Below are 144179 nucleotides of genomic sequence, written 5' to 3'. Positions count from 1 at the left end.
ATATACAATTGTTATGTAAACAGGGAGTTAGAGTAGGACTATTTATTCTTATATATGACTTGATACTTTGTTTATTATAAGTAGAAAGTAGTGGTTTTATCTATATGCTCATCATGAGTTCAAAGCAGAACTTTTATCTTTTTTATTATTTCCAATGTACGTTATGTGTTCAAAGTAAGTTTTTTTTATGGCTAGGTCTTTCTAAGAAATGGCTGTCTGTATTGTCTTGTATAGATAATCATTTCCTTTATTTCTGTGTTCATATGGTCTTTCTTATCCTGGTTTACATCTGGGTCTTATCCTTGGAGTAAACCTAGAACGAATGTATTTCCTTGATTATTAATTTGTTTCAGTCTTGTTTTCTGTCTTGCCGTGAACCAATTGCTTGACATCCGGATGTTCACAGTGATCCTAGCAGTTTTTGGTATACTGCAGGAAGGTTTTAAAATTACTTGAATCAAGTTGTAAATTCCTTAAGATCATAATCAGGGATAATGAAATTATCAGGTCAGTTACTCAAGGAGCTTCCAAATTTATAGACATGACAGAGACTGCTGACTGCCTGGACAGTTACCAGAGGTTTTCCCATATCTTTGTGGCCTCCAATCTTCAGCCTACCGGCACACAGCATCTGACACACTTTTCTGTGAAGCAGGAATTTTGAAGGACTAGCTCATGTCGACTCTGCCATGCTTGATAATCAATTTCTCAGCATTATGCTTGATTATCTATCCACTTATCTATTTATCGATTGGTCAGCCTACTAATTTATCTCTGTATATCTTAATAGACAAACGTGTTTTGTTTCTCACTAGGTACTTTTTGATGAACCTTGGAAACATATACAAGAGTCTATATAAAGCTTTTTATGTTGCTAAACTAGCATCCAACAAGTCTACAAGTAAGATTTACAGGAGAATAACAACTATCCTGCATCTCCAACCATCCTCAAACGTTTCCAATAGTTATCTTTCATAAGACTAGAATGTTTCATAATATTTTCAAATGTGTTGCATATATACAAAACACTAAGCAAAATTTGAATAAATAATCTTAAATTTCTATCAGTATATAATATGTAGAATTCACTAAGCAAATATTGAGCAAAATCTTCTAAAATTTCTATTAATATACAATACCAGTATAAAATATGTGAGGATAGTAGATTTAATAATCTACCTTTTATCTCATAATTCTATATTTCTTCCCATTTTAACATTCCCTTTTCCCCTAGCACTAGATAAGGTAGAAAGATAAGAGAGAAAGAAGGATAGAGGGGAGAATGAGAGAAATCCGTAAATGTAACCTTTACTAACTTATAACCAACATCCCTAGACAATAACAAACATTGGTAACCCACCACACACACACACACACACACACACACACACACACACACACACCTACTGGGAATGGAGATGGCATATTCTTAAAATTACTTTTTTTGGTGTCTTGGAGTAAAATCATCTTTTGAGTAAACTTAGAAAATTAAGATATTGTCCAAGCATAAGAAAAGCCCTGTCCCATCTTTTTTGGGATTGATACTTTATGCTAGACCTTTTGTTGTTGTTGTTGTTGTATTGAGTGTAGCCATTAATGACTGAGCCATCTCTTCAGGCCTGGGCTAGTGCTTTTAAAGTTGGTATGCATGCAAATTCTTGGGGAAACAGTAGCTGAGGAAATAGTCTGTGAAGTTGAATCACTTGGGCTAATTGCTCTTTCTTGATTATTATCTGGCCTTTTGCTCTGAAAATCAGCAAATTTTAAAATATATTCATCTAGGTACATAGACATACATATACATATAAATATATGCAAGGAGTAAAAGTCATCTAAAGTAAATTTTTGTGCAATTTTTGAACAGGCACAAAACATCATATCTGTACTTCTTTTGGAGATGTAATATTCACACTGTATGAAAAAATGGCATGTCACGAGGACCAGGTAGCCCTAAGATTCCTTTGCTATGCAAAGACATTCATGTTTTGCATAGTAGGAGGTCTGTCCTTGTCAGATCTAATCTTTATGAGTTTTGTTGGCAATGACATTTTTCTTCCCTGTAGATACATAAGCATAACCATGCTCCCATCTCAAAACTATTACAGGTTTCCATTCCATTGTCAACAGATCATTATCAGATGTTGGATGTCCTGGTTCTTCACTTTTTACTGTAGCGTAATGTTTCTGCGATGTTGTTGTGTCATTTTCACATATATTAAGAAAATTTAGAATCCACAAAGCATTATTTAGTCTGTCTCTTGGGGTCTTTACTCTCCCTTTTTGTTCAATAAGCACCTCTTTCAAGTTACAATGAGCTCTTTCTACAACTGTGTGTCCTGTAGGATTGTGTGATATGCCAGTAATGTACTTTATATAATAATATTTGAAAAGTTTCTTCTTCTTATTGTAAGTTAGGGATTTAGATAGTGATTGAGTAAGAATGAATCTATCATGGGGCTGCTCTACCAGCATGTTGGCTCTCCTCATCTGAAGAGGTCAGGACACAACGGAAAGAAATTGGGAGGACAGAGAGAGAAGGTGGGCATCTGAGAGCTCCCTGGAGACCTCTGCTGAGAAGCCAGCACCAGAAAGAAGTCTGATCTCAGACCCCCAATCCAGCCTTCCTGTTCTCCAGGTAGGATCTTTCTTATTACTTAAGCTGTCCAGTTTGTGGTATTTCACTCTGGTAGCCTCCAGGAGAATCTTGTACATTTGTGTTGTTCTGTTAACCATTTGAAATTAAAGCTGGACTTGGACAGATTCAGTGCACAGCCAGTGTCTACGCTCCCCAAATGGTCAGTTCAGATATCTGCCTTCAGTCTCTTCTCCACATTTTTCTACCTCACATCTCGCATTCCTCCAACAGCCTATATGAGCCATACAGGTAAATATCCATAGTGATGGAGGAAAAAGATGGGTGTCCTTGTTTTCTTCTCTGTTGCTGGACATAACATCATGACTAAAAGCAGTTGGGGCAAGGATGGAGTATTTCAGCTTACAGGTTGCTGTCTTCCATCAGAGAAGCCATGGTAGCATCCTGAGGTGTAAACATGGAGGGGTCTTGCTTACTAGTTTGCTCCCCTTGCATCAGTGCTTAGCTGCATCTTCCTCCTCCTCCTCCCACTGCTTTTTGGCTCTTTTGGGAAAGAATCTCTCTATGCACACTTGTTCTGGAACTCGCTCTTTAGACAAGTTTGGCATCCTACTCAGCGAATCACCAGCCTCTGCCCAAATGTGTGCCACCACAGTCCCATTACAGCTGTGTTTCTTATACAGCTCTGGCTCACCAGCCTACAGATGGCACGGCCCAGAAAAGACTGAACCTTTCTATATCAACCTACAATCAACATGAAGACAGTTTTACTGCTGACATTCCTTCTTTCCAAGTGATTCTCAGTTTGTGTCAAATTGATGCCTGAATCCATCACACACCAGTCACCATACTTGGTTACTTAGAGAAGAAACTTAGGTTAAGTTGGTCTTAGAACAGGTGGTCATATTATCCATTGTCCTAAAGAAAAATTAGTATGGAAGATCACTATGCAACCACAGTATAGCAAGTACAATGCCAAGGTCTGAAGTTTTAAATTGTGAATGGATTTGAGTGGTCTACTATCTGCTATATATACAGTTTTTTCTTATATTGACAAAAGATTCTCAGGAAGCTGCAGATCCAAGGATCACCAGGGTTTAGAGGAGATGGCCACTGAGAGAAAAGCCTGGATTGAGGAATCATTTAGATTGTATGTAGTCTGTTGCATTTCTGTTATAGACTGACTTGATTATTAATTAATGCAGGAAGGTCTAGGCCAGTGTGGGTAGCTCCATTCCCTAGGTGGGTGACCCTGGACTGGTTAAGAAAACTACCTACACTAGCCTTCCAATTAAGGCAGAAATTGTGTCAGCAAGCAGTGTTCCTCCAGATTCCTGACTCAATTCATGCCAGCATTGGTTTGGGGAAATGGGAATGTATGATAAGTAACTTATTTTCTTCTCTAATTTGCATTTAAGTCTGGGTGTTGTATCATGGCAAATGAAAGGAGACTAGAATACATGGGAAGGCACAAATACTGCCCTTTTGTTAACATATGCCCCTCACACTGCCCTTTTGTTAACATATGCCCCTCACACTACCCTTTTGTTAACATATGCCCCTTACACTGCCCTTTTGTTAACATATGCCCCTCACACTGCCCTCTTGTTTACATATGCCCCTCACACTGCCCTTTTGTTAACATATGCCCCTCACACTGCCCTTTTCTTAACATATGCCCCTCACACTGCCCTCTTGTTTACATATGCCCCTCACACTGCCCTTTTGTTAACATATGTCCCTCATACTGCCCTTTTGTTAACATATGCCCCTCACACTGCCCATTTGTTAACATATGCCCCTCACACTGCCCATTTGTTAACATATGCCCCTCACACTGCCCTTTTGTTAACATATGCCCCTCACACTGCCCTTATGTTAACATATGCCCCTCACACTGCCCTTTTGTTAACATATGCCCCACACTGCCCATTTGTTAACATATGCCCCTCACACTGCCCTTTTGTTAACATATGCCCCTCTCACTGCCCTTTTGTTAACATATGCCCCTCACACTGCCCTTGTGTTAACATATGCCACTCACACGGCCCTTTCGTTAACATATGCCCCTCACACTGCCCTTTTGTTAACATATGCCCCTCACACTGCCCTTTTGTTAACATATGCCCCTCACACTGCCCGTTTGTTAACATATGCCCTTTATTTAGCATATGGCCATCACACTGACCTTCATATATTGCATGCCCATCATGCTGTCCTTTACTCAATGCATGTCCATCACACTGCCCTTTAGTTCATGTATGCCCATAACACTGAGCTTAAGTTTATGTATGCCCATCACTGCCTTTTAGTTAATATATGCCAATCACACTGTCCTTCAGGTAATGCATACCCATCACACTGTCCTTCAGTTAACGCATGCCCATCACACTGCTATTAATAAATATATGACAATCACACTGTCCTTCAATTAATGCATGCCTATCACACTGTTTTCAATTAATCCATGCCCACCACACTGTCTTTCAATTAATGCATGCCTATCACACTGTTTTCAATTAATCCATGCCCACCACACTGGCCTTATTTAATGCATGGCCATCATACTTTTCTTCAGTTAATGCATGCCAGTCACACTGTCCTTTAATTAACACATGCCCATCACACTGTCTTTTTGTTTGTGCACTCATAATCACACTGCCCTTTAGTTAACTTATGCCCACCACAGTGCCCTTTAGTTACCTCAGGACCATTACACTGCCCTTTAGTTAATGTATTCCCATCACACATTTCACCTGGGCCTACTGAGTGCTTAGAAATTTGCATAGATGGGTTGGGAAAAGCTTTCTCTGGGAAAAAGACAGATCCGAGTTCACAGAGAGGATCTCAGTAGGAAGCCTTCCATCTCCCTGTAGTGAGAAAGGAAAGAAAGAGGCTGCTTTATGTGAGTCTGACTGTGTAGCCACCAGCCCTGTCCTAATATGTGACCCCAAAACAGACAATAGAAGCACAGAATTGAAACCAGGAGAGTCCCGTTATAAAGTTGGCTCAGGTACTCTCTCACCTGCAATATGGAACATTCCAGAAGGACCAGTACACTCACTCAAGTGTGCTACTTTTGGAGGTGTGTGTTTGCAAAACCCATAGCTTAGAAACAATGAAATGCATTTTTCATTTGAATGGAGATGGTTCAAAAAGTATTGCAGCATTGAAAATGTTGCCTCCAAAACAGTCATTTAAAGATGGAGAATGAAAGTCAGGCAGCTCATGGAGGTAAATATTCCAATTTTGTAAACAGAAAAATGATGAGTAAGTGTGTATGTAAATGCCAAAATTAGTAGTATTTAAACAGCCTATGGAAGTTGTGCATAGTGGCGCACACCTTTATTCCCAGCTTTCCTGAGGTGGATTCAAGAGGATCTCTGTGAGTTTGAGGCTATCCTGGTCTACAGAGTGAGTACAGGACAGGCAAGGCTACACAGAGAAACCCTGTCATGAAAAACAAAATAAGGCACAACAAATATCATCCTATTATTTCCATAGTATGGAAAAGATTAGAAAAAAGACTTTAAGGCATCTTAAATGTGATTTAATGGCCAGAGAATAGGGAAAGAGGTGCGAGATGATTCCCAGAGAATTGTGCAGAAAAAAATCTAATGTTTTCTGCCTCTGTGAGTATGTTGAAAAGTTTGACTTCAGTTCTTTTCTGTCTGTCCTTGAGGTCCACTAAACCCTGTCTACTTATGAACTCTCAACTGTCAATTCCAGCAGACCCACAAACAACAGTTGCTTTTCCTTATGGTTTACTCTGAAAGTCCTCAGGTTTAAAAGGGACAGTGAGACAGACTGACCCTTAAAAACATTTGAATTATTTTTATATGTAGCTTAGGGGACAACCCGTGACAATCAGTTCTCCTATCTGGGGATCCCTGGGCTCTAACTCAGGCAGTAGTCATGCTTAGAGAAAGTACCATTACCCATGAGCCAACTTGCCAGCCCCAGACTTCTCATTCAGGCCATGGATTTACTCAAAGTTATTTAATGCTACAGATAGCATGGCAGGAGTTTTAGAGTGTTTGGTTCCACAGGGCAAAGTGAGGTTTCCTTCTTATGGTTTCAGAGAGCAGAGGAAGATCCCATGCAATGTAGTTAGCACAGAGTACCAGTTTATAACCAGGCTGTATGTGCTTCTGGGTGACAGAGGAAGATTATCCCATAGTTGATGGTCACAGAAGTGTCGCCTGTCATCTCCTCCAGGCTGTATCAGCTGCTGAGGTGTGGCTCCATCTGTGGGACCATAGCTCCTAACCCAACACTTCCATCCAAAGGCTTTCTCCCTTCCCATTATCTCTTCCTCCTCCCTCCCTTTTTTCTTCTATTTCCCCTTTGAAAGGAGAGATCACTTTGTGTGACAGGCTGGCCTTAAACTGGCAGCCTGCGAGCTTCAGCATCCTTGGATTAAAGGGCTTGTAGGCCTAGCCAGTTGTCTCATTGGTAGCCAATTCAAATTGATTATGAAGAACATCTTATCCCCAAATCTACTAGGATTCTTTCAGCTCTGGGTCTACTGGAAAGTTCTCTGCTGAATGTAAAGAGTTATCCTTCAGTGGTTGCCAAAGCCTACTCTGAACTATATTGAAGTGATGCTATCAAGGATGGAAGATTGAGAAATAAAAGAGCAGAAATAAGAAACTGAGGCAAGATACAACCAAAAGCATAAGATATGCTTAGAGAGCCTTCAATGACTATCATAGGACTCCTTAACTTTATGTATCAGTTCAATTTATACACATCACAGGCATGGGAAAACAAAGCAGAAGGTCACTCTCAGGAGATAACGCTGACATTTTCATGGGAAATACGGTGTAATCTCAGTCGATTCTCAGCCTTGAGGCCACAGTGTACTTCCTCTGAAAGTCTGAAGACTCTTGAGTGTATACTTAGCAGAACATCCTGTCTGATCACGGTCTCAGCAATCCATGTAACTCTTATCCTGAAGCAGAGCACAGAAGAGCAAAGTCTATGGACAGAGAGCCTTTACAATGGCCTCCCAATAAGTGGTTGTCATGTTTTCTAATGCTAAGACCCATTAATACACTACATTCTTGGTGGCACTTCAAACCACAAAAATATTTTTCTTGCTACTTCATAACTTTAATTTTTCTACTGCTATGAATAGTAACATAAACACTTGATATGCAGGCTATCTGACATGTGGCCCCTGTGAAAAGTTCATTCGAGTCTAAGCCTTGGTCCTTTTTTTGATTGGCACGTGAAAGGGCCCAGTCAAGCCTTTAGTTGAAGAGGCCTTTCAGCCATTGGTTTTGCACCCAGTCCAGCCTCTACACACTAGAAATTATATCAAGGAGACAAATATGTTTTGTATTGTTGGAGAATCCCAGGGGCACCTGGAAGAGAATTTCCATCCCTCATCCCAGCTGCAGGGATGTCAAGAGCCCAGTAGGTGGCAGCATAGGAGACATGCTGTAGGGTCAGAGAAGCTGGGTTGTTTTGGTATTGCCTTTTCTTTCACCCCATCCTCTTTTTGTTGTTTGTTTGTTTGTTTGTTTTTAAAGTTACACAGACCAACAACAGAGAGACAGTTCAACTATGTGGGTGATCAATAATCTTCCCTGAAGAACAAATCTGCAGTCCGTCTTTTACACTTTCCAACATGTGGCATAAATAAGAAACAGCTAATCATTTTACATATTAATGATATTTGTCCCTTGTGCAGAGAAGAAGAGAAGAAATTTGTCTCAACCATAGCAGCTTAAACCACAATGCAATTCAGCAATGATGGTTATTTTGAAAAGGAAAGGGAAGTGTTCTTAGGTTTTGTGCTCAGATATTCGATGCCAATGTAGGAGATTCAAACGTTGAGATCAGACAGGATTGGATGTGCTGGTCCACCTCTAGGAAGCAGACACATGTTCTCTAGCAGGTGTGAATTTGCATGGTAACTGCTGCCACCTGCACAGAGTAACTTGTCTGCTGAGGTCTGAGAACTGCAGCCATCTTTGTCTCCCCAGTTCTTAGAACATGGAATTTATTTTTTTCTCTTTTCCACTTATTTATTTATTTATTTATTCATTCATTTATTTTTATTTTTTATTAATTTACTCTTGTTACATTTCAATGGTTATCCCATCCCTTGTATCCTCTCATTCTTCCCTCCCTCCCATTTTCCCCTCATTCCCCTCCCCTATGACTGTTCCTGAGGTGGATTACCTCCCCCTGCTTATAGGGTATCAAGTCTCTTCTTGGTAACCTGCTGTCCTTCCTCTTAGTGCCACCAGGTCTCCCCCTCCAGGGGACATGGTCAAAGGTGAGGTACCAGAGTATGTGAGAAAGTCATATCCCACTCTCCACTCTACTGTGGAGAATGTTATGACCATTGGCTAGATCTGGGTAGGGGTTTAAAGTTTTATGGCCTGTATTGTCCTTGGCTGGTGCCTTAGTTTGAGCAGGACCCCTGGGCCCAAATCTGCCTATCATAATGTTCTACTTGTAGGTTTCTAGGACCCTCTGGATCCTTCTACTTTGCCATTCTCCCATGCTTCTCTCATCTAGAGTCCCAAAGGAATGTTCTCCCCTCTGTCTCAGTTTCCTGGTAAGCGAAGGCTTTCATGGGACATGCCCCTTGGGCTAATATGCAGATATAAGTGAGTATATACCATTTGAGTCTTTCTGCTTCTGGGTTAACTCACTCATTATGATCATTTCTAGCTCAATCCATTTATCCACAAATTTCGGGAATTCCTTGTTTTTAATAGCTGAATAGTATTCCATAGTGTATATGCACCACAGTTTCTTTATCCATTCTTCTACTGAGGGACACTTAGGCTGTTTCCATGTTCTGGCTATTATGAATAAGACTGCTATGAACATGGTTGAGCAAAATTTCTTGTTGTGTGCTGGAACATCTTCTGGGTATATTCCAAGGAGTGGAATAGCTGGGTCTTGAGGAAGCTCTATTCCCAGTTTTCTGAGAAAGCACCAGATAGATTTCCAAAGTGGTTGTACTAGTTTGCATTCCCACCAGCAATGAAGGAGTGTTCCTCTCTCCCCACAACCTCGCCAGCATGTTGTGTCGCTTGAATTTTTGATCTTAGCCATTCTGATGGGTGTAAGATGGAATCTCAGAGTTATTTTGATTTGCATTTCCCTGATGATTAAGGAGGTTGAACATTTCTTTAAGTGTTTCTCAGCCATTTGATGTTCCTCTGTTGAGAATTCTCTGTTTAGTTCCAAGCCCCATTTCTCAATTGGGTTATTTGGTTTGGTGGTGTTTAATTTCTTGAGTTCTTTATATATTTTGTATATTAGACCTTTGTCAGATGTAGGGTTGGTGAAGATCTTTTCCCAGTCTGTAGGCTGTCACTTTGTTCTGTTGACAGTGTCTCCTGCCTTACAGAAGCTTCTCAGCCTCATGAGGTCCCATTTATTAATTGTTGACAGTAATGCCTGGGCTGTTGGTATTCTGTTCAGGAAGTTGTGTCCTGTGCCAATATGTTCCAGGCTCTTTCCCATTTTTTCTTCTAAGTGACTTAGTGTCTCTGGTTTTATGTTGAGGTCCTTAATCCACTTGGATTTGAGTTTTGTACATGGTGACAAATATGGATCCAGTTGCATTTTTTTTACACATAGACATCCAGTTAGACCAGCACCATTTATTGAAGATGCTATCCTTTTTCCATCGAATGGATTTGGCTTCTTTGTCAAAAATCAAGTGACCATATGTGTGTGGATTCATATCTGGGTCTTCGATTTGGTTCCACTGCTCAACCAGCCTGTTGCTGTGCCAGTACCATGCTGTTTTAATTACTATTGCTTTATAGTACAGTTTGGGATCAGGTATGGAGACTCCTCTGGAGCACCTTTTACTGTACAAGATTGCTTTAGCTATTCTGGGTTTTTTGTTTTTCCATATGAAGTTCAGAATTGAACTTTCAATGTCTTTAAAAAATTGTGTAGGTACTTTGATAGGGATTGCATTGAATCTGTAGATTGTTTTTGGTAGGGTGGCCATTTTTTATGTTAATTCTCCCGATCCATGAGCAAGGAAGATCCTTCCATCTTCTCATGTCATCTTCAATCTCTTTCCTTAGAGTTTTCAAATTTTTTTCAGACAAGTCCTTCACTTGCTTAGTTAGAGTAACTCCTAAGTACTTTATATTGCTTGTGGCTAATGTGAAGGGTGTAGTTTTCCTAATTTCTTCCTCTGCAAGCTTGTCATTTGTGTATAGGAAGGCTACAGACTTTTTTGAGTTAATTTTGTATCTAGCCAATTAGCTAAATGTGTTTATCAGCTGTAGGAGTTCTCTGCTGGAATTTTGAGGGTCACTTATGTACACTATCATATCATCTGCAAATAGGGATAATTTGACTTCCTCCTTTCCCATTTGGATACCCTTGATCTCCTTTTGTTGTCTTATTGCTCTGGCTAGAACTTCGAGTGCTATATTGAAGAGATATGGAGAGAATGGGCAGCTTGCCTTCTTCCTGATTTTAGAGGAATTTCCTTGAGTATCTCACCATTTACTTTGATTTTTACTATTGGCTTGCTGAATATAGCCTTTATTATGTTGAGGAAAGTGTCTTGTATCCCCGATCTCTCTAACACTTTAAACATAAATGGGTGTTGGATTTTATCAAATGCTTTCTCTGCATCTAAAGGGATGATCATGTGGTTTTTTTATTTTCAGTTTGTTTATATTTTGGATTACATTCATGGGTTTCCGTATATTAAACCATCCATCCATGCCTGGAATGAAGCCTAGTTGGTCATGATGAATGATATCTTTGATGTGTTCTTGTATTCGTTTTGCAAGTATTTTAGTTAGTATTTTTGCATCGATGTTCATAAGAGAAATTGGTCTGAAATTCTCTTTCTTTGTTGAGTCTTTGTGAGGTTTAGGTATCAATGAGACTATGGCCTCATAGAATGAATTTGGTAATGTTCCATCCCTTTCTATCTTTTGGAGTAGCTTGAAGAGTATCGATATTAGGTCACCCTTGAAGGTCTGGTAGAAATCTGCACTGAAACCATCTGGCCCTGGGCTTTTTTTGGTTGGGAGACTATCAATGATTGCTTCAATTTCTGCTGGGGAAATGGGACTATTTAGCTTGTTTATCTGTTCTTCACTCAACTTTGGCAAGTGAAATTGATCAAGAAAATTGTCCATTTCCCTTAGATTTTCAAATTTTTGTGGCATATATGCCTTCAAAGTAGGATCTTATGATTCTTTGTATTTCTTCAGTGTCTGTGGTTATGTCTCCCTTTTCATTTCTGATTTTGTTGATTTCAATACTGTCTCTCTGTCTTTTAGTTAGTTTGGCTAAAGGTCTTTCTATCTTGTTGATTTTCTCAAAGAACCAGCTCTTGGTTTTGTTGATTCTTTGGACTGTTTTCTTAGTTTCTAATTTGTTAATTTCAGCCCTGAGTTTGATTATTTCCAGACGTCTACTCCTTTTGGGTGTTTCTGCTTCTTTTTTCCCTAAGGCTTCCAGTTGTGTCATTAAGGTGCTTATGTGCAATGCTTCCAATTTCTTTTTAAGGGCACTTAGTGCTATGAATTTTCCTCTTAGGACTGCTTTCAATGTATCCCACAAATTTGGGTATGTTGTTCCTTCATTTTCAGTGAATTTCAGAAACTCCTTGATTTCTTTCTTTATTTCTTCCCTGACCCAGGTGTCATTTAGCAGAGAGTTGTTTAGTTTCCATGTATGTGTATGCTTTTTGTTATTTCTGTTGTTGTTGAATTGCAGCCTAAGCCCATGGTGATCTGATAGGATACAAAGTATTATTTCAATCCTCTTGTATCTGTTGAGGCTTTCTTTGTGAACTACGATGTGATCAATTTTGGAGAAGGTTCCATGGGGTGCAGAGAAGAAGGTATCTTCTTTCTTGTTTGGGTGCAAGGTTCTATAGATATCTGTTAGATCCATTTGACCCATGGCATTGGTTAATAATGTTATTTCTCAGCTTAGTTTCTGTTTCAATGACTTGTCCTTCAGTGAGTGTGGGGTGTTGACGTCTCCCACTATTATTGTGTGGGGATTGATGTGTGGTTTAAGCCTTTTTAGCAGATCTTTTACAAATGTGGGTACCCTTGTATTGGGAGCATAGATGTTCAGAATTGTGATGTCATCTTGGTTGACTCTACCTTTGATGAGTATGAAGTGTCTGCTCTTCATCCCTTTTGATTAATTTTGGTTGAAAGTCTATTTTGTTCGATATTAAAATGGCTACGCCTGCTTGCTTCTTGTGACCATTTGCTTGGAATATTTTTCTAACCTTTTATCCTGAGGTAATGCCTATCATTATGGGTGAGATGTGTGTCTTGAATGCAGAAGAATGCTGGATTCTGTTTATGCACCCATTCAGTTAGTCTGTGTCTTTTTATTGGAGAATTGAGACCATTGACGTTGAGAGATATTAATGACCAGTTACTATTAAGAGTCTTAATTTTGATGTTGTTTCCAGTCGAGCGTTTGTGTAGTTGTGTTTTTGTCATGGTATAGTTATCTATTTCCTGAGTAGTTTTGGTTGTAGCTTGACCCTTTGGGATGGAGTTTTCCTTCTACTACCTTCTGTAAAGCTGGATTTGTGGATAGGTACTGTTTGAATTTGTTTTTGTCATGGAATATTTTGTTTTCTCCATCAATGGTTATTGATAGTTTTGCTGGGTAAAGTAGTCTGGCCTGGCATCTGTGGTCTCTTATGGTTTGCAGGATCTCTGTCCAGGCCCTTCTGGCTTTGATGGTCTCTGCTGAGAAGTCGGGTGTAATTCTGATAGGTTTGCCATTAAATGTTATTTGGCCCTTTTCCCTTGCAGGTTTTAATATTTTTTCTTTGTTCTGTATGTTTTGTGTTTTGATTATTATGTGACGGGCAGTTTTTCTGGTCAATTCTATTTGGTGTTCTGTATGCCTCTTGTATGTTTATAGGCATCTCTTTCTTTAGATTGGGGAAATTTTCTTCTATAATTTTGTTGAGAATAGTTTCTGGGCCTTGGAGTCTGATATCTTCTCTTTCTTCAATGCCTATTTTCCGCAGATTTCTTCTTTTCATGGTGTCTTTAATTTCTTGAATGTTTTGTGTCAGGAGTTTTCCAGATTTGGCATTTTCTTTAATGGTTGCTTCAAGATCTGTGATTGTTTTTTCTAGACCTGAGATTCGTTCTTCCATCTCTTGGACTCTGTTAGAAAACCTCAGCACTGTGTCATTCGCCTTCTTCTCTGAGGTCTCACATTTTCGTTTTTCTTCTGTCTGTGTGTTTATCATTGACTCCATTTTCATCTTCATATCTTGAGTAGATTTTTGATTTCTTTCATCTGATTTTTTGTATATTCCTGAGTTTCTTCCATTGTTGCTTTATAGGTCTTCAGATCTTGAACCGTTTTATTTATTTCTTTCATCTGGTTGTTTATATTTTCCTGAAAATTTTCCAGTTCCACTCTCTGTGCTTCTTTTATGTCTCGCACCTGCTTGGCTGCGTCTTCCTGCATCTGATTTCGAATTTTATTTGTTTCTTCCATTATCATTCTCATTTCCAAGGATTGAGGTCATTTTCTTGTGTTTCCGGTGTATTTGAGTTCTCTGGATTGTTTTCTTTGGGATATCTTGAAACTGGAGATACCATGTTGTTTTCGGGTTTTTTGCATATGCTTTTACGCTGTCCTTTAGTCATCTTTCTGCCTCTGTTTTTGTTGGGTAACTTCCAGAGTTGGGTGGAGGGAGTCTGATGATAGATTCACTTGTTTTCTCATGATTTCTGTAGTCTGGAAGCTCTGATACTTCACTGGTGTGGATGTCAGGAGGTTAGCCCTGTCGTTTTGGGCTCTCACAGCCAGTGATCCTCAGCTCCTTTTTGCTGTGGGTCCTGCAATTGTTCTGGGTCTCTGAATGAGCGTTGGATCAGGCCAAGGTATCCACAGCCTTTCCGGTCCCCTGCCAAGTCCAGCCAGGGATACTGGGCCTGAACCATGCTTCGAGCTCAGCTAGATTCTCAGGGCCTGAACTGTCTGCCACAGCAGGAGAACTGTGGCTGCACTGAGCTGGCGCCTTTGGTGGGGCTGAGCACTCCGCCCAGCCTGTGTCATGGCAGGAGAACTGCGGCTGTGCTGAGCAAGCACCTAGGGTGGAACTGAGTGCTCTGCCCAGCCTGTGTTACAGCAGTAGAACTGCAGCTGTGCTGAGCTGGTGCCTAGGTTGGAAGTGAGCGCTCAACCCAGCTTGCGTCACAGCAGGAGAACTACGGCTGCATTGATCAAGCTCCTAGGGTGGAGATGAGTGCTCCAGCCATCTTGCATCACAGCAGGAGAACTTCGGCCGTGCTGAGCTGGTGCCTAGGGTGGAGCTGAGTGCTCCACCCAGCTTGTGTCACAGCTGGAGAACTGCGGCTGCGCTGAGCTGGTGCCTAATGTGGAAGTGAGTGCTTGGCTCAGCCCGTGTCACAGGAGGGGAGCTGTGGCTGTGCTGAGGTAGTGCCTCAGGCAGAATTGCTTACTGAGCTGAGCCAGTGTCTCCACGGCACAGCGCACTGAGCAAACCCAGGACTCTGGGGCTGAACTGTCTGCCAAGTCCAGTTTGGGTCTCAAGGCACCACGTGACCCAAATCCTGTCCAGACTCCCCTCTCCCGCAGCAACTCCCACTGTCCACCACACCAATCGCCTCCACTGGAAGGCTCTGAGCTGCAAACCTCAGCCACTGCCGCTGTTGCTGCTGTTGCCGCTGGTGACACTGCTGTCTCTGCCGCTGCTGCTCTGATCGGAGAAAATCCTCACTCCTCCCGTGTGCAGGAGCAAGCAGGTCCTCCACACCCTGGTCCCTCCGAATTGTGGAGCACTCCTGTTGCCGTGGTGTGAGGACCTTGCTGTTCCTGGCTCAGAAATCTGTGCAATTCCTTGAATTGTTCACTGGAGCTTCCAAACACGGTCCACACTGCTCACCGCCATCTTGGATCTCAGAACATGGAATTTCTATTCTTTTGGGAAGTGGCAAATGAGAAAGAGACCAGAAAGCACATATCCCTTCTCAATTAAAGCAGCTCACTACAGAAAACATTTCTATTTGTAAAGCAGTTTCCTATTATTCTTTTTAACTCTTTTTTTGTGTTTGTTGGATTGAGACAGTTCTCATGTGTCTGCTTCTACTTCCTGGGTGCTAAGATGAAAGGTGTACAGCACCACACCTGACCAAAGCCAAGTATTTAACACACACGCTCCTTTTAATTTGTTGTTCAGAGACAACAGAGATCTAGATCTAGTGGCTCCTGCATGTAATTCTAGCCCTCAGTAGGCTGAGGGAGGAGAATCATGGCCAACCTGGTCTACCTAATAAATTCCAGGCCAGTCTAGTCTACAGAGTAGGATTTTGCCCCTCCTTTCTTTAAAAAAGTAAACAGGAGCTGGCCTGGCTGGACCCAGCATCCTTTTTTCTCGGCCTCCACACCCTCAGATGTTACAGGAGGAGTTTTATTAGTAGTGTTATTAATGCCATAGGCAGACAGACCATAGTGCAGCTAGGATCTGAAGAGAGGGATGGAGGAACACACACAAACACACACACATACACACACATACACAGGGAGAGATACACAGAGACAGAGAGACAGAGAGAGAGACAGAGATAGACAGAGAGAGGGAGGGAGGGACGGGAGAGAGAGAGAGAGAGAGAGAGAGAGAGAGAGAGAGAGAGAGAGAGAGAGAGAGACAGAGAGAGACAGAGAGAGACAGAGAGAGAGACAGAGAGAGACAGAGAGAGACAGAGAGAGACAGAGAGACAGAGAGAAACAAAGAGATAGAGAGAACATGATCCTATGGTCAGAAACAATGAGTCATCATCCTTAAAAGACTCTGAGGGACAGGGTGGATCCTGCCTCAGGAAGCAGCAGAGTTAGTTAATAAGTGGCAGCACTGTGTACCTGAGTCAGGTGCCTGGATTCAAGAGTGGTAGAGGGAGCAGTCCACTCTAGTGAGGGGGTAGAGGGGAAAGAGGTCCCAGCTGCAGCAGGCACTGCAGGGAGACTCAGCTTTTTGCAGCAACACCTGGAGCAGATGGAGAGAAGGATCTGTGATCTGTGTGAGAGACAGCAGGACCCTGACCAGCTACCCTGGGTTTCCAACCTTCCCAGCACCATTATTGAAAGGACTCAGCTGTCCAATAAAGGTTTTTAGCCTTTATGTGAAAAAACAAAATCTTCAAAAGCAGTAGGCTGTGTGTTCTGCCTCACTGATGTGTGTGTCTGGACTTAGGCCAGCACCATTTCCTCATTTCAGTGGGCAGAGCATTGTTAAGTTAGGCAGAGTAATGCATACTGCCTCAGCTTGAGATGGCTTGGCTTGTTTTGTATTAGTGTGTACATCTTGTGTGCTTGTGTGTGCATGTATATGCAATTCTCTTGTGTTTGTGAGCACATGTATATTTGTGTATTCACATTTGTGTCTGTTTTGTGTGTGCCTCTATGCATGCATGTATTTGTGTATACCTGTACTTGTCTATATAATTGTTTGTGTGTACATTTGTGCTTGTGTGTCTTTGTGTGCTCGCATTAGTGTCTGTTTATGTGTGTGTTTCCTTTACATGCATTGTATGTGTGTATGCATTCAAGTGTTTTTATGTTTTCTGTGTGTTTGTCTATGTATTTGTATGTTTGTCAATGTATGTGTGTATGCATCTGGGTGTATGTGTACTTATGTGCCTTTGTGTGCTGGTGTCCCTTTGCATTTATATATTGTGTGTGCTGTATTTGCATGTGTGCACATTATATTTGTGTGTCTCTGTTTGCAGTAATGTGTTTGTGTGTGGATTTATGTTTGTGTATATGTGTAGGTCTGTGATTGTGTGTATGCATAAAGACACATATGTGGTTATATGTGTGCTGTGTGCATGTGAGGGTTTCTTTTGTATACATCTGTGTTTGTCATTTTGTTAAAATTTGCATGTTGGTTTCTAATTGTTTGCAGTTGTGTGTGCTTATGCATGTATATTTTGTGTGTTTGCATGATTTTGTATTTGTAATTCTGTGTACCCTTGAGATTTTTGTGTATGCTTGTGTGTGCATTCATGTCAATGTGCATGTTTTTATATGCCTGAGTGTTTGTGCTTGTGAGTTTGTGTATACATTTAGGTGTGTGTGTTTTTGCATGTACATGTGACTTGGTGTTTGAATGTGCATATGTTTTTGTGTATTTATGCTGGAATTAGTTTGTGTCTGTTTGTTTATGTCTCTTCCTTTATCTGTTTTGTCTATTGTGCATGTCTGGTTGTGTTTTCAGGTATCCATATGCTTTTGTATGTTTCTGTATGTTTGTACATATGTGTGCACATGTGCATGTAGAGGCCACAGGTGGACATCAGGCATCTTTCTGAATTATTCTCTACCTTTTTGCTGTATCAGTCTGGGTCTCTTAGTGAACGTGGAACTCACCAATGCAGCTGCCTGGCTGGACCCAGCATCCTCTTGTCTCGGCCTCCACACACTCAGATGTTACAGTTACAAGCATGTCCATATTGTCATGTGGGTGCTGGGAATCCAGGCTCAGGTCCTCACACTTGACCAGCACTTTGCCCACATGGCCAGCTCCCAGCCCTGGGGTCAGTATCTGCCAGGGACCACATGGGACCAGTGGGTCCCTTTGGGCTGCATGTCACTCTCATGGGGCTGCTTGTTCCTTGTGAGCAACACAGGGACAGGGTTTCTCCTGCTCCCTCCCTGCCCGCCCCCCCAGTTCTTCAAGGCTCTAGTGTTTTATAGTCCCTGTATTAGAGCCCTCACCAAGTCAGCCCTGGGGGTTCAGGTTTTGTGACTACAGTGCGTGAGTGCTTCCTTGATTTCAGTTAGCATAAATCATTGCCGGTGTTTCTAACACTACAGTTCTTCTCTCTTGATTTTGTATCCTGAAACTTTTTAGTCTTTTTGGTGGAGTCTTTGGTGTTTTTCCATCTAAAAGAGCATGATGTGTCACACTGACAATTTGACAATCGCACTGTCTCTGTCCTGGTTTGTCCCCTTTTGTAGTTACCTGAGTGACTCCTTTGATTTTTGTTGTTGTTGTTGTTGTTGTTGTTGTTTATTGTTTTGTATTTGTCCATCATATATTTTACCCAGCGAACACCACAAGCCTTGTAAAAAAAAACTTGTGTTGATCAGAACGGGCTGGTGTGGAGTGATAGCAACAAAGCATGTCTGTCGTGATAGATTAAAAAAAAGAAAATAGAGTCACTTTCCAAATGAATTAGTATTATTTTCCTCTTTTATTTATTTCCTTATCCTTATAAACACGTTATCTAGCTGTCCGTTCAAATTACCTGTGACATTCACTAATCTCTTTGACTTAAGTTTGTCAAAATAGTATCTTTTGATTCTGAGTCTCCTGTAGTCCAGGCTAGCCGCAACTCCCTGTCTAGCTGAGGATGACCTTGAACTTCTGATCCTGCTGCCTCTGCCTACAGAATACTAGTATTATAGGCATGAACCACCATGCCTGGTTTGTCTGGTTTATTTGGTGCTGGATCTTGAACACAGGGCTTTGTGCATGGCAGGCAAGCACTCTCCCAACTGAGCCACATTCCCAGCTATGTTTAAAAAAACATCTATTAGGGGCCAATGGTGTAGCTTAAGGCTTGGATTTGAGAAGCAGGGCCAGAGGCTTTGCTTTCCTTTGAAACTGTGGTTATGGAGCTGAGATAACAGCAGGACTTTAAGATCCTCTATAAACAAAAAGAAGCCCCAAATAAATAGTAAAGACACCCTTTGGCTTAGTCAGTCTCTCACTGTGGCTTTCCATTTTAACAAGTATGTTTTTTGTTTCTGACTTCCTCAAATAATTTATAAAAATCTTTTCTCTCTTGTCTCCTGTAGTGGTTTGAATGCAATTGACCCCCACAGGCCATAGGGACTGGCACTATTAGGAGGCATGACCTTGTTAGAGGAAGCATGTTACTGTCGGGGAGGGCTTTGAGGTCTCCTGTGCTCAAGCTACACCCGGTATGGCACACAGTCCCCTTCTGTTCCTGTGGATCAAGATGTAGCACTCCCAGCTCCTTTTTCATCACCACGTCTGCCCGAACACTGCCATGCTTCCCACTGTCATGATAACACTCTATAAGAGTTGCCACAGTCATCGTGTCTCTTAACAGCAACAGAAACCCTGACTAAGACATCTCCCTCAGTGAAGTTCTAAATCTTTCATAGTCTTGAGCTGCCCAATCTATACACAAATAAAATTTGCTAGAATTTATTTATTTTTCTTTTTTAAAAAATTTATTCATGATGGGGCTTCTCTGTGTAGCCCTGGCTGTCATGAACCTTGCTCTGTCAACCAGGCTGGCTTCAGACTCAGAGATCTGCCTGCCTTTGCTTCCCAAATGCTGGGACTAAATGCATGCACCTGCCTGGTTTAAGTCTGCTAGATTTAATTTGACTAACTTTATATTTTAAACTATTCCAATCTGGCCTGAGTCATGATGCTACCAGTTGGCCTAACACCTTCTTCTTAGCATCCTGAGAGACACTCAAGCTGTCACAGGTACATCTAACCCGTGGCCACGTGTGTCCCAGGACAGCTAAGGAACACAGTCCAACATGTTTGTACATCGCCATGCCGTGTCTCAGTGCCAGCCTGTGGGAAACCCCTGGGTATAGCGTGTGTCATGGATGCTGTATGCAGTGGAGGGTTGGGAGTGAGTCTGAGGGGCTCAAGGTTGGTGTTGTTTGAGTGCAATGCCCATGTCTGTCACATAGTGTCTCCTTAGCAGTTAGAGAAAAAGTGGTGAGGTGGGAAAGCCATATGCATGTCACCATGAACAAACCCAACTTGATTCCACCTGTGGCAAGGCTGCCTTTATCCCTTAGGACACTGGAGTGAAATGAAACAGATTCTTGTGTTACCAGTGAGCTCAAAGCAGAGATGGTGGTAAGTGAGAAATCACTGTCCCCCCCCTGGCTAGATGGCATGAACTCCTCAGTGTCCCCACTGCTGCTTTGGCATGGGACACTCAGAGACCAGCCATCACTCTGGATGGCTCCTGGCTTTGACGTTCACTCTTCCGGACACTCCCCAGGTGTCATCATGTCTTGTGTGCCCTGTGACTATGTGTCGAGAGCCATTTTCAACAAGGTAAGTTGCTGAGTCCAGGGGTAAATGACTTTCTTTTCTTAAAAAAATCACTAAATTTATTTATTTATTTATTTATTTATTTATTTATTTATTTATTTATTTATTATTGATATGAGTACACATGTCCCTGAGCCCTGGCATGGGTGTGGAAGCCAGATGCCAGTTCGCAAAATTTGTTTTTCCCCTTCTACTATGTGAGTGCCAGGGACCGAGCTGGTCCCGGCTGGGAGGCAGGCACTTTTACCTAGTGAGCCATCTAGCAGGCCCCTCCGCACCTTTCTAACTGACCAATTCTTAGCCCTCGTGCGAGTGAGCTCTCTTCACAGCATGCCATTGCCACTGGCTGCTGTAAACAGTTTTGTTTTATTACATTCATTTTCCTCACTCGTCCTCCATCCACCACTGGAGCCACTTTTTATGTTTATTTGGATGAGTGGTTCCTTGAGAAGGACTCAGTGTTTATGTAACTCTGTGTGCCCTTTTAAATTATACACAGGATTCTGCACTGTACATTCCTCCACCCCCACCCTTCCCCCTTTTTTGTGCCAAGACTGCAAATTAGCAGAGGCTCCTGGCCTCTTTGCCAAAACCAGTCTGGCAGAGTGACAGACCTGAAAGGGAAGTTTGGATCTGAGGAAATAACAAAAGAATCTATGCCAGGCCTTGTAGGAAGCTGGGGCAATCTGGACCGCAAGGTGCAGTTGCAGGGGCCTGAGCTTGTGGGTCCTGGAGCACAGGATCAGCAGAGGGCAGGGGTGTAGGAAACTGGTCTTTTTCTTTCCTTTCCTCTCATTATGTAGCCTAGGCTGGTCTCAAATTGAGACTCTTCCTCAGCCTTTGGAATGCTGGAATTACAGGTTAAAGCTACTACACCTAGCTAGGAGTCTTTCTAGGTTGGGTTTTTCCTCTGTTTGTGCTTTGATTCTGAGACAATCAAGCTTCAGAGGTGTGATGATGTCACCAGGGCCCTTGGGGTCAGAGGCTGAGCCCTGGCAGCCATAACAAGCCTGGCTCAGCCTCCAGATCTCAACAAGCCAATTAAATGGAAGCAATGGAGAAAAGCAAGGAACGACATAATCAACATAGCCATCATGGAAAAAGGACCAAAGAGGTCCATTGAACCCCAAATCCATCTCCTTGACATGACACGAGTCTTGACAAGAAGAGAGCAAAAGGTACAAGTAACTTAGCAGCCCTGGTCAAGGTGTGGTCCTGCCCATCACCCACCCATCCTCCTTTCTGCTTTAGTCACTCCTGCAAGGTGATCTGGCCAGCTTGCCAGACATTTGCAGGTCAATATCTTCCACTGACTGGCACCAGGCTTTAGCTTTTTTCCTTCTTTCAGTGTGAGACTCCTGGGGAAATTGAAGGGCAGGGCACAGGGGTCTGTCAAGGAGACATTCATTTCTGACACAGTCATGGCTGTCCCAAATCACTCTCTGGTGAGAAATGATGAAAACCATTGAAAGCCATCTCCTGCCCTTGGAGTTTCTTCCTCCTCCTTTCTCTTCCATCCTTAAACCCAGGATGGCAGGCCACACCTCAGGAGGAGGATCTCAGCCAGTGCTGCCCGCTCAGGGCTTATTGACAAGGTGCTGAACACAGTACCTGTCTGTGGAGGCAGCAAAGTGGATGTTGGGATGGAGGGCTTATTACCCCTCTGACCCCTACCCAGAGTGACAGTCACCAGAAGATGGGATATTTACTGGACAGCACAGAATGTATGTCCTGACAGATAAGGAAGATGTCAGCTGTACAAGCAAGGGCATGAATCTGCCTGAAAACCCGTGAGTATAAATGCTAGTTTTAAAGGACATAATTATTGACACAGGCTGGCTGCTGGGCATGAGAAGGAGTATGCTGGTAGACCCAGTGTAGCGGAATTCGGCGGGTTAGCGCCTCAGTGGCTGTCTTAGATTCTTTTCCTTTTGCTGGGACAAAACACCTCCACAGAAGCACCTATGGAGAGACTGCAGTGGTTTTGACTCACACTCAAGGTCAGCCCATCCTGGTGGGGAAACCAAGGCAGTGGGAACAGGCAGTGGCTGGTCCTGGTGCTTCATTAGTCAAAAGAGGAGAGTAAGAATGTGCCCTAGCATTTGGTTTACTTTCTCCTCTTTAGAGAGTTCATGACCATTAGTCCAGGGAATGGTGCAAACAACAGTGAAGATGAGTCTTTCCATACCCATTAACAGAATCAAGACAATCTATACCAGGCATGGTAGTGCATGCCTTATTCCCAGCACTGTGGAGACAGAGGCTGGTGGGTCTCTCTGAGTTCAAGGCAAGCCTGGTCTACAGAGTGAGTCCAGAACAGCCAACAGCCAAGATTAGACAGAGAAACCCTGTCTTGAAATACAAAATAATAATAATAATAATAATAATAATAATAATAATAATAATAATAATAATCCACACAGACAAGCCCAGAGGCCCTTCTGCCAGGTTGAGTCTAGAGTCTGTCCAGTTGACATAGTGAGGAGGACCCTCCCCAATGCCCCTCCTGAAACAAGGTTTCTATGTGTCACCCTGGCTGTCCTGGACTCACTCTGTAGACCAGGCTTGCCTCGCACTCAGAGGGACCCACCTGCCTCTGCCTCCTGAGTGATGGGATTAAAAGTGTGGACTACCATGCCTGACTAATTTTTTTTAACAGTTAAGCCTAGGAATGCTTTTTGAAAACAGAGAGACTGGACAAGTACATTATCCCACGTTATTCATGGGTCAAGGAAAAAAACAAAAAGTTAAATTGCTGGACTCGACACCAGGAAGCGTCAGATGCTGTATTAGGTCCACCTTATATGCTTACAACCTTAAATATCTAACAGACAAGTATGAACATTTCTGCCAACAAACACAGGCAAAAATACATGCTCACAATTACTAAGATGGCTATGCTTTTATTTTAACAAATATTTAAAGCCTTCTGGCTTATCAGTAATTTCCTAAGGTCATGTGAGTTAAAAAGCATTGTGATAATTACTGTGCTCCACATAGTCTCAATCTAGTGAATGACCACTCATCTATGATCCAACTAGAAGATTATGACACTACTATGTAGGCCCAACATGTAACAGGCATATATGTGGACACAGCTAAACATGGGTACAAAAATCTTGATTCTGTGGTGGGGAAATGACTTTCTGTGCAAGTTCAAGGACCTGAGATCCTCAGAGCCCATATAAATGCTGGGTGCCAAGGGTATATATATATATATATATATATATATATATATATATATATATATATATATATATATATATGTGTGTGTGTGTGTGTGTGTGTGTGTGTGTGTGTGTGTGTGTGTGTGTGTGTGTATTCCCAGTGCGGAGATAGGCAGGCACAGGAGGATTCTGGGGAAATCTGGCTAGTCGATCTGCAGTTCAGTGAGCTCCAGGTTCAGTGAAAGACTCGGTCTCAAAAAAATAAGCTGGAGAATGACCGGGAGCCTCAGCCTCTGGGTTCGACGTGTGCACCTCTTCCCATAAGTGCTGATGCTAAAGCACACATCCTTCCCTGGAGCCTGCTCAGTCTTGAATGGGTTTGGGGGGTGAACTCTCTGATGCTCTGTGTTAGCGAGCACTGGAGAGGATAACATTGTTGTGTGCCTACCTGTGATGTCATTGCCTACCTGCCATGGAGGCATGGCCCTGCCCAGTATATAAAAGGACAGCCCTACCTCACCCCTCCCTCTTTCACCCCCTTAATCCCTTTTCCTGCCCCCTCCCTCTCCCTCTCTCTCCCTCTCCCTCTCTCTCCCTCTCCCTCTCCTTCTCTCTCCCTCCATCCCTCCCCCCCTCTCTTATACCCCTCCCCCTTTTCTTCTCTCCCCATGCTCACTTAATAAACCTCATATAATCTAACATCTGTTGCCTGGCATCTTATTGACTTATTTCTTATTATTAAACATGAAATTGGTGGCCCAAATTGGGAAGGCTCTTCCAAAATGGCCTTAAATGTGGAACCCTTTCTACTGAACTCATTTTATCTAACACACTTCCCCCAGCAATTTCCTTCTGTTTCAAACTTCACTCTAAATCTCCATTCGTTCCAGACTGAACACATCAATGCCTTGCCTTTTAGAACAGGATGCTAAACTGAGATAGATTTCTGCCTCTGCCTCTCCGGGGGCACAGCCATGGGCACAGCACACAGGTGATTAACTCTGCTTTGTGGCTTGGCACCCCTCCCCCTGCTGGTACTGCCTGTGAAGAATCCTTCCAACCAGCTTTTCAAGACTGCCACTGAGGTAGATGGATGCTCTCTTTGTCTCAGATTGCCTCTAGCCCTCCTGAGGCTAAACTTGGCCCTGAGAACACTAGAGCAGTTGGCTTTCTGTCCCTACTGCCTGAGCACAGGCATGGTCTGGGAGCACTTAGCCAGCTTAAAAAAAAAGGACAGCTCAGAGGTTGGGAGCACTGTCTGCTCTTCCAGAGGTCCTTAGTACAATTCCCAGCAACCACATGGTGGCTCGCAGCCATCTACAGAGTGATCTGATGCCCTCTTTTGGGCTGCACGTGTACATGCAGGCAAAGCACTAGATACATACTAATGAATAAAAAATTTTTTTAAGATGCTGCTGCACTGATTTTAAAGTCAGGTGGGAACATAGATTGCACCCCATTGGGTGCACACAGAGTGGCCAGGTTGCCCTCTGCACAGTGTGTAATTCGAATAGGAACTCCCTGCTCCATGGCCAACCTGTGTGTCCGCACTGTTCCAAAGCACCCCAGATCATTTCTGGGGTGCTTAAGGACTGACAATTAGTTCTCTTCCATTAAAAGAATTCTTTTTTAAAAAATATTTTTCCTTTATTTTATGTGCATTGGTGATTTGCCTGCAAGTATGTCTATGTGAGGGTGTCAGACCTTGGAGTTACAGACGGTTCTGGGCTGCCATGTGGGTGCTGGGATTTGAACTTGGGTCCTCTGGAAGAGCAGTCCTTGCCCTTAACCACTGAACTATCTCTCCAACCCCTAAAAGAATTCTTACACATGGCCTGGCCATGGGACTACTGGCTTCCCACCCCTGCTCTGGCCTCTCCTCCCTTTCCCACTGCAGATCAGCCAGAGATATGCACTTGCAGGACCTCTACTCCTAAGTCCCTGCCTGCCTGAAGACAGGCCAGGAAAGGCCAGGGGGTATGGAGATTCTGGGGGTTGAACACAGGTCCTCATGCATTTGTGGTAAGCACTTTGCACACTGAGCCATCACCCCAGCCTCAAGGCTGATACTTTTATCATGCATGCTTTCTATCAGCGTCTCACTTTGAGATAAGAGAACAGACACATGGTTGTTGATGCGTGGCTTTATTTGTGAGATCCCCCGCCCCCACCCCGGGACTCTCTTAGGTAAATGTAGGGGTCACAGAAGTGGCCCTCTTAGCAGCTGGGTGCCTTCTCATTGCAAAAAATGTTGGGGTAAAACCGGTACTTTAGACTGTAGCTTTCCTGGTTCTGAGCAAAACACTCCGCAGCAGCTTTATCACACTCGCACAGCTGTTTCTTACAGGAGTACTGGTCTGCAGAAATTAGGCAAAAACAGACACTAAGCTGAAGTTGCTAATACCCCATGTCTGCTTGTGGGGACCTGTCTCTTCTGAGAAAAGAACCAGGACTGCCTGGAAAGGCAGCACCCCATCTGACATGGACGTACAATAACCACACCTGGCACTACCAGAGGTTTGCATGACTTCCTAGCACCCCTCATTTTTTAAATTAAAGATAAGGTTGCACAGGCTGGCCTTGAGCTCTCTAAATAGCTGAGGATGACCTTGAACTTGTAATCTTCCTGACTCGACATCATGAGCTCTGGGATTCTAGACATGATCAATCTTGCTCAATTCGTACAGGGCTGGGGATGGACCCCAGGCCCTCAGGCATAGTAGGCTATCACTCTGCAAGCTGAGATACACTGTTGGCCTGCCTTCTTGCTAACAGGCCTGCTTGTGTTAGTAGACCCCAGCCTCAGTGGCCTCAGGATGGGTGGTATTGGTTAAAGGCTGTATGATCCACCATTTACCTGTATGATCTACCATTTACCTTGGCTGAGATTGGCCTTAAGGTAACATGTAGCTTTATTCTGCCAAAAGTAGACCTCAACAGGGGCTTCTGAGATGTCTCCTCTTAGAGAAGAAGGCTACCTGTTGTCACAGGCCACGGTTCTCGGACCTTTAGTGTGTCTTATAATATAAGCACAGATGTTGGCAACATGTGGGAGCTGGGGAGCAGGGCTGATCCTGTGCTGTAGAAGTTGCCCAGATCCATCAGCACATTTCTCTGGAAATCTCCCAGGGTGAGATCTTTCCAACCTGACTGTGCCTGTTTTACACAAGTGTCCCTCTCCATGCTGCCCATGCCCTCTGCTGCCAGGGTGAGTCCTCCTTTTGCAAATGTGCTTCTTGCTGCTTTGCTAAATAATAGGCCCCTGTTGATGGAGCACACAAACTTCAAGACAAAGAACACCTGGCTTGACCTTGTATCCACACAGCTCAGACTCATCCTCATATGTCCACAGGAGAGCACAGAGTGACCAGGAGTCCTCTTTGACACTTTGGCCATACTGGGCCCTGTGTGGGGGATGGCTGTGTGTTCCCTGTTTTAGCAGATGTGTGCTTCATTGACTTTAGGAGTCTCTTAGGACTCAGCTTAGACACCACTGCTTGCAGGATCCACCTCAAGCATCAGACTGGGTGAAGGCTTTTTCTGCTCTCCCATTGGAGTCTTCACCACCTTCTTTACCATTTTCTTTGCTTCTTACTTGACTGTGAGGTTCTTAGGAGATTCCCCTCCTGCACCAGCAAACTCCCCAGTATGCATGTGATCAACAAAGATGCAAAGGAAGCTTGCTGGCATCTCAGGGTCTTTCTTACCAGAACAGATGATATTGTCCCCTTCGGAGGTGAACTCGTAGGTCAGAAGTTTTGTGCCACATCCACTTTTGTCCAGACGTTTGTAGCAACAGTCGTGAACAAAGCAGCACCTGGTTTGGGCACATGTCCTATTTAAGCTACTTGCTCACAGGCCTGGAGTCCCAGCGTTTCCCTTTGACCCGTGACCCTGAGCGGGGAGACTCAAGAGCTTTGGAGTGGTCCAGAGCAGAGTTCCCAATGTGTTGTTGACTTTTGCTGCCTGGGATCCACCACGACCCTGAGGCAGTGGGCACCAGCTCTGTCCTCGTCCCATTCCAGGCAGAGTGACAGAGGATAAAGAGTAGTGGGGTAGCCTCACCGATCTGTCGCATCCTTGGGGACTCCTCTGCCACTCACACCACAGTAGCAACCATAGAATCCATAGCTAGCCTCAGCATTCTTTCCCGTCTTAATCTTGATTATTTTCCTAAAATTCAGAAGGTCCCCCCGGATCTGGATTGGGCCTGAAAGGAAGTGGAAAAATAGCCTGGTGAAGGGTGACGAGCCCTGTGCCACATCTGTGCATGGCAGCTCTCTGCTACCTTCTCTTCCCACAAATGGCTTTTTTTCCACCAAGAGACAGAGCTAGGAGGACAGGAAGGAAAGCTCAGGGAAGGGTGCCTCCCTCCTCAGGTTACCTGCTTAGTTCAGGGTCAACTCTTACCAAAGGCCATGATCATAGCTGCTAGCAGCAGGAGAACCTTCATGCTGTCAGCTCTGTGAAGGATGAACAGAGGGGCAGGCCTGGGCATTTCCTCCCAGGCTGTCTCGGCATCTGTCTTCCCCAGCGCCTGCTTTCATACTCAGCAACCCCAGAGTACAGACATGCTCTTGCATTGAGTGCACACAGAGTCTTTCCAATGGTGTGTCACACCTGTCATCTCCTCTCCCTTCAGGTCTGTGGAACTGGTTCTCATACAGGAATGATGTAGGAATAGGAACACCTCTTTCATTCCTCTTAAAAGACTGGACTCATTTCCCAGAATCAGAAGGCAATGCCTCCCCTCACTAGATACCCCACATGGATCCTCATGTCAGATTCAAGGCTTGGGAATCCCATCCATGAATTCTGATCCCCAAAGTTCTCCTCCCAACTAAAACTACACATTCTCTTTGCAAGCCTTTCTAACACAAGGCCAATTACATGGGCACACACATGCATTCGAATTCTCACTGTGCACCCTCACAAACCCATACAACACACTTGCTATGAATACTGTCTTGTACACATTTAGCTGATGGGGACTCACATCCACAGTCACACACACACACACACACACACACACACACACACACACACACACATGCACACACATGCACCTGCACAATCCCTCAAATGTAGCCAAAGGGCAGGAGTTTCTGGGGATTTACCTCAGGGATGCTGTTGCAGTTGCTTGTTCAAAGGCCTGTCTTGTTTTTCCTGAACTCCAACTGACCTTAAATAGTTGTTCCTTCCTGTAGGGCTGGGGATTGGTGAGGCGGAGAAAGTGAGGTAGGTGTGGCCAAATAGTGGATTCACAGAAGGGCATACCCAAGGCCTTGAGTAGATAATTCCTCCTAGCAGTTGGTTTGACATCATAATAAATCTCAGCTGAGTTTGAAGCCCCATTCATCTGCTGAGAAGCAAGGCTCAGCTCCTACCTAGGCAGTTTTCCATAAGCTCAACTCCCAGCAACCACTTCCAAGAGTGGGCTAGGACTGTGCGCAGTGGAGGGAGTGAGAGTGTTTGTACATCTGCAGTGTTTCTTTCTTCTGATAAGCTGTGACATCTGGTCATAGGAAAGAGAATGTGGATTCTGTTCTTTTTTTTATGGTTTGTTCTTTTCATCCATCAGTCATTCATTAGACCAAAGAAGGGACACTCTAAGCCTCTGTGAAGTTCCAAGGCTACACAACCTTCTTGGCAGGTGATGAGGATGAGTCCTTGGGTCTCCTACAGTGCAGTCTAGCATGGGAAGACTAGGATGAGGTGGATTCTCTGTTGTCCCAAAGGCCAGCACCTCCATATTCTCTCCTTCCTCTTCACTCTCCTCCTCCTGCCCCGCCCCTTGGTTTTTCAAGACAGGGTTTCTCTAGGTAGCCTTGGCTGTCCAGGAGTTGCTTTGTAGACCAGGCTAACCTCGAACTCACAGAGATCCACCTTCCTCTGCCTTACAAGTGCTGGGATTTCATACCCATGAGCCTTAGTGCCCAGCTAGCTTCTGTGTGTGTTTATATGACTGTGGTTGTTCCTGTGTGCAAGTGCACATCTGTGCGGGTACATGCATAGGTAGTCTTTATGTTCTTTTCCGTCATAATCTTGACCATTTTCCCAAAATTCACAAGGCTCCCTTGGATCTGTATTGGGCCTGAAAGGGAATGGAGAAATATCCTGGTGAAGGGTGGTGAGCCCTGTGCCACATCTGTTCACAGCATCTCTCTGCTACCTTCTCACCATACAAATGGCTTCCTTCCTCCTCACACCAAGAAAAGGCTAGGTTTACAGGAAGGAAAGCTCTGGGTTAGGATGCCTCCCTCCTCAGGCTACATGCTTAGTTCAGGGTCAACTCTTACCAAAGGCCATGATCAAGGCTGCTAGCAACAGGAGGACCTTCATGCTGTCAGCTCTGTGAAGGATGTACAGAGGTACAAGCCTGGGCATTTCCTCCCAGGTGGTCTCAGCCTCTGTCTGCCCCAGCCCCTGCTCTGCTGTCTGATTCAGTAACCCTGGAGCACAATCATGTTCTTTCATAGAGTGGATTCCGCATAGCTTCCAACACTATATCACACATGTCATCTCTTGTCCCTTCCTGGTGTGTAGAACTGGTCTTCATACAGGGATGGTGTAGTAAGGGGACCACCCTTGCTCTTCCTTCATTCCTTCTGATTGACTGGATTCATTCCACAGAATAGGGAGGCAATGCCTCCCCTCAATAGATACCCCATCTGCATCCTCATGTTAAATTCAAGCTTCAACATCTAGGGATAGAAAAGAGAACTTTGATTATGTATGGTTTTCTCACTTTATCCATCAGCCATTCATTCAACTACAGAAGGGACACTCTAAGCCTCTGCGAAGTTTCAAGGCTGCACAACCTTCTTGGGAGGTGATGAAGATGAGTTCCTAGATCCCTCACAGTCCAGTCCAGCATGGGAGGCATTGCATGAGGTGAATTTTCTGTCACCTCCCCCCATTCCCATCACCATCTTATTCTCTTGCCACACTTTACACATCTCTCTTTCTCCTTTCATTTTTTTGAGACAGGGTTTCTCTGTGTAGCCTTGGCCATCCTAGACTCAATTTTTTGATCAGGCTGGCCTCGAACTCACAGGGATCTGCTTACATCTGCCTCACAGGTGCTGCAATTACAGGCGGGAGCCACCATTCCCGGCTATCTTCTCTCTGTGTTTATTTTTATGTGGTTGCTCCTGTGTGCAAGTGCATGTATATGAAGGGTTGTATGTAGCTGTGCATGCCTTCATGTGATGTTCAGAGAACAAAGTTGGAGATTTCTTTTTTGGAGCTGTCTACTCTGCTTCATGAGACACAGCCTGTGATTGACCTGGAGTTCACATAGTAAGCTAAGCGGACCATCTACACACACACACACACACACACACACACACACACACACACACACACACACACACACACACTCCCTGGGAATAGGATCATGTAGGGAGACCAAGTCCTGCCATTGAGCAGGAACAAATGTGAATATCTGTCTGGACTTTCTCATGGAACAGGCCTGAGACCCACCTGGGCATGCCCCAAAACTGATGACATCATAACTGGTGACAAGACCCAAGCCAATGATGAGGAGCCACAATAGCAGCTTGCAGTCCAAGAATCAATGATATGCTGGATTGGGTGGGGGGGGGCTTGGAGTGGGTTAAAGGGGCATCCTCTTCCTGGAATAAATGAGTCTGCTTTTGCCACTTACCTGAGTCCCTGAGACTGTGTGGTTGAAACTGTGCCAACTCATCCCCACCCCAATGTTCCCAGGCCTGGGTTCAAGCAACAGGGCTACAAATGTATGCTATGTTACATGGGTTCTGGGGACTGAACTCAAGTACTTGGGACTGCAAGGCAAACACTTTACTGACCAAGCCATCTTACCAGTCCCCTATGAATTTTCAAGCCTGGGAAAATCCCATGGCTAATCTCCATTTTACCACCAAACTGCTGCCTCTGTTGCCCCTAGTCCTTACTTATTTAGTGATGGGCCTGCTGCTGCTTCCTGGGTCCATGATGTCTTCATTCTCCAGTCTTCAGGGATACAGTTATTCTGGATTTCATTCCTGAAGTAAACATCTTTCCCCATGCTCTTTAACCCCTGCCAAGAATGAGCCTTCTATCGCTCTAAGTAAACTATTTGACACCAGTCATTAACATTCATATAGCAGAGGCTTTGGGGTATCTGAACACTCCATTTGTTTCTAATTAATCCTACATGGCAGGTCATATCATAGACCTGCTTCAGACATGAACACTTGTTCAAAGGGTCACATCCAGGTTGGGACAAACACAAATGAGATACAGCCTGTCCCCTTTTATGTTCCTCTTGGAAGACCATAAAGGGGAAGCAGTCTTCTGGGACACTGGATGAGGGACAGTGATTCTGGAACATTCTGCTATCCTCAGAGAACACAGTATGAGTAAGAGGTGAAATATTTTTGTGTTAAGCTATTGATAAATGAGATTGGTAATCATTGCAGTTTATATTGTGAGTTATTCAAGAAGATGTCTGTCTGAAAAATTCAAATTTACTTCATTTACTAAAATGCAGATTTTCAGCCACCTAGAAGTGGTGTCCCAAACCTTTAATCATTGCCCTCAGGAGGCAGAGGCAAGTGCATCTCTGAGTTCAAGGTCAGCCTTCACTACAGAGAAAGTTCCAGGACAGCCAAGGCTACACAAAGAAACCCTATCTTGAAAATCCAAGATTTTTTTAAAAAAGAAAATTTCTTTGAATATTTTACTGGTTGAATGTTGACCTCCTTTCATGACCTCATTTACTATGAAATAGGCAGAAGTCACCTCCCTGCCAAACATCCTGGTGGCCCTTCCAGGTCCAGGATTTAAGACTGCATCAATTAAAAGGACCCTGACAACCTCAGACAGTGATTCTCTGTGTAGCCATGGATGTCCTGGACTCACTTTGTAGGACAGGCTGGCCTCAAACTGCCTCCCTGAGTTCTGGGATAACAAGCATGTTTCTTCCACACCCAGATTCTTTAGGACTTTTTAAAATCAACATTCTGGCCACTTGGTTATTTTCCTTCCACCAAGGTCTAACCTATGCCCTTGGGCATCCTTAAACAAACAAGATGTCTGCTTGTGTGAAGCCCAAAATGTGTTCTCAACAGATTCAAAAATCTTAAACAACATCCTCTCAAACCAAATCAACAGTAGATTAAGAAGGTCCCACTAGGACTAAGTGGGATTCATCCCAACTATGAAAGATGTTTTGGTACTGTGAATCAATGAGCAGATACATTGTGTGCTAACATAGAATCGAAAGCATTCAGCTATCTCAACAGATGTAGAACCAGTATTTTATAAGATACAAATCTATTTTATGATAAAATTCATAAATTAGATATAAAAATGTACTTCAAAATCTTAAAGGTTATGTACTACTAAAAGGTCTTTGCCAACACCTTGACCATGGGAAACTGGAGCTTTCCAAGATAAGGAGTTGCCACTCATAATGAGGCAGAGTATAAAGAAAATGGAGAAGGAGGGAGAGGGAAAGGAAGCTCTTTATCCTGAGATTTGGTTGGTTTGTCTTACCTGAAGTTCCACACACTGCTGGTAAAGCCAGAATTGCCCTTGGAGACTATGGGCATTTTCCTTAAGTTATCTCAAATGAAAAAAAAAAACCAGAAAGATAATAAGTAAACTAAATAACTGTGCCTACATAGGGCTCAAGCAACTTCTAACCCTGACTTTTGGGACTTCTTATCCCTTACAAAAACCCTGATAAATCTTCTTTACATCCATGTCTATTAAAAAGAAAATAAACTACTCTTGGACCTTTAACTCTTTGTGACTGACATTCTCCAAGTGATGATACTAGAAAGCCATGGGTCATATGTGTAAACATTGCCAAGAAAGGGATGCTGTTACCTTGAGAAGCTCATATTAATACTTGATCCTGCCTCACTGTCTCCTGAACACCTCTCTGTGCTGAAAATTTAAAATACCTTTTAATGAACTCTAACTCCATTATCCTGAAATTCTTTTCCATTGTGTAGCCAGGAATATGGTTGTACCTGAGTGGAAGTCACTGAGGGGTAAAGGAAAGCTTCAGACTACAGGCGGCCATGTGGAACCATTCATTTAATACGATGATGTATGTGTTAGTGTAACAAAAGAAAAAAGACAGTGCTCTGCAAGCCGGAGCTGGCTATACTAGGCTGCCATCCCCAGGACATAAATGTGAGAGATAAGTAATAGTGCAAAGTAGGGAAAGAGAGAGTGAGAGTGAGAGGGAGAGATAGATAGTAAAAGAGATATGGATAGAGAGAGATAGAAGATAGATAGACAGAAGATAGATAGATAGATAGATAGATAGATAGATAGATAGATAGATAGATAGATAGGATATTAAGGAATCAGATCATCCCTTCAGGGTATGGCCTCACTGATTTCCATTTTCTTTAATACCTTTTTTCCCTTCTTGGTTTTATTGAATTAGCTTATTTATGTGATTTCAGATAATTTTAATCAAACTAAGTTTATTAATTGTAAGAGGATCCCTTTATTCATTAATTTAGTGCTGAGGACCAAACCCAGAGCCTTTTGAATGCTAGACTCACACTTTCTCACTGAGCTACACCTTCAGTCACTTATCTATTCCTTTCTATGTGTGACTGAAAACAACCTTTCTTTTTCTTACTTTCTTTTTATTCTTCTCTCATACACTACAACCCAATCACAGTTTCTCCTCTCTTCATTCCTTACAATTCCTCCCTCTACCTCAGATCCACTTCTCCATTTCTTTAAAAAAAAGGAAAAGAAAAAAGAGGACTCTAAAGGATATCCACATAAGAAGGCCTAATGAAATACAACAAGATAGGTACAAACCCTCATATCAAGAATGGGTGAAGCAACCCAGTAGGAGGAAAAGGGTCCCACCAAGAGAAGGCAGAAACACTCCCATTCCCAAGGAGTCTATGTTTGTCACTTCGGTCTTTGTGAGTCATTATAAGCCCTGTTTAGTTGATACTGAGACATGTTCCTGTGATCTCATCAACCCCTATGGGTCCTATGAACCTTTGTCCCCCTGTTTTGTGGGGGTTCCCCAGGCTCTGCCTAGTGTTTAGCTGGGTCCACTACCTTCTCAAATTAACATCTCTTCTCAATATGCCACCATCTGTGGACCAAGCCTTTATCATTACAGTCTAAACCATTACACCAGCTAACTAGACTTTCACTGTCTCCAGAATTTCATCTTTTCCAGAATATTAAGAATTTCTGCCCTGGGGTGGTGGTGCATGCCTTTAATCCCAGCACTTGGAAGGCAGAGGCAGGTGGATCACTGTGAGTTCAAGGCCAGCCTGATCTACAAAGCAAGTCCAAGACAGCTAAGGCTACATAGAGAAATCCTGTCTTGAAAAAACCAAATAAATAAATAAATAATTAAAAAAGGGCTGGAGAGATGGCTCAGTCATTAAAAGCTAGGGTCACAACCATAAATATAAGATTTCAGTTCCCAGCACCCACGGTGTCTCTCCAGCCACCTTAAAAAAAAGAATTTCCACATTCTTGGAGTGTCATAACCTAATATGTTTTGAAGGTCCTTCCAGTATGGATAGTTTTGGGTCTTTCTTGTTTCCATATGAAGCTCCAGATCACTTCATTTTCTAGTATGGTAAAAACTGCCCCTGGAATTTTGATGGAAATTGCCCTGATTGCGTTTGTCAGATTAAGTCTGGAGTTTCTTTGGTTGTTTTCTTTTGCCTGAATGATCTGTACATCAATGAATACAGCTTATTAATGCTGCTGATGATAATGTATCTGGATCCACCTATCCCTTTAGATACAGTAGAGTAACAGAGAACAGTGTGTGTGAGTTGCTTAGTTGGTTTCTCTATTGCTGAGATAAAACACTGACCCAAATCAACTTGATTTGGTATACAAGTCACAGTCCATTATTGATTGAAGCAAGTGATCAAAGCAGGAACCTATAAGCAGAATCTGAAACAGAGACCATGGAGGGATGCTCTTACTTGTTTGCTCTCCATGGCTTGCTTAGTTTGCTTTCTTATACAACTCAGGACCACCTGCCCAAGGGTGACACTGCACACATTGGCTGCCACATCACCCACTCATCATGATAATGCCCCATAGCATTGCTAACAGGCCAATTTGATGGAGTCAGTTCCTCAACAGTTTCCCTCTTTGCTAGGAGGCAGCTCTAGCATACAGGTTAAACCAAGTTGTGTTGCAGCATCCGAGAATACTAGCTGATGTCTGGGGCTTCTCTCTATACTTGAGCTCCTAATCCTTCAGACTTGTAGCCTTAATATTTGGAGCTCTCTCTATATACACTTTCACTGTTCAACTTTCAGGCTGGTAGCTGCTATTTGGGACTCACTCTATATACACTTTCACTCTTAAACTCCCAGGCTGGTAGCTTTGCTATTTGGGGCTCTCTCTATATACAGTTTAACTATTTTCATACAGTTTAAGTCTATCTGCAGTTTAACACCCAGGGCCTGCTGGCCTCTAAAAGAAAAGAAAGGTATCTGGGAATTGAACCCTGACCTTTCAGATTCAGAGTCTGAAAACTTATCAATTGAACTATCCAGTATTCTGGGTTTTCTGCCACCAAAGACTTTTAGTTTTTAGCAGCAGAGGGTTTTAATCTTAATCTTTTAACTCAGAGTGCAAGAAGCCTGCAGCCCTGAAGCTCAATGTTTAATAAAAACATTGTTATATCCACTACATATCTCCATTCTATTAAAAATAAACTATAGACAATAAGAATAATTATGAGAATTATGTGGTAAAAATTGCATTACAAAAGTCCAATATATTTTTATTTGACTATCTTGGAAAAAGTATTATATAATCTACCCTATCCTAGTGAGTCCTAGCATAGTTTTCAAAGTTTTCCTAAATCACTTTCTTATCATAACTAACATTTATCAACCTATAAACACATCTTTATCCCTTATACAACTAAAACTTAATTGTAGTAATACTATGGTTATTTAGTCTTCAATCCCATCAGAAACCTAAGGAAATATTATCTAATATGAAGGAAGTGCTGACAAGCAGCTTCCAATTGTATAGACATGACAGAGACAGTTGACTGCCTAGACAGTCACCAGAGGTTTTTCTGTATTGTTAGGACATCCAATCTTCAGCTTACCATCGCAGAATATCTGACAGACATTTCTGTGAATCAGGAATTTTGAAGGACTGTCCCATATAGTCTCTGCAAAGCTGGATAGTCAATTTCCCAGTGATATGCTTGACCACAGTTTGGACAGTTAGTCTGCTATCTGCAGTAAAGAAAGAACAGGGTTTTTTGATCCAGTGGCTATTTTGCCACATTTGTTTCTTTATCTTCTTCACTAAATAGTTTTCACTGAATTAGATTGGAGGTGCTTCCAGGAACAGATGTTTCTCTCTCTTAATAAAGCCCTTTATTACTACATGCCATATTCTGTAGATATTTGAAGTGTTTGAATATCATCTATCTATTTACTATAGTGTATATTCCTGTCTGTCTATCTATCTATCTATCTATCTTCTATCTCTCTCCCTCTCTATATATTTACCTATTTATTGATCCTTTGACTTGTTGATCTATCTTAGTACATCTAAATACACAAAAAATGCTTGTATCTACCTATGTACTATCTACTTAACCTTGAGCCTAAATGAAGCTCATTTTGTAATTAACAAAACCAGTATCTAACAAGACTACAAGTGAGATTTATAGGTGACTAACTACTAACCTGCATCTCCAAACATCCTGAACAGTTTTGCAACAGTTAGTTTTCATAAGACTAGATTTTTACATCACATTTTCAAACAAGTTGCATATGTACAACACATTTCATAAAAGTTGGACAAAATAATCTTAGATCTCTATCACTATCCAATACCAGTGTAAAATATTTGAGGCTAGTAGATTCAATAGTCTACATTTTTTTCCTACAATTCTATATCCTCCTTTTATAATTCATCTTTCCCTCTTTCCCCCTAACACTAGATAGGATAGAAAGATAAGAGAGTAAGATGGATAGAGGGGAGAAAGAAGGAATTCCCTAAATGTAACCTTTACTAACATATAACCAACTCTCCTAGACAATAACAATCACTGGTAATAACCCACTTCAAACACCCACTGCACCTATTGGGAATCAAGGCATCATGTTCTTAAAATTACGATTCACTGTCTGGGAGTAAAAACGTCTTTTGTTTACTCTTAGGATATTAAGTTATTGGCCAAGTGCTGGAAAAGCTCTGTCCAGACTCTTTGGGATTGATACTTTGGGATAGTCCTGTCTTTGGTTGTGAGTCTAGCTAGCCTTTAATGCCTGAGCCATCTCTCCAGTCCTGGGGTAACACTTTTAAAGTTGATCTACATGCGAATCCTTGAGTAAAGAGTAGATAAGACAGTCTTTGAGGTTGAATCACCCGAGCTACTTGTTTTGTCTTCATTATTATCTGATCTTTTGCTATAAAAATAATATATTGGATGCAAGGTTTACAAATTATCTGAAGATGGATTTCTGTCCTATGTTGGAGCAGGTGTAAGGCGTCAACTATATGCATCTGTTTGAGCTGTAATATCTATGCTGTATGAAAGAACGGCATATCATGAGGACCAGGTACCCCATAAGATTCCCTTGCTATATGAAGACATTCATGTTTCAGATAGTAGGAGGTCATTGCTGGTAAGAACTAATCTTTATATTTTTTTGGCAACCATATTCTTTTATTCCCCATAGATACCTAAAATAACCATGTACTCATCTAAAAAATTACATGTTTACATTTCATTGTGAACAGATCCTTATAATATATTGGATGTCATAGTTCCTTGGTTTTATCTATAACCCAATGAATCTCAAGGGTTGTTGCTTTTTTCACCAATATTAAGAAAATTTAGAGTCCACAAAGCATTATTTTATCTGTCCCTTGGAGTCTTTACCCTTCCTTTTAAAAAATAAGCACCACTTTCAAGGTACAATTAGGTCTTTCTATAACTGCTTATCCTGTAGGATTGTGTGGCATGCCAATACTGTGCTTCATATTACAAAATGCAAAAAGTTTCTTCATGGTATTGGATACATATGCAGGAGCACTGTCAGTCTTAATTTGTGTAGGTATCCCCCTAATTACTATTATTTCCAATAAGTGTATAATTATACAATCAGTCTTTTCAGAACTTAGAAAAGTTGCCCATTGAAACCCCAAGTATGTATGAATGGTATGATGTATGTACCTTTCCCCTCCAAATTTTGCAAAATGAAATACATCAATCTGCCAGATTTCATTTATTTTTGTATCCCTAGGGTTACTTCCAGCAGGCAATGGAGTTTAGTTATACAAAGAATGAGTAGGACACCTTTTTTTATTTGTCTTGTTGCCAAATGATAAAGAAAATTCTTTAAACTTTTACTGTTAACATGATGCTTTTCATGAAAATTTGAGATTTCTAACAGATTTCCTTTTAGTAAGTGGTCAATTTCCTCATTTCCTTATGACAATGGGCTGGTAAACCTGTATAAGACTGAATATGAGTACTATATAATGGATAGTGTCTACCTCTGAGGGCCTTTTGCAGTTAAATAAATAACAAATTCAATTCTGAGTTTCAAGAGCACATTGAGCAGTTTCTATATGCAAAGCAACTCTTTCTGCATATTGAGAATCAGTAATTATATTAAGAAATTCAGGAAAATCTAACAGCACCATAAGGATAACATACAATTCTGATATTTTAATTAAGATATAGGGGATTTTGATCACCTTATGTAATTTGATTTGTTACCTTCCATTTCCATCCTATTTGCATAAGTATAGAATGTTGGTGCCTCTGGAATGACTGTTCTTGTTACAATATGTGGGAAAAGCCAAATAGTTCTTTTTAGGAACTATATTCATTTTCATTTTGGGTATTTGCTATTAATTTCTCTCAGGGAGTTACTATAAGCTCTTTGCCAATACCCATAATGATATAATCATTAGTAAGAGGCATTACAATTTCAGTCAGGTCTGTTTTGACAGTTGATGCAGTCTAATTCTATCTTGTAAAATTAATTCAGAAAATTTTCTATGCATCTCTTCAATTTTTTACTTTGTTTATGTGCTAAGAAAATCCACTCTATAATTTTTCTCTTCCGTTTGCATAATGACCCCAGTAGGAGAATGAATTGAAGGCAAAATAACCAAAATGCAATCAAGCTTAGGATCAGTTCTACTCACATATGTATCTTGTAGTCTTTGTTCTACCAGAATTAACTCTTTTTTCTGCTTCAGCCATTGGACACCTTGGACTGTTGAAATCTGAATCCCCTTGTAATGTTTGAAACAAGTTACTTAAGTCTTAAGTAGCTAATACAATTGTAGGCCTCAGCCAGTTAATATCTCTCATTATTTTTTGAAAGCCATTTAGAGTTTGCAAGTGGTCTCTACAGATCTGTACCTTTTGTGGTTGAAGCTTTTGATGAGTCACTTTATAGCACAAAAGGTAATTCAGTCTGCTCTTTGTATTTATTTTTCTGGAGCAATCTGCAAATTCCAGCTTGGCAGAATTTTTTGTGTTTCCTTAAATATTTTCTCTAAAGTATCTGTATCAGAATCAGCTAACAAAATATCATCCATGCAATGGTAAGTGATATATTGAGGAAATTGCTTACAATTTTTTTCTAATGGTTATTTCAAAAAGTCTGCACATAAAGTTGGACTATTCAACATTCACTGTGGAAGTACTTTCCAATGGTACTTCTTTATTGGACCACTATTGTTCAGAGTAGGTACTGAGAAAGCAAACCTTTCCCTATCCTGCTCATGCAAGTGTATTTTTAAAAAAATCTTTCAAGTCAATTATCATTATAGGCCATAACCTAGGTAACAAAGAAGGTAAAGCAATTGTAGGGTGTAAAGGACCTATTGGTTGAATTGCTCTATTCACTGCTCTTAAACCTGTAACCATCCTCCATTTCCTGATTTCTCTTTACAACAAACACAGGGGAATTCCATGGGTTGGTAGACTCCTCTATATGATGAGCATCCATCTGCTCTTGTATCAGTTGTTGAGCTGCCTGCAATTTTTCTTTTGTAATGAGCCACTGCTCTTGCCACAAATATCTGTTTGGTATCCACTTTAACAGCAAGGCTGCTGGCGTGTCGGCAGTGACCCCTTTTATAAATTTGGAAACTCAATACCTGTGATGTTCCCTGTTTGGACAATGTGTACAGCTTGTGATTTTCTTGATGACACATATCAATACCTTCCTCAGAAGCATCTGCCATTTCATGCCTAATTTTATCATTGTTTGTCTCTGTGAATGCAGAAATATTAATCTGAGTAGTCTTCTGTTTTAAGCCTTCCCAGGACAACACAGAAAGATAACTTCACTACAGCAAAACATAACCACACAAACACTCTACTGCCACCCCATCAAAATCAAGGGATTTAAAAGTCACTGGTAATTAATATCTCTCAATATCAATGGTCTCAATTCTCCAATAAAGAGTTTCTAACTGAGTAGATTCATAAACAAGATCCCACACTCTTCTGCATTCAAGAAACACATCTCAGCCATGACAATATATATTAACTCAGCATAAAAGGCTAGAAAAATATATTCCAAGTCTGTACTTGGATGTTTATCAGTTTTCACAGAACATGCTCCCACAAGAGGCTCCAATCCAATGTTGGGGTAAGTTGATGCAGGACTCTGGAGGAACACTTCTTTCTGGCTCAATTTCTGGATTAAGTGGAAGGTTAGTGCTTAGGTAGATTTCTTATACAGTCCTGGATGATTTATCTAGAGAATGGTGCTGTCCACACTGGGCTAAACACTCCTGCATTAATTAATAATTACGTCAATGTCCTACAGAAATGTCCGCAGACTAAATGTGATCTAAAGAATTCCCCAGTCTTGGCTTTCCTATCAGTGGACCATACCATAAATCCTGGTGATACTTGGATCTTCAGCTTCCTGATAACTTTGTGTTAATGTAAGTAAATGTTCTATACCAGAAACTAGACAATTTGATTCCTTTCAGAAACTAAAACTTCAGATTTTGGCCAAGTATTTGCTCTCCTCCAGTTGCATAGTGTTCCTCAGTGCTCATTTTTCTAAGGATGGTAGATAATATGAGCAACTATTCTAAGAACAACTTAATCTAAGGATCTTCCCTAAGTAAGCAAGTGTAGTCATTGTGCGTCATTGCTTCAGCTGCCAATCTGACACAAACCTAGTGTTACCTGGAAAGAAAAAATGTCAGCTGAAAATTTGTCTTCATCTTGATTTTAGGTTGATATGGAAATGTCAAGCAATTTGAGGCTTCAGCCATCTCTATGCAAGTGAGCCTGGGCTATGTAAGAAACACAGCTGTAATGGGGCTCTGGTGGCACACACATGGGCAGAGGCAGGTGAATCTCTAAATGCAAGGCCAGTCTGGTCTATAGAGTGAGTTCCAGGACAGCAAGTGTACACAGAGAGACCAGTCTCAAAAGAGCCAAAAAGGAGAGGGGGGGGGAAGTGAGGGAGAGGGAGAAGCAGGTGAGCAAGGAGGCATGGGGAGCACACCAGTAAGCATTTATCTCTCCATGTTTCTGCTTCAGGATGCTACCTTGTCTTCCTTGATCATAGACAACAACCTGCAAGCTGAAATACCCCTGGCCCTGCTTGAACTTTTTTTTCTTATGATGTTAATCACAGGAACAGAAAAGCAAACGAAGACACCCATCCTTATCATCCAGCACTCTGGAGGGTTATTATATGGCACATACAGGCTGTTGGTGGAATGAGAGGAGTAAGTCAGAAAAGTGCATAGATAGCCACCCAGTAGAACAGACTGAAGGCAGATAGTTGAACTGATCATTTGGGGAACTGGTGGAGGTACTACCTGAAAACTGGCTTAGTGCTGAATCTGTGCAAGTCTGGATATGATTTAAAGCAGATGCCAGAGCAACACAAAAGTACTAGATTTGCCCAGAGGCTGCCAGAGTGAAGTACCATTGACTGGAGAGCTTAAGTAACAGGAAAAGTTCCTATATGGAGAACAGGAAGACTGAATATAGTGTCAGAGATCAATGTACTGTCAAGAGGTGGGCATCTCTGGAGGGGTCTCCAGGGAACTAGCAGATGCCCACCTTCTTGCTGTGTCCTCCCAGCATCTTTCTTCTTTGTCCAGACCTCTTTATATGAGGACAGCAGCCAGCCATGATGATAGAGGCTCCCCATGATGGCTTCATTTTAATTCAATCATTTTTTAAATCCCTAATTTCCATGAACAGTCACAGTGTGTGCAGATACCATCCCTGGGGCTGGAAGCAGGCCATGTGGGCATGGGTGAAGGGGCTATATCCCACGTCTATCCATGTATCTACGTATCTATATGTTTATGTATCTATATGCTTATGTATCTATGTATCTGTCATCTATCTATCTATCTATCTATCTATCTATCTATCTATCTATCTATTTATCTATTGCTATCTATGTATCTATGTAACTATCTATGTAACTATCTATCTATCTATCTATCTATCTATCTATCTATCTATCATCTATCTATTTAACTATCTCCCTCCCCATTTTCATATTTTGCACTATTACTTATCTTTCACATTTATGTTCTAGGAATGGCAGCCTAGTATAGCCAGCTGGGGCTGGCAGAGCACTACCCTTTGTCTTTTATTACGAGAACACATACATCATCATATTAAGTGAATGATTCCACATGGCTACCTGCAGCCTGAAGCTTTCCTTTACCCCTCAGTGACTTCCACTCAAGTACAACCATGTTCCTGGCTACACAATGGAAAAGGATTTCAGGGTAATGGAGTTGGAGTTCATTAAAAAGGCTTTTGACATAGATTTAGAGCACAGAAAGGTGCTCAGGGAACAGTGAGGGAGACCCAACTATGAGTATGGGCTACTCAAGGAAATGACAACCGTTTCTTGGCAATGTCTACACATATGACCCATGGCTTTCTAGTCTCATCACTTGGAGAATGTTGGTCATAGAGAATTAAAGGTCCAAGAGTAGCTTGTTTTCTTTTATTTTTTTCTTTTTCTTTTGCTCATTTTCTTTTTAATAGATATAGCTCTAATGTAGATTTATAAGGGGTGTTTTTCAGGATAAGAAGTCCCAAAGTCAGGGTTAGAAGTTCCCTGAGCACTAAGTAGGTGCAGTTACTTAGTTTATGTATTATCTTTTATGGTTTTTTCATTTGAGATACCTTAAGGAAAATGCACATCTTCTCCAAGGGCAATTCTGGCTTTACCAGCTGTGGGTGGAACTTCTTGAGTCTGTCATCAGGAAAGACAAAGCAATTCGATCTCAGGATAAATGGTGTCCTTTCCGTCTCCCACCTTCTCAATTTTCTTTCTACCTTATTATGAGTGGCAACTCCTTGTCTTAGAAAGTTCCAGTTTCCCATGGTCAAGACACTGATGAAGAGCTTTTCCTAGTACATAACCTTTAGGCTTTTGAGGTATATTCTTTTTTCATATCTAATTTATGAAGTTTCATCATAAAATAGATTGTATCTTATGGAATACCTGTTCTACATCTATTGAGATGGCTGAATGCTTTCGATTTTATGTTAGCACATGATGTATTTGCTCATTGATTTACAGGTACCAAATTATCCTTCATGGTGGTAATGAATCCCACTTGGTCCTGGTGTTACCTTCTTAATCTACTGTTGCATCTGTTTTGAGAGTATATTGTTGAAGATTTTTGAGTATGTTGAGGACACATTTTGTGCTTCATAACCTTCAGTCAGCAGGATTCCCATGTGAGCAGACATCATATCTTGTTCGAGGATGTCCAAAGGCTTAGGTTAGACATTCCTGGAAAAAACATAACCAAGTGGCCAGAATGTTGATTTTTTTAAAATCCTAAAGAATCTGGGCATGGAAGCAACACGCTTGTTATCTCAGCACTTGGGGAGGTAGTTTGAGGCCAGCCTGTTATACAAAATGAGTCCAGGAGAGTCAAGGCTACACACAGAAACCCTGTCTGGCGTCCTCAGGGCCCTTTAAATTGATTCCATCTTAAATCCTAGACCTGGTGGGGTCACTAGGATGTATGGAGGGGGAAGTGGATTCTGCCTATTTCATAGTAAGTTCTCCAGAGTCTGAGAGGTAGGACAGAAGGATAATGGTCCACCCAATAGGATGAGATCACCAGGAAACTTCACATGAGCTTCTCGCAGGAGGATCAGGGGCTGAGAGGCATTCAAAGGCTCCCAGCCAGCTTTGGTGGCTTTATTACTTCATTGTGCCTTTCTTGTTTCTTTCTTTCTTTCTTTCTTTCTTTCTTTCTTTCTTTCTTTCTTTTTACCTTTTTTAAAAGGGAGAGAAAGAATACTCCCACCTACCACAAATTATAGTCAGGGGAAATCACAAGCATTAGCCAGTACAGAATGCAATGGGAAAGCCTTGCCCTGGGAAAACCATGTTTTATGACCTTCCTTTGCCAGGGAAGTATTTAGTGTAGCTCCCTACTGATAAGACTAAGCTCCCTAAAATGAACCTTCTAAGGGAGGCAAGATATAAAGACCAAAAGCTCGGGTACATGAGAAGGAAGCCCTTCATCCTGGTGTGTGTTTGGTTTGTCTTTCTTGAGAGCACAGCCAGGATGCTCCACACACCACCTATGATTCCAGAACCTCCCACAGAGATGATGGGGGTTGTTCTTAAAGATGTCTCAACTGAAAACTGTTAAAGACAAATTGAACCACGCCTACTAATAATTTCTAACCTTAATTTTCTCTTTTTAGCCCTTCTTATTCATGGCAATACCCCTCATAAGTCCACAGGTCTCAGGCAGGCTCTATGAGGCAGGAGAGGAAGAGGATGCCCCTGTATAAACCATGTCCAGCATCCCATTGGTTTTTGGTCTGCAGGCAGATGCTGTGGTTCCCCATCATTGGCTTGGGTCTTGTCATCAGTTATGATTCATTCTTTTCTGGGCATGTCTGTGCAGATCTCAGCTCTATGTGGAAGCCTAGTTATACATAGGTGTTATTAGCAACAGGCATTGTTCTTGCTCAATATCATAACCCCAGTGCTAGTTGGGTGGGGGGCTTGTTGGCACATGTTGAGATGGCCACTTTACCATACTATGTGAACTCCAGGTCAAGCTGATGTCCTGTCTCAAGAAACAGAGCAGACAGCCCCTAAAGAACAATCTCCAAGGTTGTCCTCTGAACTCCCCATGCAGGCACATACATATGCACACACCCTTCATATACATGCACCTGCACATATGTGCACCTGCACACAGGAACAATCACAGACACATAAAAAAACAAAGAAGCTAGCTAGGCACTGCAGCTCACATATGTAATCACGGCCCTTCAGAGGCAGAGGAAGGTGGATCTCTGTGAGCTCAAGGCTACCCTAGTCTACAAAGCAAGTCCAGGACAGCCAAGGCTATACAGAGAAATGCTGTCTTGAAAATCAAAGGGGGTGAGCAGAGTGAAGAGGAAGATGAGAAATGGAGGTGCTGACCTTTGGGGTGATAGAGAATCCACCACATCATTCTCTTACTGGAAAGGACTGTGGGGCCCCCAAGAACTCATCTTCATCACCTCCCAAGAAGGTTGTGCAGCCTTGGAACTTCACAGAGGCTTAGAATGTCCCTTCTGTCATCAAATGAATGATGGGTGAAGTGAGCAAACCATACAGAATCAACGTTCTCTTTCCTATGACCAGATGTCACAACTTATCAGAAGAAAGGAACACTGCAGGTGTACAAACACTCTCACTCCCTCCACTGTGCACAGTCCTTGCCCATTCTTGGAAGTGGTTGCTGGGAGGTGATAGGTGGTCACACACAGATGGGCTTGTGGAAAATTCCTCAGCCAGAAGATGAGCCCTGCTCTCAGCAGCTAAATCAGGTCAGATTTGTAATGGCATCAACCAATGGGATGAAGGATTTCCAGCCCTCAGGGATGTCCTGCCAGCTGCTGACCAGAAGAAAGGGGAAATACCTACCCAGTACATTGAGTATGCCCATCTTTGAGTCCACTGTTTGACCATGCCCACCTCCCCTCCCTGTGCCTGACCAACCATGAACCTTGCATGAAGTAACAACTATTTAAGGGCAGTTGGAGTCCAGAATATCCAAGACTGGCCTTGAACAAGCAACTGCAGCAATTTTTGAGAGGTAAATGCCCAGGAACTCCTGCCCTTTGGGTGCACGTGTATGCAATTATTGGACAATTGAGTTCTTTCCATAATGGTGCTGGAAGGTTGGAAACCCAGAATATATGGTCATGCTTCTGCTGTCTTGCAGGTGGGTCACAGACCCTTCAGTCTCCATTTGCTCCAGGTGTGGCTGCAGAGAGCTGATAGGCTCCCTGCAGTGCCTGCTTTATCTGGGACCTCTTTCCCCTCTATCCCCTCACTAGAGTGGACTGCTGCCCTACCATCCTTGCATCCAGGCACCTGACTCAGGCACACAGTGCTGCCACTTTGTAACTAACTCTGCTGCTTCCTGAGGCAGGATCCACCCTGTCCCTCAGAGTCCTTTAAGGATGATGGCTCATTATTTCTGAGTGTAGGATCCTTCTTTCCCTCCCTGCCCCCTCTCTCCTGTGTGTGTGTGTGTGTGTGTGTGTGTGTGTGTGTGTGTCCCTCCCTCCCTCTCTCTCTTCAGGTCCTAGCTGCACTATGGTCTGTCTGCCTATGGCATTAATAACTCTACTAATAAAACTCCCTCCTGAAGGATAACTTCGCTCTACTTTTTTTTAAAGAAGGGAGGGGCAAAATCTTACTCTGTAGACCAGGGTGGCCTAGAACTTACAAGGTAGACCAGGTTGGCCATGATTCTCCTGCCTCAGCCTCCTGACAGGTAGAAGTACAGACAGGAGCCACTAATACCTGGAATTCTATTTTCTCTGACCAACAGATTTAAGGCAGCTTATGTATTAAATACTTGGCTTTGGCTGGGTGTGGTGCTGTACACTTTTCATCATAGCACTTAGGAAGCAGAGGCAGACACATGAGAACTGTCTCAACCCAACAAACAAACAAAACGAGTTTAAACAGTATAATAGGGGACTTCTTTACAAATAAAAATGTGTTCTGTAGTGAGCTGCTTTAACTGAGAAGGAATATGTGCTTTTCTGGTCCCTTTTTCATTTACCACTTCCCAAAAGAGTTGAAATTCCCTGACCTAAGAACTGGGGAGACAAAGATGGCTGCAGTTCTCAGACCTCAACGGACAAGTTACTGAGGGCAGTGGACAACAGTTAACATGCACATGAAACACATGAAACCTGCCAGAAAACACATGTCTGCTTTCCAGAGGTGGACCAGAGCATTCAATTCTGCCAGACTCTCAAACGTTGGATCTGCTACAGGGTTGTCAAACACCTGAGCACAGACCGCAGACCACTGCCCTTTGCTTTGAAAAATAAGCCTAATTGGTAATTGCTCTGTGGTTTAAACTTCCACAGTTGAGACAAATTTCTTGCTTTCCTCTCCACACAGGGGCCAAATATCATTATTATTTAAAATGATTAGTGGATTTTTATTTATGCCATATATTCGAAAGTGGTAAAACATAGCCTGCAGGTTTTCTTGAGAAAAACTCTTTGGCCTCCCACAGCTTTGAATTGTCCCACTATTTTTGGCTTGTGTAACCTCAAAAACAAACAAACAAACAAACAAACAAACAACAACAACAACAGCTACAGGGAGTGGAGGATGAGAGAAAAGACAAAACCAAAACAGTATATTCACCCCTCAGATCATTTCTCCTATGCTGCCATCTACTGGACTCTGGACATTCCTGCAGCTGGGGTGAGGGGTGTAAATCATCGTCCATGTGCCCCTGAGACTCTCCAAAGACACAAAATCTACAGTGTCTCCTTCCAACAATCTCTAGTGCCTGGAGTCTAGACTGGGGGCAAAACCAATGGCTGAGGGATATCTTCAACTAAAGGCTTGATTGGGCCTCTTCAGATGCCAGCCAGAAAAAAGGACCAAAGCTTAGACCCTAGCTTATCAACCTATGTGTTGTGGCCCTTTCAGGGTTTGAATGACCTTTTAATAAGCATCACATATCAGATAGCCTGCATATCAGATGTTTATATTACTATTCATACTAGTAGAAATATTACCGTTATGAAGTAGCAATGAAAATAGTTTTATGGTTGGGAGTGCCAACAGGACATAAGGAACTGGATTTAAGAGTCTCAGCTTTAGGAAGTGTGAGAACCTCTGAAGAGTTCTTTACAAACTGTCAGCAGAGAACTTTGCAGTAGATCCAGAGATAAAGGAATGCTGATAGATTTGGAGTTAAGACAGTTTTGATAATCAGTTTGCATTGGCTACAGATGAAAGACCTGGCTTGGCTTCCAAGCCCCTTAAACCCAGGATGTTGAAGCTTGCAGGCTGCCAGTCTGAGACAAGCCTGGCATACAGAGAGAGCTCTCCTTTCAAAGGGGAATTAGAAGAAATGAAAGGAAGGAGGAAGGGATAATGGCAAGGGGAAAGCCTTTGGATGGAAGTGTTGGGTCAGGAGCTATGTTCCCACAGATGGATCCACACCTCAGCAGCTGATACAGCCTGGAGGAGCTGTCAGGTGGCCCCTCTGTGACCTTCCACCATGGGATAAACTTCTCCTATCACCCAGAAGCAGAGATGGCCTGGTTACAGGCTGTATTCTGTGTTAACTACATGGCATAGGATCTTCCTCTGCTCTCTGACACCATAAGCAGGAAACCTCATTCTGTCTTTTGCAACCAGACGCTCTCTCCAGAACTCCTGCCATGCTGTCTGTAGCATTAAATAGCTTCTAATAAATCTGCTGCTGGAATGAGCAGTGTGGGACTGGTGACATGGCTCATGGGTAAAGGTACTTTCCACTAAGCCTGACTACCTGAGGTAGAGCCCAGGGACTCCCAGATAGGAAAATTGACTCCTACAGATTGTCCCCTGAGCTACACATGTATAAACAAAAATAATTTAAATGTTTTTATGTGTCAGTCTGACTCAGTGTCCCTCTTAAACCTGAGGCCTTCCAGAGTGACCCAGATGGAAAAGCAACTGTTGTTTGTGGGTCTGCAGGAGTTGAGAGTTTGGAGCTCATAAGTAGACAGGATTCACTGGTTCTTGAGGTCAGCCATGATAGGACTGAAGTCAAAATTGTCAACATGCACTCAGAAGCAGGAAACTTCAGGTTTTCTCTGGGCAGTTCACTAGCAAACTTCCCTCCCTTCCTTCCCTCTCTCCTCTGGCCTTTAGATTCACTTTCAAGATGCCTTAGAGTGTTTTCTGTAGTCAATATGGAAATAACAGGCTGTTTTTTGTTTTGTTTTTATTTTTTCAAGACACAATTTCTCTGTGTAGCCCTTGCTGTCCTGGACTTGCTTTGTATACCAGGCTTGCCTGGAACTCAGAGATCTGCTTGCCTCTTCCTCCCAAGTGCTAGGATTATAGTTGTTTACCACCATACCAAGCAACAGATTGTTTTTATACTTAAATATTTCCTAAGTATTGTGAGTGTGAATTTGTGCATGCGTGTGTGTGTGTGTGTGTGTGTGTGTGTGTGTGTGTGTGTGTGTGTGTACAGTCGTGCATGTAGATTAGAGGACAGCCATGGGAATCAATTCTGTTCCTCTACCCTGTGGGTTCTGGGACTCGAACTCAGCTTGCCAAGAACTCTACCCAATCAACTACCTTGATAGCCCCACTGCTTCAAATTGTACTAATTTTGCATTTTACATAGACATTGATCCATCATTTTTCTGTTTACAAGACTGTAATTTTTATCTATGAGCTGACTGTTTTTCATTCTACTTCTTGTAAGGAGTTGTCTAGAGGCAATATTTTCAATCCTATGATATTTTTAGAACCTTCTTCATTCAAAGGAAAATTAAATTTCATTGTTCCTAAGCTATGGGTCTCCCCCACACACACCTCCAAAAGTGGTACTCTTGTGTGAGTAGACTGGTCCTTCTGGAATGTTACATATTGCGGGTGACAGAATGCCTGAGCCAACTTTCTCATTGGATCCAACTGGTTTCAGTTATTTGATTTTATTGACTATTTTTGGGTCACATATTAGGTCAGGGCTAGTGGATATTCAGGTCACACTCAGCCACAGTGGCCTTTTTCTTTCCTTACTTGCTGCACAGAGATGACAGGATTCATATTGAGAGCCTCCTGTAAACTCATAAATCTCTGTTCCCCAGAGGAAGCTCTTCCCATTCTATATATCCAAGTCCCTAAGCAATCAGGAGGCATAAGTGGGGTATGTGATGGATATACATTAATTAAAGTGCAGTGTGATGGTCATAAGGTAATAAAGGAGTCCTTTGTGAAGGACACATAGGAAGGAGAGGAGAGGGGAGGAGAGGAGAGGAGAGGAGAGGAGAGGGGAGAGAGAGAGAGAGAGAGAGAGAGAGAGAGAGAGAGAGAGAGAGAGAGAGAGAGAGAGAGAAGGAAGTGGGTTGAGGCTATCAGGCATCAAAGCCCACCCTCAGTGACATACTTCCTCCAGATAGGCAACCTTCACAAAACACCACTAATTGGGGGCCAAGTGCTCAAAAACACGAGCCTATGGTGGCCACTCCTCACTCAAGCCACCACAGAGTATTTTATTGGAGAATAGTCACTTGACATTGGGCAGCTGCCCAGTGTCTTTGTATTAATTTCACATTTTTGAGACAGACTACCTGGCATGCACTGCTTGAAGGAGGAAAGACTTATATTGACTCAGGGTTTTGGAGCATTTCAATCCCTCAAGGAAATCTCAAATCATAATGAAAGGAGTGTAAGGTGAAGGCTCTTCACACCACACATCTCTTTCTTATGTTTCCTTGAATAAGCTGTAATCTTGGGGGTTTGAGGTGATTTGATGCCTTAACTGAAAGCTGTTAGATGATTCCCTGGTACCCTCACTGCGTTAAGAAAAATAGCAAACACACAGCTACTTTGAACTCTCCACTGATTCCTTGAAGAATCTACACAGCAAATGCATCTGTTTGTTGCCAAAGCATAACTCAGAGACACAATACTCTTTTGACCCTCTGCAAGCACTCACATGCACATGTGCACATACAAAGACACAGATACATGCATTTATACAGAAAGAAATAAAATAAATCTTAAAATAAAAAATATATGCTGCAGAACATGTTACTTATTTTCTCTGAGCCTGGGTTCTGCTCTCAGATGAGAAAGCCTTAATAACGTTGTGAGAAATGCCTCTCACCCTCCTTCTCCCTGGGATGGGGTGCCATCAGGAAACAGAGCCTGATAATTGATTCATAGAAGACAAGCTTCTGTGGCCTTCCTCCTTTTCCTCCTCCTGCTGGGGCTTGATGAGGAAAGAAGGTGCAAACAAAGAATGTCATTTGTGCTAAAAGAGGATGCCAGCAGCTACATGAAGGGGATTTTAAAACTGTAAGTGCTCCATGCTGAGAGGAGCAGATAGGAACATCCCTCCTGATATAGCTGGCTTCCTGAGTGGGATTTTTAAAAAGTGAGGAGTGCATGTGGTTTCTGGCTACCACCACAGGGGCAGTGGAAAGGCTGAGAGAAGGTGTGCATGAGAGAACTTGGGAGGTCTAAATGGACATCCACCATGCTAAAATAGAAAAAGACTTCAAGAAATAGGCCAGGAGCTCTCTAACACAGTGACCAGCCTGTAAGCAGGAGGCCAAGGTTGGTCCCTCAGTCAGCTGGGGTGCCTTTTCTGTGGAGGACTGAAACAGTGTGTGGTGAAGATTTCAAGATAGATGCTTTAACCAGCAGGAGCTGAGCCTCTGCCATATGGCTGAACTGATGAAGATGAAGACTTCAAGCAGGAAGGTTTATTAAACAGAATGTGGCAGAGCTGGTGAGAGGACTGGTATGGAGACAAAGCTCCCATCCTCAGGGGCTTGTGGCTCTAAGCTACTCACATGAAGACTAAAAGCAAGTACAGTTTCTCAGGCACCCCTGGGATCATGAGAGATGTGAACAAGGGACAAGGATAGAGAGAAACCTGATTTCTTTAGTGTCAAAGGCCCTGGAGGAAAGTTTACAAGAATGGAGGTCGAAATACTCTGAAGTCCAACTGGTACCCAAGATGTCCATGACCTGATCCCTGGAACTTGTAAATATAGCCTCAGAGGGAACTAGGCAGGAGTGAGAAAATTAAGGAAGGTACAATAGATTAGCCAGGATTAGCAAGGCAGTTCCTAGATGGAATCACAACATGTCTATTATTATAGGATGGAGGCAAAAGGAGTCTTGCCACTGGAAGAAAGCCACTAAAGCAAGATGCCACACCTCTAATTCTGTAGCTGGAGGATGCTACAGAGGTGAGGACATGGCTTTTACCACAGAACATCTCGAGGATGGGGGCTGGCCTACACCTTGTTTTGTACATTAAAAGAGAAAATCATTTTGGAGTCAGACTTTTATTATTGTGAGATAATTAATGGGTGCTTTTTTTTAACCCATCAATCTCTAGTAATTTGTTAATATGTCACAGGAAATGAAGACAGACAGACACTTTGGTGGTTGTGGAGGGTCAAAAGTCCAGGAAGACAAGGGTGTGTCTGTATTTGATTGACAGTGATGCTGGAGGAGGTCCTGGGTAGAAATGCTGCCAAGGGAGAAGAAGCTGGTTTCTGGCCTAGTAGTGAAGGAACATGAGGGATGAATGGATGGGCAGTGGCTGGGGAGGCAAACTGAGATCCTTAGGACTAGGAGTGTCTTTATATGGTCAAAAGAGCCTAAGAGAGGCATGGTTCCAGAAACCTAAGTGCTTGATAGTTAATTATAGTGAAGAAGAGGAGGAAGAGGAAGAGCAAGAAGAGGAAGAAAGCAGTTGAGGGTCATGAGAGTTGACTGATAGTTAAAACCACGTAACACCAAACCTGATACCTGAGTTCAATCCCAGCACCCACGTGGTACAAGGAAAGAAGTGAGTCCTGAAAGTTATCCTCTGAGCTCTATATGCTTGCTACGCTATGTACATGTGTGTGCATGCACAAATCTCACACTAAATAAATAAATAGATAAATAATTGTTAGCCATTTAGTTTTGTTTTGTTTTATTTTTGAAACAAGGACTTGGTATGTAGCTAGACCATCTTAGAACTCATTAAATAGATCAGATTGACCTGGAGCTAGAGACTAAATTAGTGTAACCTTTTAAAAAGGAAACCCAGGGGTGGATATCACTTCATGGCCCAAGTGTGCCTTTTTTCTCTGGTGTGTGGGTGAGAGTATAGGAGGAGGGGAGTCCTCTGAGGGCCTTGAGGACTTGGCTGGCCTAGGGAAGGATAGTGAGGAGGTTTAGGCAGGTGGTGCTGAAGGAGATGATGAAGGTGAAAAATATTAGTTCACGAGCTGCAATTTTACACTTCCATTGTCAGTTAGTGGAAACATCTGTAAGAAATATACCCAATGTAGAGTGTTTGCTCTGTAGCCTCAGCTGACAAACTCATTACACTGCCTTGGCTGACCTCAAACTCAGAGAGATCCACCTGCCTATACCTGTCAAGTGCTGTGATTAAAGGAGTGCACCACTGCTACAGCCTATGTTGTTGTGTTTTTTTCTTTTTTTCCCACCAGCAATTTTTGAGAAAGCCCACTTGTTTCCCCTATTCAGATGAAGGAAAGCCTTAAGAGTGAGCTGAGCAGAGGCATCAAGTCTCATGTGTTTGTGCCTCCATCCGATCTGGGGTGGCTCTCAAAGATATGCCACAGTATTTATTTTACTATTTTACAATTTTGGATAGACCAAGAGCCTTAGAAACTGGTTACTGTTTGTGCTTCAAGAGATTTAAAAAACTGAATTTTAACTTTTAATGTTTCACACTCTGCTGGCATCTCCTGTAACACACAGAGACAGGCTATTATGGAACGAGCTCAACAGACCTTTTAGAGCACAGATATCTACATTATGCACACCCATCTCCTCATTAGATTATAATATTTTGCTTACACATCTGTCAAAATAAAAAGCTCCTATAACCAGACAATAAAAGGAATTGGATGTATCATTATGGGAGAAGCTTTCTTTGCATATTTCCACAGTACACCGATGGTAGACATAAACATGTTTTTGTTTTGATCCCAAGTGTGGGATAGGAAACAGACCTGTATAACAGTGTGCAGTGTTGTTCCACTGAAAACAGACTTGCAAGAGAACAAGTGATGTTTGTCAACTAGAAGAGGAACTACCTATTCCAGAAACAGGGTCTTTGCCAACTGATGAACATATTAGTGTGGATTCTGAGAGGGTATATATGAAAGGATTCTGGAGAGAACTGTTCCAGCCAATGCTTCAAGTTTTTGGGTTCCAGCTACTGCTCTGGGTTCAGGCTGATGCTTCAGGTTCCAGTCACACAAAGACCAAAACAAGGAAGAGAATTTCAGGCCAATCTCCCTTATGAACATAGATGCAAAAATACTCAATAAAATTCTGGCAAACAAAATCAAAGATCACATAAAATATCTCATCCATCATGACCAAATAGGTTTCATACCAGTCATGTAGGGGTGGTTCAATACATGGAAATCCATCAGTGTAATCAACTATATAAACAAACTGAAGGGAAAAACCCACAAGATCATGTCTTTACATGCTGAAAATGCATTTGACAAACTCAAACATCCTTTCACGTTAAAAGTCTTAGAGAGATTGGGGATACAAAGAACATGCCTAAACAGACCTGAAAAATAATAAAGTCAATATACAGTAATCCTATAGACAACATCAAACTAAATAGAGAGAAACTTAAATCAATGCCACTGAAATCAGGGACATGACAAGGTTGTCCACTGTCTCCATTTCTCTTTAATATAATACTCTAAGTCCTACTAGAACAATAAGACAGATAAAGGAGATCTAGGGGATACAAATAGGAAAGGATGGGGCGTCGACCAGTAGGCACCATAGCTGATCTTCTCCGAGGAGACCAGGGACTTGAATGGAACCACAGACTGCTGGATTTTGAGAACTGTAGGTGAGTGGGGCCCCAAACTCCGCAGACCACCAGGGGGTCCAACCCCGGTACAAGCAACAGCCCCGAGTGCTAAACGCACTCCCCAAACTCTGAAACGGAATCCACAATCAAGCTGTAGCCAGCACATAAAACCCAAATTCGCCATTTGGGGAGGAGATTTTCCGGAGCCCCAAGCCTGAGGAGTCTCAGCGAATAGGGTGAAACTACCATTGAACCTCTACATCCACACCACGCCAAACTGCAGAGGGCACCTGCCTAACCTGGGTGGAAACACAGGTGGTGAGTCTCACCAAAACCAACTAGAACTGGCGTATAGCTCACGGACCGCATCCGTGTCCTGCGCTCAAGCTGAAGCCAGACACAAAGGATTGACCCTGCAAACTGGGGCAGTTAGAAACTGGCGTGGTCTGCTCCCACAGCCCAGTGGGTCCGCCCACGTTATAGGGAGCCGCGGGTCACACTTGCAGGGACTAACTACTGCCCTAAAGGGAACTGGCAGTATTCTGGCAGGAGATTCCCGCCAGCGGTCTGAACCGCCATTGGCACCAGCTGCGTGGCCCGGCTGCCGGCACTCCCCAAACAACTGAACTAACTGGGTCCATCTCTGTGGGCCCGAGACAGATCCACCCAGGTTATCGGGAGCTGTGGGTCTTGCTGGCAGGTAATAACTGCTGCCCTAAGGTGACACACTCTGCCTTTCTCTGGCAGAAAGGGAAAATACAGGAGATTTGTCGCCAGCCGCGGGGACGAGCTGCTGGCTCTGACTGGGCACTCCCCGAACAACAGAGCTAGCAGGGGTCATTCTTGCGCGCCCTCGTCAGGACTGCCCACGTTATCCGGAGATGTGGGTCTTGCTGGCAGAGAATAACTGCTGCCTTAAAGCGTCTGGGAGCAGTCTGAGCTGCCTTTCTCCCCAGCTGCGGGGACACGCTGCTGGCTCTGATTGGGCACTCCCCAAACAATGGAACCTAGCTGGGTCCCACGATATAGGGAGCTGTGGCTCATGCGTGCAGGGTATAACTGCTAATTTATAGCAAGCTGGGAGTGTCCTGGCATACAGGGGCGTGGAAACTGCTACCTCCTCAGAAACTGCCATACGGTTTCAGGCCCACTAGGCACAGATCCTGTAATCTCCAACAGGCAGATCCTAGCTGTGTCAGCTCCTGCAGACCCAGCAAGAACTCCCAAATTCATGGGAAAGGCTGGACGCTCCTACAGAGTGTAGAGGCAGAGCTAAAACACAGCTACAACCCAGAAGATCTGATCCACCTGGGGTCTTGGCTACAAAGCAACAGGAAAGGCAGACAGCTGGGATCAACCTACACAACCAGAGAGCTTGTGTGCTGACCTTACTCTAGATTCCAATACTGCTGACTTGAGATACAGCAGTAAGGGGAAAAGGCCCAAATAGAAACCTACTTTGCATGACTCAGCCTGGAGCCTAAGGTGCTGAGAAAAATCTCCAGGATTAGAATCTGAATCACCAGCCTGGTCCAGGGAAGTACTCCCTGTTCCCCACAGGTAAGGGCACCCTACCTATAATCAGACATCAACTATCCACTCCCAAACAGGGAAGGTCACTACAAACCACCTCCCAACATTAGAGTCACCAAAATGACAAGGGGACAATGAAAGAATGCTAACAAAAACCAAAACAGGATGGCAACTCCAGATCCCAGCAATCCTAATGAAAACAACCTGGAGAACCCAACAACAATGGATATTCATGAAAACCACCTCAAATCCTTAGTAAGTAAGATGATAATGGAAGAAACAAATAAAATCTGTAAACAAATGCAGGAGGAAGCAAACAAGAGGGCTGATGACTTAAAAGAGTCATATAAAGAGGCATTTGAAGAATTCCAGAAAAACACAAATAACCAGATGAAGGAAATTATTAAAACAGTTCAAGACCTGAAGATAAAAATGGAAGCTATCATAAAAGAACACACGGAAGAAAAACGCGATTGAGAAGCATCAGAAAAGAAAGCAAACATCTCAGAGGTGACCTTATCTAACAGATTGCAAGAAATGGAAGAAAGAATATCAGGACTTGAAGATACAATCGCACAATTGGAAACAACCATCCAGGATAATGCTAAATCTGAAAAGTTCCTGACACAAAGCGTTCATGAAATAAAAGACAACATGAAAAGACGAAACTTGAGAATAATAGGGATAGAGGAAAGAGAAGGCAACCAACTCCACAGCCCAGAAAATATCTTTAATCGAATAATAGAAGAAAATTTCCCCAATTTGAAGAAGGAGATGCATATGAGCATACAAGAGGCCTACAGAACACCAAATAGAATAGACCCAAAAAGAAAATCTTCCTGCCACATAATAATAACAACACAAAATATACAGAACAAGGAAAAATATTAAAAGCGGCAAGAGAAAAAGGACGAGTAACATATGAAGGCAAACCTATCAGAATTACTCCTGACTTCTCAGCAGAGACCATGAAAGCCAGAAGGGCCTGGACAGAGGTTCTGCAAACCCTAAGAGAACACAGATACCAGGCAAGACTACTATATCCAGCAAAATTATCAATAACCATTGGAGGTGAAGACAAGATATTCCATGACAAAAACAAATTCACACAGTACCTAGCAATAAATCCGGCTTTACAGAAGTTACTAGAAGGAAAACTCCACCCCAACTGGTCAAACTACAACCAAAAATACATAAGAAATAAATAACTACACCATTGCAAAATCACAACTTCACAAAAACTCGATTGTTACAAATACCAAAAATGAAGGGACTTACCAATCACTGGTCATTAATATCTCTCAACGTCAATGGTCTCAACTCTCCAATAAAAAGACACAGACTAACAGAGTGGATGCATAAACATGACCCAACATTCTTTTGCATTCAAGAAACACATCTCAACCACAAGGACAGACATTGCCTCAGAGTAAAAGGTTGGGGAAAATATTCCAAGCAAATGGTCACAAGAAACAAGCTGGGGTAGCTATTCTAATATCTAATAAAATAGACTTTCAACCAAAATTAGTCAAAAGAGACAAGGATGGACACTTCATACTTGTCAAAGGTAAAGTCAACCAGGAAGACATCACGATTTTGAACATCTATGCTTCGAATACAAGGGCTCCCACATTTGTAAAAGAGTTATTAACAAAGCTTGCCCCATTCATCGATACCCACACATTAATAGTGGGAGACTTCAACACCCCACTTTCACTCAAGGATAGGACTTTGATTTCAAAACTAAGCCGGGAAATAACCTCATTAACCAATGTCATGAATCAAATGGATCTAACCAATACCTACAGAACTTTCCACCCAAACGCAAAGGAGTATACCTTTTTCTCAGCACCTCATGGAACGTTCTCTAAAATTGATCACATAGTTGGTCACGAAGCAAACCTCAACAGATACAAGAAGATTGAAATATTACCTTGTATCTTATGAGATCACCATGGTCTAAGGCTGGACTTCAACAACAATAGAAATAACAAAAAGCATACCAACACGTGGAAACTAAACAACTTCCTACTTAATGACACATGGGTCATGGAAGAAATAAGGGAAGAAATAAAAGACTTCCTGAAATTCAATGAAAATGATGGAACAACATACCCAAATTTGTGGGACACATTGAAAGCAGTGCTAAGAGGAAAATTCATAGCACTAAGCGCCTTTAAAAAGAAAATGGAATCATCCCACATAAACAACTTAACAACACATCTGGAAGCCCTAGAAAAAAGGAAGCAGAAACACACAAGAGGAGTAGATGCCTGGAAATAATCAAACTCAGGGCTGAAATCAATAAATTAGAAACAAAGAGAACAATCCAAAGAATCAACAAAACCAAGAGCTGGTTCTTTGAGAAAATTAACAAGATAGACAAACCGTTAGCCAATCTAACTAAAAGACAAAGAAACGCTACCCAAATTAACAAAATCAGAAATGAAAAGGGAGACATAACAACAGACACTGAAGAAATACAAAGAATCGTAAGAACCTACTTCAAAGACATTTATGCCACAAAATTTGAAAACTTAAGGGAACTGGACAAATTTCTCGACCGATTCCATTTACCAAAATTGAACCAAGACCAGATAAACAAATTAAATAGCCCTATTTCGCCTATAGAAATAGAAGCAACCATTGATAGTCTTCCAACCAAAAAAAGTCCAGGGCCAGATGGTTTCAGTGCAGAATTCTACCAGTCCTTCAAAGAGGAGCTAATACCAACACTATTCAAGCTATTCCGAAAGATAGAAATGGACGGAATATTACCAAACTCCTTCTATGAGGCCACAGTCACATTGATACCCACAAAGACCCAACAAAAAAAGAGAATTTCAGACCAATTTCTCTTATGAACATTGATGCAAAAATACTCAACAAAATACTCGCAAAGCGAATACAACAGCATATCAAAGACATCATTCACCATGACCAAGTAGGCTTCATTCCAGGAATGCAGGGATGGTTTAACATACAGAAATCCATCAATGTAATCCACCATATAAACAAACTGAAAGAGAAAAACCACATGATCATCTCTTTAGATGCAGAAAAAGCATTTGACAAAATCCAACACCTATTTATGTTTAAAGTTCTGGAGAGATCGGGAATACAAGGCACTTTTCTAAACACAATAAAGGCTATATACAGCAAACCAATAGCCAACATTAAATTAAATGGAGAGATACTCAAGGAAATCCCTCTAAAATCGGGGACCAGACAAGGCTGCCCACTTTCCCCATATCTCTTTAATATAGTTCTTGAAGTTCTAGCCAGAGCAATAAGACATCAAAAGGAGATCAAGGGGATCCAAATGGGAAAGGAAGAAGTAAAATTATCCCTATTTGCAGATGATATGATAGTGTATATAAGTGACCCCCAAAATTCCACCAGAGAACTCCTACAGCTGATAAACACCTTCAGCAAACTGGCAGGATACAAAATAAACTCAAAAAAGTCAGTAGCTTTCCTATATACAAATGACAAACAGGCAGAGGAAGAAATTAGAAAAATTACTCCCTTCACGATAGCCACAAGCAATATAAAATATCTAGGAATAACCCTAACCAAGCAAGTGAAGGATTTGAAAAAAACTTTAAACCTCTGAAGAAAGAGATTGAAAATGACATCAGAAGATGGCGGGATCTACCTTGTTCGTGGATCAGAATAATCAACATAGTAAAAATGGCCATCTTACCAAAAGCAATTTACAGATTCAATGCAATCCCTATCAGAATACCTACAAAATATTTTGAAGATATTGAAAGAACAATTCTCAACTTCATATGGAGAAACAAAAAGCCCAGAATAGCAAAAACAATCCTATACAATAAAAGATCCTCTGGAGGAATCTCCATACCTGATCTCAAGTTGTACTATAAAGCAATAGTAATTAAAACAGCATGGTACTGGCACAGCAATAGGCTAGTGGATCAATGGAATCGAACTGAAGACCCAGAGATGAATCCACACACATTTGCTCACTTGATTTTCGACAAAGAAGCCAAATCCATTCAATGGAAAAACGACAGCATCTTCAACAAATGGTGCTGGTCTAACTGGATGTCTACATGTAGAAAAATGAAATTAGACCCCTATTTGTCACCATGCACAAAACTCAAGTCCAAGTGGATTAAAGACCTCAACCTAAAACCACAGACATTAACCCAGTTAGAGGAAAAAGTGGGGAAGAGTCTGGAACTCATAGGCACAGGAGACAACTTCCTGAACAGAACACCAACAGCCCAGGCCTTAACATCAACAATTAATAAATGGGACCTCATGAGGCTGAGAAGCTTCTGTAAGGCAGGTGACACTGTCAAGAGAACAAAGCGACAGCCTACAGACTGGGAAAAGATCTTCACCAACCCTCCATCTGACAAAGGTCTAATATCCAAAATATATAAAGAACTCAAGAAATTAAACACCAGAAAACCAAATAACCCAATAGAGAAATGGGGCGCAGAGCTAAACAGAGAATTCTCAACAGAGGAATATCAAATGGCTGAGAAACACTTAAAGAAATGCTCGACCTCCTTAGTCATTAGAGAAATGCAAATCAAAACAACACTGAGATTCCATCTTACACCCATCAGAATGGCTAAGATCAATAACTCAACTGACACCTCATGCTGGCGAGGGTGTGGAGAAAGAGGAACACTCCTGCATTGCTGGTGGGAATGCAAACTAGTACAACCACTTTGGAAAGCTATCTGGTGCTTTCTCAGAAAAATGGGAATAGGGCTTCCTCAAGACCCAGCTATTCCACTCCTTGGAACATACCCAGAGGATGCACTACCACACAACAGGGACATATGCTCAACCATGTTCATAGCTGCCTTATTCATAATAGCCAGAACTTGGAAACAACCTACGTGTCCCTCAATAGAAGAATGGATAAAGAAACTGTGGTACATTTACACTATGGAATACTACTCAGCTATTAAAAACAAGGAATTTCCAAAATTTGTGGACAAATGGATTAAACTAGAAATTGTCATAATGAGTGAGTTCACACAGAAGCAAAAAAAGCTAAATGGTATATATTCACTTATATCGAGACACTAATCCAAGGTGTACGTCCACATGAAAAACTGTACCTACCAGGATAGTGGGTAAGAGGGGAGGACATCCTTTTGAAACTTTAGGTGTGAGAAGCCTGGGAGAAAGAGGAAATAGAAGGATCCAGCGGGTCCTGGAAAACTACAGGCAAGTCTGGGCCCTGGGGTCCTCCACAAACTGTGGCAACAGCCAAGGAAAAAATAGGCAGTAAACCTCAAACCCCTACCCGGACTAGCCGATGGACATTCTCCGCTGTTGAGTGGAGAAGGAGATCTAACTTTCACACAAACTCTGGTGCCCCATATTTGAACATGTCCCTTGGATGGAGATGCCTGGTGGCACTCAGAGGAAAGATAATAGGTCACCAAGGAGAGACTTGATACCGTATGAGCATATTCAGGGGGAGGAGGTCCCCCTCAGACACAGACTTAGGGGAGGGGAGGGGAGTAGGGGGGAAGTGGGAGGAAGGGAGGAATGGGAGGATACATGGGATGGGCTAACAACTGAGATGTAATATGAATAAATTAATTAAAAAAACAAATAGGAAAGGATGAAGTTAAGTTTCACTATTTGAAGATGATATGATAGTATAAATCAATGACCCACAAAATTCTACCAAAGAGCACATAAAACTGACAAACTACTTCAGCAAAGGGGCAGGATACAAAATTACTACAAAAAGTCAGTAGCCCTCCTGTATAGAGATGACAAACAGACCAAGAAAGAAATTAGGGAAACCACTCCCTTCCCAATAGCCTCAAATAATATAAATTATCTTGGTGTAAATCTAACCAAGCAAGTGAAAGACTTATATGAAAAAAAAAGCTTCAAGACTCTGCAGAATAAAATGAAAACATTATCTGAAAATGGAAAGATCTCCCATACTCATGGATTGAGAGAATCAACATAATAAAAATCATACCCTACAAAAGCAATCTACAGATTCAATGCTATCAAAATACCTACACAAATTTTAAAGACCTTGAAAGATCAATTCTCAACTTCATATGGAAAAACAAAAAACCCAGGATAGCTAAAACAATCCTGTGCAATAAGAGATCTGCCAGAGGAATCTGCATCCCTGATCTCAAGTTTTATTATACAGCAATAGTAATAAAAATGACATGGTATAGAAATAGGCCAGTTAACCAATGGGATTGAATTGAACACCCAGTAATAAATCCACACACCTATGGTCATTTGATTTTTGACAGAGAAGTCAAAAACCATACAATGGAAAAAAGGCAGCATCTTCAAAAATGGTGCTGGTCTAACTGGATGTCTACTTGTAAAAAAAAATACAAATAGACCACCCTGTACAAAACTGAAGTCCAAGTGGATTAAAGACTTCAACATAAAGCCAGACACACTAAATCTGTTAGAAGGAAAAGTGGGAAAGAACTAAGAACTCTTTGGCACAGGAGACAACTTCCTGAACAGAACACCAATAGCCCAGGCTCTAATATCAACAATTAATAAATGGAACATCATGAAAACGAAAATCTTCTGTAAGGCAAAAGACACTGTCAAAAAACAAACAACAGTCCACTGATATGGAAAGGATATTTACCAACCCTAAATCTGACAAAAGGCTAATATCTAAAATATATAAAGAACTTAAGAAATTAAATTCCACCAAAGCAAATAATCCAATTAAAAGCAGGGTACAGAACTAAACAGAGAATTCTCAACAGAGGAATACCAAATGGCTGAGAAACAGTTAAAGAAATGCTCAACATCCTTAGTCATCAGAGAAATTAAAACCAAAATGACCTTGAGATTCCATCTTATACTTTTTTGAATGGTGAAGATCAATAACTTGAATGACAACACATGCTGGTGAGTATGTGGAGATAGGGAAACACCTTCATTGGTGATGGGTATGCAAACTTGTACAACCATTCTGGAAATGAATCTGGAATTTTCTCAGACAATTGGGAATAGTTCCACCCCAAGATCCAGCTATACCAATACTGAGCATATATCAGAAAGGTCATCATACATCAAGGACATTTTCTCACCTATGTTCATAGCAGTCTTATTCATAATAGCCAGAACCTGGAAACAACCTAGATGCCCTCAGTAGAAGAATGGATAAAGAAACTGTGGTACATCTACACAATGGAATACTACTCAGCTATGGAAAACAAGGTAATCTTGAAATTTGCAGGCAAATGGATAGAACTAGAAATGATATAAAATCTTAAGTGAGATAACCCAAACCCAAAAAGACATGCATGATATATACTTACTTATAAGTGGATTTTAGCCCAACATAGATGTCCTCTAGGAGACTCCACCCAGTGGGGGATAGGGACAGTCACTGAGACTCAAAGCTGGACACTGGGCAGAGTGCTGAGAGTGTAGGTAGGAGTGGGAGATTGGAAGGTCTGTCAAGGAGCAGGAGTTCCACAGGGAGACCACCAAGGCCTGTGGTGAAGGCACAGGGAGGTCTCCACAAACTTATGATCCAGTCAAGGACACAGATGCAAAGAACTAAGAACCCTTTTTCAGATGTAGCCAAAAAAACCCCTACAGATTCTCTGCTTGGGAGAATAGGGGAACTGCTGCTGAACCTCTGCCATGCACTCGGGGCCAACTACTTAGCCTCTGCCCCTTGGAAAGATGGCCTAGTCGGCACACAGTGGAAGGGAATGCAGACTACATTAATGATAGGCTGTTCCCAGAGGTCTAGAGGAGAGGAATAAGCAGAAAATGGAGGAAGGGTGACAATGGAGAGATTGGATAACAAATGTGAGGTGAAGTAAATAAACTGTAATAAATAAAATATATGCTTAAAAATATGAATGGAGGAGAGAGAGTTGCTGCAGAGACAGATACACCAACTGAGGACCATGAAAGGTGAGGATCTAGACACACAGCTCAATTGTAGTACATAGGAAGCACAGTCTCCTTGTGGATATGACCATATGGGGAGTCTGACTACCTCTGACAGGGACTTGGGCCTCCTAATACTGTTTATTTCCCCTCTCGCAGAGTGGCCTTGCCAGGATACAGAGGAGGAGGTTATATGTAGTACAGAGGACACTGGATAAGCTGATGTCAGACATTAGGGGAGGAGGCTCCCCATTCTAAGAACTAGGGGAGGGATGGAATGGGGATGAGGGAGAGGATGGGATCATGAGGTGATGAGAGAGGGGTGGGATTGGGAGGTAAGTGTTGAGGGAGGGGGCTGTAATCAGGATGTAAAGAAATCAAACTGCAGAATAAGTAAGTAATTTACATTGTTAATCCTACTGCATGTGAATAGCTCTGAGACTTGCTGAGATACAAATGTATATGCAAATGCAAGGCTTCATATTTGTCACAGATTCTCTGTGATTTATTACTAGAGGCCATTCTTAGTATGGCATGAAGGAAGATTTGCACATGTCTTACTACTGCTAATACAATGAGCAGAGAATCAGCCTTAATTGCTCTGTACATCTCACATACCTTATACAATTATGATGTTAGAACTGTGTAGTGCTCATGAGAAAATATGTTTTCAGAACAAAAGAACTGGACACTGATGCTGGATCAGACATGACAGGATTCATTCCTTTAGCATGCTGCATAATGACATCCTGCATCCTCCCTATTCCAGTCCCAGGCTGCTTAGTTGCTGTTACCCATCAGAATTGGACAGCTTCCATTACAGCCTCAGTTACCATTACCCATCAGAACTGGATGGCTTCCACAACAGCATTGAAGAAAGCTTCTGATCCCAATTGGTCCAAAAATTCAGACTGTCCCACGCAGGACTTCTATTATGCCTGGATTCTCTCAACTGTAGGCTCAATTTTCTTAGCAAATATATTTTCTTATGAATTTATTAAACAAGAGTACCTCAATTATAACCTGACTAACCTAAATAATAGGAAAAGGATATTAGAGAACACAATAACAAAACCATAAGGATATCAGTTCTGAGGAATGAGTCTCCTGGCATAATCAGCAGTATTTCTTCTGCTGGTACCTGGAGTAACAGAACCTAGAACCTCAGCAGGAGCCCAGAGCCCTGAAGCCTTCCCTCAAGTTGTTCTCTCTAGGAGTGTCTCAAAGTGGAGCAATGAACAGTCAAAACTATCCCAAGTCTCCAAATGCCCTGCCTCCTGTTTTTGGCTCACATTTGTATCTCCTCTCAGAATTTGTTCAAGGATTTTTTCAGCTGGTTAACAACCAATATCTTTCACACAGTGGTTTGAATTCTAAGGAGATAAACATCACCTGCTCTCTCACAAATCTTTTTCTCATCCCGCACTTGTGATCTAAACAAAAATCTCTCCTTTACTCAACATTTAGAAACTGGACCACAAATGGAATCCCTGGCTTGCTTAACCGTTTCACCATTTTTTAGGCCCCTTCTAATGTATTACTCACCACAAATCATCCTGAAGATACCATTAGATAACAATGTCCCATTTCCTCTAAGGGAAGTTGGGTAGGTTTCTTTTTGCTCTCTTTATTTAGATGCTTATTTTCATCGGGAGGTGGTTACACATTATTTTTGGTCTTATACAGAAATAACACTGGATTGGACTCAAGGATGCCTCTCTTTTCCTTTATCTTTCTTTCATTGGTAAGGAGATAGGAGCTGAAAAGAAAGAAAGGGGGATATAGAAATATAGAGGGAGGATAGAACAAAAGGTAAAAAATTGAATCTACTCCTTAACTCAAGGTCTTGTTACAAAGAAGGTTATTTTTATTTCATTGGTATAGAAATTTGTTGATGCAAATCATGGTCATGTCAAATAATAGTCTAATTTTATCACAAGAATATATATTCTAGGTCTAACAGATAGATATGATTCTATAGATATTTAAGGTAAAATAATTAAATAAGGTCTTTGAAAGCCTCAGAGACCTACAGAATATGGCATTTAAAGATGTTTTTATTACTCTAATGATTCTTTGACAAAACAAGTTAACTCCTGGCAACACCCATCTGACCTCAGAGAAGATGATCAACATCAAAGAACCCTCTTATGGAGTTGGCCTCAAATGTGCCAAACCAGCCACTGGGCAAAATGTCCTTATTTTTGCCTTTGACAGAATTGTGCTTTAAAATGAGCAAAATTAGGTGCAGGCAGAGTCGATAGCCGATCTCTGCCAAGAAAGGGTAAGCAAGTCCTCAATAGTTCCTGCCTCGATAATATATTTGGCAAAGATATTGGGCCTGAAGGCTGAAGATGATGCTCCAACATTATAGAGTATGTTTTGTGACTTTTCAGGCAGTAAACTGTCTCAGTCTTTTTTTTTTTCATTTTGGAAGCTACTAACCTGCACTTCCAGTTCACTCAGCCATTTAAGATTTACTTCTTCTCAAGTCTCTGATGGAGTTGAAGACCATATAGTTTGGTCTTACCACCAAATTTGGTTGGTTATGGGATAAGATATTTTTAGATCAAGATAGATGATTTAAGTTTATAGAGGCGAGGTATGATAAATGTTGATTTTCATTCAGAAATTTAGAAACAACAAGATGGGAAAGATGTTTACTTCAAGTTTGACAAATACAAATACTAAATCATTATGAATATAACATTTATATGACTCATGATTGTCTTATGGTTCTTTCTGCTCTATGTAGTTTATTTTATTCATGTGTAAAAATGTAAATGTGCATGTTAAAGAGGAAACATAAATACTTTAAAAAAATATGGTTGCGGGATCCAAGATGGCGGCGAGCAGTGTGGACCGTGTTTGAAAGCTCCAGCGAACAATTCAAGGAATTGCACAGATTTCTGAGCCAGGAACACCAAGGTCCCCATACCATGGCAGCAGAAGTGCTCCACGGTTCGGAGGGACCAGGGTGCGGAGGACCTGCCTGCCCCTGCACACGGGAGGAGCGAGGACTTTCTTGGATCAGAGTTGAGGACAGCAGTGCCATCAGCGGCTCCGGCAGCGCCAGCGGCTCCAGCGGCGCCAGCGGCGGTGGCTGAGGTTTGCAGCTCAGAGCCTTCCAGTGGAGGCGATTAGTGTGGTGGATGGTGGGAGTTGCTGCGGGAGAGGGGACTCTGGACAGGATTTGGGTCGCGTGGTGCCTTGAGACCCAGGCTGGACTCAGCGGACGGTTCGGCCCGGAGTCCTGGGTTTGCTCAGTGAGCTGTGCTGTGGAGAGGCTGGCTCGGCTCGGCGGGCTATTCTGCCCGAGGCACAGCTCCCCTGCTGTGACGCAGGCTAGGCGGAGTGCGGGCTTCTACCCTGGGCGCCAGCTCAGCGCAGACGCAGTTTTCCTGCTGTGACTCGAGCAGGGCGGAGCGCTCAGTTATACTCCGGGTGCTTGCCCAGCGCAGACGCAGTTTTCCTGCTGTGACTTGAGCGGGGCAGAGCGCTCAGTTATACTCTGGGTGCTTGCCCAGCGCAGACGCAGTTTTCCTGCTGTGACTCGAGCAGGGCGGAGCACTCAGTTATACTCCGGGTGCTTGCCCAGCGCAGACGCAGTTTTCCTGCTGTGACTCGAGCGGGGCGGAGCGCTTAGTTATACTCCGGGTGCTTGCCCAGCACAGACGCAGTTTTCCTGCTGTGACGCGAGCGGGGCGGAGCGCTCAGTTATACTCCGGGTGCTCGCCCAGCGCAGACACAGTTTTCCTGCTGTGACTCGAGCGGGGCGGAGTGCTCAGTTATACTCCGGGTGCTCGCCCAGTGCAGACGCAGTTTTCCTGCTGTGACTCGAGTGGGGCGGAGCGCTCAGTTATACTCCAGGTGCTTGCCCAGCGCAGACGCAGTTTTCCTGCTGTGATGCGAGCGGGGCGGAGCGCTCAGTTATACTCCGGGTGCTCGCCCAGCACAGACGCAGTTTTCCTGTTGTGACTCGAGCGGGGTGGAGTGCTCAGTTATACTCCGGGTGCTTGCCCAGCCCAGACGCAGTTTTCCTGCTGTGACGTGAGCAGCGCGGAGCGCTCAGTTATACTCTGGGTGCTTGCCCAGAGCAGCCTTGGTTTGCCTGCTGCGACGAAAGTTGGGCGGAGCGCTCGCTTCTACCCTGGGTGCTTCCTCAGTGCGGTCTCAGTTTCCCTGCTGTGACGCAAGCCTGGCGAAACGCTCACTTCTACCCTAGGTGCTTGCTCAGCACTGTCGCAATTTTCCTGCTGTGACGCGGGCTGGGTGGAGCGCTCAGTTATACCCTGGGTGCTTGCTCAGTGCAGCCTTGGTTTTCCTGCAGTGACACAAGCTGGGCAGAGCGCTCACTTCCACCAGGTGCTTGCTCAGTGCAGTCGCAGCTCGCCTGCTGTGGCAGACGGTTCAGGCCCTGAGAATCTAGCTGAGCTCGATGCGAGGCTCGGGCCCAGTATCCCTGGCTGGACTTGGCAGGGGACCCAAAAGGTTGTGGATACCTTGGCCTGATCCAACGCTCATTCAGAGACCCAGAACGATTGCAGGACCCACAGCAAAGGGGAGCTGAGGATCACTGGCTGTGAGAGCCCAAAACTACAGGGCTAACCTCCAGCCATCCACACCAGTGAAGTATCAGGGCTTCCAGCCTACAGAAATCGTGAGAAAACAAGTGAATCTATCATCAGACTCCCTCCACTCAACTCAGGAAGTTACCCAACAAAAACAGAGACGGCAAGATGCCTAAGGGACAGCGTAAAAGCATTCGCAAAAACCCCCAAAACAACATGACGTCTCCAGTTCCCAGCTATCCCAAAGAAAACAACCTGGAGAACTCACATACAATGGAAGCACAAGAAAATGACCTCAGATCCTTGGTAATGAGGATGTTAACGGAGGAAACAAATAAAATTCGAAATCAGATGCAGGAAGAAGCAGCAAAGCAGGTGCGAGACATAAAAGAAGCACATAGAGTGGAAATGGAAAATTTTCAGGAAAATATAAACAGCCAGATGAAAGAAATTAAAAAATCTGTTCAAGATATGAAAATGAAAATGGATTCAATGATAAACACACAGACAGAAGAAAAACGAGAACGTGAAGCCTCAGAGAAGAAGGCGAATGACACAGTGCTGAGCTTTTCTAACAGAATCCAAGAGATGGAAGAACGAATCTCAAGTCTAGAAGATACAATAACAGATCTTGAAGCAACCAGTAAAGAAAATGCCAAATCTGGAAAATTCCTGACACAAAACATCCAAGAAATTAAGGACACCATGAAGAGAAGAAATCTGAGGATAATACGCATTGAAGAAAGAGAAGATATCAGACTCCAAGGCCCAGAAACTCTTCTCTGCAAAATCATAGAAGAAAATTTCCCCAATCTAAAGAAAGAGATGCCTATAAACATACAAGAGGCATACAGAACACCAAATAGAATTGACCAGAAAAGAAAAACTGCCCGTCACATAATAATCAAAACCCAAAACATACAGAACAAAGAAAAATATTAAAAGCTGCAAGGGAAAAGGGCCAAATAACATTTAATGGCAAACCTATCAGAATTACCCCCGACTTCTCAGCAGAGACCATCAAAGCCAGAAGGGCCTGGACAGAGATCCTGCAAAACCTAAGAGACCACAGATGCCAGGCCAGACTACTTTACCCAGCAAAACTATCAATAAACATTGATGGAGAAAACAAAATATTCCATGACAAAACTAAATTCAAACAGTACCTATCCACAAATCCAGCTTTACAGAAGGTACTAGAAGGAAAACTCCATCCCAAAGGGTCAAGCTACAATCAAAACTACTCAGGAAATAGATAACTATACCATGGCAAAAACACAACTACACAAACGCTCAACTGGAACCAACATCAAAATTAAGACTCTTAATAGTAACTGGTCGTTAATATCTCTCAACATCAATGGTCTCAATTCTCCAATAAAAAGACACAGACTAACTGAATGGGTGCATAAACAGGATCCAACATTCTTCTGCATTGAAGAAACACATCTCACCCATAATGATAGGCATTACCTCAGGATAAAAGGTTGGAAAAAAATATTCCAAGCAAATGGACACAAGAAGCAAGCAGGCGTAGCCATTTTAATATCAAACAAATAGATTTTCAACCAAGATTAATCAAAAGGGATGAGGATGGACACTTCTTACTCATCAAAGGTAAAGTCAACCAAGATGACATCACAATTCTGAACATCTATGCTCCCAATACAAGGGCACCCACATTTGTAAAAGATCTGCTAAAAAGGCTTAAACCACACATCGATCCCCACACAATAATGGTGGGAGACTTCAACACCCCACTCTCACTGAAGGACAAGTCATTGAAACAGAAACTAAGCCGAGAAATAACATCATTAACCAATGCCATGGGTCAAATGGATCTAACAGATATCTATAGAACCTTTCACCCAAACAAGAAAGAATTTACCTTCTTCTCTGCACCCCATGGAACCTTCTCCAAAATTGATCACATTGTAGTTCACAAAGAAAGCCTCAACAGATACAAGAGGATTGAAATAATACCTTGTATTTAATCAGATCATCATGGGCTTAGGCTGCAATTCAACAACAACAGAAATAACAAAAAGCCTACACGTATGTAGAAACTAAACAACTCTCTGCTAAATGACACCTGGGTCAGGGAAAAAATAAAGAAAGAAATCAAGGAGTTTCTGAAATTCAATGAAAATGAAGGAACAACATACCCAAATTTGTGGGATACATTGAAAGCAGTGCTAAGAGGAAAATTCATAGCACTAAGTGCCTTTAAAAAGAAATTGGAAGCAGCGCACATAAACACCTTAACGACACAACTGGAAGCCCTAGAAAAAAAAGAAGCAGAAACACCCAAAAGGAGTAGACGTCTGGAAATAATCAAACTCAGGGGTGAAATTAACAAATTAGAAACTAAGAAAACAGTCCAAAGAATCAACAAAACCAAGAGCTGGTTCTTTGAGAAAGTCAACAAGATAGAAAGACCATTAGCCAAACTAACTAAAAAGCAGAGAGACAGTATTGAAATCAACAAAATCAGAAATGAAAAGGGAGACATAACAACAGACACTGAAGAAATACAAAGAATCATAAGATCCTACTTTGAAGGCATATATGCCACAAAATTTGAAAATCTAAGGGAAATGGACGATTTTCTTGATCAATTTCACTTGCCAAAGTTGAGTGAAGAGCAGATAAACAAGCTAAATAGTCCCATTTCCCCTACAGAAATTGAAGTAATCATTGATAGTCTCCCAACCAAAAAAAGCCCAGGGCCAGAAGGCTTCAGTGCAGAATTCTACCAGACCTTCAAGGGCGAGCTAATACCGATACTCTTCAAGCTACTCCAAAAGATAGAAAGGGATGAAACATTACCAAACTCATTCTATGAGGCCATAGTCTCATTGATACCTAAACCTAACAAAGACTCAACAAAGAAAGAGAATTTCAGACCAATTTCTCTGATGAACATCGATGCAAAAATACTAAATAAAATACTTGCAAAACGAATACAAGAGCACATCAGAGATATCATTCATCATGACCAAGTAGGCTTCATTCCAGGCATGGACGGATGGTTTAATATACGGAAATCCATCAATGTAATCCACCACATAAACAAACTGAAAATAAAAAACCACATGATCATCTCTTTGGATGCAGAGAAAGCATTTGATAAAATCCAACACCCATTCATGTTTAAAGTTTTAGAGAGATCGGGAATACAAGGCACTTTCCTCAACATAATAAAGGCTATATATAGGAAGCCAATAGCCAAAATCAAAGTAAATGGTGAGATACTTAAGGAAATTCCTCTAAAATCAGGAACAAGGCAAGGCTGCCCACTCTCTCCATATCTCTTCAATATAGTACTCGAAGTTCTAGCCAGAGCAATAAGACAACATAAGGAGATCAAGGGTATTCAAATGGGAAAGGAGGAAGTCAAATTATCCCTATTTGCAGATGATATGATCGTCTACATAAGTGACCCTCAAAATTCCACCAGAGAACTCCTACAGCTGATAAACACCTTCAGCAAATTGGCTGGATACAAAATTAACTCAAAAAAGTCTGTAGCCTTCCTATACACAAATGATAAGCTTGCAGAGGAAGAAATTAGGAAAACTACACCCTTCACACTAGCCACAAGCAATATAAAGTACTTAGGAGTTACTCTTACTAAGCAAGTGAAGGACCTGTTTGAAAAAAATTTCAAAACCCTAAAGAAAGAGATTGAAGATGACATGAGAAGATGGAAGGATCTACCTTGCTCATGGATAGGGAGAATTAACATAATAAAAATGGCCATCCTACCAAAAGCAATCTACAGATTCAATGCAATCCCTATCAAAATACCTACACAATTTTTTAAAGACATTGAAAGTTCAATTCTGAACTTCATATGGAAAAACAAAAAACCCAGAATAGCTAAAACAATCTTGTACAATAAAAGGTGCTCTGGAGGAGTCTCCATACCTGATCTCAAACTGTACTATAAAGCAATAGTAATTAAAACAGCATGGTACTGGCACAGCAACAGGCCGGTTGATCAGTGGAATCGAATCAAAGACCCAGATATGAATCCACACACATATGGGCATTTGATTTTTGACAAAGAAGCCAAATCCATTCGATGGAAAAGGGATAGCATCTTCAACAAATGGTGCTGGTGTAACTGGATGTCTATGTGTAAAAAAATGCAACTGGACCCATATTTGTCACCTTGTACAAAACTCAAATCCAAGTGGATTAAAGACCTCAACATAAAACCAGAGACACTAAATCACTTAGAAGAAAAAGTGGGGAAGAGCCTGGAACATATTGGCACAGGAGACAACTTCCTGAACAGTACACCAACAGCCCAGGCATTAATGTCAACAATTAATAAATGGGACCTTATGAGGCTGAGAAGCTTCTGTAAGGCAGGTGACACGGTAAAGAGAACAAAGCGACAGCCTACAGACTGGGAAAAGATCTTCACCAACCCTACATCTGACAAAGGTCTAATATCCAAAATATATAAAGAACTCAAGAAATTAAATACCACCAAACCAAATTACCCAATCGAGAAATGAGGCATGGAACTAAACAGAGAATTCTCAACAGAGGAATATCAAATGGCTGAGAAACACTTAAAGAAATGCTCAACCTCCTTAATCATCAGGGAAATGCAAATCAAAACAATGCTGAGATTCCATCTTACACCCATCAGGATGGCTAAGATCAAAAATTCAAGCGACACCACATGCTGGCGAGGATGTGGGGAGAGAGGAACACTCCTTCATTGCTGGTGGGAATGCAAACTAGTACAACCACTTTGGAAATCTATCTGGTGCTATCTCAGAAAAATGGGAATAGGGCTTCCTCAAGACCCAGCTATTCCACTCCTTGGAATATACCCAGAAGATGCTCCAGCACACAGCAAGAAAATTTGCTCAACCATGTTCATCGCAGCCTTATTCATAATAGCCAGAACATGGAAACAGCCTAAGTGTCCCTCAATAGAAGAATGGATCAAGAAACTGTGGTACATATACACTATGGAATACTATTCAGCTATTAAAAACAAGGAATTCCCGAAATTTGTGGATAAATGGATTGAGCTAGAAATGATCATAATGAGTGAGTTAACCCAGAAGCAGAAAGACTCAAATGGTATATACTCACTTATATCTGCATATTAGCCCAAGGGGAATGTCCCACGAAAGCCTTCACTTACCAGGAAACTGAGACAGAGGAGAGAACATTCTAGTGGGACTCTAGATGAGAGAATCATGGGAGAAAGGCAAAGTAGAAGGACCCAGAGGGTCCTAGAAGCCTACAAGTAGAACATTATGATATGCAGATTTGGGGCCAGGGGTCCCACTCAAACTAAGGCGCCAGCCAAGGACAATACAGGCGGTAAACCTTAAGCCCCTACCCAGATCTAGCCAATGGACAGAACACTCCCACAGTAGAGTGGAGAGTGGGATATGACTTTCTCACATACTCTGGTGCCTCACCTTTGACCATGTCCCCTGGAGAGGAGACCTGGTGGCAATCAGAGGAGGGACAGCAAGTTACCAAGAAGAGACTTGATACCCTATGAGCATATAGAGGGGGAGGTAAACCCCCTCAGGAACAGTCATAGGGGAAGGGAATAAGGGGAAATTGGGAGGGAGGGAAGAATGGGAGGATACAAGGGATGGGATAACCATTGAGATGTAACAAGAATAAATTAATAAAGGAGAAAAAAAAAGAATTACACCTGACTTCCCAACGGAGGCTCTAAAATCTGGAAGATCCTGGCCAGATGTCTTGCAGACTCCAAGAGACCATAGATGACAGCCCAGACGAGTACACCCAGCAAAACTTTCAATCACCACGGATGGAGAAAATAAAGTATTCTGTGATAAAGATAAATTTAAGAAACTATGGCACCAGCCAAGGACAATATGTGCAATAAACTTCAAACCCCTAACCAGATCTACCCAATGGACAGGACACTCTTCACAGTTGAGTGGAGTGTGGGGTCTGACTTTCACACGAACTCTGGTGCCCCATATTTGACCACGTCCCCTGGATGGGGAAGCCTGATGGCACTCAGAGGAAGGACAGCAGGTTATCAAGAAGAGACTTGATACCCTATGAGCATATACAGGGGGAGGTAATTCCCCTCAGGAACAGTCATAGGGGAGGGGAATAAGGGGAAAATGGGAGGGAGAGGAATGGGAGGATACAAGGGATGGGATAAGAATTGAGATGTAATATGAATAAATTAATAAAATATATTTAAAAAGAAAAAAAATATGGTTGCTAACATATCTTATAAAGTTTACATCTGACCAAGGAAGAACTCCTACTGTCTGAAACATGAATATCTTCACATAGCAAGGAAGTCTTATGGACTACCTGGTCCTCATGACAAGCTATTTTTTCCAACAGCTTGGGTATTACAGCTAAAACACACATATAAAATTGATACCTTAAACCTGCTCAAAAATAGGACATAAATTTATCTTTAGATGATTTATACACACAGTATTCTCCATATATATATGTGTGTTAAAATGTACCTATACTAATATTTTTAAAGTTTTCTTATTTTCAGAGCAAAAGAGCTGATAATAATGAAGACAAAGTAAGTAGCCCAGGTGATACAACCTTAAAGACTGCCTCAGCTACTGTTTCCTCAATAATTTGCATGCATATCAACTTTAGAAGGACTAGCCCAGAGCTGGAGAGATTATTATTCTCATATATATATCTCATATATTAAAGGCTAAGCTGACAACAAAACTGGGCTAGCCCAAAGCATCAATCATAAAAAGATGGACAGATATTTTCCAACACTTGGTCAATACCTTAATTTTCAAAAGATACCAAAAAGACGTTTTTACTCCCAGAGAGAAAAGAGTAATTATAAGAACCCAACACACACATTCTCAATAGGTAGGATGGGTGTTGTGGTGGGTTACCAAAGTTTGTTATAGCCTAATGGGGGTTGATTATAAGTTAGTAAAGGTTACATTTAGGGATTTTTTAAATCCCATCTATCCTTTTCTCTTATCTTTCTATCCTATCTAGTGTTAGGGGAAAGGAGGGAAAATGGAAATGATAAAAGGGGGTATAGAATTATAGGACAAAAGGTAGAGTATTGAATCTACTATCCTCAAATATTTTACACTGGTATTGTATGTTGATAGAAATTTAAGATTATTTTGTTCTACTTTTGCTTAATGTTTTGTACATATTATTTATTGATAGAAATTTAAGATTATTTTGTTTAACTTTTGCTTAATGTATTGTCATATGCATGTCATTGGAAAATGTGGTGTAAAGTTCTAGCCTTAGAAAATATAACTATTGCAAACTGTTCAGGATGGTTGGAGATGGAAGTTAGTAGTTAGTGACCTGTAAACTTTACTTGTAGTCTTGTTAGATACTAGTTTAGTTAAACAGAATAAGCTTTCTGTAGGCTCTTGTGTATGTTTTCAAGGTTAAGAAGATAGTACATAGCTAGAAACAAACAATGTTTGTCTATTTAGATATACTGAGATAGATAAATAAGTCAATGAAATGATAAATAGCTATATAAATGGATAAGTATATAGACATATAGATGGATAGATTTATAGATACATACTTGCATAGATACATATATAGAAAGATAGGTAAGATTGTGCATTATTGTAAATAGATAGATGATCTTCATATATTTCAGAGATTTAAAGAATATGGCATTTAGGAATAAGGAGATTTTCCAACAGAGAGACACATCTGTTCCTGGCAGCACCTCCAATCTACTTCAACGGAGATGTTGGCCATAAAAGATACAAATGTGGCAAAATAGCCATTAGACCAAAGAACTCCTCTTATCTCTACTGCTGACAGCAAGCTAACTGCCCAAACTTTGATCAAGCATGATACTGGGAAATTGACTATCCAGCTTTGCAGAGACTAGATGGACCAGTCCTTCAAAATTCCTGCTTCACAGAAAAGTCTGTCTGATATTCTGGGCCAGTAGGCTGAAGATTGGATTCCCTCCAAATAAAGAAAATCCTCTGTTGATTGTCCAGGTATTCAACTGTCTCTGTCATGTCTACACATTTTTAATCAGCTTGCCATCACTTCCTTCATATTAGATAATATTTTCTTCTTAATTCTCTGATAGGGTTGAAGACTAGATAGTTTTAGTATTACTACAATTAGATTTTAGTTTATTTAAGAGATAAAGATTTGTTTCTAGGTTGATAAACATAAGTTATGATAAGAAAGTGATTTATAAAAACTTTGGACACTATGAGAGGACTCACTAGGATAGGAGAGATAGTGGAATACTTCCTCTAAGATAGTAAAATACAAATGAACTGGAACTTGTAAATGTAATTTTACCAGATAACTCTTGTACTTATTGTCTATAGTTTATTTTTTAATAGAAAGGGGATATATAGTGGGCGTAAACATGTTTTATTTGATCACAAGTGTGGTATATGAAACGGACTTGTGTAAGCATGTGCAGTGTTTTTCCAGTAAAGACAGACTTGTGAGAGAACAGGTGATGTTCATCCACCAGAAAAAGAAAAGCCTCTTAGAGAGAACCACTCCATGAATGCTTTGAGGTTCCAGGTTACAGCTGCTGCTGCTGTAGGGTTCTGGCTGCTGTTTCAAGTTCCAGTGTCTGAGGTTGCAGTCACTTTTGTTGAATTGAGTTTCAGGACAGCCAGAGCTTCTCAGAGAAACCATACCTTTGAATAAATGAATAAATGAATAAATGAATAAGTAAATAAAATAAATAAACAAAACCAGGCAAATTGGATTTGTGCACAAATTGGGCAGCTCAAGACTATGAAAGATTTAGAGCATCACTGAGGAGAATTGTCTTTGTCAGGGTTTCTATTGCTGTGAGGAGACCCCATGACCATGGCAACTCTTACAGTCCATTATCATCCTGGTGGGAGAATAGCAGTGCGCAGGCAGACATGGTGATGAAAAAGGAGCTGGGAGTGCTACACCATGATCCCCAAGAGACTGTGTGTTACACTGGGTGTAGCTTGAGCATAGGAGAACTCAAAGCCCAGCCCACCACAGTGACGGGCTTCCTCTAATAATGTCATGTCTCCTAATAGTGTCAGTCCCTATAAGCCTGTGGGGGACAATTGCATTCAAACCACCATGGGAGACAAGAGAGAAAAGATTTTATAAAATATTTGAGGACATCAGAAATGAAAACATAGTGGTTAAAATGGCAACCCACAGTGAGAGACTGACTAAGCTGAAGGGTATCTTTACTATTTATTGGGGGCTTCTTTTTGTTTATAGAGGATCTCAGCTCCATCACCACAATTTCAAAAAGCAGAAAAGCAAAGCCTCTGGTCCTGCTTCTAAAATCCAAGCCATAAGCTACACCATTAGCCCCAATTTAAGTGTTTTAATATAGCTGGGAATGTGGCTCAGTTGGCCATGCACAATGCCCTGTGTTCAAGATCCAGCACAAAATAAACCAGGCATGGTGGTTCATGTCTATAATCCTACTATTCTGTAGACAGAGGCAGCAGCATCAGAAGTTGAAGATCATCTTCAGCTAGACAGGGAGTTGCAGCCAGCCTGGACTACAGAAGACTCAGAATCAAAACCACATTATTTTGGCAGACTTAAGTCAAAGAATTTAGTGAATGTCACAAGGTAATTTGAAAGGACAGATACATAACATCTTTTAAAGATAAGGAAATAAATAAATGAAGAAAATATACTAATTCCATTGGAAAATGACACTATTTTCTCTTTTTCACCTATCACTACAGACATGCTTTATTGCTATCAGTCCACACCAGCATGTTCTGATCAACCCCAGCTTTTTCCAAGGCTTGTGGTAACTGCTGGGTAAAATGTATGATAGGCCAAATACAAAACAATAAACAAAAAAAAAATCAAATGAGTCACTCAGGTAACTACAAAGGGGGACAAACGAAGACAGAGAAAGTGGGACTGTCAAATTGTCAGTGTGACACATTATGCCTTCTAGATGGAAAACCCCAAAGACTCCACCAAAAAGACTAAAACTTTACAGGATACAAATTCAAGAGAGACAAGAGGATGCTAGGCCCAGCTAGGCCAGCTGTATTGGTGAGGCCACATTCAGTAAGAGACCCAGATGGAAACAGCAAAAAGGTAGAGAATAATTCAGAAAGATGCCTGATGTCAAGCTCTTTCCTCTACATGTACATGTGCTCACATATATACAAACATACAGAAAAATACAAGCATATAAAAATTCACAGGGTTACCTATGTACAAACAAAACCAGACATATACAAGTAGACAAAACACATAAATATGGAGACACAAACACACAGACAAAAACAAACTACCAACATAAACACACAAACATACATACACATTAAAACACCAGCACACATATACATCACACACAAACACATGCAAATGCATACATAAACTCAAAAGCACAAAAACACAGGCATATAAAAACATGCACATAGGCATGTATACACACACAAGCATACACAAAAAAACTCACCTATAAACAGAAGTACAAATATAAAACCACACAAACACAAAATATACATGCATAAGCACATACAAATACAATGAAACAAACATGCAAATGTTAGCAAAAGTGACAAACACAGATGTATACAAAAGAAAACCTCACTTGCACACAAGATACATGCACATGTGTTCACACACACAGTGTACAAACAAGGATACATAAAAACACATACATGCATGTATACATAAAGACACAAAACTCTACACATATACAAACATAAACCCACACAAAAATATATTACTACTCACAGACATACACACAACACACAAATATTATAATGTGCACACATGCTAATACAACACAAACAGTATACAAATGCAAAGAGACACCAACACACACAGACACACAAATACACACAAGCACAGATGCACATGCTCACAGTCACAAACACACAAACACATAGATGCACGCACAGAAAACATATAAACACTTAGATGTATAGACACATATAAAGCATGTAAATGAAATACATACACAAACAGAAACTCATACAAATACACAGATACACAAGAACAAATATACAAACAAACAAGTACATAGACAAGTGCAGATATACCCGAATGCATGTGTGCACACAGAAACACACCACAGAGACAAAAGTGTGAGTGTGCAGACATACACGGGGACACTTACATACATATGCATATACATGCACACAGGCACACAGATGCACACACTAATATCAAACAACCCAGGACATCTCAAGCAGAAAGGCTGAGGAAGCAGGCTTTACTATGCCTAATTTCACAATGATGTCCACACTGAAATGAGGACATGGTGCTGACATAAGTCCAGACACACACATGAGTGAAGCAGAACACACAGCCTACTGCTTTTGAAGGTTTTGTTTTTCACATAAAGGCGAAAAACCTTTATTGGACAATTGAGTCCATTCAATAATGGTGCTGGGAAGGTGGAAACCCAGGGTATCTGGTCAGGGTCCTGCTGTCTCCTGGATGGATCACAGACCCTTCAGTCTCAATCTGCTCCAGGTGTGGCTGCAAAGAGCTGACAGGCTCCCTGGTCTGCTACAGTGATGGTGAATATCTGAGCACAGAACTTCAGAACACTTCTCTTTGCTTTGCAAAATAACCATAATTGCTCAATTTCATTATCCTTTAAGCTGCCATGTTTGAGACAAATTTCTTCCCTTCCTCTACACAGAGGGCATGAATATCATTATTATTTAAAATGATTAGCACTTTCTTTTTTATGCCATGTATTTGAAAGTGTAAAACGCAAACTGCAGGTTTGTTCTTGAGAAAATCTTGATCACACACAGTGTTGAGCTGTCCCTCTCTCATTGGCCTGTGTAACTTTAAAAACAAACAGCCAAGTAAAGAACAAAAAGGGGGGTGAAGGAAAAGGCAATATCCAAACAACCCAGCTTCTTCACCCCTCACAGCATGTCTCCTATGCTGCCATCTACTGGGCTCTGGACATCTCTGCAGCTGGGATGAAGGGTATAAATTATCTTCCAGGTGCCCTGGAGAATCTCCAAAGACACAAAACCTATCATGTCTCCTTCAAACTATTTCAAATGCCTAGAATCTAGACTGAGTTCAAAACCAATGGCTGAGGAACATCTGCAACTAAAGGCTTGACTGGGCCTTTTCAGGTGACAGTCAGAAATAGGACCAAGGGCTTAGACCCTTGTTCTCAAGCTGTGAATTATGACCCCTATGGGATTTGAATGACCTTTTCACAGGATTTGCATATCAGATAGCCTGCACATGAGGTGTTAACATTGCTATTTCTAGCAGCAGAAAACTTATAGAAATGAAGTAGCAGTGAAAATAATTTTGTGGTTGGGAGTGCCGCCATGACATGAGGAACTGTATTAAAGGGTCTCAGCACTAGGAAGCTTTAGAATCTCTTTCCAAGAGCCCTTTGTAAAAGCTCTCTGTCCATAAGCATTGCTCTTGTGCTCTCTACTCCAGCATAAAAACCACATGGGTTGCTGATTAAACAAGATGTTCTTCCAAGTGTGTACTCAAGGTCTTCAGACTTTCAGAGAAAGTACACTGTGGCCTCAAACCTGAGAGTTGATTGACATTACATCATTTTGCTCATGAAAATGTCAGCATTATCTCCTGAGAGTGGCCTTCTGCTTTGTTGTCACATGCTTGAGATGTATACAAATTGACCTGGTGAATAAAGTTAAGGGGTCCTGCAGTATTGACTGCAGGCCCTCCAAAGCCTATCCTGTGCTTCCAATTATGCCTTGCCTCAGTTTCTTTTTTCTGTTCTTTCATTTCCCAGTCCTCAATTCATAATCTAGGATCTGTTTCATACTGTACAGAACAGGCTCTGGCAACCACTGAAGGAGAACTGTTCACAAATCGTCAGCAGAGAACTTTCCACTAGACCAGAGCTGAAGCAATGCTGATAGGTTTGGGGTTAAGATGTTTTTGATAATCAATATGCCTTGGTTACAGATGGGAGACCTGGCTTGGCCTCCCATTCCCCTAATCCCCTTAAACTGAAGCTTGCAGGCTGCCAGTCTGAGGCCAGCCTTTTATACAGAGAGCTCTCCTTTCAAAGGGGAAGTAGAAGAAAAGAAGGGAAGGAGGGAGGGGTAATGGGAAGGGGAAAGCTTTTGGATGGAAGTGTTGGGTCAGGAGCTATGGTCCCCTAAATGGAGCCACACTTCAGCAGCTGATACAGCCTGGAGGTGCAGACAGGTAGCCTCTCTGTGACCTTCCACCATGGGCTAAACTTCTCCTGTCACCCAGAAGCAGAGACAGACTGGTTACAACTGGTGCTCTCTGCTAATTACATGCTACATGATCCTCCTCAGCTCTCTGAAACCATAAGAATGAAATCTCACTTTGCTTTTGGAACAAAATGCCTCTTCAGAACTCCTGACATGCTCTCTTTAGCATGAAATAGCTTCTAATAAGTCTACTGCCCCAATGAACGTTCTTGAGCTGGCAAGGTGGCTCATAGATAATGGTACTTTCCTCTAAGCATGACTACCTGATTTGGTGGCCAGGGACCCTCAGAAAAGAGAACTGATTTCCACAGGATGGCTCCCGAGCTACACATAAAAATGATTCAAATGTTTATATAATGGTCAGTCTGAATCAGTATCCCTCTTAAACCTGAGGCCTTCCAGAGTGGCCCAGACAGAAAAGCAACTGTTGTTTGTGGGCCTGCTGGAGTTGACAGTTGAGAGTTCATATGTAGACAGGGTTCAGTGGCCCTCAAGGTAAGACATTATAGGCTTGAAGTCAAAATTGTCAACATACTCACATAAGTGGGAAACTTTAGGTTTGCTCTGTGCAGTTCACTGGGGATCTTCCTTCCCCTTCTTCCCTCTGTCCCCTGGCCATTAGAATCACATTTAAGATATCTTTGAGTTATTTTCTAATCTTTTCTCTAATATGGAAACAACAGGATGTTAATTGTTGTGCTTTGTTTTGTTTTTCAAGACATGGTTTCTCTGTGTAGCCTTGGCTGTCCTGGACTCACTTTGTGGACCAGGATGGCCTCAAACTTCTGCCTCAGATGTGGTGGGATTGAAGGTTTGTGCCACCATGCATAGCTTCCATGGTCTGTTTAAATAGTCTTAATTTTGTCATTTGCATAGACAGTTACTCATCAGTTTTCTGTTCCATACATGAGCCACCTTGCTTTCATTCTGCTTCTTCTAAGGTGTTCTGGAAGCAGCCTTTTTAATGCTATGATAGAACTATCTCCATTCAATTGAAAAATACATCTCATTGTTTCTAGGCTATGAGATTCACACACACACACACACACACACACACACACACACACACACACACACACCCCTCCAAAAGTAGCACTCATGGGTGAGTGGGCTGGTCCTTCTGGAATATTGCATATGACAGCTGAGAGAATGCCTGAGCCACCTCTCTAACTGGATTCCCCTGGTATAAGTTCTTTGCTTTATTGCCTGTTTTCAGGTCACATATTAGGTCAGGGCTGGTGGCTACTCAGGTCACATTTACATACAGTGGCCTCTTTCTTTCCTTACTTGCTACAGGGAGATGGCAGGCTTCCTACTGAGAGTCTCCCTGTGAACTCTTTTCCCCAGAGGAAGCTCTTCCCAATGCATCTATGCAAACCCCTAAGCAATCAGTAGGCAGATGTGGGATGTAGGATGTGGTTACACTAACTAAGGGGCAGTCTGATGGGTATGTGTTGACTAAAGGGCAGTGTGATGGGTCTGTGGTAATTAGAGGGCAGTGTGGGAGGCATATGTAAACCAAAAGACAGTGTGATGGGCATATGTTAACTAAAGTACAGTGTGATGGGCATGCATTAATTAAAACTCAGTGTGATGGGAATACTCTAACTGAAGGGCAGTGTGATGGGCATGTGTAACAAAAGGACTTAAAATAAAGGGGGTCTTCGTTCCTTCCATTTATTCTATTTCCTTTCAGTTGCCATGATACAACACTCTGACTTAAATGCAAATTAGAGGAGAAAATGATTTACTTATCTGACACTTCCATGTCCCCAAACCCATATTGGGGTAAGTTGAGGCAGAACTCTGGAGGAACACTGCTTGCTGACACAATTTCTGGTTTAACTGGAAGACTAGTGCTTAGGTAGTTTTCTTACCCAGTCCAGGATCATCAATCTAGGGAATGGTGCCTCCCACACTGGCCTAAACCCTCCTGCATTAACTAATAATCAAGTGAATCTCCTACAGACATGTCACAGACTAAATATGATCTTAATGATTCCTCAATCCAGGCTTTTCTCTCAGTGGCCATTTCTCCTAAGTCCTGGTGATACTTGGACCTGAAACTTCCTGAGAATCTCTTGTTAATGTAAGTAAAAGGTGTATGAATATCAGATAGTAGATGACTCAATTCCTTTCACAATCTAAAAATTCATCCCTTGGTCAAGTCTTCACTCTCCTGTGGTTGCATAGTGATCGTCCATGCTCATTTTTCTTGAGGATAATGGATAATATGAGCAACTGTTCTAAGACCAACTTAACCTAAGTTTCTTCTCTAAGTAACCAAGTATGTTGACTAGTGTATCATACCTTCAGTTGTCAGTTTGACACAAACCTAGAGTCACCTGGAAAGAAGGAATGTCAGCAGAAAAACTGTCTTCATCTTAATTATTGGTTAATATAGAAAGGTCCAGATTTTTGTCAGCCCTGCAATCTGTAGGATGGTAAGCCTGGGCCATATAAGAAACACAGCTGTAATGGGACTTTGCTGGCCCATGCCTGGGCAGAGGCTAGTGACTCTCTGAGTACAAGGCCAGTCTGGTCTACAGAGCAAGTTCCAGAACAACAAGTGTGCATAGAGAGACTCTGTCCCATAAGCACAAAAAAGGAGAGGGAGAAGTGTGAGGAAGAAGCAGATGAGCATGGATGCAAGGGGAGCAAGCTAGTAAGCAATACCCCTCCATGTTTATTCCTCAGGATGCTACCTTGGTTTCCTTGATGGTGAACAGCAACCTGTAAGATGAAATATTCCATCCCTGCCCAACTACTTTTGGTCATGATGTTAATTGCAGCAACAGAGAAGAAAACAAGGACACTCATCTCTGTCATCCAGCACTCTGGAAGTTTATATGTATGGCTCATATAGGCTGTTGTGGGGAATGAGAGATATGAGTAAGAAAAATGTGGAGAAGAGACTGAAGGCAGATATCTGAACTGACCATTTGGGGAACATGGAAACTGGCTGTGCACTGAATCTATCCAAGTCCAGCTTTAATTTCAAATGGTTACCAGAGCAACAGAAAAACACATGATTCTCCTGGAGGCTGCCAGAGTGAAATACCAGAAACTGTAAAGCTTAAGTAATAGCGTAGATTGTACCTGGGGAACAGGAAGGCTGGCTTGTTGGTCTGAGATCAACGTTCTGTCAAAGGCTGGCTTCTCCACAGGGGTCTCCAGGGAACTTGCAGATGCCCACCTTCTCTCTGTGTCTTCCCAGTTTCTTTCTTCTGTGTCCTGACCTCTTCATATGAGAAGAAAAGCCATGCTGGTACAGCAACCCCATGAGGAATTCATTTTAAGTCAATCACTATTTAAATCTCTAACTTACAATAAGATTAAGAATCTTATTATATAATATAAAGTACGTTACTGGCATATTGCACAATGCTACAGGACAAGCAGTTGTAGAAAGAGCTAATTTTACCTTAAAATAGATGGTTCATTAAAGAAAAAGGAAGAGTCAAGACTCCAGGGGACAGACTAAATAATGCTTTTTGGAATTTAAATTTTCTTAATATTCCATGAAAAAGACACGACAGTATCTGAGAGACGTGACGTTATAGTAAAAACTGAGGAACTAGAATATCCAACATACTATGAGGATCTGGTGACAACGGATTGGAAACCTGTAATAGTTTTGAGATGAGGGCATGGTTATGTTTACTCTTGAAAATTGAACTTTCAGTGTCTTTAAAATATTGCATAGGTATTTTGATGGGGATTTCATTGAAACTGTAAATTACCTTTGGTCAGGTGGCCATTTTTACTATGTTAATTCTCCCAATCCATGAACAAAGGAGATTCCCTCCATCTTCTGATGTCATCTTCAATTTCTTTCTTCAGAGATTTAAAGTTGTTTTTTCTCAAACAAATCCTTCACTTGCTTGGTTAGAGTTACTCCTAGATATTTTATATTGCTTGTGTCTATCATGAAGGGTGCTGCTTTCCTAACGTCTTCCTCTGCATGTTTGTCATTTGTATATACGAAGGCTACTGACTTTTTTGAGTTAATTGTGTATCCAGGCAATTTGATGAAGGTGTTTTCAGCTGTAGGAGTTCTCTGGTGGAATTTTGGGAGTCACTTATATACACTATCATATCATCTGCAAATGGGGATAATTTGACTTCCTCCTTTCCCATTTGGATTCCCATGATCTCCTTTTGATGTCTTATTCCTTTGGCTAGAACTGCAAGAACTATATTGAAGAGATATGGGGAAAGTCGGCAGCCTTGTCTGGTCTTCGATTTTAGAGGAATTTCCTTGGCTATCTCTCCATTTAATTTGATGTTGGCTATAGGCTTGCTGTATATCGCCTTTATTATGTTTAGGTATGAATCTTGTATTCCTGATCTCTCCAAAACTTTAAACATGAATAGGTGTTGGATTTTGCCAAATGTTTTTTACGTATCTAAGGGGATGATCATGTAATTTTTTCTTTCAGTTTTTTATATGGTGGATTACATTGATGCATTTCCATATATTAAACCATCCTTGCATGCCTGGAATGAAGCCTACCTAGTCATGTTGAATGTTATCTTTGATATGTTCTTGTATTCGTTTTGTGAATATTTTATTGAGTATTTTTGTGTCAATGTTCATAAGAGAAATTGGTCTGAAATTCTCTTTTTTTCTTTGGGTCTTTCTGGGGTTTAGGTATCTACCTGACAGTGGCCTCATAGAATGGATTTTGTCATGTTCCACCTGTTTCTATCTTTTGGTGTAGCTTGAAGAATATTGGTATTAGCTCTTCTTTGTAGGACTGGTAGAATTCTGCACTGAAACCATGTGGCTCCAGGCTTTTTTTTTGTTTGGAGAACACTAATTATTGCTTCCATTTCCATTGGAGATATAGGACTATTTAATTTGTTTATCTATTCTGGATTCCATTTTGGCAAGTGGAATCATTCAAGAAAATTGTGTATTTCCCTTAGATTTTCAAAATTTGTTGCATATATGCCTTAAAAGTAGGATCTTATGATTTTTTGTATTTCTTCAGTGTCTGTTGTTATGGCTCCCTTTTTGTTTCTGATTTTGTTGATTTGGAGAGTGTCTCTCTGCCTTATAGTTAGTTTGGCTAAATTTTTTCTATCTTATTCATTTTCTCAAAGAACCAGCTCCTGGTTTTGTTGATTCTTTGAGTTGTTCTCTTTGTTTGTAACTTATTGATTTCTGCCTTGAGTTTGATTATTTCCAGACATCTACTCCTCTTTGGTGTTTCTACTTCTTTTTTCTAGGGCTTCCAGATGTGTGGTTAAGTTGCTTATGTGGGATATTTCCAATTTCTTTATAAAGGCACTTAGTGCTATGAATTTTTCTCTTAGTACAACTTTCAGTGTGTCCCACAAATATGGGTATGTTGTTCCTTCAGTTTCATTGAATTTCAGGAAGTTGTTAATTTCTTTCTTTATTTCTTCCCTGACCCAGAAGTCATTAAGTAGAAAGTTGTTTAGTTTCCCTGTGTGTAGGCTTTTTGTTATTTCTGTTGTTGTTGTTGTTGAAGTCCAGCCTTAGACAATGGTGATCTGATAGGATTCATGGCATTATTTCAATCTCCTTGTATCTGCTGAGGCTTGCTTTGTGACCCAGTTGTGATCCATTTTGGATATGGTTCCATGGGGTGCAAAGAAGAAGGTATAATCCTTTGTGTTTGGGTGAAAAGTTCTGTAAATATCTGTTAGATCCATTTGATTCATTGCATTGGATACTGATGTTATTTCTTGGCTTAGTTTCTGATTCAATGACCTATCCTTCAGTGAAAGTAGGGGTTTGAAGTTTCCCACTATTAATGTGTGGGGACTGATATATGGTTTAAGCTTTTTAGTAGTTCTCTTACAAATGTGGGTGCCCTTGTATTTGGAGCATAGATGTTCAGAATTGGGATGTCATCATAGTTGATTTTTTCTTTCATGAGTATAATGTGTTCTTCCTAATCCCTTTTGATTAATTTTGATTGAAAGTATATTTTTATTAGATATTAAAGTGGCTAGACCAGCTTGCTTCTTGTGACCATTTGCTTGGAATATTTTTCAAGCCTTTTACTTGGAAATAATGTCTGTTCTTGTGGGTGAGATGTGTTTCTTAAATGCAGAAGAATGTTGGATCTTGTTTATGCATCCATTCAGTCTGTGTTTTTATTGGAGAGTTGAGACCACTAACTTTGAGAGATATTAATGACAAGTGACTGTTGAATCCCTTAATTTTTGATGTTAGTTACAGTAGAGTTTGTTTGGTTGTGTTTTAGGGATGGTGTAGTTATGTATTTCCCGTGGAATTTTGGTTGTGGGTTGTCCCTTGGGATGGAGTTTTCTGTTTAGCCAGATTTGTGGATAGGTACTCTTTGAAATTGTTTTTTGTCTTGGAATATTTTGTTTTCTCCATCAATGGTTATTGATAGTTTCACTGGGAATAGTAGTCTGGCCTGTGATCTTTTAGGGTTTTCAGGACCTCTGTCTAGGCCCTTCTGGCTTTTATGGTCTCTGCTGAGAAGTCAGGTGTAATTCTAATAGGTGTGCCATTGTATGTTACTTTGCCTTTTTCTCTTGCTGATTTTAATATTTTATTCTGTTCTGTATATTTTGTATTTTTATTATTATATGTCAGGAAGATTTTCTTTTTTGGTCTATTGTCTTTGATGTTTTGTAGGCCTCTTGCATCTCCTTCTTTAAATTTGGGGAATTTTCTTCTATGATTTTGTTGAAAATATTTTCTGGGCCTTAGAGTTGGGTCTCTTCTCTTTCCTCGATGCCTATTAATCTCAGGTTTTGTCTTTTCATGGTGTCCTTGAGTTCTTGGTTATTTTGTGTCAGGAATTTTTCAAATTTAGCATTGTCTTTGATAGTTGCTTCAAGTTCTACAATTGTATCTTCTAGTCCTGAGATTTGTTCCTCCATTTCTTGGAGTCTGTTAGAGAAGCTAACTTTTGTGTTGCTCACTTTCTTCTCAAATATCTCTCATTCCCGTTTTTCTTCTGTCTGTGCTTTTATCACTGTTTCCATTTTCACTTCAGATCTTGAACTGTTTTATTTATTTCCTTCATCTGGTTGTTTGTATTTTCCTGAAAAATTTCCAGTGCCTCTCTGTGGGCCTCTTTTATGTCTTCCACCTGTTTGGCTGCATCTTCCTGCATTGGATTATGGATCTTATGTATTTCCTCCATTATCATCTTCATTACTAAGGATTTGAGGTCATTTTCTTGTGTTTCAATTTGGCTTGATTTCTCAGGGTTACTTTCTTTGGGATAGCTAGGATCTGAGGATGCCAAGTTGTTTTGGTTTTTGTTGTTTGTATTCTTGTACTGTCCTTTAGTCATCTTGCTATCTATAATGTTGGGTGGTAGCTTCTGATGTCCTTCACTGGTCATTGAGAGTGGGTAGTTGGTGAGTGATCATAGATCACATGACCTTGCCTGTGGGGATCACGGAATTCTTCTCCAGAACCACATTGCAACCTGGTTTCTGTTCCAGAAGACTTTGTTCTACATCTTAATCTCCTGACTTGGAGAGCAGAGGTAGGCTTCTGCTAGATCTCATTCATTTTACTGAGAGGATTCAGACTAGCTGTTTTGGGTCAATTGAGCCTCTCCTAAGCATGTAGAAGACCCTGCTGTGCCATAGTAATTGTTTTATCTGCCCAATTTTCCAGGCCTGGACTGCCTGGTCCACAGACAGGCTCATGCCCTATCAGTCTAGATAGTGGAGCAGTCTAGATTGTACAGCTTTGGCAGTTTAAAACCACTGAGCTGTGGCCACTATTTAGACCCCCTTCCAGACCCTCAGGCAGTCCAGCTTCTCCCAAGAGCATGGGAGTCCCTGCTGGGCTGTGGGGACTATCCTGGCCAGGTTCTATTAGCCCAATTTTGCAGCCTCCACCCACTGAGGCCAGATGCCTGGCTATGGCCTGACCCACCCAGACCATACATGCTGTTGCTGGGCATAGTGGGCTTCTCTGTGGCCTCCAGGGTTTCCCATGGACTGGAGTGGTGCCAGTGGGGGTGTCTTAGAACAGATTTAATTGTTTCCCTGAGACTTCTCCTGGTCAGGAGCTCCAGATTTCCACTGTCACACACACTGTGCCTGAGCTATAGAGGTTGGCTGGAGTCTGCAGGTGGGTTCCATTCCAAAGTCTGGAGAGTTGGTTCAGGTCTTCCGTGGGCAGGACCCCACTTAACTAGTGTTCTCCAGTCTGTGGCTCCCAATCCAGTTCCTGGTCTCTGTGCTGTGGATTGGATACAGTGTGTGATAGGCACCGCTATCTTGGTACTGCCAAACTTTAGGGTTTTGAAGTATATTCTTATGTCACATCTAATTTATGGAGAGCCTTTATCATAAGAAAGATTGTGTCTTATGAAATACCTGTTCTGCATCTGCTGAGATGACTCAGCTAATGGAGACTGCAATGGGAATGCCTCCCGATGGATAAAGCACTTTTATGACTCTTCCATGCCACATAAATATTCATTGTGGTTTCCTGATAAGAGTAAAGCTCTGCCAAATGAGTAGTCTAAGGGAGGTGAGATAGAAAGACCAAACACTGGGATGAAAAGAGAAGGAAGCTCTTCACCCTGATGTCTGGTTGGTTTGTCTTTCCAGATGGCAATGCCAGGATGCTCAATTTACCCCATATGATTCCAGAAGTGCCCACAGAGATGATTGTGCTTTCTTAAGGACATCTCAACTGAAAACTGTTCAGAACAAATTATGACACCGCTACTTATGACCTAAATTATTTCTAATATTGATAATTTTTAGCACTTCTTATTCCTGATAACACCTCTCATAAATCCACTTTACAACTTTGTTGTTAAAGGGAAAATTTTAACATATCAACTTGCTGTGAATTACACTGAATGATGGGGGACCAAGGAGTTACTCTTCCTTGAAAAGCTTTTACCCAGACTTAGGCTATCTCATTCCTCCCCTGGGACACCTCTCTCATAAGTTGTGTGCTGAAGGACAATGCTTTAAAAGTCCTTTAATGAGCTCTGTTTCTTGCTGCCTTTTCCATAGCAAAGACAAAAACCCAGTTTGACTAGATAGCAAGCACTAAATGGGAAAGGGAACTCCCCAGGCTACACAGCCTGGAGTTCTGACCCAATCACTCCAACATAAGTAGCAGGACTTATTTGGCTTAAAGCTCTGAGGGAGAGACAAGGGGTGCCATAATGGTTGCACACTTGTGAGGGTTGAGAGTCACTACAGGACTCTCTGTCTGTAGTTTTTGGCATCTTGGACTCCTAGGGTTGTACAAATGTCACCCTGTGAGCATCTCTATGAATACACATTTCTCTTTGGTGTAATAGGTCAGGGTTATAATGACCTAATCATAACTATCTTAAATATTAGTATCTGTAATGACACTATTTCCAAATAAAGTCAAATTCTAAGGTTCTAAGACATGAATAGAAAATGAGATCATGAATGAGGGACACCATAAACAATTAACATGTTAGAAAATATCTGATTTTAAAAAATAATCTCGATTTATCAAGACAGGGTTTCTCTGTGTAGCCTTGGCTGTCCTGGAACTTGCTCTGTAGCCCAGGCTGGCCTTGAACTCAGAGATGTACCTGTTTCTATCTCCTGAGTGTTGTGATTGAAGGCATGCATTGACACTTCTGGGTGCCTGAAAAATCTGTATTTTAGTAAATGAAGTAAATTTCAATTTATCAGGCAGAGAGCAGCTTGAATGACCACAGTATAAACTGCAATGATTACCAATTTCATTTACCAATAGCCTAATTTAGAAGTAGTTCATGTCTTACTCATACTGGGTTCTCTTAGGGTAGCAGAAATCTACCCTAAGTTCAAAAATCACTGTCCTTCATTCCATGACCAGTGTCCCAGTGTAAGTGCCGGACAAAGTCCGTTTTGAAAAAGAAACTTCATTTTGTGTTATACTTGGTTAAGGGCTGAACCTAGACACCAAAAAACAAAACAAAACAAACAAAACAAACAAACAAACAAACAAAAAACCAACCAACCAACCAACCAACCAACCAAACTAAAACCCAGAAATCTAAAGGGAAAAATTCCCATAGCAACACAATCTGTTCACCTTGAGACTACACCCAGAACTCAAATATACTCTCTGCTGGTGAACCTAAACAGCAGGTGGTCTGGCACATAGCAACAACCAATTAGGAGAACTAGGCCAAAGCTCCTAATAACACCCCCAGATACATTCTAAGCTGTTTGAGGTCTGGCATGACTGCTTTAGCCACTTTTTCCTATATGTCAACTTGCCCCTACAACTGTTACCCAACCATGAAATGCCAATAACTTCCTGATTGTAGTTTTTCTGTCCAACCATATCCTGTAAAACCTATTTCTTTGTCTAAAACCTATAAAAATCCATCTCAATTTAGACTCAGGGCCACTTTCCTGCATCTGCTCTGTCAGTGCATAGGAGATGTGGCCCAGGCTCACACTGCAATAAAGATTTCCTTGTGATTGCATTTGGGCTTGGCTCTTGGGTAGTCTGTTCTGGTATATCTCACAACTTGGGCATAACATGTGGCTGGGAACCCAAGCAACCTCTGACTCAAGGGGAGTCTAATCCAGCAGTGTGTTTTGTTTGTTGTTTGTCTGTCTCTCAGTATTACTTTAATTTTGTGGTCTTGAGACAATTATGTATATATAGTGGTCATGTTGGCTGAGTAGGCATGCTAGAGAGTGGAGATCACACGAGTCTAGAAGATGTTTCAGGTGCCATGGGTGATACAGTGTACCCCTATTTGAAGATCCTTGGGTTCATGTGTTGGGACAAGGCAGGTTGCTCCCATGGCTTGGTGTGGGGCTAGTGTCTCATTTTCAGTTTTACTTCTGATCATATCTGGGGTGTGCTGCTTTGTTTATGTTCTCCTTTGTTTAGGACTGTCTGTTACTCTTTATGTGACTGAGACTTGGGTAGAAGGCAGGACAGACCACATCACCCCCCCATATACTTAATGAGCAACTGCAACAATCCTCTTTTCCCTCACTATGGACAATTTTAAGAAAATTAGTTTAATTATTTACATGTTTTATGATTTATATTCTATACAAGGGCCAAGATTCCTCTCCTGGACATTAGTTCTAACTCATTTCAAAGATTCTCAGAAAAACAAGCAGCAAAAGCTGAAAAACTAGCTCTGCTCTTCGAGCCAGGTTGGGAATCTTCATCCTAGATCACACTGGCAGCAAGCCCAGAGCTGCCTGAAATGTAATGATGTGCTCTGAACTCCAGAAAGCCTAGAAATCATGATGAATGCAGGGCCAATATCAACAAAAGGGAGGAATAGGTGGCTGAGCAGTGGGAGCTAGTATGATGGGTCTCTTCTCCTTTTTAAAAAGGCAACCAGGCTTGGCTTGCTGCAAATGCCTGTGTCTCTTTGTGAATAACAGGAAAAAATGAAAATTTATATACAATCTGAGAATTTAAAAGTTTATTTTATAAGGATCTACCATATCAGAAGGTCTAAGAAAGTGTTTTATAAATGCTAAAAAGTCTAAGAAATATTTAAAAGTGGGTAAATACAAGTTATAAAAGAAGTATTTGAGGGTCTAAGGAAGTGCTTAATGGTAAGTGGGAAGGCATAAAATTAGAGGCTTTTAAGAAAGGTTTAAGGTAGGAGTAGTAGAGATACAAAAATAAGTGGGCATACAATAATGAGATCAATGGCATTATGATAAGCTGCTGAAGCACTAACTGCTTATTAATTAGTCAGAACCTCAAAATTTTTAATTTCCCTCTGTTTATCTTCTGAATATAGACTTAAAGGTGCTTCTCATTATGCTAAAAACAAGTCTATCCAATCAATATATCACAGTTTCTGGACTGAAATATATTGTTCATACTCTTCTGATTCTCAGACATAAGCCTACTCTGGCTGTCTTATAGACATAATGAAAATTTTTGTCTAGTCTATTCTTGTTTCAGCAGATTTTTACCTGGTTAGCAGATTCCACCCAAAGATCACCTGTAGATTGCAAGCTGCTGAGATCTGGACCTGCTGGAAGCTGATGCAAACCAGTCCTACAAATATGACTACTCCCTCTCTCTTCAAGAGTATGGGATATACCGATTATTTTGATAAGTGCCCCATTACATAGCCTTTGATTAGCTTTTCAGCCTTCCTGGGCCCCTGATAACAATGTCCTAATGCCAGCTAGAAGAAGCTGTGGAAGAGACTACATTGTCTATTATCCCAGTTAATAAGCTGAAATGCTATCTAAAAAAAAGACTCTCTGGAGAAGGGACATATAATCCCTTAGTTCTGTTTTCCCAGTCATGCTTTGTGCCCCTCTTAAAAGAGACTTTATATTATGATTGTTGAAGCTGATATTAATAATGGTTTGAATTATGGTTCAGCTCATCTCCAAGGCTGACCTCTTTAATATCCATGATTTTGACCCTTGTTCATTTTGTTTCTCCTTCTCAATTTCAGTCCTCATATCTTAAACAAGCTAATACAATTAATAAAAGAAAGAATAGCTTTCATCCAACTCATGGTTAACAAAGTCTACTATCAGCCCATACAAAACATGGATCTAAAGAGTTGTGAAATGCAAAGAACATAAAAGCCCAGGATTGAGCTCTTTTAGTAACTGAGAGGGAATGTAAGGACCAGACAAAAAAGAAACTCCATTTTGTCTTAAACCTGGCAAAGGGCTGGACCCAGATTCCACGAAAAACCACAAAGTAGTCTAAACAGAATAATTCCCCTAACAACACAAACAGCTCACCTAGAGAAAGCACCCAGAGTCCAAATGTACACTCTGCTAGTCTCAGAAAACCAAAGAGAGAGGAGGTAGGAAGAGGAGAAGAATGAAGAGAGAACAGAATATGGTGGTGCTGGCATTCATGGCGAGAGAGAATCCGCTTCATGCAAGAACTCCTCTTAACTTCCCAAGAAGGTTGAGCATCTTTGGACCTTAACAGAGACTTATAATATCCTTCCAGGGTCAAATGAATGACTGAATGAAAAGAACAAACCATGCAGAATCCACATTCTCTTTCCTATTTCCGGATATCACAGCTTATAAAAATAGGAAAACTGTATGTGGACAAACACTCTCCCTCCCTCCATTGTTCACAGCCTTGGCCACTCTTGGAAGTGGCTTCTGAGGGGAGAAGGGTGGTCACACCCATTTGGGCTTATGGAAAGTTCCCCAAGCAGGAGCTGAGCTTGCTTCTCAGCACCTGAGGGAGGATTCCTTATCAGTTGAAATTTATTATGGTGTCAGGCCATGGAGTGAAAAAGGAACAACTATTTAAGGGAAGTTGGAGTTTAGAAAAAAGAACACAGACCCTTGAAATGGCAACTGCAGCAACATCCTATAGGCAATGCCCAGAAACTTATGCCCTTCAGCTGCATTTGAGGGATTGTACATGTGCATGTGTGTACGCATGTGTGTTTGTGCCTCTGGATGTGATCCCACATCAGTTAAACATATCAAAACAGTATTCATGGGCAAGTGTGTAGTATGAATTCATGAGGGTGCTGAACTCTGCTTCTTGCTGCCTTGTCCTGATAAATTTGTCACAGCAAAGCCAAGAACCCAGGATGACATGAGTGCAAGCCCTAAGTGGGGAAGACAACTCCCTAGGCTACACTTCCCTGAGTGCTGACCCCATCCCCACACAGTAAGTAGCATACTTTAATTGAGTTGAGGCTCTGAGGCAGAGACAACAGGTGGCCTGGTGTTTGGATACTTGTAAGGGCTGAGATTCAGTCCAGGACTCTCTGGCTATAGTTTCTGACATCTCAGACTCCTTCGGTAGTAGAAATAAGACCCCATGATGATTCTCTGAACCCACATTTCCCTTTTGTGTATTAGGTTTAGGATTCTGATGATCTTGTCTTAACTATCAGAATAAGGTCATATTCTAAGACTCAAGACATGAACAGGAAGTGAAGTCATGACAGGGGGAGAAGATTCAACCAGTAAAATATTCAAAGAAAATCTGCCTTTTTAAAAATCTTGCTTTTTCAAGATATGGTTTCTCTGTGTAGCCTTGGCTTTGTGGTCTAGGCTGGCCTTGAATTCAAAGATGCACCTGTCTCTGTCTCCTGAGTGTTGTGAAGAAAGGCTTGCAGCACCACCTCCTAGTGGCTGAAAAAATGGCATTTTACCAAATGAAGTAAATTTGAATTTTACAGGTGGACATCTGCTTAAATGACTCACAGTATGAACTGCAATGCTTACCAATCTCATTTATCAGTAGTTTAATATAAAATATTTCATTTCTTACTCATACTGGGTTCTCTGATGGTAGCAGAATGTTCCAGGATCCTAGTCCTTAATTGCAGAACTCAGCATCCCAGGAGGCTGTTCCCCTTGAAGAACTTCCAAGAGGAGTGGGGAAAGGGCATCGGTTGTATCTGGTTTGTGTTTGTCCCAGCCTGGACATAATCATTTGACCCAGTGCTCATCTGAAGCAGGTCTATGATATGACCTGCCATCAGCTAAGGATAGTGAGAAACAGATGAAGTGCTTTACCCAGGTTTAAAAAAAGCCAGGTAAGATAGCATACATTTGTAAGCCTGTTGCCTGAACCCAGGACCAGGAGCCTTTGTGACAGGGATAAGCTGGCACAGAGTCAATGACACAGACTCCAAAGTCAGGCAACTGGCATAAGCATAGGGATCCATATCATTGGCTTGGGTCTCTTCACCAAGTATGATGGCATCAATTTCTGAGCATGCTTGGGCAGGCCTCAGGTTGGCTCTATGTAGAAACCAGTCGATATGGGCATTATTAGCAACAAACTTTGTTCCTGCAAAATGGCAAGCTTTGTTCCTCTTAGATAACCCCAATGCTACCTGGGGTGGAGTTGTCCACATTGCCAGCTTAGCTTGCTATGTGAACTCCATGCTGACAGGAAGCCCTGTCTCAAGAATCAGAGTAGACTACTCCTGAAGAGCAATCTCCACAGTTGTCCTCTGAACTCCCCATGTAGGCACACACATATGCACACATACCTTCTTATGCATGCGCATGCACACATGTGCACCTGCACACAGGAACAACCACAGTCACATAAACACACAGGAGATAACAAGGCATGCTGGCTCATGCCTGCAATCACAGCACATGTGAGGCTGTGGCAAGCAGATCTCTGTGAGGTCAAGGCCTGCCTGGTCGACAAAGTGAGTCCAGGACAGGCAAGGCTACACAACCACTGTCTTGAATACCAGAAATGGAGGAGAAAGGAGGAGGTGAACAAGAGTGAAGAGGAAGAAGAGAATATAGAGGTGCTGTTCTTTGGGGTGACAGAGAAGCCACATCATCCAGGGTTTCCCTTGCTGGACAGGACTGTGAGGACCCCAAGAATGGTTCATTAAATGACAAGAAGGTTGTACAGCCTTGGAACTTCACAGAGCCTTAGAATGTCCCTTCTGTAGTTGAAAGAATAACTGTTGGTTAAAGTGAGCAAACCACACAGAATCAATGTTCACTTTCCTATTCCCAGAAGTCACAGCTTACCAGAAGAAAGGAACATGGCAGGTGTACAAAAAAATCTCACGCTCTCCACTGTGCACAGTCCTTCCAACTTTGGGAAGTGGCTGTTGGGGGGTGGTGGTGGGTGACACACAGATGGGCTCCTGGAAAGTTCCTCAGACAGGAGCTGATCCCTGCTTGTCAGTATCTAAGGGAGCCATCAAAATCAGCTGAGATTTATTTTGGCATCAATACATGGGATGAAGCATTTTCCAGCCCTCAGCGCTGTCCTGCCAGCTGATGGGAGAATTGCCTACCCAGAGCCTTGTGTATGCACATCTCTGAGTTCACTCTTTGGCCACACCTACTTACTCCCTGTGACTCACCAACTCCCAACCCTGTAGGAACAAAAAAATATTTAAAGGCAGTTGCAGTACTGGAAAAACAAGACAGGCCCTGAACAAGCAACTGCAGCAGCATCTGAGAGGTAAATGCCCAGGAACTCCTGTGCTTCCACTGCATTTGAGATATTGTGCAGGTGCATGTGTGTGTGTGTATGGACATGCCTGTGGATTTGAGCCCCCATCAGCTAAATGTGTCCAAGACCATACTCATGAGCAAGTGTGTTGTGTGGGTTCAGGAGGGTATAAGTGTGAGTTTACGAGCATGTGTGTACACATGTTATTGGCAAAGTGTTAGGAAGGCTTGCAAAGAGAATGTGCAGTTTTATTAGGGAGGATAATGTTAGGGACCAGAATTCATGGATGGGATTCTGAAGACTTGAATCTGACATGAGGATGCATATGGGGTCTCTAGTGAGGGGAAGCATTGATTCCCCATGATGTGGAATGAGTCCAATCTGCAAGGCGGAATGAAGGAGGTGCAAGGCTGGTCCCATTACTATACCATCACTGTATGAGGATGAGTTCCACAGACAAGAAAAAGATGGGAGATGACATGTGTGATACACATTTGGAAGCCACTATGTGTGAACTCCATGCAAGAGCATGTCTGTGCTCAGGGGTTGCTGAGTCAGACAGCACAGCAGGGGCTGGGGCAGACAGAAGTTGAGATGTCCTGGGAGGAAATGCCCAGACCTGTCCCTCTGTATATTCTTCGCAGAGCTGAGAGCATGAAGGTCCTCTTGCTGCAGGCAGGTGTGATCATGGCCTTTGGTAAGAGATGACCCTGAACTAAGCAGGTAACCTGAGGAGAGAGGCACCCTATCCCTGAGCACCCCATTCCTGTTGCACTAGCCCTCTCTCTTGGTGAGAGGAGGATGGAAGACACTTGTAGGGAAAGAAGGTAGCAGAGAGTTGCCATATGGATATGTGGCAGTGGGTTGGAACCTTTCACCAGGCCATTTATCTATTTCCTTTCATGTCTAATACAGATCCAGAGGAGTCTTCTGGAATTTAGAAGAATGGTCTGGAGTGTAACAGCAAGGTTTATATCTCAGTATTCCAACTATGGATGCCACTGTGGCCCTGGTGGCAGAGGATCTCCCACGGATGCAACAGATCAGTGAGGCCACCCAGTGCTCTTTATCCTCTGTAACTCTGGCTAGGAAGGGACTAGGTGAGAGCCAGCACCCACTGCCTCAGTGTCCCTGTGAGGACCTGACAACTTCAAAGCTGGTATCCACTGCCTGATTGTCGGGGTATATCCAGACAGAAAAAGTCAACACTTTGAGAACTCTGCTCTGGACCACACTACGTTCTTGAATCTCCTTGCTAAGGGTCAAAGGTCAAGGGAAATGCTAGGCATCAGGATTCCAGGGCTGTGAGCAAGCAGCCTTAATAGGACTTGTCCCCAAACAGGTGCTGCCTTGCTCACAACTGTTGCTACGACTATCTAGAGAAACATGGATGTAACACAACATATCTGCACTACAAGTTCACCTCCAAATGGGGCAATATCACCTGTGTTGGTAAGAAAGACCCTGAGATTTCAGCAAGCTTCCTTTGCATATTTGTTATGCATATTACATGCATACTGGGAACTTCACTGATGCAGGAGGGGAATCTATTAAGAATGTCACAGTCAAGTAGGAAGCAAAGAAAATGGTGAAGAGGAATGTGAAGACTGCAACAGGAGAGCAGAAAAAGCCTTCACCCAGGCTGATGCTTGAGGTGGCTGCTGCAAGCAGTGGTGTCTAATCCGAGTCCTAAAAGACTCCTGGAGTCAACGAAGCACACACATCCTCTAAAACAGGGAACACACAGCCATGCCTCAAACAGGGCACAACATGGCCAAAGGGTCAAAGAGGACTTTTGGCCACTCTGTGCTGTCCAGTGGACATGTGAGGATGAGTCTGAGCTATGTGGACACAAGGTCAAGCCAGGTGTTCTTTGCCATTGTCTTGAGGCTTGTGTGCTCTAACCACAGGACCTATTATTTAGTAAATCACCAAGAAGCACATTTGCAAAAGAAGGACTCAATCTGGCTGCAGAGGGCATGGGCAGCAGGGAGAGGGACACTTGTGTAAAGCAGGCACAGTCAGGATGGAAAAATCTCGCCCTGGAAGAATTCCAGAGAAGTGTGCTGCTGGATCTGGGCAACTTCTAGAGCTTCTCAGCTCCTCAGCTCCCACATGTTGCCAATATCTGTGCTTATAAGACACACTAAAGCTCCAAGAACCCTGGCCTCTGGTGACAGCTGGCCTTCAAATCTAAAGATAAGAATGGAAATGAACACATCCCAGAAGCCCCTGTTGAGTTCATCTTTTGGTACTTCAGTCAGAGTAAAACTGCGTGTTACCTTAAGACCAATCTCAGCCAAGGTAAATGTTGGATCATACAGCCTTTAGCCAATTCTATCTATCCTGAGGCCACTGAGGCTGGGGCCTACAAACACAAGCAGGCTTGTTAGCAAGAATGCAGGTTAGAAGTGCATCTCTGCTTGCAGAGTGATAGCCTACCATTCCTGAGGGCCTGGGTCCCATCCCCAGCATTGTATGAATTGAGCAAGATTGATCATGTCCAGAAATCCCAGAGCTTATGATGTGGAGGCAGAAGGATTACAAGTTCACAGTCATCCTCAGCTATTTACAGAATTCAAGGACTGCCTATGCTACACGAGACACTCTTTTTAACTTAAAAAGAATATGATGGTAGCTAAGTAGTGAGGTAAACCTGTGGCAGTCCCATGTGTTGTTGCTATGTGTCCCCCTCAGATGGAGTCTCTCTGGCAGTGCTAGTTCTTTTCTTGGAACAGAAAGGTTCCCATAAGCACCAATACGATATTCGCTACTTGAGCTCAGTGTCTGTTTTTGTCTAATCTCAGCAAATCAGGACTCCTGTAAGAAACAGCTGTGTGAGTGTGATAAAGCCACCACTAAATGTTTTGCACATAACCTGAGAACCTACAATCCTAAATACCTTGGCTACCGCAACAAGTTTTGCAATGAGGAGTCCCCCAAATGCTGAAAGAGCTGTCATCCATGACCCTTGGACACAGGCCTTTTCTAATACCTATCCAACCAACCAAGTCTCCAGGTGATAAAGAAATACCCTCTCCCATCCTAGAAGCAAGGTGGGTCTCTTCTGTCCTCACTCAGAATGAGGCAGCAAAGCAATGCATCAGGCTGATCCTTTCCCACCACCACACTACCAACTCATTTCCTCACATCCACACCCTCTTCACAGCCAACTTCCTCTCACTACCTGAGAGTCCCAGGACTCTCACAAATAAAGCCATGCATCAACAACCATGTGCCTGTTCTCTCATCTCAAAAAGAGTCACTGATAGAAAGCATGCATACTAAAATTACCTGCCTTGAAACTGGATTGATCGCTCTGTGGTTATCACAAACACAGGAGTACATGTGTTCAACCTCCAGAACCCATGAACATAAAGCACACACTTGTTCACAGTCCTAGAGATGGGAAGACAAAGACAGGTGAATTCCTGGATCTCAATACCAGGCTAGCTGAATCAGCAAGTTCCTGGCCAATGAGGGACCCTGAAAAACAAGGTAGACTATGACTGAGAAATGACATCTGACCTTTACTTGTGGCATCCCTGCACACATGCACACATTTGAATGTATGCATGGGCACACACAAATGCAGATCTGCACACATGAACAAATTCCAGCAGGGTCTAGCAGGGTCCAACTCCTACTATCCACAGCCTTAAGCTTTGATTATCATATTCAAATGGAGATGCCCCCCCAGAGCCTCTAGCAAGGCTTTTTTTTGAGAATCAATAGGGGCAAGAGATGTCTGTCAAGCAGTGTCCAGCCACCCTATATTTGCCATCTCTGTTAAAGGCAGACCTCTCTTTTCCTGTCCCCAGGCCAGAGCCAACTCTCCTGGCCTATTAAGGCATCTGGAAGCTGTCAGAAGAAAGTGGAGTTGCTTCTGTCCAGGTTTAGCCACACTGTATTCAAAGAGATTGTAGAGAATGGTACCTTGTGCTCACATGCCTAATGGAGACCTACTACTAGAGGACTGATGCAACCAAGGTGTGTGCAAAGCTGCCCACCCAGCACAAATGGATCCTGTGACACATGCACGTGGTAAAACTAGATGCTTTGCTGGGATGCTGAAAATGCCCTGAGAGCTCAGAGGACAACTATGCCTGTGAAAGCAATAAGAAGCCAGAAAATTCATCTCCTGGTTCTTGGTACAGGCCATGGGGTGGGTGGAGAACCCACAGGTTAAAGGCTTTTGATTGTCTGGGTTTGTTGATTCCAGCTGCCTATTTTGAATCTGCCAACTTTTTCACTTACATTAAGATAAAGACAGGCTGCAATTAAAAACAAAACCAAAAAATATCAACTCCCAGATGAGAATATTACTTTTGACATTTTGGCCAACAGAAGATGATATTTTTATTTCTTCTCACCACCAAATTCTGATTTTGAAACTTATAGCAAATCCTTGGACTCCCTGGCTTTCTAAGGTGTCTTTCACAGAAATGCGGGCTCTGGATTCAAGACCCGAAATGAGCAGCTTCAAGAAGTTGTTCTGCCTTGATTTGCATTTCCTTGATGATTAAGGAGGTTGAGCATTTCTTTAAGTGTTTCTCAGCCATTTGGTATTCCTCTGTTGAGAATTCTCTGTTTAGTTCCAAGCCCCATTTCTCAATTGGGTTATTTGGTTTGGTGGTGTTTACTTTCTTGAGTTCTTTATATATTTTGAATATTAGACCTTTGTCAGATGTAGGGTTGGTGAAGATCTTTTCCCAGTCTATAGGCTGTCGCTTTGTTCTCTTGACAGTGTCTCCTGCCTTACAGAAGCTTCTCAGCCTCATGAGATCCCATTTATTAATTGTTGACCTTAATGCCTGGGCTGTTGGTGTTCTGTTCAGGAAGTTGTCTCCTGTGCCAATATGTTCCAGGCTCTTCCCCACTTTTTCTTCTAAGTGACTTAATGTCTCTGGTTTTATGTTGAGGTCTTTAATCCACTTGGATTTGAGTTTTGTGCACGGTGACAAATATGGGTCCAGTTGCATTTTTTTACACATAGGCATCCAGTAACCCTGAACTTTCAAATCACCTGATGCCAGAGTCTGAGCCTTGTGCAGTAAGAATATCTCTATCTGGCATGAAAAATTAAGTGCCATACACACACACACACACACACACACACACACACATACACAAAGACTTTCAAAACTCACTCCCAAAATGTGTCTTGCACTAACTGATAAGTCAAGTAAACAATCTAAGTAAAAAATAAAAAGGAGGGGATGTAGGAGAAGTACATGATTATTAGCAGATCAGCAAGATGGCTTACAGTTAAAAATCTTACTAAATAATACTGCCACACGCAGTTTGATCCCTGGAACCCCATGGTGGAACAGGACAATGTTGTCCTCTGACCCACACACCTGTGCAGTAGCAGGCACCTCTGTGATCATGTTCACATATAACATGTATATATATGAATACATATACAATGCATGCAAATAGTTTATAAAAGACAATTTATCATCATCATCATCATCATCATCATCATCATCATTGTCATGATGTTTGGGCAGCATGATGTCTCCTCAGGTGCACGCTAAAATGGGGCATCAGAGAGTTCACTCTCAAACCCATTCAAGACTGAACAGGCTCCAGGGAAGGACGTGTGCTTTAGCATCAGCTCTTATGGAAAGAGCTTTACTAAAAAATTTGGTTCATGAACACAATACAAATACAATATTGTGTGTGTGTGTGTGTGTGTGTGTTCTTGAAGGTGTGTGTGTGTGTGTGTGTGTGTGTGTGTGTGTGCTCACCCATATGTGCACATGTAGAAGCCAGAGTCTGAGACTCTTGGTCATTCTCCAGCTTATTTTTTTGGGACTGAGTCTTTCAGGAACCTGGAGCTCACTGAACTTCAGCTTGATTAGCCAGATTTCCCCAGAATCCTCCTGTGCCTGCCTATCTCGGCAGTGGGAACATATATTTGTACCTTTGGCACCCAGCATTTACAGCTCTGAGCATCTCAGGTCCTCGAACTTGCACAGAAAGTCATTTCCCCATCACAGAATCAAAATCTTTATATTTGTGTTTAGCTGCATCCACACACATGCCTGTTACATGTTGGGCCTGCATAGTAACATCATGATCTTCTAGCTAGCTCTTAGTTGAGTGATCATTCACTGGATTGAGACTATGTGGAGCAAAGTAATTATCACAAGGCTTTTATCTCACATGACCTTAGCAAATTACTGGCATTAAGAAGGCTTTAAATAGCTTTGTAAAATAAAAGCATAGTCATCCTCACAATTGTGAGCATGTATTTTTGCCTGGGTTTGCTGGCAGAAATGTTCATACTTGTCTGTTAGATATTTAAGGTTGTAAGCATGCAGATGGAGCTAAAACAGCAACTGAGCTTTCCTATGTGCCAAGTCTAGCATTTAACTTTTCATGCCTTTCCTTGACCCGTGAATAACAGTGGATAATGACACTTGTCTACTCTATTTTCCTAAAACATAGCCTAGGAATAACTGTTTAAAAAAGTTAGTCACACTTTTAATCCCAGCACTCAAGTGGCAGAGGGATGTGGATCTCTGTGAGTTTGAGCCCAACTTGGTTAACAGAATGAGTCTAGGACAGCCAATGTGACAGAGAAACCCTGTGTCAGGGGAGGGGTTTGGGAGTGTCATCCTCATTATGTTAACTGGACCAAATTTAGACTCAACTTGGCAGCAGGGCCTCTGGCTTGTCTGTGTAGATTATCTTTTTGTTGTTGTTGCGGTGATGGTGGAGGTGATTGTGGTGGTTATAGTTTTTTTTTGTGACAGGTTATCTCTGTGTAACACCCATAGCTCTCCTGGACTCACTCTGTAGACCAGGTAAGGGCATGCTGTGAAGAGAGCTCACTCTCAGGAGGATTAAGAATTGACCAAATAGAAAGGTGCTGAGGGCCTGCTAGATGGCTCACTAGGTAAAAGTGCCTGACTCCTAGCTGGGACCTGAGCTCAATCCCTGACACTCACATAGTAGAAGAAGAAAAACAACTTTTGTGAACTGGCCTCTGGCTTCCACACCCACCCCAGGGCTCAGGGGCATGCACACTCACATGAATAAATAAATAAATAATAAATAAATTTAGTGATATTTTTTAAAAAGAGAAATGACAGACATTTCTCCCTGGACTAAGCAACTTTCCTTGTTGAAAATGGCTGTAGACATGCAGTCACAGGGCACCCAAGACATAATGACACCTGGGGAGTGTCTGGAGTGTGAAAGTAAAAACCAGAAGCTGATGGCTGGTCTTTGAGTGTCCCCTCCCAAAACAGCATGTCGGCCACTGAGGAGTTCACGCCACTTAGCCAGAGGGAGACATTGATGTCTCACTTACCATTGTCTCAGCTTTGAGCTCACTGGTAACACAAGAATCCATTTTGTTTCACTGCAGAGTCCTAACGGATGAAGGCCGCCTAGCCACAGGTGCAATCAAACCAGGTTTGTTCTTGCCTAACACATATGGTTTTCCCACCTGACCACTTTAGTTGTTAAGGAGACACATGAGGCAGGAGGAAACTATGTGACAGATAAGGATGTTGGACCCAAACCAAACCAACCTTGAACCCTTCGGACTCACTCTCACCCCTCCACTCCACCCAGCATCTGCGAAACATGTTATACTCAGGATTGTCACACTGGCTGGCACCGAGACATAGTATGGTGATACACAAATATGTTGGACAGTGTTTGTAGCTGTCTTGGGACACACATAGCCACAAGTTGGATGTACCAGTAACAGCCTAAGAGTCTCTCAGGAGGCTGAGAGGAAGGCACTATATCAATTGATAGCACCAGAACCCAGGCCAGAGTGGAATAGTTTAAAATGCAAAGTTAGACAATTAAAATCTTCAAGATTTAAGGCAGGCAGGTGCATGCATTTATTCCCACATTTGGGAGGCAGATCTCTGAGTCTAAGGCCAATGTGGTCCACAAAGCAAGTTTCAGGAGAACCACGGGTACACAACAAAACCCTGTCCTGAATAAATACATGAATAAATAAATAAATAAATAAATAAATAAATAAATAAATAAGCAAACAACTAAATAAAATCTGGCAAATTTAATTTGGGTACAAATGGCCAGCTCAAGATCATCAGGGATGGTTTCCATTGCTGTGAGGAGACACCATGACCATGGCAACTCTTATAAAAAAGAACATTTAATTGGGACTGGATTATCATGGTGGGAAGCATAGCTGTGTGCAGGCAGATATGGTGATAAAAAGGGAGCTGGGAGTGCTTCATCTTGATCCACAGGCAGCCAAAGGAGAGTGTGTGCCACACTGGGTGAAGCTTGAACATAGGAAAACTCAATGTCAGCCCCTACTATGACATCCTTCCTCTAACAATGTCGTATCTTCTAATAGTACTAGTCCCTATGGCCTTTGGGGACCAATTGCATTAAAACCACCACAGGACACAAGAGAGAAAAGATTTTATAAAATATTTGAGGAAGTCAGAAATGAAAATATATTGGTTAAAATGGAAAGTCACACTGATTGACTCAGCTGAAGGTGTCTATACTATTTATTTTGGGCTTCTCTTTTATTCTCTTTTATTATAGAGGATCTCAAAGTCCTGGCATTATCTCACCACTATTTCAAAAAACAGAAAAGCAAAGCCTCTGGCCCTACTTATCAAATCTAAGCCTTAAGCTACACCATTTGCCCAAAATTAACATTTTTTTATACTTTGAGTGTTTTTCTTTCATATACTTTCTTTTCTTTGAACTTCTTTTATTAATTCATTCATATTACATCTCAATAGTTATCCCATCCCGTGTATCCTGCCATTCCTTCCTCAGTCCTGCTTCCCCACTATTCCCTTCCTCTATGACTGTGAATGAGGGGGACCTCCTCCCTCTGTATATGCTCATAGGGTATCAAGTCTCTTCTTGGTAGCCTGCTATGCTTCCACTAAGTGCCATAAGGCCTCCACCTCAATGGGATGTGATTAAAGATAGGGCACCAGAGTTTGTGTGGAAGTGAGTCCCCACTCTTCACTCAACTGTGGAGAATGTCCTGTCCATTGGCTACATCTGAGTTGGGGTTCAATGTTTACTGCATGTATAGTCCTTGGCTAGTGCCATTGTTTGATCAGGATCCCTGGGCCCAGAACTACCTATCATAATGGCTCTGAGATTCCATTTTACACCCATCACAAAGGCTAAGATAAAAAATTCAAGTGACACCACATGCTGGAGAGGATGTGGAGAAAGAGGAACACTCCTTCATTGCTGGTGGGAATGCAAATTAGTACAACCACTTTGGAAATCTATCTGTCACCTTCTCAGGAAACTGGGAATAAGGCTTCCTCCAGACCTAGCTATTGCATTCCTTGGAATATACCCAGAAGAAGCTCCAGCACACAATAGGGACATATGCTCAACCATGTTCATAGCGGCCTTATCCATAATATGCAGAACATGGAAACAGTCTAAGTGTCCCTCTGTAGAAGATTGGATAAAGAAACTGTGGTACACTTACACTATGGAATACTACTTAGCTATTAAAAACAAGGAATTTCCAAAATTTGTCGGCAAATGGATTGAACTCGAAATGATCATAATGAGTGAGTTAATCCAGAAGCAGAAAGACTCACATGGTATATACTCACTTATATCTGGACACTAGCCCAAGGGACATGTCCCATGAAAGTCTTCACTTATCAGGAAAGTGGAATAGAGTGGAGGGCATCCAATTGAGACTTTAGGAGAGAGAAGCATGGGAGAATGGGGAAATGGAAGGACCCAGAGTGTTCTAGAAACATACAAGAATTTACATGCTTTTAACATAGCTGGGAAGGTGGCTCAGTTGGGAGAGTGCTTGCCTGCCATGCATCAAACCCTGTGTTCAAGATGCAACACCAAATAAAACCAGGCATGGTGGTTCATGTCTATAATCCTAGCATTCAGGAGGTGGAAGCAGCAGGATCAGAAATTCAAGGTCATCCTCAGTTAGACAGGGATTTGTGGCCAGCATGGACTACAAGATACTCAGAATAAAAAATATATTATTTTGGCAAACTTAGGTCAAGGAATTTAGTGAATATCACAAGGTAATTTAAAAGCACAGCTACATAACATGTTTATAAAGATAAGAAAATAAATAAAAGAGTAAAATAATACTAATTCTATTGGAAAGTGATTTCATTTTCTCCTTTTCATCTATTACTACTGACAAGCTCTGTTGCTGTCACTCCACACCAGCCCATTCTGATCAGCACAAGCTTTCTACAGGGCTTGTGGTATTCGCTGGGTAAAATGTATGATGGACAAATACAAAACACTAAACAAAAAAATCAAAGGAGTCACTCAGGTAACTACAGAGGGGGACAAATCAGGAAAGAGCCAAATTTTCAGTGTGACATCATGCTCTTCTACATGAAAAACCCCAAAGATTCCACCAAAAAGACTAAAAAGTTACAGGATATAAAATCAAGAGAGACAAACCATAGTGTTAGAAACACCAGGAGTGAATTATGCATTGTGGTTTAAGGTGCCATGGTTGAGACAAATTTCTTCCCTTCTTCTCTGCACAGGGGATAAGTATCATTAATATTTAAAATGATTAGCCATTTCTTATTTCTGCCATGTGCTTGAAAGTGTGAAACATAGACTGTGGATTTGTTTTTGAGGAAAGATTATTGATCCCCCACAGCGTTGAACTGTCCCTCTGTTGTTGGTCTGTGTAGCTTTAAAAACAAACAAACAACAAAAAGATGGTGGGGATTAAAGAAAAGGTGATAGCAAAACAACCCAGCTTCTTCACCCCTCACAGCATGTCTCCTATGCTGCTATCTACTCAGCTCTTGATATCCCTGCAGCTGGGGTGAGGGGTGTAAATTCTCTTCCAGGTGCCCCTAAGACTCTCCAAAGACACAAAACATATTTGTCACCTTGAAATAATTTCTAGTGTGTGGAGGCTGGACTGGGTACAAAACCAATGGCTAAGGGGCCTCTTCAACTAAAGGCTTGACTGGACCTTTTCACATGCCAGTCTGAAAAAGGACCAAGGCTTAGACTTGAATAACCTTTTCACAGAGGTCACATGGCAGAGAGCCTGCATATCAAGTGTTTATATTACTATTCATAGCAGTAGAAAAACAGAGTTTTGAAGTAGCAATAAAAATATTTTCACCATTGTCACCAAGAATGGACTGTATTAAAGTGTCTCAGCATTAGGAAACTTAAAACCACTTATTGGGAGGCCTTTGTAAAGGCTCTCTGTCATAGGCATTGCTCTTGTGATCTCTGCTTCAGCATCAGAATCACATGAATTGCTGAGACCGTGATCAGACAGGATGTTCGGCAAAGTATACACTCAAAGGTCTTCAGACTTTCAGAGAAAGTACACTGTGGCCTTACAGCTGAGAGTTGATTGAGATTACCCCGTTTTCCCCATGAAAATGTCAGCATTATCTCCTGAGAGTGACTTTGTGCTCTGTTTTCCCATGTCTGAAATTTGTATAAATTGAACTGATGAGTAAAGTTAAGGGATCCTATGATATTGATTGAAGGCTCTCTAAGCCTATTCTGTGTTTATAGTTATGTCTTGCCTCTGTTTCTTATTTCTGTTCTTTTATTTCTCAATCCTTAATCATTGATCTAGCATCTCCTCAATATTCTTCAGAGCATGCTTAGTCAACTGCTGGAGGATAACTCTTTAAAATCAATAGAGAACTTTCCAGTGGACCCAGAGCTAATAGAATGCTTGTATTTGGGCATACGATGTTCTTCATAATCAATTTGTGTTGGCTGGAGATGAGAGACTCGGCTAGGTCTTCAAGGCCCTTAATCCTACGTTGATGAGGCTTACAGGCTCCCAGTCTGGGGCCAGCCTTGCATACAAAGTGATCTCTCCTTTCAGAGAGGAAATAGAAGAAAAGAAGGAAGGGAGGAGGAAGGGATAATGTGGAGGGAAAGCTTTTGGATAGAACTGTTGAGTCAGGAGCTATGGTCCCACAGATGAAGCCACACCTCAGTGAAGGACAGTATGATGGGAATGCATTAACTAAGGGGTAATGTGATGGGCATGCATTAACTGAAGGACAGTTTTATGGACATGCATTAAGTGAAGGACATTGTGATGGGCATGGATTGAATAAAGGGCATTGTGATTGGCATGCATTAACTGAAGGGCAGTGTGATGGGCATACATTAAGTGAAAGACAGTGTGATGGATATACATTAACTAAAGGACAGTGTGACTGGCATGCATTAACTGTAGGACAGTGTGTGGGGCTTGCATTAACTGAAGGACAGTGTGTTGGGCATGCAATAACTAAAGGGCAGTGTGATGGGGATAGGTTAACTAAAGGGCAGTGTGATGGGGATAGGTTAACTAAAGGGCAGTGTGATGGGCATATGTTAACAAAAGGGCAGTGTGATGGGCATATGTTAACAAAAGGGCAGTGTGAGGAGCATATGTTAACTAAAGGGCAGTGTGATGGGCATATGTTAACTAAAGGGCAGTGTGATGGGCATATGTTAACAAAAGGGCAGTGTGATGGGCATATGTTAACTAAAGGGCAGTGTGATGGGCATATGTTAACAAAAGGGCAGTGTGATGGGCATATGTTAACTAAAGGGCAGTGTGATGGGCATATGTTAACTAAAGGGCAGTGTGATGGGCATATGTTAACTAAAGGGCAGTGTGATGGGCATATGTTAACAAAAGGGCAGTGTGATGGGCATATGTTAACAAAAGGGCAGTGTGATGGGCATATGTTAACAAAAGGGCAGTGTTGTGGGCATATGTTAACTAAAGGGCAGTGTGATGGGCATATGTTAACAAAAGGGCAGTGTGATGGGCATATGTTAACAAAAGGGCAATGTGATGGGCATATGTTAACAAAAGGGCAGTGTGATGGGCATATGTTAACAAAAGGGCAGTGTGAGGGGCATATGTTAGCAAAAGGGCAGTGTGATGGGCATATGTTAATGAAAGGGCAGTGTGATGGGCATATGTGAACAAAAGAGCAGTGTTTGCTCCTTCCAATGTATTCTAGTTTCCTTTTTGTTGCCATGATATGACACTCTGACTTAAGTGCAAATTAGAGTAGAAAAGGATTTACTTAGCATACACTTCCATTTCCCCAAACCAATGTTGGGGTAAGTTGAGACAGGACTCTGGAGGAACACTGCTTGTTGACACAATTTCTGGTTTAACTGGAAGACTAGTGCTTAGTTACTTTTCTTATACAGCCCAGGAGCATACACCTAGGGAATGGAGGTACCCACACTGGCCTAGACCCTACTGCATTAATTAATAATCAAGTCAATCTCCTACAGGCATGCCACAGATTAAATACAATCTAAATGATTCCTCAAGCCAGGCTTTTCTCTCAGTAACCATCTCCCCTAAACTATGGTAATCCTTGGATCTTCAGCTTCCTGAGAATCTTTTGTCAATATAAGTAAAAGGTGTATGTATACCTGATAGTGGACCACTTAATTCCTTTCACCATACATCACACACACATACATCACACACAAACACATGCAAATGCATACATAAACTCAAAAGCACAAGAACACAGGCATGTATACACACACAAGCATACACAAAAACACACACATACACAGAAGTACAAATACAAAATCACACAAACAAAATATACATGCATTAGCACATACAAATACAATGAAACCAACATGCAAATGTTAACAAAAATGACAAACAGATGTTTACAAAAGAAAACCTCACTTGCACACAATATACATGCCCATGTATTCACACACACAGTGTACAAACAAGGATACATAAAAACACATATGTGCATGTATACATAAAGACACAAAACTCTACACATATACAAACATAAACCCAAACAAAAATACATTACTGCTCACAGACATACACACAACACACAAATATTATAATGTGCACACATGCTAATACAACACAAACAGTATACAAATGCAAAGAGATAACAACACACACAGACACACAAATACACACAAGCATGGATGCACTAGCTCACAGTCACAAACACATAGATGAACACACAGAAAACATATAAACACTTAGGTGCAGAAACACATATAAAGCATGTAAATGAAATACACACAGAAATAGAAACTCATACAAATGCACAGATACACTAGAAGAAATGTACAAACAAACAAGTACATAGACAAGTGCAAATATACACAAATGCATGTGTGCACACAGGAACACACCACAGAGACAAAAGTGTGAATGTGGAAAAATACATGTGCACACTTACATACATATGCATATACATATACACAGGCACACAGATGCACACACTAATATCAAACAACCCAGGACATCTCAAGCAGAAAGGCTGAGGAAGCAGGCTTTACTATGCCTAATTTCACAATGATGTCCACACTGAAATGAGGACATGGTGCTGACATAAGTCCACACACACACATGAGTGAAGCAGAACACACAGCCTACTGCTTTTGAAAGTTTTGTTTTTCACATAAAGGTGAAAAACTTTTATTGGACAATTGAGTCCATTCAATAATGGTGCTGGGAAGGTGGAAACCCAGGGTATCTGGTCAGGGTCCTGCTGTCTCCTGGATGGATCACAGACCCTTCAGTCTCAATCTGCTCCAGGTGTGGCTGCAAAGAGCTGACAGGCTCCCTGGTCTGCTACAGTGATGGTGAATATCTGAGCACAGAACTTCAGAACACTTCTCTTTGCTTTGCAAAATAACCATAATTGCTCAATTTCATTATCCTTTAAGCTGCCATGTTTGAGACAAATTTCTTCCCTTCCTCTATACAGAGGGCACAAATACCATTATTATTTAAAATGATTAGCACTTTCCTTTTTATGCCATGTATTTGAAAGTGTAAAACGCAAACTGCAGGTTTGTTCTTGAGAATATCTTGATCACACATAGTGTTGAGCTGTCCCTCTCTCATTGGCCTGTGTAACTTTAAAAACAAACAGCCAAGTAAAGAACAAAAGGGGGGGGGGTGAAAGAAAAGGCAATATCCAAACAACCCAGCTTCTTCACCCCTCACAGCACGTCTCCTATGCTGCCATCTACTGGGCTCTGGACATCTCTGCAGCTGGGATGAAGGGTATACATTCTCTTCCAGGTGCCTCGGATAATCTCCAAAGACACAAAACCTATCATGTCTCCTTCAAACTATTTCAAATGCCTAGAATCTAGACGGGGCTCAAAACCAATGGCTGAGGGACATCTGCAACTAAAGGCTTGACTGGACCTTTTCACGTGACAGTCAGAAATAGGACCAAGGCTTAGACTCTGGTACTCAATTTGTGGATTGTGACCCCTATGGCATTTGAATGACCTTTTCACAGGGGTCACATATCAGATAGCCTGCACATGAGGTGTTAACATTGCTATTCTAGCAGTAGAAAACTTACAGGAATGAAGTAGCAGTGAAATTAATTTTGTAGTTGGGGGTACAACCATGACATGAGGAACTGTATTAAAGGGTCTCAGCATTAGGAAGCTTTAGAATCTCTTGCCAGGAGCCCTTTGTAAAAGCTCTCTGTCCAGAAGCATTGCTCTTGTGCTCTCTACTCCAGCATAAGAATCACACTGGTGCTGATTAAACAAGATGTTCTTCCAAGTGTGTACTCAAGGTCTTCAGACTTTCAGAGAAAGGACACTGTGGCCTCAAACCTGAGAGCTGATTGACATTACACCATTTTACCCATGAAAATATCAGCATTATCTCCTGAGAGTGGCCTTCTGCTTTGTTGTCACATGCCTGAGATGTATACAAATTGACCTGGTGAATAAAGTTAAGGGGTCCAGCAGTATTGACTGCAGGCCCTCCGAAGCCTATCCTGTGCTTCCAATTATGCCTTGCCTCAGTTTCTTTTTTCTGTTCTTTCATTTCTCAATCCTCAATTCATAATCTAGGGTCTGTTTCATACTGTACAGAACAGGCTCTGGCAACCACTGAAGGAGAACTGTTCACAAATTGTCAGCAGAGAACTTTCCACTAGACCAGAGCTAAACTATTCCTGGTAGGTTTGGGGTTAAGATGTTGCTGACAATCAACATTTCTTGGCTACCGATGAGAGACCTGGAAAAGGAGTACTTAGGTAGTTTTCTTACCCAGTCCAGGAGCATCCACCTAGGGAATGGTGCCTCCCACACTGGCCTAATCCTTCCTGCATTAACAAATAATCAAGTCAATCTCCTACAGACATGCCACAGACTAAATCTGATCTAAATAATTTCTCAATCCAGGCTTTTCTCTAAGTGGCCATCTCTCCTAAATCCTGGTGATACTTGGATCTTCAACTTCATGAGAATCATTTGTTAATGTAAGTAAAAGGTTTATGAATACCAGATAGTAGACCACTCAATTCCTTTCACAATTTAAAACTTCAGACCTTGGCCAAGTCTTCTCTATCCTGTGGTTGCATAGTGACCCTCCATGTTAATTTTTCTTGAGGATAGTGGATAATATGACCACCTCTATCCTTCTTTCTCTCTTATCTTTCTGCCCTATCTAGTGCCAGGGGAAAGGGAATGTTAAAATTGGAAGAAATACAGAATTATAGGATAAAAGGTAAATTTTTAAGTCTACTATCCTCAGATATTTTACACTGGTATTGCACATTGATAGAAATTTTAGATTGTTTTCTTCAACTTTTGCTTAATGTAGTGTACATATTGTATATTGATATAAATTTAAGATCGTTTATTCAAATTTTGCTTAGTGCATTGTATATATGCAACTCCTTTTAAAATATGATATAACATTCTAGTCTTATGAAAGCTAACTCTTGCAAACTTTTGAGGATGGTTGGAGATGCAGGATAGTTGTTATTCCCTTATAAATCTTACTTGTAGTCTAGTTAGATACTAGTTTAGTAATAGACTAAGCTTTATTTAGTATGTTGTATATGTTTCCAAGCTTCACTAGAGAGTACTTAGTTAGAAATAACAAAGGTTTGTCTATTTAGATATATGGAGATAAATAATTAAGTTGACCAATCAATAGATAGATAAATGGATAGAAAGATGATACATAAATAAATAGATGGTAAATAGATATGAAACATATCTAGTCCTGGCAGCACCTACAATCTCTGCAATGAAGATGATAGGTGTAAATGAAGCAAATGTGGCAAAGATAGCTACTAGACAAAAAAAACACCCTGTTTTTACATCAACTGCTGAGAGAAACTGACTACTCCAACTGTGATCAAGCATGACACTAGGAAATTGATTATCCAGCATTGCAGAGTCAACATGGGCTATTCCTTCAAAATTTCTGCTTCACAGAAAAATCTCTCAAATGCTCTGGGCTAGTAGGCTGAAGATTGGATGCCACAACGATATTGAAAACCTCTGGTGACTGTCAAAGCAGTCAACAGTCTGTGTCATGTCTATACTTTTGGAAGCTGATTGCCAGCACTTCTTTAATATTTGATAATATTTCTTTTTTAGGTCTCTCATGGCGTTGAAGATTGGATAGCCACAGTATTACTAAAATTCAATTTTAGTAGTTTAAGAGACGAAGATGTGTTTTTAGGTTGATAAATGTAAGTTATGATAAGAAAGTGATTTAGGAAAACTTTGGATATTATGACAAAATTTATTAAGGTAAAATAGATGGTGGAGTAAAAGATTGTCAAATACAAATGGACAGGGCCTGGTAAATGTAATTTTTACAACACAATTCACATAGTTATTCTTATTGCATATAGTATTTTGTTTGTTTGTTTGTTTTTTGAGACAGAGTTTCACTTGTAGTTCTATGTGTCCTCGACTCACTTTGTAAACCAGGCTGTCTTGAACTCACATAGATCTGCCTGCTCTGCTTCCCTAATGCTGGGAATAAAGGCGTGTGCAACTACACTCAGTCATGCATATAGTTTATTTTTAATAGAAAGGGGAATATGTAGCAGATTTAAACATGTTTTTGTTTGGACCCCAAGTGTGAGATGTAAAACAGACTTGTGTAAGGGTGTGCAGTGTTTTTCCACTGAAAACAGACTTGTGAAAGAACAGGTGAACACGTGATATTTGTCCATTAGAAGAGGAACCACCTCTTGTGGGGGCACAGTCTTTGCCAACTGATAAACATTCTAGGACAGACTCTGAGACGATATATGTGTGTGTTTATACATATATACATATGTTTATATGTGTATCTATGTATATACAGATATATATCTATATCTATATCTATCTATCTATCTATATATATATACACATATACATATACATATATACATATGAGCCCAAAACAAAAGGTGAAGCTTTTCAGTTTTCTATGTTCATCACACCACATTGAGAAGCTCTTAGAGAGAATTTCTCAAGTGAATGCTTCAAAGATGTTGGTTCCAGCTGCTGCAGTTGCAATCGCTTTTGTTGAATTGCTGTTTTCCTCTTTAATGCTTCTGTTGGAAACCTGCCGACCATGCCAGTGGACTCGCTCCAAGGAACTGAGTCTTAAAAATCTAAGAGTCCTCATTCCATTAATTGATTTTTCTCCTATCTAGGGTAGGTGGGTTGGAAAGGAGGAATAAGCACTAAGGAACCCCAAATAAAGTATGTGTGAAAATGTCCAAAGCCTACACACTGACACACCTTTATGAATGCCAGACCAATTGATTGTGCCAGGACACCCTGGTCAAGCTTGAAGGCAAAGATTTTCACATGACTCAGCCATCAACATCTCTAGCCTGTGTCAGACTTCACCAAAAGAAGACAACGGGAACTGGCAGCTGCATCCTCTACCTGTTATCATCTCAAATTCTGTTATTGCACCTTTTGCTACTCTACAAGCAGGGATTACAGGAGATGTAAAATTTATTAAATATGGGTCTATGTATAACATTTCCTGCAAAAAGATGCTATTTAACTATCTTTCAATTTTTGTTATGATCTCTAATGTTCTTTCTCATTGTAGGCATTGTTATCTGTTATTCTCTCACAGCTTTGATATGAGCACATTACTATTCGTGCGATAGCATGGGTTTGCTAATGCTCATTTACAGTCTATGAGATTTATAACTACATGTATTCTAAGTAGGAAGATATGTATGTTAACTGAAGCTAACTCTCTAATTTGACAGGTGCACACTGTTAGTCATGTATGATCCTTGACACAAACATAGCATTAGCACTGATTACTTAGGATAGAAATAATCAGGGTTTAATAAACACAATCAATGCCTTAGAGCAAATTATCTTCTACAGAGGGACACAGATTCAAAAAAGGAGGAGGTTAGTGCTTAGGTAGCTTTCTTATACACTCCAGGAGAATCTGCCTAGGGAATGATGCCATCCACCCTGGGCATTAATTAATAGTCAAGTCAAACTCCTCCAGACATGCCCACAGACAAAATGTGATCTAAAGGGTTTCTCAATCCAGGCTTTCCCCTCAGTGAAAAGCTCTGCTAACCCCTGGTGACCCTTGCATCTGCAATTTCTTGGGAATTTTAAAAACGTAAGTCAAGGTGTATACCAGAAAGGAGACTACTCAATTCCTTTCAGAGTGTAAAACTTCAGACCTCTGCCAAGTCTTCTCTCTCCCATGGTTGCATTGTGTTCTTTGGTGTTCATTTTTCTTAAGGAAAGCGTATAACATGACCACTTGTTCTAAGACCAACTTAACCTAAGAATATTCTCTAAGTAACCAAGTGTGGTCACTGGTGTGTCATAGCTTCAGCTGTCAATTTGACACAAATCTACAATCACCTGGAAAGAAGGAATGTCAGCAGAAAAACTGTCTCCATCTTAACTGTAAGTTGATAGGGAACGGTTCAACTCTTTGTGGGTCCTGCCATTTCTAGGTTGGTGAGCCTGGGCTATATAAGAAACACAGCTGTAATGGGGCTCTGGTGGCACATACACCAGCTGAGGTAGGTAAATCTCTGAGTGCATGGCCAGTTTGGTTTACAGAGTGAGTTCTAGAACAGCAAGTGTGCATAGAGAGACTCTGTCTCAAAATAGATAAAAGGAAAGGAGGAAGAGGGTAGGAGAAGCAGCAGAGCATGGAGTCATGGGGAGCATGCTATTAAAAATATCATGTTATGTTTCTGCTTCAGGGTGCTACCTTCTCTTCCTTATGCTGGATGGCAACCTGTAAGCTTAAATACCTCCACCCATGCTCCATCTGCTTTTGGTCATGATGTTAATTGCAGCAACAGAAAAGAAAACTAGGACACCATCCTCCAGCATTCTGGAGGGTTATCTGTGTGGCTCATATGCTGTTAAGAAATGAGTAGAGTGAGTCAGAGAAATGGGCAGAAGAGACTAAAAGCAGGTATTTGAACTTACCATTTGGGGAACTGGAGGAGGTACTACCTGGAAACTGGCTGTGCCCTGAATCTGTGCAGGCCTGGCTTTAATCTATAATGTTCTCCAGAGCAACACAAAAGTAGAAAATTATCCTGGAGGCTGCCAGAGCAAAGCACCCAAAACTGGAGAGCTTAAGTTACAGGAAAGATCCTATCTGTAGAACAAGAAGGCTGAATGTAGAGTCTGAGATCAACTCTCTGGCAAGAAATTAGCGTCTCTGGAGGGATATCAAGTGAACTTGCAAATGCTCATCTTATGAGTGTGTCCTCCCAGTGTCTTTCCTCTGTTTCTGACCTCTCTGTATGAGGAAAGCAGCCATGGTGGTAGAGGCCCCCCATGATGGCTTCACTTTAAGTTAATCACTATTTAAATCCCTACCTTACAGTGCTGCTGCAAATGTATCCAATAAGATGAAGAAACTTTTTGCATCTTATAATGTGAAGCACATTACTGGTATACCATACAATCCTACAGGAAAAGCAGTTGTAGAAAGAGCTAATTGCACCTTAAAAGAGGTGCTTATTAAACTAAAAGGAAGGGTAAAGGCCTCTAGAGACAAATTAAATAATGCATTGTGGGCTTTAAATTTTCTTAATATTGGTGAAAAAGAAACATCATCAGCTGAGAGATATTAGATTATAGAAAAAACTGAAGAACTAGGACAAGCAACATACCATAAGGATCTGTTAACAATGGAATGGAAGTCTGTAATAGTTTTGAGATGGGGTGTGGCTATGTTTAAGTATCTACTGGGAATAAAAAATGTGGATACTAACAAAGTTCATAAAAATTAAATATGATCATGGAAGACCTCCTACTACCTGAAAAATGAATGTCTTTGTATAGCAAGGTAATCTCAGGTCTTCCTGGCATGTGATTCTTTCATACAGCAGGGCTATTACAGCTCAAACAGAGGTACAGAGTGCTAAAAAATAGCACAGAAATTTATCTTCAGATGATTTTTACACCTTGCATACTTCACAAATATATATGTGTGTGCATATATATGTATCTATACTAATATTTTTAAAGGTTGCTTATGTTTAGAGCAAAAAGACTACATAATAATGCATACATGGCAAAAACACAGGTGATTCAAAGAGTGCCTCAGCTACTCAGAATGTGCATGAAAATCAACATTAAAAATGCTAGCCCAGGTCTGGAGAGATGGTTCAGCCATTAAAGCCTAGGTTCACAACCAAAGGGCCAGCCCAAAGAATGAGTCCCACAAAGACTGGACAGAGCTTTTCCAGCACTTGGTCAACACCTTAATTTTTGTAAGGGTACCCTAAAGATGTTTTTACCCCCAGACAGCAAAAAGTAATTTAAAGAACATGATACACCCATTCCTAGTAGGGGTGGGTGGGTGTTTGTGCTGAGGTATCAATGTTTGTTATTGTCTAGGGGGTTGGTTATAGGTTAGTAAAGGTTACATTTAGGTATTTATTTCTTTCTCCTCTCTATCCTTCTTACTCTCTTATTTTTCTATTCTGTCTAGTGGTAGGGGAAAGGAGGGAAAAAGGGAATGATAAAAGGGGATATGGAATTATAGGATAAAAGCTAGACTATTGAATCTACTAGCCTCAAATATTTTACACTGGTATTGTATATTGATAGAAATTTAAGATTATTTTGTTCCACTTACATTTAATGTATTGCACATATTATATATTGATTGAAACCTAAGATTATTCTGTTACATTTTTGCTTAATGTATTGTACATATGCAACTCATTTGAAAACATGATGTAACATTCTAGTCCTATGAAAGCTACCTGTTGCAAACTGTTCAGGATGGTTGGAGATGCAGGTTAGTAGTTAGTCTCCTATAAATTTTACTTGTAATCTTGTTAGACACTAGTTTAGTAAATTACAGAATAAGATTTATTTAGTCTCTTGTATATGTTTTCAATGTTAAGCATTTAGTAGATAGGTAAAAATATGCAACGTTTGTCTATTTAGATATACTGAGATAGATACATAATTTGATCAATAAATAGATAGATAAATGGATATACATATATATATGTGTGTGTGTGTATGTAGATAAAGAGATATGATTATGCACTATAGTAAATAAATAGATGATCATCAAACACTTCAGAGATCTACAGAATATGACATTTAGTAAGAACAAAGCTTTCTGACAGAGACACATCTGCTCTTCTCAGCACCTCCAATCTACTTCGAGGAAGAGGATGGGCATAAAAGAAACAAATGTGACAAAATAGTCACTGGACCATAAAACTGTTCTTACCTCTACTGCTGTTGGCAGACTGACTGTCCAAACTTTTATCAAGCATGACATTTGGAAATTGACTATCCATCTTTGCAGAGACTAAATGGTCCAGTCCTTCAAAATTCCTGCTTTACAGAAAAGGCTGTCAGATATTCTTAGCCAGTAGGATGAAGATTGGATGCTTCAAGAATACACAAAAACCTCTGTTGACTATCCAGGTAGTCAACTGTCTGTCATGTCTATACATTTGTAATCAGCTTGCCAGCACTTCCTTCATATTAGATAATACTTCCTTCTTAATTTTCTGATGGGGTTGAAGACTAAATAGCCATAGTATTACTACAATTAAGTTTTAGTTGTTTAAGAGATAAAGTTGTCTTTATAGGTTGATAAATATAAAAATCATTTAGGAAAACTGGAAATTACAATAGGACTCACTAAGATAGGATAGATAGTGTAGTTCCTTCTCTAAGATTGTCAATCACAAATGAACTAGAGCATCTAAAAGTAATTTTATGTGATAATTCATAGAATTATTATTATTGTATATATTTATTTGTTTGTTTGTTATTTTTTATTAATTTATTCATATTACATCTAAATTGTTATCCCATCCTTCTACTCTCCCTATCTCCTGCTTTCATTCTATTCTCCTCCCCTATGCCTATAAGTGAGGGCAACGTCCTCTCCCTCTATATGATCAAGTCTCTTCTTGGTAGCCTGCTATCTTTTCTCTGAGTGCCACCAGGACTCCCCATCAAGGGTATATGGTCAAATATGGGGCACCAGAGTTCATGGGAAAGTCATTCCCCACTTTCCACTCAACTGTGGAGAATGTCCTGTCAATTGGCTAGATCTCAATATGGGGTCAATGTTTACTGCATGTATTGTCCATGGTTGGTGCAATAGTTTGAGCAGAACCCCTGGGCCCAGATTCTCCCATCATAGTGTTCTTCTTGTAGTTTTCTAGGACCTTCTGGATCCTTCTATGACTCCATCTTCTATATTTCTCTTACCTAGAGTCTCTGCAGGATGTCCTCACATCTATCCCAATCTCCTGGTAAGTGACAAATTTCATGGGACATGCCTTTTGGGACAGTGCCCAATTATAAGTGAGTATATACCATGTAAGTTTTTCTTCTTTTGGGTTAACTCACTCATTTTGATAATTTCTAGTCCCATCCACTTGTCCACAAACTTCGGGATTTCCTTGTGTTAATAGCCGAGTAGTATTTGATAGTGTATATGTAACACAGTTTCTTTATCCATTCTTCAACTGAGGGACATTTAGGCTATTCCAGGTTCTGGCTATTATGAATAAGGCCTCTATGAACAAAGTCAAGCATATGTCCTTTTTATGTGGTTGACCATGTTCTGGATATATTTCAAGAAGTGGAATGGCTGGGTCTTGAAAAATCACTAGTCCCAGTTTTCTGAGAAAGCACCAGCTAGATTTCCAAAGTACTTGTATAAGTTTGCATTCCCACCAGCAATGAAGGAGTGTTCCTCTTCCTCCACATCCTCGCCAGCATGTGATGTCACTTGAATTTTTTATCTTAGCCATTCTGATGGCTATAAGATGGAATCTCAGAGTAGTTTTGATTTGTACTTCCTGGATGACTAAGGAGGTTGAACATTTCTTTAAGCGTTTCTCAGCCATTTGATATTCCTCTGTTGAGAATTCACTGTTTAGTTCTGAGCCCAATTTCTCAATTGGGTTATTTGGTTTGGTGGTGTTTAATTTCTTGAGTTCTTCATAAATTTTGGATATTAGATCTTTGTCAGATGTAGAGTTGGTAAAGATCTTTTCCCAATCTGCAGGCTGTCATTTTGTTCTGTTGAAAGTGTCTCCTGCCTTACAGAAAATTCTCAGCCTCATGTGATCCCATTTATTAATTGTTGACCTTAAGGCCTGGGCTGTTGATGATTTGTTCAAGAAGTTGTCTCCTATGCCAATGTGTTCCAGGCTCTTCACCATTTTTCTGCTAACCAATTTAGTGTCTCTGGTTTTATGTTCAGGTATTTAATCCAGTTGGACTTGAGTTTTGTGCATGGTGACAAATATGTGCCTAATTGCATTTTCTTACATGTAGACAGCCAGTTAGATGTCCAGCACCATTTGTTGAAGATGCTAACCTTTTTCCATTGAATAAATTTGGCTTCTTTGTAAAAAATCAAGTGACTATATGTGTGGATTCATTTCTGGGTTTTTGATTCGATCCCATTGATCAACTAGCCTATTGCTGTGCCAGTAGGATGCTGTTTTAATTACTGTTCCTCTATAGTACAGCTTGAGATCAGGTATGGAGATTCCTCTGGAGGATCTTTTATTGTACAGGGTTGTTTTTTCTATTCTGGGTTTTTGTTTTCCCATATGAAGTTGAGAGTTGATCTTCCAGTGTCTTTAAAATATTGTGTAGGTATTTTGAAAGGGATACCATTGAATCTGTAAATTGCTTGTGGTCAGGTGGCCATTTTTACTATGTTAATTCTCCCAATCCATGAACAAGGAGATCCCTCCATCTTCTGATGTTATCTTCAATCTCTTTCTTTAAAGATTTAAAGTTTTTTTCTCAAACAAATCCTTCACTTGCTTGGTTAGAGTTACTCCTAGATATTTTTTATTGCCTGTGGCTATCGTGAAGGCTGTAGTTTTCCTAATTTCTTCCTCTGCCTATTTGTCATTTGTATATAGGAAGGTTATTGACTTTTTTGAGTTAATTTTGTATCCAGCCAATTTGATGAACGTTTTTGAGCTGTAGGAGTTCTCTGGTGGTATTTTTGGAGTCACTTATTTATATTATCATATCATCTTCAAATAGGGATACTTTGACTTCCTCCTTTCCCATTTGGTTCCCCCTGGTCTCCTTTGATGTCTTACTGCTTTGGCTAGAAATTCAAGAAGTATATTGAAAGATATGGAGAAAGTGGGCAGCCTGGTATAGTCCTTGATTTTAGAGGAATTTCCTTGACTATCTCTCCATTTAATTTGATGTTGGCTGTTGGCTTTCTGTGTATACCTTTTATTATGTTTAGGCATGTGCCTTGTATTCCTGATCTGTCCAAAACTTTAAACATGAATGGGTGTTGGATTTTGCCAAATGCTTTTTCTACATCTAGTCTTGTAACTTCTGTAGAGTCAGATTTATCGATCAGTACTGTTTGAGTTTGTTTTGTCGTGAAATATTTTGTCTTCTCTGTCAATAGTTATTGATAGTTTCTGTAAGTATATTAGTCTGGCCTGGCATCTGTGGTCTCTTAGGGTTTGCAGGACCTCTTCTCAGGCCCTTCTTGCTTTTATGGTCTCTGCTGAGAAGTCGGGTGTAATTCTGATACGTTTGCCATTGTACGCTACTTTGCCTTTTTCTCTTGATGCTTTTAATATTTTTTTGTTCTGTATATTTTGTGTTTTATTATTATGTGTCTGGAAGATTTTCTTTTTTGGTCTGATCAGTCTAGATAGTGACCAGTCTAGATTGCAAACCTTTGGTGCTTCAGTCCCACTGAGCTGTGGGTGCTACTTAAACCCCTGTCCAGACCCTCAGGGCAGTTCTGCTTCTCCCAAGAGCATGGGAGTCCCTGCCAGGCTCTGGGGACTGTCCTGGCCAGGTTCTATTAGACCAATTTTTCTGGCTTAGTCTGCCTAGGCCAACTTCCTGGCTCCAGCCAGACCTGCCCAGTCCCTGCATGCTGTTACTGGGCACAGTGGGCTTCTCTGCAGCCTCCAGGGCTCCCCGTGGGCTGGGGTGGGGTAGGTGGGGTGTTCAAGGACAGATTTACTTATTTCCCTGAGACTTCCCCAGGCCAGGAGCTCTGGCATTCCAATGTTGTCCACACTGTGCCTGAGCTACAGAGGCTGGCTGAAGTCTGGTGTGTTCCATTTCAAAGTCTGGAGAGTGGCTTCAGGTCTTTCATGGCCATTTTTTTTGACCCGGGCCTAGCCTGCCTGTTGTCTGTACTGTGCAGGACCCCCACTTACCTAGCGTTCTCCAGTTCTTGCAGTCTGTGGCTCCCAATCATGTCCCTGGTCTCCATGCCATAGATCAGATACAGTGTGTGATAAGCACCGCCATCTTGGAACCACCACACTTTAGGGTTTTGAAGTATATTCTTATGTCACATCTAATTTATGAAGAGCCTTTTATAATAAAACTATTGTGTCTTATGAAATACCTGCTCTACATCTGTTGAGGTGGCTCAGCTAATGGAGAGTGCAACAGGAATGCCTTACCCTTGGAAAAGCACTTTTAGGACTCTCCCCTGCCAGGTAAATATTCACTGTGGCATCCTGATAAGAGCAAAGCTCCCCCAGATGAATAGTCTTAGGGAGGTGAGATAGAAAGACCAAACACTGGGGTTAAAAGGGAAGGAATCTCTTCACCCTGATGTCTAGTTCGTTTGTCATTACAGCTGGCAAAACCAGGATGCTGCATTCACCCCATATTCTGCCAGAACTGCCTGCAGAGATGATGGGGTTTTCTTAAAGACATCTCAACTGAAAACTGTTAAAGACAAACTAAGTCATGCCTACTTATGCCCTAAATGATTTCTAACCTTGACATTTTTGGCACTTCTTATTCCTGGCAACACCCCCATAAGTCCACTTTACAGTTTTGTTTATAAATGGAAACTCTTTAACCTATCAACTTGCTATGAATTACACTGAATGATGGGTTACTAAGGTGGTACTCTCCCTTGAGAATCTTGTACCTACACTTAGGATGTCTCACTTCTCCCCTGGACACCTCTCTAGTAAGTTGTGTGCTGAAGGACAATGCTTTAATGAGCTCTGCTTCCTGCTGCCTTTTCCCGAAACCTTTGCCATAGCAAAGCCAAGGACCCAGCTTGACCAGAGATCAAGCACTAAGTGGGAAAGGGAACTCCTCAGGCTACACAGCCTGGAGTTCTGACCGAAACCTTGACTTTAAGTAGCAAAACTTATTTGGCTTAAGGATCTGAAGCAAAGACAAGGCATGCCATAATGGTTGCGTGCTTATGAGGGTTGCGAGTCAGTCTAGGATGCTCTGTCTGTAGTTTTTGGCATCTTGGACACCTAGGGTTGTACAAATGTCACCCTGTGAGCATCCCTCTGAATACACATTTCTCTTTGGTGTAATAGGATCTGGGTTCTAATGACCTCATCTTAACTATCTTAAATATTAGTATCTGTAATGACACTATTTCCAAATAATGTCAAATTCTAAGGCTTCAAGACATGAATGGGAAATGAGATCATGAATGGGGGACACCATTAAAAATTAACATGTTAGAAAATATCTGCTTTTAAAAAATTCTTGATTTATCAAGACAGGGTTTCTCTTTGTAGCCTTGGCTATCCTGGAACTTGCTCTGTAGCCCAGGCTGGTCTTGAACTCAGAGATGTACCCTTCTCTGCCTACTGAGTTTTGTGATTAATGGCATGCATTTCTACTTCTGGGCAGCTGAGTATCTGTATTTTAGCAAATGAAGTAAATTTTAATTGATTAGGTAGACAGCTGCTTGAATGACCACAGTATAAACTGCAATGATTATCAATCTCATTTATGAAAGCCTCATATAAAAATAGTTCACTTCTTATTCATACTGGTTTCTCTTATGTTAGCAAAATATTCAAGAATCATGTTCCTTCATTCCATAACCCAGTGTCCTAGTGGAAGTGCCAGACAAACTCCATTTTGAAAAACAAACATCATTCTGTGTTACACTTGGCTAAGAGCTAAACCTATATACCAGAAAAAAACACAAAGCAATCTAAACAGAAAAATTCCCATAGAAACACAATCTGCTCACCTTGAGACAACATCCGGAGTTGAAATATACTCTCTGCTGGTGAAGCTGACCAGCAGGTGGTCTGGCACATAGCAACAACCAATTAGGAGAAGCCAGGCCAAAGTTCCTAACACCATCCCCCAGATACAGTCTAAGCAGTTTGAGGTCTGGCATGAATGCTTTAGCCAATCTTTTATAGGTCAACTTGTGCCTACAACTGTTACCCAACCTTGAAACGCCAAGGCATATAACTTTCTGCTTGCAGTTATTCTGTGCAATCACATAGTGTAAAACCTATTTCTTTGTCTAAGACCTATAAAAGCCCACTGCAGGGCCACTTTCCTGCATCTACTGTGTCAGTGCCTAGGAGGTGTGGTCCAGGCTCAAGCCAAAATAAAGATTTCCTTGCAATTGCATTTGGACTTGGCTCTTGGTAGTCTGTTCTGGGGTCTCACACAATTTGGGCATAACATATGGCTGGGAACCAAAGCAACCTCTGACTCAAGGGGAATCTAATCCAGCAATGTGTTTTGTTTGTTGTTTGTCTGTCTCTCAGTATTACTTTAACTTTGTCATCTTGAGACCATTATGTATATGTAGTGGTCATGTTGGCTGAGTGGACATGCTAGACAGCAGAGTTCACAGGAGTCTAGAAGACGTTGCAGATGTCATGGGTGACACAGAGTGTCCCTATTTGTTGATCCTCAGGTTCATGTGTTGGGACAAGGCAGGTTGCTCCCATGGTTTGGTGTGGGGATGAGTCCCATTTCAGTTTTGCTTCTGATCATATCTTGGATGTTCTGTTACTGTTACTATTGTCTTCTCCTTGTGTTTATGACTTTTTGTTACTCTTTATATGACTGAGACTTGGATGGATGGCAGGATAGACCACATCTCTGCCACCATATACTTAATGAGCAACTGTAGAAACCCTCTGTTCCCTCATGATGGATGATTTTAAGAAAATTAGTTTAACTATTTAAATGTTTTATGATTTATATTCTTAAAAAGGGCCAAGATTCATATCATGGACATTATTTCTAACTCATTTCAAGGATTCTCAGAAGAAGCCACAGCAAAAGCAGGTAAACTAGCTCTGTCCTTGGAGCCAGGTTGGGAGTCTCCTGCCGAGATCACACTGGCAACAAGCCCAGGGATGCCTCAACCGTAATGATGTGCTTTGAACTCCAGTAAGCCCAAAAGTGTCCACATGGTGAGTGCATGGCCAATACCAACAAAAGGGAGGAATAGGTGGCTGAGCAGTGGGAGCTAATATGGTGGGTCTCTTCTCTTATTTAAAAAGGCAAACAGGCTTGGCTTACTGCAAATGCCTGTGTCTCTTTGTGAATAACTGGGAAAAAATGAAAATTTATATAAGATCTGAGAATATAAAAGTTTAATTTACAAGGATCTACAATATTAGGTGGTCTAAGAAAGTGTTTCAGAAGTGCTAAAAATTCTAAGAAGTATTTAAAAGTGGGTAAATACAAGTTATAAAAGAAGGATTTGAGGTTCTAAGAAAGTGCTTAATGGTAAGTGGGAAGGCATAACAGTTAGAGAATCTTTTAAGGTATGAGTAGTAGAGATACAATAATACATTAAGGCATATACTAATGAGATCAATAGAGTTATACCATGTTGCTGAACTGCTTATTAATTAGTCAGAAGCTCAAGATTTAAATTTCCCTTTGGTTATCTTCTGAATATAGAAATAAAGGTGATTCTCATTATGCTAAAAACAAGTCTATCCAATCAGTATATCATGGTTTCTGGACTAAAAAATATTGTTCATGTTTTTACAGAGTCTCAAACCTAAGCTTACTCTGGCTTTCTTATAGAGGCAATGAAACCTTTTGTCTAATCTATCCTTGTCTCAGCAGATTTTTACCTGGATAAGAGACTCCACCCAGATTTCACCTGTAGATTGCAAGCTGCTGAGAGCTGGACCTGTTAGAAGCAGATGTAAACCTGTCCTGCAAATATGACTCCTCCTACTCTCCTCAAGTAGATGGGATAAACAGAGTCTTCTAATAAGTGACCCATTACATAGACTTTGACTAGCTTTTCAGTCTTTCTAGGCTGCTGATAACAATGTCCTGATGCAAGCTAGAAGAAGCAGCAGAAGACACTCCATCGTAAATTATCCCACTTCATAGGCTGAAATGATATGTCAAAAAAAAAGACTCTCTGGAAGAAGGTACATATAGGCCCTTAGTTCTGTTTTTCCCAGTCTGGTGAGGCCAAGAAGTCTGTGGGCACTGCTTGACAAAGTTCCAGTGCCTGATGCCTAAGCACCTCTGCCATACACTCTGAGGGCATTGCTTGACAAAGTTCCAGTGCCCCAGCAATCAGGTGTCCTTAAGGCCCCCTTGACAAAGTTCCAGTGCCTGGATGCCTCAGATTGATCCTGACTACAGATGTTCCTGTTAGAGGCTTCTCACCAAAGGCTAGACTTGAACATTAGTAAAACCTGATACTAATAAAAACTAATGAAGTCATTGATGATTCCCTGGGAAAATACAGCTATGCAGAAAATTGAGTCATTCATAAAACTTATTCAGATTTATTGGTAAAATAATATATGAGTTCAAATTCATTATTAAACTATCAACAAACAACTCTGGTAAATGATTTAGAGGATTTCAGAAGAATTAATAAAGAAGAAAATTTTAGGGGAACTTTGAAGGCTGACAACCTATAGTCAAAATCGTTAGGTCTTCATGCTCAGTTTTGGAAACAAGGAACTAGTTTAGAAAGAAAAGCGATCCTGACCATGCCATTATCAACAGACCTTGGTGCCTATCTAAGCAAAAGAAAACAACTTTAAAATTCTGAGTTTCCTTCACTGGATTATAATAATGATTCCCTAAATTTGTGGACAAATGGATTGAACTAGAAATTAATCATAATGAGTGAGTTCACTCAGAAGCAAAAAGAGACAAAGGGTATATACTCACTTATATCGAGACACTAGCCCAAGGGGCAAATCCTATGAAATACTTTACTTACCAGGAAAGTGGGTCACAGGGGAGGACATCCTATTGGGACTTTAGGTGAGAGAAGCATGGGAGAATGGGAAAATAGAAGGATCCAGAGTGTTATGGAAACTTACAAGAAGAACATTATGAAGGGCTGATCTGGGTCCAGGGGTCCTCCTCAAACTATGGCACTAGCCACAGAAAATATATGCAGTAAACTCGAACCCATACCCAGACCTAGCCAATGGACAAGTCATTTTCCACCATGAGTGGATAGGGATGTCTGACTTTCATACAAACTCTGGTGCCCCATATTTGACCATGTCCTCTTAATGGGGAGGCCTGGTGGCACTCATAGAAAGGATAACAGGTCACTAAGAAGAGACCTGATACACTATGAGCATATACAAGGGGAGGAGGTCTCCCTCAGTCACAGACATAGGGGAGGAGAGTAGGGGGAAGCAGGATGGAGGAAGGAATGGGAGGATGCAAGGAATGGGCTAACAATTGAGATGTAATATGAATAAATTAATAAAATATTAAAAAAAGGATTTGTCTTGAAGTAAAAGTTTATGATGAGGTTAAAGGAAGACACTGGAAACAGTCCTAAAGTTCTAATAATTTTCTATTCTTTACAAAATTACAGTAATGATAGAAATTGTGTTGAAATAGAAATTCAAAACAAAGTCACAGAGACAGGCATGTTGTCCCAGTCAAATACCTGCCCTTCTGAGTAAACTTGACAGGCCAGGACTTTCCTGATATTCTGGAAAGACAAAGGGATCAGCTGCTTTTAAGTTAAAAAAAAAAGGCCGCACAATATTTTTAAAAGATAGCTAAAATAAGGAATAGAAAGGATTAATTAAGGGTCAGGAAGACAAGGTTAGGGTACCAGGTGGAGGACTGATCGCTGACCTATTGATCATATGCCAACTCAAAACAAAAATCCAATAGAGTTGCTTTGTTTAATACCTTTTTCTAACTGCAAGGCTTTACGATACCAATCAAAAGGAAGAAAATGTTTAGATTTTATCCTAAAAGTTAATTTCTAGTTCTTAGGAAATTTGCTATTTGCTTACTTTGTTTCCTTTGTCCCTATATACTTATGTAACAAAAGAGATTTCAAGCTGTGTAATCAATGATTAAAGTTTTTAAGGAAATGATTTTGTGTATAAATAAATCTTCCAAGAGACATAAGTTGTCAGAGTAGGTAAAGCCATCAAGGCTTCCTCTCTGTCCTATTCTCATCAAAAGAATTGAATGGTGTCCCACATCTGATTCTTCCTTCCCTCGTCGCTCTTACATACACCCTTCTTCAGGGTCCTAACCTCATCTGGAGTTGGACTCCCTGCACCAGTCATGCTTTGTGCCCCTCTAAAAAGAGACTTTATATTATGCTTGTTCAAGCCCATATTAATAATGTTTTGAGTTATGGTTCAACTCCTCCCCAAGGATGATCTCTTTAATATCCATGATTCTGATTCTTGTTCATTTTGTTTTCTCTTCTCAGTTTCAGTCCTCATATCCCAAACAAGCTAATAAAATTCATAAAAGAAAGACTAGCTTTCATCCAACTGATGGTTAACAAAGTCTATTATCAGCCCATACAAAACCTAGACAGCTGTGAAATGCAAAGAACATAAAAGCCCAGGATTGAGCTTTCTAGTCACTAAGAGAGAGGGAAATGTAAGGACCAGACAAAAAAGAAATTTCATTTTGTCTTAAACTTGGCAAAGGACTGAACCCAGTTTTCACAAAAACCCACAAAGTAGTCTAAACAGAATAATTCCCCTAAAAACACAAACAGGTCACCTAGAGAAAGCACCCAGAGTCCAAATGTACACTCTGCTGGTCTCAGAAAACCAATGAGAGAGGAGGTAGGAAGAGGAGAAGAAGAATGAAGACAGAGAACAGAATATGGTGGTGCTGGCATTCAGGGTGAGAGCGAATCCACTTCATGCAAGAACTCCTCTTCTGCATTTCCCAAGAATTGTGAGCATCTTTGGAACTTAATAGAGGCTTAGAATGTCCTTCAGTGGTCAAATGAATGAATGATGGAAGAAAATAACAAACCATGCAGAATCCACATTCTCTTTCCTATTTTCAGATGTCACAGCTTATTAAAAAAAGAGGAAAACTGTATGTGTACAAACACTCTCTCTCCCTCCATTGTGCACAGCCTTGGCCACTCTTGGAAGTGGCTTCTGCGAGAAGAATGGTGGGCACACCCAGATGGTCTTATGGGAAGTTCCCCAGGCAGTAGCTGAGCCCAATTTCTCAATACCTGAGGGAGGATTCAATATCAACTGAAATTTATTATGTTGCCAATCCATGGAATGAAGGAAGGAATAACTATTTAAGGGCAGTTGATGTTCAGAAAAAACAAGACAGGCACTTGAAAAAGCAATTGCAGCAGCATCCTATAGACAATGCTCAAAAATTTCGGCTGCATTTGAGAAATTGTGCATGGGCATGTGTGTACACATGTCTGTTTGTGCCTCTGGATGTGATTTCACTTCAGTTAAACATATACAAAATAGTATTCATGGACAAGTGTGTAGTATGAGTTCATGACAGTTCTGAGCTCTGATCTGTGCTGCCTTGTTCTGGTAAGTTTGTCATAGCAAAGCCACAAACCCAGCTTGAGTTGAGTGCAATGCCTAAGTGGGGAAGGCAACTCCCTAGGCTACACTTCCCGGAGTGCTGACCCCATCCCCTCACTGTAAATAGCAGATCTTAATTGAGTTGAGGTTCTGAGGCAGAGACAACAGGTGGCCTGATGTTTGGATACTTGTAAGGGCTAAGAGTCAGTCCAGGACTCTCTCGCTGTTGTTTCTGGCATCTCAGACTTTTTGGGTAGTGGAAATAGGACCCTGTGACTGCTTCTGTGAACCCATATTTCCCTTTTGTGTGCTAGGTTTAAGGTTCTAATGACATTTTCCTTACTTTCAGAATAAGGTCATATTCTAAGTCTCAAGATATGAACAGGAAGTGAGGTCAGAAAAGGGGGATGCCATTCAACCAAGAAAATATTCAACGAAAATCTGCCTTTTAAAAATATCTTTGTTTTTCAAGATATGGTTTCTCTGTGTATCCTTGGCTGTCCTGGAACACTCTAGGTAGTCTAGATTGGCCTTGAACTCAAAGATGCACCTGCTTCTGTCTCCTGATTGTTATGATGAAAGGCTTACACCATGACCTCCCAGTGGTTGAAAAATCTGCATTTTACCAAATGAAGTAAATTTGAATTTTACAGGTGGACATCTGCTTGAATGACTCACAGTATGAACTACAAAGTTTACCAATCTCATTTATCAGTAGTTTAATATAAAAATATTTCACTTTTTACTTATACTGGGTTATCTGATGGTAGCAGAATGTTCCAGGATCACTACCTTTATTCCAGTACTCAGCATCCCAGGAAACTGTTCCCCTTGAAGATCTTCCAAGAGGAGTATGGAAAGGTCATGGGTTGTATCTCATTTGTTTTTGTAAGCCTGGATGTGACCATTTGACCTGGTGCTCTCATCTGAAGCAGGTCTATGATATGACCTGCCATCAACACAGAATAGTGAGAAACAGACAGAGTGTTCAGACACCTCACAGCCTCTGCTATAGGAAAGTTGATGGACTAGTGTCAAGTGGTTTACTCAGGGCTGTGGAAAGTACATTCTTAACACAGGATGAAGAACATGGTGAAAGATGTTTAATTTAGAGCCAAAAGATAGATTTACTCTATCCCTGAAGACTGGATAATGAAGACATTATGGACTCAGTAAGCATCAGAAGGCCCATCACCCATCAAGGAAGGACTAGGGACAGAGGAGGCAGCAGTTTGGTGGGAAAATACAGAATATCCATGGGATTTTCCCAGGTGTGAATTTCATATCAGACTAGTGAGATAGCTTGGTGAGTAAAGTGCTTGCCTTGCAGTCCCAAGGACTAGATTTCAGTCCCTAAAACCCTGGTTAAAAAAAGCTACATGTGATAGCATACAATTGTAAGCCTGTTGCCTGAATCCAATCCTGGGACTCTTGGGGGCAGGGATAAGCTAGCACAGAGTCAATGACACAGACTCCAAAGTCAGGTAAGTGGCATATGCATAGGGATCCACATCATTGGCTTGGGTCTCTTCACTAGGTACGATGTCATCAGTTTATGAGCAATCTTGGGCAGGCCTCAGGTTGGCTTTATGCAGAAACCAGTCAGATATGGGTGTTATTAGGCAGAGACTTTGTTCCTGCAGAATGACAGGCCTCATTCCTCTTACATAACCCTAATGCTACCTGGGGTAGAGACGACCACATTGCTAGCTTATCTTACTATGTGAACTCCATGCTGACGGGAAGCCCTGTCTCAGGAAACAGAGCAGACAGTCCCTGAAGAACAATCTCCAAGGTTGTCCTCTGAGGTCCCCATGCAGGCAAACACATATGCACACACATCTTCATATGCATTCACCTTCACAGATGTGCATCTACACACAGGAACAACCACAGTCACATAAACACACAGAAGATAGCCAGGCATGTTGGCTCATTCCTGTAATCCCAGCACATGTGAAGCTGTGGCAAGCAAATCTCTGTGAGATCAAGGCCTGCCTCTTTGACAAAGTGAGTCAAGGACAGGCAAGGCTACACAACCCTTGTATTGAATCCCAGAAGTGGAGGAGGAAGGAAGAGGAGGGCAAGAGTGAAGAGGAAGAAGAGAATATGGAGGTGCTGGCCTTTGGGTGACAGAGAAGCCACATCATCCAAGTTTTCCCATGCTGGACAGGACTGTGGGGATCCCAAGAATGGTTCATCAAATGACAAGAATGCTGTACAACCTTGGAACTTCACAGAATCTTAGAATGTCCCTTCTGTCCTTGAATGACTGACTGAGTGATGGGTAAAGTGAGCAAACCACACAGAATCAATGTTCACTTTCCCAGTCCCAGAAGTCACAGCTTACCAGAGGAACAGAACATGGCAGGTGTACAAAAAATCTCACTCTCTCCACTGTGCACAGTCCTTTGAACTCCAGGAAGTGGTTGTTGGGTGGGTGGGTCACACACAGATGGGCTTATGGACAGTTCCCCAGAGAGTAGCTGATCCCTGCTTCTCAGTATCTGAGGGAGCACTACCAGCTCCTGGGAGAATTTCCTACTCAGAGCTTTGGGTATGCCCATCTGTGAGTTCATTCTTTGGCCACACCTACTTTACTCCCTGTGACTCATCAACCCCCAAACCTGCAGGAAGGAACAAGTATTTAAAGGCAGTTGGAGTATTGGAAAACAAGATAGGCCCTTGAACAAGCAACTACAGCAGCATCTGAGAGGTAAATGCCCAGAAACTCCTGTGCTTTGGCTGAATTTGAGGGACTGTGCAGGTGCATGTGTGTGTATATGGACATGCCTGTGGACGTTAGCCCCATCAGCTAAAGGTGTACAAGAGTGTACTCATGAGCAAGTGTGTTGTGTGGGTTCAGGAGGTTGTGAGTGTGAATTTTTGAGCATATGTGTGCACATGTTATTGGTGAAGGGTTAAAAAGGATTGCAAAGAGAATGTGCAGTTTTACTTGGGAAGAAAACATTGGAGATCAGAATTCATGGATGGGATTCCCAATCCTTGAATATGACATGAGGATCCATGTGGGGGATCTAGTGAGGGGAGACACTGCCTCCCCATGCTGTGGAATGAGTCCAGTCTGCAAGGAGGAATGAAGGAAGTGCAAGGGTGGTCCCATTACTACATCATTCCTGTATGAGGACCAGTTCCACAGACAAGGAAAAGAAAGGAGATGACATGTGATACATGTTTGGAAGCCACTCTGTGGGCACCCCATGCAAGAGCATGTCTGTGCTCTAGCATTGCTGAATCAGACAGCAGAATAGTGGCTGGGGCAGACAGAGGCTGAGATGCCCTGAAATGCACTAGCCTGTCCCTCTGTACATCCTTCACAGAGCTGAGAGCATGAAGGTCCCCTTGCTGCTGGCAGCTGTGATCATGGCCTTTGGTAAGTGCTGGCCCTGAACTTAGCAGATAACCTCAGGAGGGAAGCACCCTATCCCCGAGCTTTCCTTCCTGTTGCCTTAGCCCTCTCTCTTGGTGAGAGGAGGAAGGAAGTCACTTGTAGGGAGATAAGGTAGCAGAGAGATGCCATGCAGAGATGTAGCAGTGGGTTGGAACCTTTCAGAAGGACATTTCTCCATTTCTTTTCAGGCCCAATACAGATCCAAGGGACTCTTTTTGAATTTGGTGAAATGGTCCGGAGAACAACGGGAATGCTTGTATCACAATCTTACAACTATGGATGCCACTGTGGCCCTGGTGGCAGAGGATCTCCCAAGGATGCAACAGATTGGTGAGGTCACCAAGTGCCCTTTATCCTCTGTAACTCTGGCTAAGAAGTGACTAGGTGAGAGCCAGCACCTGCTGCCTCAGTGTCCCTGTGAGGATTTGACAAGTTCAGAGCCAGTATCTCCTGCCTGATTGTGTGGCTGGATCCAGGGAGCAAAGGTCAACACATTGAGACCTCTGCTCTGGGCCATGCCTACATTCTTGAGTCTCCATGCTAAGGGTCAAAGGTCAAGGGAACTGCTAGACACCAGGATTCCAGGGCTGTGAGCAAGCAGCCTTAATATGACGTGTCCCCAAACAGGTGCTGCTTTGCTCACAACTGTTGCTATTATGATCTAGAGAAACATGGATGTAACACAACATTTCTCCACTACAAGTTCACCTCTGAAACGGGCGTTATCAACTGTGCTGGTAAGAAAGATCCTGAGAGGCCAGCAACCTTACTTCACATCTTCTAAGAGACTTCTAAGGTCCCCAGAAGCAGCCATGGGATATTAACAACTTGAGCTCAGGGTCTGTGTTCACCTAATTTCAGAAAACCAGGACTCCTGTAAGAAAGAGCTGTGCCAGTGTGATAAAGTTGCTGCTGAATGTTTTGCCAAGAACTTTAAAAGCTACTCTAAGAGATACCGGTACTATCCTAAAGTGTTGTGCAATGGAAAGCCACCCAAGTGCTGAGAGAGCAGCCTTCTGAAACCCCTGCACATGGGCCTCCTCTAATATCTCTCTCAGCCCATCCATGTCCCCAAATGGGAAAGAAAACATCCTCTCCCACTCCAGTGGCAAGGTGAAGTCATTCTGTCCTCACTCAGAATGAGGCACCAAAGCAGTTCATCAGGCTGATCCTTTCCCACCACCCCACTACCAACACATTTCCTCACTTCCACCTTTCCCTTTACAACCAACTTCCTCCACTACCTAAGAGAGTCCCAGGGCTGTCACAAATAAAGCCATGCATCAACAAACATGTGTCTGTTTCCTCATCTCAAAGTGAGCATCTGATAGAAAGCATACTTGCTAAATGTACCTGCCTTGACACTGGGTGGTAGCTCAGTGCTTACCACAAATGCATGAGTACCTGTGTTCAACCTCCAGAATCCATGAACATAAGGCACACAATTGTTCATAATCCTAGAGACAGAAAAAGAAAGACAGTTGAATTCCTGGGTCTCAATGCCAGGCTGGCTGAATCAGCAAGTTCTAGGCCAGTGAGGGTCCTTGAAAACAAGGTAGATTGTACCTGAGAAATGACATCTGAGCTTGACCTGGGGTCTCCCTACACACATGCAAACATTTGCATGTATGCATCGGCACATAAAAACATAGATGTGCACACACAGGAACAACTTCCAGGTCGGTCTAACAGGATCCAACTCCCAGTACCCACAACCTTAAGCCTTGATTCTCATATTTAAATGGAGATGCCTCTCAGAGCCTCTTGGAAGTCTTGTTTGAGAATCAACAGGGGCAAGAGATGTCTGTCGAGCAGTGTCCACCCAGCCTATAGGTGCCATCTCTTAAAGCCAGACCTCTCTTTTCCTGCTCCCAGGCCAGAGCCATCTCTTCTGGCCTATTAAGGCATCTGGAAGCTGTCAGAAGAAAGTTGAGTTGCTTCTGTCCAGGCTTAACCACACTGAACTCAAAGAAAACAGAGATCTTGGAGGAGGATGGTACCTTGTACTCACATGCCTAACACATACCTACCACCAGAAGACTGTTGGATCCACGGCATATGCAAAGCTGACCACCCAGCACAAATGGATCCTGTGACAGATGCAACGTGATAAACCTAGATGCTTTGCAAGGATGCTGCGAACACCATCAGCTCAGAGGATTCTCTATGCCTGTAACAGAGCAATGAGAAACCAACAAGATCATCTCTGGTTTCTTGGTATTGGCCATGGGGTGGGTGGACAACCCATAGGTAAAGGTGTTTGATTGTCTGGCTCTGTTGATTCCAGCTGCCTCTTTTGAATCTGCTAACTTTTTCACTTATATTAAGATAAAGACAGACTGCAATTAAAAACAAAACCAAAAATATGTCAACTCTCAGATAAGAATTTTTCCTTTGCCATTTTGGCCAAGAGAGGATGAAATTTTTATATGTTACCAGCCCCAAAATCATGATTTTGAAACTCAAAGCAAGCCCTTGGACTCCCTGCATTCCTTAACGGGCCTCACAGAAATGAGAACTGGGGATTCCAGACCTGAAATGAGGGGCTCCATGAAGTTGTTCTGCCCTTTAAATTACCCGATGCCAGAGTCTGAGCCTTGTGAAGTATGAATATCTCTGTCTGACATGCAAAAGTAAGTGCCATACACACAAATACTGCCGAGGACCTTTCAAAACTCACTCAGAAAATGCATCTTGCACTAATTGATAAGTCAAGTAAACAATCCAAGTAAAAAAATAAAAGAGAGGGGATGTATGAGAGGTGCAGGGTTGTTGGCAGGTCAGCAATATGGCTTAGAGCTAAGAATCTTATTAACCAATCCTGCCAACCTGAGTTTGATCCCTGAAATCCCATGGTGGAACAGGACAAAGTTTTCCTTTGACCCACACATGTGTGCAGTAGCAGGCACCTCTGTGGTCACATTCATATATAACATGTATACATACAAATGCACATACAATACATAAAATGGTTTTTTAAAAGACAATTACTACTGTTATTATCATTACTGTTGTTGTTATTGTTTTGTTGTTGCTGTCAGGATATTTGGGCAGTGTGCTATCCTCTCAGGTGCTCACTAACATGGAACATCAGAGAGTTCACTCTCAAACGCAATCAAGAATGAGCAGGCTCCAGGGAAGGACATGTGCTTTAGCATCAGCACTTATGGAAAGTGCTTTATTCTAAAGTTTGGTCCATGAACACAATACAAATCCAATATTTTATATGTGAAGGAGAGAGAAACCTGTATTTGTTATGATCCCAAGTGCAGGGTGGGAAATGGTCTTGTGAGAGAACAGGTGATGTTAATCCACTAGAAGACAAACCACTTCATGAGGGAGCTTGATTGTTGCTAGCTGAAAAGACCAATGAACAGAATCTGGGCAGAGATATATAAAGGAGCTCAAAACTGGAGGCTAGGATTTTGGAGACTCGGGAGAGTTTTGGCTGTTTATTGCTCCACTTCAAGACGCTTCTAGAGAGAACCACTTGAGGAAGGCTTTGGGGCTCTGGACTCCTGCTGAGGTTCTGGGTTCCAGTTGCTCCAGGTTCCATCAGAAGAAGTCCTGCTGATTATGCCAGGAGAATCATTCCTTGGAACTGATATCCTTATGGTTTCATTACTGTATTCTTTAATCCTCTTCTCCTATTGTTTAGGTTAGATGGGTTATAAGTGATGTACTCCTGGATAATAAGTTCATAATAAAATATATATGTTAAGACAACTGAGCCTACAAATGTGTGTGTCCTTAAGGGCACGCATGTGTGTGTGGGTGTGTTCATCCATATGTGCACATGTAAAACCCAGAGCCCAAGACTCTTGGTCATACTCCAGCTTATTTTTTGAGACTGAGACTTTCACTGAACCTAGTGCTCACTAAACTTCAGCTCGACTAGCCATAGTTCCCCAGAATCCTCCTGTGCCTAACTATTTCCACACTGGGAATATACATTTGTACCTTGGCACCCAGCATTTGCATGGGCTCTGAGCATCTCAAGTCCTCGAATTTCCACAGAAAGTCATTTCCCCACCACAGAATCATTATCTTTGTACTTATGTTTAGCTGTGTCCACACACATGCCTGTTACATGTTGAGCCGCCATAGTAACATCATAATCTTCTAGTTGGCTCATAGATAATAGATCATGCACTAGATTAAAACTATGTGGAACAAAGTAAATATCACAGTGCCTTTTTAACTCACATGGCTTTAGAAAATTACTGATAAATCAGAAGGCTTTAAACAGGTTGATTAAAAAAACGTAGTATCTTAGGAATTATGAGCATGTATTTTTGCCCTGGTTTGCTGCCAGAAATGTAAATATTTGTCTGTTGGATATTTAAGGTCACAAGCATGTAAGGTGGACCTAATACAGCATCTGATGCTTTCTGGTGTCGAGTCCAGCAATTTAACTTTTTGTGTTTTTCCTTGACCTGTGTATAATGTGGGATAATGCTACTTGTCCACTCTCTCTGTTTTCAAAAAGCATATCCTATGTTTAACTGTTAAAAAATAAAAAGTTAGTCAAGCATGGTAGCCCACACTTTTAATCCCAGCACACAGAAAGCAGAGACAGGTGGATCTCTGTGAGTTTGAGGCCAGCATGGTCTACAGAGTGAGTCTAGGATATCCAGGGTGACACGGAGAAACCCTGTCTCAGGGGTGGGGTTAGGGAGGGTCATCCTCACTGTGTCAACAGGACAGAATTTAGACTTACCCTGGCAGCAGGGCCTCTGGGTTTATCAGCGTAGATAATATTTTTATTGCTGTTGTAGTGGTAGAGGTGGTGGGTCTTACTGTTTTTTGAGACAGGATTTCTCTGTGTAAAACCCCTGGGTGTCCTAGACTAACTCCTTAGACCATGTAATGGCATGCTATGAAGAAAACTCACTTGCAGGATGGCTAAGAATTGGTCAGATAGAAAGGTGCTGAGGGCCTCCTAGATGGCTCATTAGGTATAAGTGCCTGCCTCCCAGCTGGGACCTGAGCTTGATCCCTGGCACTCACATAGGAGAAGAAGAAAAACAACTTTTGAGAACTGGCCTCTGACTTCAACTCCCATTGCAGAGCTCAGGGACATGCATACTCACATCAATAATAAATAAATACATAAATACATAAATAAAGAAATAGTTATATTTTGAAATAAAAGAAAGTCATTTCTCCTTTGACTCAGCAACTTTTCTTGTTGAAAAAGGCCTCTAGACATGATGTCATAGGGCAAACAAGACATGATGATACCTGGGGAGTGTCCGGAAGAGTAAAAGTCAAAACCAGGAGACATCCAGAGTGATGTCTGGTCTTTGAGTGTCCCCTCCCAAGGCAGCAGCTGGGTCACTGAGGAGTACATGCCACCTAGACCGAGAGAGACAGTGATTTCTCTCTTACTGCCATCTCTGCTTTATGCTCACTGGTAACACAAGGATCCATTTTATTTCACTCTGGTGACCTAAAGCAAGAAGGCATGCAAACCACCTGCAAATCAACCTGGTACATTCATGGTGACACACAGATGGTGTTCCCACCTGACCAATTAATCTCTAACTGCTAAGGAGACATGTGAGACTGGAAAAACCTATGTGACAGATATGGATGTTAGACCCAAAGGAAACCAACCTTGAACCCCTCAGTTTCACTCCCACCATCGTCTCCACACAGTTTTCCTGATACATGCTACACCTAGCTGTGTCCCACTGGCTGAAACTGAGACAAGGTATGATGAAGTCCAAATGTGCTGGACTGTGCTCATAGCTCTGGATACTTGTGTCCACAGGTTGGATGGACCCATGACAGCCTGAGGGTCTCTCAGGATGCTAAGAGGAATGTGCTAGGACAATGGGTAGCACCAAGACCCAGGCCATGTTGGAATAATTTAAACATAAAATTAGGCTTATAAAATTAGCAGATTTAAACCAGGCAGGCACATGCCTTTAGTCCCAGCATTTAGAAGGCAAAGGCAAACAGATATCTGAGTCTGAAGGCAGTCTGCTCGACAGAGCAAGTTTCAAGATAGCCAGGGCTACACAGAGAAAACCCATTATGAATAAATACATAAATACACAAAAATAGATAAATAAATTCTACAAGTTTGATTTGTGCACAGATTGGGCAGCTCAAGACTATGAAAGATTTAGACCATCACTGAGGGGAATGACTAAGTCAGGGTTTCTATTGCTGTGAGGAGACCCCATGACCATGGAAACTCTTATAGTCCATTATCATGACAGTGGGAAGCATAGCAGTGTGCGGGCAGACATGGTGATAAAAAAGGAGCTGGAGAGAAACATCTTGATCCGCAGGCAGCAGAAGGGGACTGTGTGCCACACTGTGTGTAGTTTGAGCATAGGAGACCTCAAAGCCTGCCCCCAAAGTGAGAAGCTTCCTCTAGCAAGGTTATGTCTCCAATAATGCCAGTCCCTACAGCCTATGGGTGCCAATTGCATGCAAACCACCACAGAAGACAAGAAAGAAAATATTTTATAAAATATTTCAGGAAGTCAGAAATGAAAACATTGGCTAAAATGTAAAGTCACACCGAGAGACTGACTAAGCTGAAGGGTGTCTTTACTATTTATTTGGGGATTCTTTTTGTTTATAGAGGATCTCAAAGTTTTGGTATTATTTCAGCTCCATCACCACTATTTCAAAAATCAGAAAAGTAAGGCCTCTGGCCCTACTTCTGAAATCCAAGCCTTAAATTACACCATTAGCCCTAATTTACATGGTTTTAACATTGCTAGGGATGTGGCTAAGTTGGGAGAGTGCTTGCCTGCCATGCACAAAGCCCTGTCTTCAAGATGCAACACCAAATAAACCAGGCATGGTGGTTCATGTCTATAATCCATATTATGTAGGCAGAGGCAGCAGGATCAGAAGTTCAAGGTCATCTTCAGCTAGACAGGCTGGCTGGAATTCACTAGGTAGACCAGGTTGGCCATGATTCTCCTGCCTCAAGCTCCTGAGGGCTACAATTGCTGACAAGAGCCACTATATCCAGATTTCTGTTGTCTCTGACCAACAAATTAAAAGCAGCTTGTATGTTAAATACTTGGCTTTGGTCAGGTATGGTGCTGTACACCTTTCCTCTTAGCACCCAGGAAGCAGAGGCAGACACATGAGAACTGTCTCAACCCAACAAACATACAAAATAAGTTAAACAGCATAATAAGAGACTGCTTTACAAATAGAAATGTGTTCTCTGGTGAGCTGCTTTAACTGAGAAGGGATGTGTGCTTTTCTGGCCCCTTTCTCATTTGCCACTTCCCAAAAGAATAGAAATTCCTTGTTCTAAGAACTGGAGAGACAAAGATGGATGCAGTTCTCAGACCTCAGCAGACAAGTTACTCTATGCAGGTGGCAGAAGTTAACATGCAAATTCACACCTGCTAGAGAATATGTGACTGCTTCCCAGAGGTGGACCAGCACATCCAATCCTGCCTGATCTCAAACTTTGGATCTGCTATAGTGACGTCAAATATCTGAGCACAAAACATAAGACCACTTCCCTTTCCTTTGCAAAATAACCATCATTGCTGAACTGCATTGTGGTTTAAGCTGCCATGGTTGAGACAAATTTCTTCCCTTTTTCTGTCCAGAGGGCAAGAATATCATTAATATTTAAAATGATTAGCTGTTTCTTATTTATTCCATGTGTTGGAAAGTGTAAAACACAGACTGCAGATTTGTTCTTGAGGAAAGATTATTTATCAACCACAGCATTGAACTGTATCTCTGTTGTTGGTCTGTGTAACTTTAAAAACAAACAAACAAACAAACAAACAACAAAAAGATGGTGGGAGTGAAAGAAGAGGCAATACCAAAACAACCCACCTTCTTTACCCCTCACAGCTGGTCTCCTATGCTGCCATCTACTGGGCTCTGGATATCACTGCAGCTTGGATGAGGGGTGTAAATTCTCTTCCAGGTGCCCCTGAGACTCCCCAAAGACACAAAACATATTTGTCTCCTTGAAATAATTTCTAGTGTGTAGAGGCTGGACTGGGTGCAAAACCAATGGCTAAGGGACCTCTTCAACTAAA

General features: G+C 41.7%; 1 long non-coding RNA gene across 1 annotated transcript; it reads right to left on the bottom strand.

Annotated features, from left to right (window-relative positions):
- Positions 1 to 26069: 26069 nt before the first annotated feature.
- LOC311600790 lies at positions 26070 to 27978 on the bottom strand. Its single transcript, XR_014780361.1, has 3 exons — positions 27914 to 27978; positions 27556 to 27665; positions 26070 to 26205 (listed from the first exon to the last, which is right to left on the bottom strand). It is a non-coding gene; the product is annotated as an uncharacterized lncRNA (long non-coding RNA).
- Between the last annotated feature and the right edge of the window lie 116201 nt (positions 27979 to 144179).

Source organism: Acomys minous, assembly GCF_964271855.1.
Source record: "Acomys minous genome assembly, chromosome: 6".
Classification (NCBI taxonomy): Eukaryota; Metazoa; Chordata; class Mammalia; order Rodentia; family Muridae; genus Acomys; species Acomys minous.
This window is presented reverse-complemented; position numbering and strand designations above follow the sequence as displayed.